Consider the following 111,012-nt stretch of genomic DNA (forward strand, 5'->3'; position numbering starts at 1 on the left):
CTTAAAGGGGAGCCAACTTATGATCGTGTTATATGTGATTTCGCGTTATGGCGGGGCGTGTTATTGAGAGGTTTGACTGTATATTCTTTGGCAAGCTTGGTGTTTCCCAGATTAACTGCCTACCATACAACATAGAAATGAAGTCATAAAATCAGAGAAAAACCTAAATAGTAATAAATAGTTTGCCTTTAAGCAATAGCAAGGTATTTATTCCGGCAAGTAAAATCAGAAATCTAGAAATGTTTGCTGTCTTAACAACAGAAGTATCAAAAATTACACTTAAAATGAATAGCAAATTCAGTTCATGATTTAGTTGGAAACTTTCTTTTATACAGAGCAAAAGCTATTACTAACCAGCTACAAGCTCTTCAAAGTGATACAACTTCAAGACCAAGTAAATTGTCATTTCAGCACATTCTTTCCTATCTTTGTCTAAGTATTCCATTCCAAATTTGTTTATTTTGCTACATAAAAAATGATCCACCCCAGGGAGATTCTAATGCTCTCATTTAATGCTACCACGTCTCACAATACCATAGAAAAATAGACCAATATGCACATTGCAGAACTCTAATACCGAGTAGGGAGTTCACAATCTGGACTTTAGTTGTATTTGATGGCTTGCACACATAGGTGCTGGAAGTATGGGTGCTGGGGGTGCTACCATATTCCCTGGCTTGAAATGGTCTCCATCATATACAGGGTTTGCAGTTTGATTCAATGGCTCTCAATATCCCCATTATACAGATTGTTCCAGCACCCCTGCTTGCAAGTGTGCTCAACTGGAAGGAAAAAAACAAGGAAAGAGATGTGATCTTGCATAAAACTCTCTAACTCATCTCAATATGTGATAAACTGGCACTAAAATCCTACTTTTGTACAAGTTACTTTTTTAGAAAGTTATGGGACAGAAAATAGCACACCATCAGAACAGCTGTAATTAAGGCTGAGATTGTACTTTCATGCTGCTGTGAGTGGGAAGACATTGACATTGCCAGCCCAATTTCAGCTGTTGCTTGAAGCTAATAAAGTATGTGTACATTAATAAATGGGGCTACAAAAGATCTGTGAAAACGAGACAGACAGGAAACCTTTGCATATCCAAGCCTCCTTGATGTCCCTGCAGATACTTTCCGAGAGGCAGAAATCTTTGCTGACAACCCAAATCTGGCAAGTCTGTTCCAGAAATCTGGACATGTTATGCAAGTGACTTAATTCCCTAATGTGTATATTTGGTGAATATTCTTTGCCTCATTACACAAATGACAACAAGGATCCTGATTGCCAGAATTTAAGCTGAGATGAAATGAAGAGTTTTCAGCAAAGAACAAACTTTAAGAACATAGAAATTGCCAGACCCAGTGAGAAAATTGTCCATCTAGTCCTGTCTCCTGTTTTTAACAGTGTCGAGTACCAGATCATTCAAAGTAAGGGGCAAGAAATCCTGCTGCACATATTGATTTTGATGATTTCCTAGTAATCACTATCACAATAGGTCTATTGGGGTATGTTGAATAAAAAATGAAAAAAAAAAATCAAGTTTGCCATTACCTTTAGTTTATATGCAACAAATCAGACAGGCTTTAACTGAATAAAAATATACATTCAAGATGAGCATTACTACTTTTTAAGCCAAATTTAAAACAAAATTCAATAATAAGTTTTGAAGTGGTTTATAAATAACAGTATATTAAACTTTAACTGGTTAATTTTAGCTCTCTAATCAAGATTGTCCTCATAACTTATCTCTTGTTCTTGGTTTTGATTATATTTTTAACTATGCTAAAGGTGGCTAAGAGAATTAAAATATATGTTGCCTTGGCTCTATTCTTCAAGCTGAAAAGGAGCAAAACCACAGGTGCTTCAGGGTGAAAAAACTGCCCTGCCCTGGGATGAAAAAATTCTGCAATGGAATCATCAAAGGCTTCTTCTCTTAAGGCCTTTCCCTGAGGTTTTTCCATGGAAAAAGATAATCCAAATAGTAATAAAAGATCTGTGGCATACCTGAGTGTTAGTAGGAGACGTACCTTTGTTTCCTGGGCCTTGTCATATAGGATGGATAGTAACCTTTAGTAACCCTACCTGTCTCATGGCAGGATTTAGTGTCCACTGGCTACTGTGCCAAGAGGCAGTGTTTATTAGAGTTCAGCAATGTGCATATTGGTCTATTTTTCTATGGTATTGTGAGACATTGTGGTAGCATTAAATGAGAGCATTAGAATCTCCCTGGGGGTGGATCATTTTTTATGTAGCAAAATAAACAAATTTGGAATGGAATACTTAGACAAAGATAGGAAAGAATGTGCTGTAATAACAATTTACTTGGTCTTGAAGTTGTATCACTGTGAAGAGCAGGACTTTAACCTGGTTCTGGAAACTACGCTGAGCCCAGAGAGGTTCATGATAAGCTGGTCAGCCTGGATGGTGGCCTTCTGACCCCCTGAATCTAATATAGCCATCTGCAAACTTTTCCTGTAGTAGGAACTTAAGATGGGTAGTCACATTTCAGGGAAGAGGGACATTCTGGGTCCTCCTTTATAGGTCACCAGCCTACTCCATTCAAAACTGTATTGTTCATTCACCATAAGCTCAGAAACCTCTTCAGCATTCATGGCTAGCTTGTCCCTGGTCACCTGGAATAGACTATCCCTTTGAAATTCAGGAACCTCCAGAATGATGTCCACCAGACATGATGTTGAATGCTTGAAAGGAATGTGAAACCATATGTAATATACTATGGCGGATGTCGCAAGTCTTCCTTCCCAAAAAATTGAAATAGTCTCCCATTTTAAAATAAGCCATTTTGAATGAGGGAATATTCATAAAATACAGTGTCCCCGGATGGGCAGGTAATATGAATAAGCAGAGGCAAAATGCTCGAAGAACCACAGTTAGGGATTGTCTACACTATGAAATTAGGGCAAATTTATTAAAGTTGACATGTAACCTCCGATTTTAAAAATCAGTGGTGTATGTCCCCAATATGCACATTCCTTTGGCGGAGCGCATCCCCACTACCATGGGTAGCATCAACTCATGGAGCGATGCACTGTGGGCAGCTATCCCACAGTTCCTGCTGCTGATTGGAATTCTGGGTTAGGCTCCCAATGCCTGATGGGACAAAAACATTTTCATGAGGTGTTTTGGGTACATACTGTCAGCCTCCCATGATGCACTTGGTTCCCCTCCTCCCTCACTCCCTGAAAGCAATAGCAAACTATAATTGTCATGCCTAAGCCTGAGTCACTCATGCAGATGCCAAAGCACAGCAAGAATGTGATGCCATGCTGGAAGCCATGGAATGGAGCAATTCACATATGCTGGCAGTGGCAGCCAGGCTTGTTGACACAGTGGAACGCTGCTTCTGGGCCCAGGAAACAAGCATAGACTAGTGGGATTGCATCGTGATGCAGGTATGAGATGAGGAGCAGTGGTTGCATAACTTTTGAATGTGTAAAGCCACTTTCATGGAACTTTTTGAATTGCTTTTCCGAGCCCTGAAGTGCAGAAATACCAAAATGAGGCCTGCTCTGACAGTTGAGAAACAAGTGGTGATAGCCCTGTGGAAGCTTGTAACGCCAGATTGCTACCGGTCAGTCAGGAATCACTTTAGAGAGGGTAACTCTACCATGGGGCTGCTGTGATCCAAGTAGCCAGGGCAATCAATTCACTTCTGCTAAGAAGGGTAGTGACTCTGGGAAACGTGCAGGACATAGTGGATGGCTTTGCTGCGATGGGGTTCCCCAACTGTGGTGGGGCGATAGACGGAACACACATCCCTATCTTGGTACCAGACCACCTTGCCAAAGAATACATAAACTGGAAGGGCTACTTCTCAATGGCGTTGCAAGCGCTAGTGGATCACAGGGGCCGTTTCACCGACATCAACGTGGGATGGTCGGGAACGGTACGTGGCGTACATCTTTAGGAAATCCAGTCCCTTCAGAAAGCTGCAAGAAGGAACTGTCTTCCCAGACTGGAAAATTACTGTTGGTGACGTGTTATCCTTGGGGACTCAGCCTACCCCTTGCTCCCATGGCTCATGAAGCTGTACACGGGCAGCCTGGACAGCTGCAAGGAGCAGTTCAAGCATAGGCTGAGCAAGTGCAGAATGGTGATAGAATGTGCCTTTGGATGTCTAAAGGGGCACTGTCATAGTTTACTGACTAGGTTAGACCTCAGCAAAAGCAATATTCTCATTGTTGTTGCTCCTTGCTGTGTTCTACATAATATCTGTTAAAGTTTTTGGGGGGAGGAGAAGTTTCTGGCAGGGTGGGGGGTTGGGGCAGATCACCTGGCTGCCAATTATGAGCAGCCAGACACCGGGGCAATAAGAGGAGCACATAAGAGGTGCACTGTGTTTCCGAGAGGCTTTGAAAACCAGTTTCATGAATGATCCAACACCGAAGTGACAATTCTGTGTGTTGTTCCTTACCAACCTGCCCCTTTTTTTGCATGTACTGCCCTGTAAACTACACCCCCACCAACCAATGTGCAGAGTGAATAAAGAGCCTCTTGTCCTCAATTCATGAATTTTTATTATGCTAACAAACACTGAACAGAGACAGCAATGAATAGCAATGATAACTAGGTAAGAGCCTGATAACACAGGGTGGGAGGGGCAAGGACACATAGCTTATTACAATTGCACTGTCTTGCAATCAAAGCCATGGGAATGGGAGCTTTCTGCTCCATGAATCATCCCCTGGAGTTGAGCTCAAGGGATAACAGAGATCTGCCCCCACATTCTAGGACGTCTGGGAGAGGAGGATGTGAAACTTGGTGAGGAGGCTGCTGGTTCATCATTGGGTGCAGTGGGACTCTAAGGTCCAGCTTAGATTCCAAGCAGATTGCTAAAAGGTGGCTTTTCTGAAGACGATCATTCTGATATTGGGGATATTGTGTGGAAATGCAAGTGAAAGTATCTTACCTGGAATCAAATGCCACAAATAATGGAACTAGTTGGGGGAAGAGCAGTACCTCAGTTAATCCATTTAATGCCCTTACTGAAATTAAGAACCTCTCACAATCTCTGTAACAAGGTTATCACCATATGGATGATGGAATCCATATTGACCACTATCAGAAGACTGATTTCAGTGTAAAGGAGAAATAGCTGGTTTTGTGGAGCTGATGGACTGAGAGCTTTGTGACCTGGCAAAATGTTGGGAGGTATGGGAGCAATTTTTGGAAGTAAAAATATAATTTACATGAGAAAAGGGCATAAAGTTATGTTTCTAATTGTACCCAAATGTTTTAGATTCCAGACACTGATTTTTTCCCCCATTCATCTCTTCCTAGTGTGATTCTCTTTATCCTTTTTTTACAAGCCTTTCAATTCAATGACATCCTTTGATGTGTGTATTTTTCCTGTCATGCTTTTGCTGTCTTATTATTATTGTATATATTCATGTGTATCTATACAAAATAAATGGTCAAAGTAAAACTAACAGACTGTCTTAACTATATATGAAAGGCTGCATTATTGATTACCAAATTAGAAACATTTATTTTTAATATGTAACATAGGAAAGCTCTCTAGTATTTTAACTGGACCAGAGAAATGTCCTCATTAGTTTAACATCTAATGATGGACTGTGCTGAAAGATTTAAGGCATGCACACATATTCTGGCTCACGGCTGTAATGTGCATTATAGGATTTTAGTTTTGGTTTCAGAAGTGTTTCCTTTGACAAATATAATTCAGTTTTCTAAGTAACAGAATCCTGGTTGCTGTATTTCACCAGGAAGATAGGGAAAAATTGGTACCATGACCAAAAGAGAAATAAAGTAAATATTAAATCCTTTCAAGTAACCCCCCTTTCCATTTACAAGCTCCATGATTGACTCAAAATAGCAACTGGAAAAGCAGCCTATTGGCATACATACAGAAAGTAGATTTCAATAAATCTAAATTAACTAATTCTCAAACAATGCTGTGTGGTTTTATGGATACTTTCCCATCAGTGCAATAATTTCACTGTACACACGCTTGGCTGCATCAAGACCCCAGGTGAAATCCCAGTGGTTCCAGTCAGAAATATTCTTGTGGTAAACTAGGTTAGTAATGCGAGGGAGTAACATATCAATATCCTTTGGGTCTACTATCCAGTCCTCTCCACCGGACCATACTGCAGTGGGCACAGTCATATCTTCTATCTTATAGAAGGGAGGGACAGACTGAAAGACAAAAATGCAAGTCTCAGATGCTGTCTTAATTTTTAAACAAAAATCATTGATTAACCATTTGACTGCTGTGCAAAATTGCCAGATTCATCTGAGATGATCAGTGTTTTGGGACTGCAGTTCTCAAACCGTGGTTGATAGTCTACACAGCACCTGCTGCTGCTCCGTAAAGAGCTCCCAATTCATCTTCGTAACATAGCATCTGGGTGCCCATTAGGGTAGCTGGAAATTAGCAGGATAAGCCTGCCTAATGTTCTCACTAGGGATTGTGCTTCATGGGAGTAGGAGGAGAAAATGGAACTGTTCTCAGAGACTTGCTACTGGAAAGGAGTTGCCAGTATGAGAAGAGCCAAGACCCATCCCGCTGGAGACAAACATCCAGCAGAGAAAGGAAACAGGCAGTATGCACAGGAGATCAGAGGAGAAGGGAAACACATGGCAGAGAACCAGGATCAGGAGAACATGCAAGAAGGGAACTGGAACATATACAAGGAAATGGGGAAGAAAGGAAGCTGGAGGCTGTGCAGGGAGAGAGGAAGACCCAGAAGCAGGGGAGCATGTGCAGGAGGAGACAGGGCCAAGTAACGATGACCTTGTGCATGGGAGGCGAGGACAAAGCAGCAGTGAACACAGGGCAGGAAAGTGAAGGAGAAGGTGACCAGATGGCAGATGAGCAGGTGCAGAGAAGCCTGGGGAAAGAGAGGAAGTGAACAAATGATAGAGGAGATGAAATGAGGAGCAAAAGGAGACATCATGATTAAGTTTTTCAAATGGATGAAACCCATATTAAATCCACCCCCAAAATCCATAAACGAATGCTAATTTTCCTGTAGTCAAATGCTGTAACAGATTGGGGATGTGTTGTGATTGAGCGTGGGAAGGCAGGGGATCATTCTTATTTTTAAAAGATAACTTGGTTTTCAATAAAAATAATTTTTCCCTACCTGGTTGTACTTAGCCTGGTTCTCACTGCCATAGTCAAAATATTTGAATTCTCCTGATTTAACTGCCTAGCAAAATGAAGAAAAGAAAGTGTAAAATTAGATTGAATTATCCACATGCCTTTGCATATCAGTGTGCTGTTCTGCCTTAAACCATCATGAAACAATGATATTATAGTAAGCAGGACTTAAATTTCATCCAAAAGGTCTAATTTGTGGCAAAACACTCATTGACTTCAATAGGATCAGAATTTAGCCCTTTGCATCTACAACAACGTAAAAAACTTACATGCACGTCTTCAAAATCACTTCTCACTTTTCATTGCCGGCGAGTAATTTTTAATCTGTATCTGCTAACAAACAAGTTTTTCTCTTTGTTAACTTCATCATTAACATTGAGCCCCATGGGTAGTTTCTGAGAACTTTGTATTGACAGATTTTGGTATTACATAGTCCATGATTTTTTCCCATCTTTCTCTTTCTTGACACAATAGTCTTAAAATACACCTCTACCCCGATATAACACGAATTCGGATATAACGCGGTAAAGCAGTGCTCCAAGGGGGCGGGGCTGCGCAGTCTGGCAGATCAAAGCAAGTTCGATATAACGCGGTTTCACCTATAACACAGTAAGATTTTTTGGCTCCCGAGGACAGCGTTATATCAGGGTAGAGGTGTATATAAACAATTAAAAGAATTATAATTTTCCTTTTCAGGACTGCTTTCTATACTGGTGTTCTTCACTGAGGGATTATAGGTGACACAAGCAGCAACCCCTATAGTTAAGAAAAGGGTCAGGTGATCATTATAAGAGCCTGATTTCAGTTTGCCAAATTTTAATAATTTAGGCTGAAGTTTTCCAGGCTCTCTCAGGCTAAATTATTTTGGCAAATTTCAGTAAAACCAGTTCAGTCATTTGTTAGAAAATGTTTAGTTTCCTTAAGCCATGTCCATCCTGTGCACTGAATGAGGCAGGGCCCTGTGGAAAAAGAGTGTGTGATCAAGTAATTAAAGACTGTATCATAATACCTATGCACAAGGAGGCTTAATTAGGGTTGCATGAGCAAACTTTATTCTGGAATTTCCTAACTTTTGAGTGTGTGACTTTGCAATCTTAATATTCATAGCTTTCCTACATGCCCATCCTTTCACACTGAAAACTCTCAGTAACCAACAACGTCAAAGATGGAACTCAAAGGTTTATGTCACTATATTAAAATCTCATTGATAAATAAACGCCTGTCTGTTCTGAATAAATCAGGTTTTAACTATAATCAGACAGCTCAAGGAAGAGTATAAATTGCAGAATATTGAAAGATTTCAGAAGCTCTACCTGGGCCCAGTGCAGTATGTTTTTAATAGATGTTTCATCTGGGAAGTGGCCTGTGTACACATCCAGTCGACTCTGCAAAAAAAACATTTATAGGATATAATTTGTTTTCTAAATGAAATGGGAGAAAGGCAGGATTCTACATAACACCATTCAGTTCCGTAACTACAGCATTACAAATCATCCAAAATTGAGCAAGTTGGATAGCCAGAAAAACTGGAATATTTTCAGAAATATAATTCCTCTCATATCTGTTAATTTTTAAATCAATTACTTATGATAGTTCTGCCAAAAGCAGTAAGAAAACATCTAAAATATTAAGCTCTCCTTGAATCTATTGTAAGGTTTGATTTAATTCTGTCTGAGTTATGGTTCTGAGTGCTAGATAAAAACAGGCTTGCAATATTTGACTAAACGACCTCATGCTTTTGCCAAGTGTAGATCCTGGGAAAGCTAGGTGGATGCTATTGACCCATTGAGCTAGGTGGATTGTCAGACCCTCTGAATATAAAGGAAGTGGGAGTTGCTCTCTGTAAACAGAGGAGTCAGGTGTGTTGCTTAAGCAGGCTCATGTAGGAACAGCCAAGTTTGAGTCGAAAGCTGAGCTGAACTTTGTTTCTTGTAATTAATTTCTGTGCTAATAGAGCCACCTCCTCTCCCCGCCCCCCCTCCCATGCAAAGGGTGCAAGTCTTTGATTCTATGTATTGCATGGGACTTTGTTTCAGAGCAGGTTGAGCAAGGTACCAGCTCACATGAGGCATAATCGTTTTCATTTTTTTATTCAGAGAACTCCCGATTGTCATGTAAATGACACCTCTGGCAAATGGACTCTCAACATTTTCCCCAGAGACGAGATTAAATATTCCTGACAACATATTTTTACAAAGTGTGTGTGTGACAGTGGGTACCTTGCAGTGCTGCCAGCAGACATTACTTTAATCTTTGGCTGACTGGTGCCTGTTAAGCCTACAGACAATTTAATAATATTATTCTAGTGTAGGGGAGGTTAGAGTGAGAAATGGAATTCTCACACATCACCTCCTCAAATGGACAGATAGGCATTAGGACTATAGCATAACCCATCTGTGGCCACTAAAAGCCACTATACTGTGCTACAATAGGTTCTCCTGAGTAATGTTTTGGGGACTGTGGATCCAACAGCCTCACTCCTGCACACCTGCCCCACTGGAAACCAATGCAGACGGTCTACCCATAGCACTGAAAAGCAAGCACTGTGATCCTCCCTGCACAACTGCTCTGGCCACAGCATGCACCTGCACCAACTCACCCCGGGGCTTATGTGACACTGCTGTTGTGTAAGTCAGGGCCTGGGACTGCAGGCTGTAAACTCCAAATTTGACTGTGATATTTTAATGCCATGTTAAACATTTATACTACTTTATTGAGAAAAAGACAGGTAACACATTAGACCAAACCACTGAGCCAACTGTAGGCTACAGAAATTACCAGTTAAATTGCTTTTCACCACCTGCATTATTGAGGCATTTGCTTTCTCCATTCTCATTATGTTCGAAAGTCCTTGGCAAAACTCTGCAACAATTAAAGGACCCAGCCTTACTCATTCAAAATTAAATAATTGCACATTTGGCACAAATGCTGTTGAACTGAAAAAGTTAGCTTGATTTTAATCATCACTAAAAAAAAATAGGGCTGATATAGATACACATACATACCATATTTATGTTTTTCTCATTGAATCCACCCGCAAAGAAAAATGCATTGGCACAAAGTCTATTAGGTAAGTCATAGCAGCATATTTTGGCAGCAAACGCCCTCATATTCTTACCCCACCAGCAGAACTCTTTTTTGCCAAGAAGATCCTGTGAAAATGTAAAGAGCATTACCTACAGTGAACTTTCAAAGTTCCCTTATCACAGTCCAGGCCTGATCCAGGTCATACCCTTAACTGACTTCCTTTAGGTTTTCATGTAGCTACTAGGACCACAACTGTGTTCCATCAACTGTGTATTCCACAAATGTCACAGTTAATACATGCATACCTCATGGGATTTTCATTCATTCAAGGCAAGAAGGCAGAAGTGTATTTCCCACCCTTTACCCCTGACTTGAACAGATACCTCAAAGACATATGCATCAGAATGGCATCAATATGGTAAGCTGAATGTGAAGTTGGAAAATTCACATTCAGATACCTTCTCCCCCCATTTTTTTTTTCAAAATAAATTTAAAAAATACTTGAATACAGCATTAAAATGGTTAATTTAAACATACTGAAGTCAGGAATTCAACAGTTAAGACTCCAAACAGGGATGTTAATTCTGACACCCTGCACATACTGTGAGAGGCATATTGTAAATGGCACGGACTCACCTGGCGGCACCTCCTGCTGGTCATCTCTGGGAATTAGCTCTCCAGCTTTTGAAGCGCCCTCTGCAGGCCAGTGTCCCGCTGCCGCTTGCTGGCCTCCCAAGTCCCTCCACGTACCCTGGTGCCCCTTTAACTGGGTGCTGCTCCCTGGCAGTACCCCCACAGTTCTGGGTCTCCCCTTCCCAGGGGAACCCCCACCCACTGTCCCCACTTCGCCTCAGTCTTGGCTACTGCACAGTCCCCATCTAGCCCCCGGCTCACTGAGGCAGCCTGCAGTATAAGCCACTCATCACAGGCAAAGGGGTTTGGACCTGCTGCCTCTGCCTACCCATGGGCTGCCCCTGCAACCTAGTACATAATAGGCCTTATCAGGTCTGCAGCCTGGGGCTTTCCTAGGCCAGAGCTCCCCGCCTTCCTTGGCTTTTCCCCAGCCCTACTCCACTCCAGATACCTGGTTAACCTCCCTGCAGCCAGACCCTTCTCTCTCTGAATGCAGAGAGACCCTCTGCTTGAGCTCCTGGCTCAAGCCTTTATAGGGCCAGCTGAGGCCTGATTGGGGCATGGCCCAGCTGTGTCTGCTTCCCCAATCTGCCTAGTATCTGCTTTCCCCGCCACAGCCCTCTCCCAGGGCAGTTTTAAGCCCTTCAGGGCAGGAGCGGGGTAACCACTCCACTACACATATGTTTAACAAAACAACCAACCACAAACACTACGGAACATACATGCACTGTGACTGAATTAATATGTCAGTGGCAATCTAAACTGTTTACAGTATATTACCTCTTGTATTATCTGGTAGCGTGGGACTCCTGCTCAGGCACAATGCCTCTTTTTAAAGACCAGTACTCAGTAGCATAATAAAATACAGAGAAATCTCATACCCGTAATGTTCCTTCAGGCATTAACAACATTTTCACTACCGGGCTTTTGATGTTTCCAACGGTGACAGCAGGAGCCAAGGCAAAAAACATTTTGATTTTCTGTGCCAGCTGTGGCATGGAAGAAAATGCTATGAATCCTGAGAAAGTAGAAGAGAATAATTATGGAAATCTTACAGAAAATAACTGAATACTGACAGGTTTCAGAGTGGCAGCCATGTTAGTCTGTATCAGCAAAAAGAACGAGGAGTCTTTGTGGCATCTTAGAGCAGTGGTTCTCAAACTTGGGCTGCCACTTGTTCAGGGAAAGCCCCTGGTGGGCTGGGCAGGTTTGTTTACCTGCCGCGTCCGTGGGTTCGGCCGATTGCAGCTCCCTTTGGCTGCTGTTCACCGCTCCAGGCCAATGGGGGCTGCAGGAAGCAGCGCGGACCGAGGGATGTGCTGGCCACCCTTCCTGCAGCCCCCATTGGCCTGGAGCGGTGAACCGCGGCCAGTGGGAGCCGCAATCGGTCGAACCTGCAGACGCGTCAGGGAAACAAACCAGCCTGGCCTGCCAGGGGCTTTCCCTGAACAAGCGGCGGCCTACGTTTGAGAACCACTGCCTTAGTGACTAACAAATTTATTTGGGCATAAGCTTTCATGGGCTAAAACCCACTTCATCGGATGCATGCAGTGGAAAATACAATAGGAAGATATATATATATACACACACAGAGAACATGAAAAAATGGGTGTTGCCATACCAACTATAACGAGACTAATCAATTAAGGTGGGCTATTATCAGCAGGAGAAAAAAAAACTTTTGTAGTGATAATCAGCATTGCCCATTTCCAACAGTTGACGAGAAGGTGCGAGTAACAGTAAGGGAAAAATTAGCATGGGGAAATAGTTTTACTTTGTGTAATGACCCATCCACTCCCAGTCTTTATTCAAGCCTAATTTAATGGTGTCCAGTTTGCAAATTAATTGAGTGACCATCCCTGGACTCATTTACAGACCTAAAAGTTGCAATTCTCCAACAAAAAAGCTTCAAAAACGGACTCCAATGAGAGTTGGAATTAATTTGCAAACTTTACACCATTAAATTAGGCTTGAGGAACAATAAGCTCATTTTCACACTTGGGCTAGACTATCCATTCGTATGGAAGAAGGGAGCACCATGCATTTCACCTGAAAACGAAAGCCATGAATTTGGTGCAGGTCCCTGGGTTAATTTTAGAGGGTATCCTTGTCCCTTCAGCAATGAAAGATTTTTCGGGCTGAAGTATAGTCAAAAATTCCACTTGTGACAGCGAGATGAAGTTTAGCAGGAGAGGAACCTTTGGCGGTCACCAAAACCTCTCTGGTTGTTCTAGGAATCTGTTGGCTGCCTCTGATTACATCACAGGCTCCATGGCTTCAGTGGGACTTTTACCTGAGTCAGATCTGACTGAAAACTGAGAAAGGAATCCTGGACTTAGCCTTATATAAAGTATTGGCACAATGTTACATAAAAATGGGAATCGTATCTGCAATTTTCTGCTTATAAACTTATGAAAGAGTTAATAATAGCCCAGAGAAAGCCTTTTGTACTTAAGAGAGAGAAAAGTATAATGCGAATGCACCAAATTCTGCTAGCATACCCATACTGCCGCCCTGAGAGTAGCCAATATAATACAGTTGCTTCTGTCCAGTTTCCTGCAGAATAAAGTTTATCATAGCTTGAAGGTCATATTTGCCCATTTCATGAAAACTGCAATATAAAAATATGAAGTTAGCCACATAATGAAGTTATAGGGCCAGATTCTTAAGTAAGTTATGGCTCTTATGCACCACTATGGTGACCTTAAGGGACTGGAATTCTAGGGATAAATTTCCAGGAGAAAATTCCCATTGTGTAGGGAAGCTCTTAGCTGAGTGCAACTGCGTGGGACCTGGGGCTGTGCCTCTGGCTACTATCCCATCCTTTTCTCAACCACTTCACTGGTAAAGGGTCCATTAAAGACCCTATATGAGTGCTGCAGCTTTCAGCAGCTCAGCAGCATCTGAAAATTGGCAGGGCTTGCTCTCAGAATCAGGGAGCTGTAACCAGCTTTGCAGTGAGCGGAGCTCTGGCTAAAGAGAGAATCTGGCCAGCAAATCCTGCCCACATACATTTCAATGCAACACTGGTGAACTCTGGGTCTGTTAGATAACAGCTCACACTCTTCAGGGATCCAGCCCAGCCTAAGTTTGCCAGCCTAGAGTTTGAGTCTTTATCTCTCTACATAATACAGATGCTCTATTTATTTTTCAATATTGAGTGTGTTTACAAGCCTAGGAAATATAATGCTCTGTTGGCCAAGACACGATGTTTGAATTAATGTTAGCCCAATGCTCTTTTAATTCTGCTTCTGTGCTAAAGGAAAATGGCATTGTCCTTTAGAGGGTATTCTAATAACTAGACCCACGTTCTAGTAAATCACTAACAACAAGCTTGTTAGAAAATGGCTCAGCAATAGTTAAATAATGCCCAAAGGGGAGGCAGCAGCCAACTGGAAAGCTTGATAACATTGCCTGAAACCTGTATTCCATGGATTTTATGCCTGAGCTTCCCCATGTGAAAGACAATGTGCAGCTGCCCCTTAAGCATGGTGCTGCCTCCTCCCCATAGTTTACCTGGCCCACTCTGGACTGGTGCAAATGGAAGATGGATGGGCCTGTTCCATGCTCCTCCTTACTCTCTTTGGGGCAAACTCTATCCTCAAGGTGAGAGCAATCCCAATTCTGCTTTGTGCTCAGGGACTGACTGCCCTTGGCCACTGGATAGGATTGCAGTGAGGGAAAGTTTCCTTGTGATATTTAATGAACTAAACCTATCTAACAGCACAATATATTTCTGTAGGTGAGTAATGGACCTGACGATGACACGTTTCAATGAAAAGGTTTCTACCACACAGAGGGTTCTGTTTAGCTCTGAGCTACATCTTTCAATCCTAGTGTTACTGAAATCAGTGGCATTAATGATGTGAGTAAGGGGTGCAGGAGGAGGTTCTCTGCTGATTTAAACTGATGGCCTCTCAAGGCCATGACAGTGGAGCCAAATGGAAATTCATACAAAATTACAGATCTAAATCCTATCTGAGCACCATTGCTGTGCACAAACCACACAAATTGATGTTCACATGAATTAAGAGAAACATAGATCACTGCACATACAGAATTGCCAACATGCAAAACAGTTTGCCACTTTCACTAGTTTCTCTCCAGTTCAGCCTACCTGAAATCCCAAAATTCCTCTTGGGCAACTGAAAATTTCTGGTGTCTTTGAGACCATGTTGTTCCTCTGGTATTTCCTATCCAAACATCATAGCCAGCATCTGCTAGCATGAAGCCCAGACTGTTGTTGGCCAAATTTTCGATCCAGTTGCTACCTTGACCAAACAATCCATGCTGGACAAGCACGGCTGGCTTTGGACCTAAATAAATGGAATACTTTACCAAACTTGTAGTTCTGTAGCATGGCAAAGTGACATACTGCATTTCACTCATCCCAAACACATGCTGATAAAATCTTTATATCAGAGCACACCCACAAGTATGATACCCCATGGCAAATAATTAGCTATAGTTAAAAGCAACTGTAAAGAGGGGGTTAGAATGGAAATGTTTAGGGAAGTTTAGCTATGGCTGTCATTAGTATTCTATATATATACATGTATAATTAGCTTTAACGCTGTTAACAGCTGTAGTTAAGATTTCCTAAGTATTTCCATACTAAATCCCTGTTCTTTTGTTGCTCATAACTAAGGCTGGTTGCTTGACATAACAACCAAACAGAACAAAATATACAAAAAGTCACAAATTTATAGGAAAACATCACTGTGCAACTCAGCCAACAGGCATCCAGCCTCTCCTGTTCTCAAACTTATATTATTGCTAATGTCAAAACCCATCACCTAATCATTCTCAATTTTCCTCACCCTGCTTTGTTCAGAAAAATCACAAACATATAGACATTTGTAAAGACTTGATTGATTGGTTGGTTTTCTGTCTGAGATTTGGGTTCAGGATTTAGCCACAGACATTAAACATGCCTCCAATATATCTTTTTTTAACCTAGATTGGTGGATTGGTTTGTTTTATTTTGGATGAGTGTTATTTGGGGTTTTGTGCATCAAGCAAAATGGAACCATACCTTTGTCTGTAGGTTTTTCTCTGCCATAAGGAATTCTGTTTATTCTCAAGTAATAGCCATCCTCTGTCAGAACTTCATACTCCTCACTGGGATATCCTTCATAGCGGATCAACTGACTCTGAGGGAATTAAAATAAATGTCTAAGATTGTTTACATGTATCAGATTCAGGGGCGGCCCCAGGCATCAGCACGCCAAGCGAATGCTTGGGGCGGCAAGCCACGGGGGGCGCTCTGCTGGTTGCCACAAGGGCAGCAGGCAGGTTGCCTTCAGCGGCATGCCTGCGGAGGGTCCGCTGGTCCCATGGCTTCAGCGGACCTCCTGCAGGCGGGCCGCCGAATCCACGGGACCGGGGACCTCCCGCAGGCAAGCCACCAAAGGCAGCCTGCCTGCTGTGCTTGAGGCGGCAAAATACCTAGAGCCACCCCGATCAGATTTTTCATTATCTGTTGCAAGGAAGAGGGCATTTCCCACTAGGAAGTGTTAGCGTGAGTGTTTGTTTAAATTTTATGAGTTCCTGCACTTAACTGGTTTCAACAGGGATATGGAACAAAGCCTAAAATAGTGAGAGAATTGTATTCCTAACCTGGCCCAAACCAGAAAGTATTGAAAATATTCCCAGAGAGCCCATTCTCCTGAGATGTCCAGCCCAATTACCTGAACAAGGAGGTGCCAAGAAGGCTGGATTAGCTGTGGAAAAGCTTAGAAAATTTCTCCACAAAGAATGTAAACATTTCTATGTTCTTCCTTTGCACATCCAGATGTAATGGCATTAGTAAGAAGGGAATAAATATTCAGGAATCTATTATTTGAAAATAGTTTTCATTGGAATAGTCATTTCAAGAAATCCTCAATAAGTTAAGCATTTAGATGCAAAAAAAGGGTCAATGATTAATAAATGAGAAAAATATAGTAAAAAGTAACTTTTGATCTGTGATGATTTGGGGAATTTGTCTACGTACAATTTAAGAATTCTGGTTGATTTTATGAAATTGCTGAAATTGAATGTGTACAATTCACCATCAGCTGTCAGGATTGTTGCCTTTCTCTCTGATCAGGGACAACGGTAGGCCACTCAACTTTGATGAGCCTACATTCAAATGGAGCACCTTTAGCAAAGAGATGATTGCTCACCAGAGCAAACCAGTTTTTCACATCTGAACTCCAGGGAGGAGGTAACTAAACAATAGATCATGTGGTGGGATTCTGGTCACCTGATGAGCCTGATCACTGACAAAGAGGAACTCAAAGAATGACACAAAGGGCATTTGTCCAGGAAAGAGGAACAGAGGGACATGCTGTCATAGTAGAAGAGTTCTATTTAACTGCAGGACTGGCTGAGGAATAAGGAAACTGTGTGCAGAGAAGAGGAGAGACTCCATGATTTGGAGGAAAAGCCATGTACAGGAGATGGTATCCTGGACTCCTTAGTGTACTCTGCCCTAAGCTCAAAGAATGCTTAAGAGTGCTGAGGAAACTGAGGCAGGAAAATGTGTACAGGTGTCTTATAGTTTTGTCTAGCTCTGTCTTTCTTGTGCTAGCTAAAGCAAAGGGCAATTGGTTTTTGGAATCTTCTGAGAAATCTGTGCATCTGTTTGCTTCACTATAAACACAGAGTTCCCACAAACTAGGAGCTCAGGGATAGGGTGATCTTAAATTATGGGGAAATCTGGGGTATTAGCACTGGTGGGGGCCTACAGCTGGTGAGCCACGAGGCCCTATCTCAGTGACAGGGTAACAAACAAGGAGCCTGTGCCCAGGAAGCATGCCAGAGAGGCCAAGAAAAGAGACAGTGTTACAGACTACTCAGACTAGGGACACTTAAAGCACGTGGGCCCAGTGTGTGAGGCCCAAACACGGCAGCCTAGTGAGTTTCCAGCTGGGGAAACTTTGCCAGGACTGCGACATGAACCCGAACAGAAAGGTAATTAAGCACATGTTGGGGAGATAGGTCTGGGTCCCAGAGCCTCAGTATTTAATAATATAAACACTTCATCCTAGTATGTGAGGCGTAGGTTTGTGCAGAGCATTCTGGAAAATGCCAGCTTTAGGAACTTGTAAGAACCAGAAGATTATAAGGAATGGTGTCTGCTGACAGCTCAACTGAACATTGGTAGCAAAATTGACATGCTAAATCTTTCTCAGAGCCAATTTACATCTGCACATAGTGATCGTAATATACCTGAGCCAAAACAAGGTAGGTGAACTCCATCTTGCCTAACCTGAAGGGCCAGTACTGCAGGAATCCTGCATGCTCTTGTGTAATTCTCTGACAGCTCTAGCTATTAAAATCCACTCCAATGGGGAGTTTCCATTAAACCAGACCTTAGACTATCTTAGATTTGCTTTGTCCTATAATAATTACGTATCTTTACAACTCAGAAAATGGTTGGCTCTATGATAGAAAGAACTTTATTATGAATCCTCTTATAAAAGTAATGGTATAAACTACCCCAAATATAAGTTTACAATACCACAGAAACACGCCAAACACCAAGCATCCTTTCTGCGCTCATTTCACTCCCTCCTTGAAACCCACTCCCTTTGCAAAGTCTCCATCTATTCAGCTCCACATTTTCTTACAATGTATCTCTTGTAAAGATCCATCTTATGCTTCATACTTTAAATCATAATAATCTATTTAATAATCCCTTAACATACATACATCAAGCAATTACTTCCCGAAGGGTTGTCAAAAAAGTGTTTAAGATTCAAATACAAAAAAGTATTATGTAGACTCGTTATTGCTGGCTCAGATCCTCCCTCAAAATAGGGAACCATGACATATGAGAAGAGAAGAGAGGTGTGAAGAATTTTCTCTCTGGGAACAAGGAAATGCATGGAACTGAATATAAGAGATCATTCCCATTTATAGCTGACTTACTCATATGCACACTTCACACTTCCCCTGATCTTTCCTTCAATACAGATAAATTGGAAGGCCCTCTTGGAAAAACAGTGAGTGTTGCTATAGTGGGGGAAGGGAAGGGAAAGAGTTAAAGAGAAAACTTGTTACTGAAACATTATCAATATTAAATATGGATCTAAACTTGGATCCAAAGTTTGCAATTAGGTTACTTGGTAGATGTATTTAATAAGCCTTTCTAAATCCCAAAACAAGTCACCCCCAAACGTTGTGGTTGAAAATTTGAAATACGGCCCTCAACCTGAATCTGAATTTTCAGGCCTATGTCTAATTATTATGTTCCATTATAGTTAAAATTTTCACAAATACTTGACTTACAATATTCATAAATGTTTCGGGATTCATGTTTCTTTTCTTCTTGATGAGTTCTTCTGAGCTTGTAACAGCTTGTATTAGACAGGCTACTGCAATAAACCACCACATCTTGTTTCTGTGAAAAAAAATGCATCTATGAATAATATTTCTACCAACATACATCTTGGCTTTGTAACATTTATGCCAACTCTCTTCTATATCTAAAGAGTGTGAAATACATGCTAGAAAATGGGAAAAAAAATCCTGCCAATTCTTACAAGCACAGTAATACTGAATTCAATTGGGGACAGACCCTACTTCAGTCTCTGTCGTGATTCTGTTGTATTTATGGCCATATCTAACTCTTATTGAACTTACTGAAACACTCCCTTTGCCTGCAATAGAAGATGGAGCAGGTCCTGTGTGGAGCACTGTTATACCTTGAGCACTACAAAGCAGTTAAATTGTTTCATACCCAGAACTGGTGTTATATAAGTTAGTGTATTACGTTTTGTTAAACACAGAAACACAATAAAAATAAGGATTAAAATATGTCAAGGAATGCATTCATGCCAGTCAGGTAATGGCCACATCTATACGTTTGTTATTTTATTATTACTTAATAATATATTGTGGATCAGGAGCCTATTTTATCGGACATTGACCAAACACATAGGAAGACATGGTCCCTGCCACAAACAGTTTATAATCTAACATACGGCTATAAACCATTATTTCCAGGATTATAAATTTCTCAGACTAATTTTTTAAAATAAATTTGTCAAGAATACATCATAAAACCTCCACACTACTTTGCCCATATAGTTATCACTTATCCCAATAAAAGACATTTATAATATGACTGGAATGGCAATTGTGCTTAAAAAGCATGGCTTTAATATAGCCTGCAAGCACTCTTCCTGGTTCAGTGCAGTGATACCAATCCCTCACTTTGTTGAGTCAAATTTACCACAGAATTTTACAAAAATAAAATTGCTAGATTTGTGGCACATCAATGCAAGTCAGGAGACTGAAAGTTAGGTTTGATTGAAAACAGCACAAAAAGAACCCACTATTGAATGCTGTATTAAGAACACAAAAAATACTCGCCTATATCAATTTAAAGTACCATGCTCAATTATGGTGAATATTCTTTTGGGCCATGCACATTTGTAAAGTACTGTAAATGGTACATTTTACAATAACTTTTAAGTAATGTCTCAAGCTATGAAAAAGAACAGATCTACTCTTAGGAGACTTTCTGTCTATTGTCCCTCATTCCAACAATCTTTTATCCCCACAAAATATATAGACCAGAGGAGTTGTAGTGTCAATTCTCCTCACTCCTTCTGAGGAAATGTTACAAGCATTCACCATAACTGCATCTAAGGACTTGTCAAAAACCACATACAAATGTGACACAAAGCAAGTGACTGAGGTACAGGTTATTAGTTATTTTACCCCAAAAAGAGCATCTAAAATGTAAACCTGAGGTTAGGAAGGAAAAGATATTACCAACCAGAGTCCACTCACGGCATCAGATGGGATTTGGAGGCTTGAATGGCGGCAGTTCTGTCAACACCAATGTTAATAGAAGTAGGAAGTGACAGACATGCAATACCTTATTACGTGACACAATTAAAGTAGGTGCATATCAGTAAACACTGCTGATGACTAAAAACATATTTATTGTGCAATTAAATGCCTTCATTCCCCTCCATCTGCAGGCATGTGATGTCATTTCACATATCTCCGCAGTTGTTCAGTAAGGCATGGATCCTCCACTCACTTATGCACAAGCTTAACTTTAGACTATTATATTATATGTTGGCTGGATGCAAACTCATTTGAATTTAATCTTCTCTAAACACGTTCACACAAAGGAGCTTCTGATCTGTGCAAGTTGTGAAGAGTGTTAATCAGTGCCATATGTCCATATAAAATATATTAATTACAGTGTGTGTGTAGTAACCTGTAATTTTCTATCATCAGCAGTCGCTGATAAAATACAACAGCACATGCGTGCATAGTCTTAGTTACAAAGTATTTGGTTAGCTTCTTATCTAGTTCATTCGACTATCTCTTTGCTAAAGAGCTGATGAGGGCTTTTGTAAATCTATTCCCACTGTTGTGTTGACAAAAATCCCCACACGTATAAAATAAACCAAGAACAAATATTTGCATATCGAAACTAAAATATACTTTCCATGATCGTTAGCACGACTACAACTGGATCATGCCAATGTCTGTATTAAACAAATTCAAAAAAGGGCCAAAGCTGAGCAGGGCAAAATCATATTAATGGTAGCATTATTTACAGAAAATGTTTCATGGTATGTGCCCAGTTCCAGTCATTAAAGCGCCTAATTATTTTATTTCTAATATGGACTTTTTTCAAAAGAATTATTTATTGAATAAATGAGCATATCAGCAACTGTATCTAGTAGAGCATGTTTTTTTCCAAAAAATAAATGAGAGCAAAATTTAGCCCACACACGCTTCACTACAGTTATTCTCAGGTTTCAAAAAACAGAAGCATACTTCTGCACATGTATGAGTGTGGTATTCTATCGATAATAAAATGTTTTCTCTCCATTTTACATTGTCCATTGAATGTGCATCGGAGCAAGCTATAATCCTACAGAAAGCCAGAGTCCCCATAGCAAAAGTGGAATCTTTCAATCCTACCCTCTGGGATCTCTCTGCTCAAAAGAAGCCAAGCCACTCGTGGGTGACTCCTACTCTCTTCACACATCTCCAGCAACAAAGGTCTACAATTTCTCAGATAAGAGGGACAAAAATCACAAAACTTCTCAAGCGATCAATCCAATATTTCGCTTTAGAGAATAAATCATTTATTCGCTCCTCCCTTATCGCTGAAATGAAAACTATCGCAGAGGCTAATGACTCAACATATATAATAGTGTCAAGTATCAGAGAGGTAGCCGTGTTAGTCTGGTTCTGTAAAAGCAGCAAAGAATCCTGTGGCGCCTTATAGACTAACAGACGTTTTTGCAGCATATATAATAGTGTTAATGGTTCCAAATATTAGCTGATCAGTCTGACAAAATCAAAGTGGCCACCTGATCTTCATCCATCATTAGCACAACATTAACCAAGCCAACTAGTGCAATGTCCATATCATACTCAGGTCCGAACCCAGATTCATTATGGACACAGAAACATGAAGTATTCAGATATTATAGAATTGTCTCACCACAATCGTCTCAAAATGTATTGCCAGTAAGGGCCTTTATGGGAGCTGCTGGATGTTTGGCATCTTTGCAAAGCAGGCCACTTATTGAGGTTCCCAAATATGGATTTAAGTACTAAATTCTGGTTTGTAAATGTTGACAAATTATTTTTCTTGTCTCTGTGTTAGTGTAAGCTTCCTGCATAGCATCAGTCTAACCCCCCTTCTGGGCCACCACCTGGTTTGATTACATACCACTTGACATCTGTGATGATGGTCTGCAGGTCTTCCTTGGTCAGTTTAAATTGCCCTCTAAATGGCCCCAAAGCACTTGTTGGAGTGTGAAGAGTGCTTCCCCTATGTTCTCACCAGCTTCTCTAGCCATCAGCATTGATAATGCTGTCATTGGGTCCTAATAGCTGAAGTGTAAAATAATTGTATGGTCGTCCCATCCTCCCACCCACCCACACATTTCTTCATAACCATCCTCAGGAGCATTTCTGAGCAATGGAGGTTGGAGTGATATTTAATGCCAATATTTAGAATCATAGGCTGTTAGGGTTAGAAGGGACCACCAGGGTCATCTAGTCTAACCCCCTGCCAAGATGCAGGATTTGTTGTGTCTAAACCATCCAAGACAGGGGGCTATCCAGCCTCCTTTTGAAAACCTCCAGGGACGAAGCTTCCACACCCTCCCTAGGTAGTCTTACCATTCACACAGTTAAAAAGTTTTTCCTGAGATTTCCATGGAAAACCCCTGCCCCCCTGCCACACTTCTGCCCTGCCTGCAACCTCCCCTCCCAGCCTACAGCACCAGGACTCCAGCAGGGGCTTCCCCGCTGGGTGGAGATGCATGTGCCCCAGTCCATTACCTCCTATTTGGGCAGTGGGTCCCCAGATACAGGCAGATTTGTGAGGCTGCAGACAAGGAAGAAAGTGCTAAACCCAGGATGTGCTAAGGGGATGTGCTAAGCCTGGGCCACCAATACCAGGGCAGGACGAGCAGGGAGAGGTGAAAAGTTGTTGATAAGTGGCATGCCTGTTGCCAGTATCCAAATCTCATTAACATTAATGTCAATGGGATGGACTCGGCTCCTGGCATATTAACCAAAAGTTGTTAATCTCTGGCTTACTATTAACTTCATCCACCATAAGTATAAAGGGACTATTCAGATCCCCTCCCACTGTTTGTTAATAGGAGTAATCTCTCCCCTAAAACACCAGATTGGGATGTGATGTCTCTAAAAGTTATAATCATGCAAAGTTTGTGAAGAATTTAATAATTATATAAAATAGATTGTACTTTACAGACTGCATATATTATTTCCTATCACATTCATTGATTTGTTCATCATTCTACAATGATATATATTGATTAAGCTGATTAAATCGAAGGATAAATCTAGCTTGAGTTCAACATTATATTTTGAGTGAACATAACTGGGAAATGGAGACTGATTGTTAATCCTATGCTATTCCTTTCTGTGACCAGATCGCTGTGTGGGCCAAATTCTGCACTCATGTACAGCCACGCAGTGCCATGGAAGGCAATAGGGTAACTGGCAGAAAACACCACTCCTACTATGTGCCCAGTGCTCTGACATTTGTTGATATGCTGGTGTATGCAACAAAATAATTCTTTTTTAAAACATGCAGTTTAAGCATAGAAGTGTTTGGCTTATTAATGGCTAGAGCTGGGGGCTTACCATAAAGTGTTTTCTGCAACTAATGTACATTACAGATTTGCTTTGGCCATGCTCTCTTGTCCCCTTTTGTATTTGCTTAACATAGACACTGGAGTGAGCTAAAGTCTACTCATACGAAGGTCCATGCAAAGTCCATTTTAAGTTTATTTACTTGTGGTTTAGCTATGCCACAGAAAAAGCCCCTACAAGCTCCAAGGCACAGTGGCAACTAACTGAGTTGGACAAGGATCTGACTGAACCCTTCACAGCTGAGCCTTCATGTTTGTGCTGTTGGTTTATGTCAAAGACTGTGGTGATTACAGAGCATTACACATAATGCAAGTAATATATTTTATATGGGTTGAGACACAGCTTAGCACCATTTACAACTTGCACACTGCACACAGAACAGCAATTGCTTTGTGTGAACATGACAAGAGAAAATTAAATTTAAACTAGTTTGCATCCAGCCAGCATGTAACACAGTAGCCTTAAAGTTAAGTACATGCATACGTGACTGAACAATTGATCATAGAAACATAGAAGATTAGGGCTGGAAGAGACCTCAGGAGGTCATCTAGTCAAACCCCCTGCTCAAAGCAGGACCAACCCCAACTAAATCATCCCAGCCAGGACTCTGTCAAGCCTGACCTTAAAAACCTCTAAGGAAGGAGATTCCACCACCTCCCTAGGTAACCCATTCCAGTGCTTCACCACCCTCCTAGTGAAATAGTTTTTCCTAATATCCAACCTAGACCCCCACCCCCCACTGCAACTTGAGACCATTGTTCCTTGTTCTGTCATCTGCCACCACTGATAACAGATGAGCTCCATCCTCTTTGGAACCCCCCTTCAGGTAGTTGAAGGGTGCTATCAAATCCCCACCTCATTCTTCTCTTCTGCAGACTAAATTAGCCTCTCCTCCCAAGTCATGTGCCCGAGCCCCCTAATGCCCTCCTGATCCCTTAGGCTGATACTGAATCACTGCAGAAATGCATAAGAGATGGCATTCCATGTCTGAAAGTAGACATTTTCATTCTTTCTCTGGCCCAATGACTATTCAAGAATTTCATACAAAGTGAAGCACTTCTACAGGAGAGACAGAGCACTGCACTGACAGATATCTTCTAGCACAGTAGTTAGGGCACTCACCTGGGAGGGGAGATACCTGGATTCAATTCTCAAATCCAAAGTGGGGATTAAAACTGTCCTCTCCTATATGCTCGATAAGTACCTTAACCACCAGGCTGCATGCAGCACACCACCATCTCCTTGCCCCCATTTTGTGAATAGCTTCTAAATCCCTTTTTGAATCGAACCTGAAAAAATTCTTTTGAGTAAAACTATTCAGCAGCTTTGTGTCAAATTTGCAAATAGATTCAGGTTACTCAAACCAGAATTTTTCAGTGAATAAACTAGTCTGAAAACATCACACGGAGCTAAACTGTAGGAATAAAGACTGAGAAGGGGGGTGAGAAAGGAAGTATTTGTATTCCCATTTTACCAGTGGGGAACTGAGGCACTGAGAGATTAAGTCTTTGGCATAATAAGGGATTTGCAGGATTGCAGCTGGTAGTGATGTGATATAATATAGGGCCAGATTGATGTGGCCTTCACCTGGGTGCTTGAGGAGGATGCAAAGAGACTCTACAACTCAGTCTCTGAGCTCCCTAATCACAGGGACTACTCCCCTATCAACACTGATCCCAAAGTTGTGAGGGGGAAGTGAGGTCAATTCTACCTCCCCCAATAGGAAGAAGAATCCCCCTTCATTCCACGAAACTTGGGGAAGGGACTGTGCCTCCCTGAGCTCCCCTTGAGGAGGTGCATGGCCCCATCGTCTCCAATGTAGGGCTGTGTCTAAACGGCACCATTTAGCAGTGGCAACTTAGGAACTGCCCTGCCGGATCAAATGCATGGTACAGCTAGCTCAGTGTCCCCATCTCCAACAGTGGCCAAAACCAGCAGCTTCAGAGGATGGTATAAGAACCTCACAGGAGCCAGATGTGGAACAACCTTTCACAGGCTTCCTGCTTCTGACATAGTTAAAGAATCTCAGGTTTGTTTTTTTCACCTTTTGCTGTTTTCTCCATTTTGGCCCTTCTAATTTCTCTCTAATTATTTAATGAATGAGTGAAGCACGCAAAGCGGTAAAACCCAATAAGTAACACATACAGCTATGCAAGGTGTATTGGTTTAATTTGATTTATTTTTATTTATACACTCATTATAGACACTTCCATCCTTTGATCTGGATTCTCCTTGACACATTTAAAAAAATACAACTATAAACTACTCCAGGACTCGCCTTTTGGCAATAATAATAACATACATAACCTTGCAGCCCAAAACATTTATGAGCATTATCATTTCCCACCAAAATCTTCCCAATCCCTCAAAGCTAAGGGAAATAAATAAACCTTAGCAGTTTTTGTTGGTTTTGTGCCCTCTGAATATCACTTTATGAAATTATCTTTCCTTGTTGAAAACATTCAAACACACAAAATTTTTCATGGCTGAGGCTAACGTTATTTGAATCAGTCACTTATGTGAGGAAAATGAATCCTGTTATTTTATTTAGTGGGAATTTTCACAACCGTCATACAAATAGTGAAATTTCCATTTTCACACTGAAATATTAAAACCTTCAATTTTTAGGGTTTTTATTTTCATTGTTCAACACATTTCTAGGCATGGGATAAATTTGAAGCCATAAAAATCTATCTCCTCTAAGAAATCAAATTTAAATCCTTGAGGAGGTCCCCGAATTACCAGCAGGATAGAATAGGATAATGACAAGTAGTGCAAATTCAAGGAATCATAGCAAACACCTTTGTAACCCTTACAGTTAGGTCAGCTACAAAGCTTATTTCAAAGGACTCCTTCTAAATCTTGCTTAATTCTAAAACACTAATATGCAATTCTATGGATGTTTCTTCATCAGATCAATGATTTCACCGTATACTCGCTCAGGAGCATCAAGACCCCCAAATGAAATCAAAATGGGCCCAATCCGGAATATACTTTTCATACTGTAGAACAGTGATTTGTGGGAGTAATATTTTTATATCCTCCAGGTCCACAAGTCAGTCCTCCCCACCATACCCCAATGCAGTTGGAACTTTCATAACTTCTAACCTATACAAGGCGGCTTCAATCTGGAAAACAAATTGAACAGCTTTAAAAGTGAAAGCCTGTGAAGTAGTATGTTTTAAACACAAAATATTCATCTGTGGCTTGATATGTGCCTGAAGTTTTGGGTGCATCCAGAAAGAATGCAACTATTTCATTGTTAGATGTAGCGAGAACATCCTTAAGTTTCATGGATTTTGCTGGAAAGTCAACAGAATAACAGCTGGACAGGGACAGTGGACAGACAACAGAGAATTTTCAGCAGTGAAAATATTTTGAGCAGAGTATTGAATAATTCAAATAAATCAACTAAGATATTTCCACCACAATCAGACAATGCAGCTAATATACTTTATTCCCTCGTTAGAAATATTGCTGTAGTATTCTGTTTATTTTTACTTTTAAGAGATCACGGCTTTTTCTTACCTGGTTGTATTTAACTTCACTTTCCTAGCTGCCATAGTCAAAATATCTGAATTCTCCTGTTTTAAATTTCTAAGAAAGAAAAAATATACACATTTTAATATTCTTTTATTATTTATTCTGTCCCAAAGTATCCTGAAATGATCAAAATGAATAGTGGATTTTAAAAGAAACATCAGAAATTAATTAGACATTGATTCTATTAAAAAGGGAAACAGTAGGCAGCTTTTCAGAATGGAGACTGATGATATAATCTTGTTAAAATACTTGCTTGTGTCACTTTAAAAATTTAATTCCAGACTGTTAAGGCAACCAACCAGAACGGCTTTTAAAAGCCATGTAGCCCTAAGATTGAGTGAATCATTTCAGTACTGGTCCAGAGTTCGCATTCTATGTTCATTCTTACATTGATCAGAATTATATTCTTTCTGAGATGCTATGCCCACTGATTTGATTGTACCAGAAGGTGTTTGCAGTTAAGCAAAAGCCAATAGAAATACAATAGATTTTTCAATATAACAATTATCCTTCTGTAAACCAGAGTGTTAAAGTTGATGGTTGAGAGCTCTTGGAGATGATCCAGGTTGATGTAGTTATAGTTGATGATGCAGTTGGACTAGAGAGATATAAAATATTCCTCTTCATGGCTTTGAGACATATGAAATAATTCTTTAATATCATACAGAGAAATCCATTAGAATTTTGTCCATCAATTGACAGAATCTGAAAAACTACTCCACATCCATGAAACACAAAGGTTTACTTTCCACTCTATACAAAATAATCACTGAAACTTACAGCAAATAACTATGTTCATGAAACTATAGAAAATTGACATAGGCATAGACACCAAAATTGAGAAATGGACAAATATATGGGGCAATGGTCCCCACTTCTAAATAAACACATTATTAAAAGAAAATTACATTAAAATTCTTTATCAATTTCTCACTCCCCTTAAAATTAAACATATTTATGGTACGGGATAGAGCAAATGCCAAAGAGAATGGAATGAAATAGGATGATTTCTCTATATATGGTGGAAGAGGCCAACAATTAAAACATTTTGGAAAACCATAAGGGAGATCAGGATGTCAGCTGTCAGATAGCCAAAGTATTTTTATTAAGTTGTCCTGAAAACTCTGCATCTTATAAAAGCCATAAAAAACTGATCACACATCTCCGAGTTGCCACTAGAATTATTATAGCAAGATGGTGGAAGAGGACAGATTGTCCTGAAAGTACTGACTGGTATTAAAAAGTGTGGGGAATTCTGGTATTAGAAAAACTAACTCATCAGTCAGAGCTCTACAAGGGAGAAGATACAAAGATGGTTACTTAGAAATCTGATGGAACTTTTTGGAATATGCTGGAACAGGGTCATTCCCAGCCACCAAACCTGATAGTTTAAGACCTTTTTAAAAAAAAATACTAAGGGGGGGAGAAACCCTTTCAACTATAGCCACAATTAAACTTGAAGGAAAAAAGAAAAAAAAGATTAATATCACAGAGTTTTGATACAACAAGTAAAACAGGTTACACATCTAAATGTAAGAAAAACAGAAGTTTGGACCTAAGTATACGGTAAAGAAAGACTTTAACGGATACGGAAGACGAAGAGTAGAAAAGCATCAACCACAACACGTGGTCAAAACTACAAGCTGAATAAAGCGATTGGTAGCAAATCTTGTTAACACAGCTTTAGGGACTTCCAAAGGCCAATTCATAATTGTGTATTTGTGTATATAATAAGCTTATTTAAGCTGTAAACAAGTTTTATTAGATTTCTGTTGTAAAAGAATGGATGTGTTAATAATAAGGAAAGGAAAGGAAATTTAGTCCATTGGAATGAAATTACCATTTTATCTTATTATCTATACATATATTTTGTTTTCATATTGTACCAGTGAGTGTGCATGATATTTTGCTTTAACCAAATAATTTATTCCAGTATTTTGATAAATGTTTCTGTTAAAGTTTGTAATAACTTATTTTAGACCTTATTCTCCTCTCTCACTGGTTTTCAGACCAATATGAAACCAGTTCATGCCACTCTGATCCATGTGTGAGGGCATCCTCCCTGTATGGCTCTCTCAATGGAGATCCAGCCATCTCTATGGCCTGGTCTACACTATGCATTTAAACCAGTTTTAGGAGCGTTAAACCGATTTAATGCGACACCCGTCCACACTAAGAGGCCCTTTATATTGATATAAAGGGCTCTTTAAACCGGTTTCTGTACTCCTCCCTAACGAGAGGAGTAGCGCGAATATCGGTATTACCATATCGGATTAGGGTTAGTGTGGCCGCAAATCGACAGTATTGGCCTCCGGGCGGTATCCCACAGTGCACCACTGACCGCTCTGGACAGCAATCTGAACTCGGATGCAGTGGCCAGGTAGACAGGAAAAGCCCCGCGAACTTTTGAATATCATTTCCTGTTTGCCCAGCGTGGAGCTCCGATCAGCACGGGTGGTGATGCAGTCTGAAATCAAAATCCAAAAAGAGCTCCAGCATGGACCGTACGGATGTGATCGCTGTATGGGCAGGCAAATCTGTTCTATCAGAGCTCCGTTACAGAAGATGAAGTTCCAAAGCATTTTAAAAAAATCTCCAGACAGAGGCCACAGCAGGGACTCGGCACACTGCTGCGTGACAAATGTAACGGAAAGCCAAAGAATCAAATGGACGCTCATAGAGGGAGGGAGGGGGGGACTGAGGACTCAAGCTATCCCACAGTTCCTGCAGTCTCCGAAAAGCATTTGCATTCTTGGCTGAGCTCCCAATGCCTGTAGTGTCAAACTCATTGTCCGCGGTGGTTCAGGGCATAGCTCGTCAATTTACCCCCCTCACCCAGCCCCAGAAGTAAAAGGGAAAAAAATCCTCTCTTGACTCTTTTAAATGTCACCCTATGTTTACTGAATGCTGCTGATAGATGCGATGCTGCAGCAGTAACGGCAGCATCCTCGCCCCCCCTCATGGGTGGCTGATGGTACAATATGGCTGATATCCATCGTCATCATCAGCCTTGTGGCTGATGGTGCTGTACAATAGGACTGGTATCCGTCCTCATCATCAGCCCGTGAGTGCTCCTGACTGGCCTCCGGTGAGGTCGGCTGGGAGCGCCTGGGTAAAAAAACTCCTTATCATTCCCAGTAGATGGTACAGAACGGCTGGTAACCATCTTCATCATAGCAACAGGGGGCTGAGCTCCATCAGCCCCCGCCCTTCATGTGTAAAGAAAAGATTCTGTTCTGCCTGGACTATCATAGCAGCGGGATGCTGGGCTCCTCTCTCCCACTCTGCTTAATGGCCTGTCTGGACTATCATAGCAGCTGGAGGCTGCCTTCCCCTCATTTTATCTCACTAACAAGTCACTGTTTCTTATTCCTGCATTCTTTATTACTTCATCACACAAATGGGGGGACACTACAACGATAGCCCAGGAAGGCTAGGGGAGGAGGGAATCAACAGGTGGGATTGTTGCAGGGGCACCCCCTGTGAATGGCATGCAGCTCATCATTTCTGCGGGATCTGACACGGAGCGGCTGTGCTCTCTGGTTCTCTGATACACTGGTTCTCTAGTACACTTGCCCCATATTCTAGGCAGGACTGATTCTATTTTTAGATACCATAAAGGAGGGATTGACTCAGGGAGTCATTCCCATTTTTGTCTTTTGCGCCCCCGGCCGATCTCAGCCGGGGCACCTATGACAGCAGCAGATGGTACAGCACAAAAGGACTGGTAACCGTCATCTCATTGCCAATTTACAATGGCATGGTAGATGGTACAGAACGGCTGATAACCATCTCTGCTATCATGCAAAAGCAAATGAATGCTGCTGTGTAGCGCTGCTGAATCGCCTCTGTCAGCGGCATCTAGTACACATACGGTGACAGTGACAAGAGGCAAAACAGGCTCCATGGTTCCCATGCTATGGCATCTGCCAGGGCAATCCAGGGGAAAAGGGCGCGAAATGATTGTCTGCCATTGCTTTCCCGGAGGAAGGAATGACTGACGACATTTACTCAGAACCACCCGCGACAATGATTTTTGCCCCATCAGGCACTGGGATCTCAACCCAGAATTCCAAGGGGTGGGGGAGACTGCGGGAACTATGGGATAGCTACGGAATAGCTACCCACAGTGCAACACTCCAGAAATCGATGCTAGCCTCGGACCGTGGACGCACACCACCGAATTAATGTGCTTAGTGTGGCCGCGTGCACTCGATTTTATACAATCTGTTTTACTAAACCGGTTTATGTAAAATCGGAATAATCCTGTAGTGTAGATGTACCCTATGTCACTGTTTCCCTTTCTCTCCCTATAGAGGCCCCTCCATGCGTTGTTTGTAGAGGATGCTGGAAGGACTGGGCAAAGGACTGGGTAGCCCAGCGCCAGGGTAAGATGCATATCATCTCTCCTTCATTCCTAGAGGGTACCCTCTGAAAAAGTGATATAGGCACAGGCTGTATTAACTTTTTGGCAGAGCCATTCCCTGATATGGTCAATGTGAGCATGGTTATAATGATAAACAAAGGGCAAAAGGGGGGAGGGGAGGAAAGGAAAGACTGACAGGGCACAGGAGGGTGAGACAGCAGGATGGGGCCAGATGGATGGCCTTCTGGGAGCAGGGGGGAGGCCTTGGCCTGCACCAATCTTCCTGCTTCTCCCCCATGATATGGGGGGGAGGAGGTGAGAAAAAAAAGGAAGCAGAGTCTTCCCTTTCAGCCAGTGCAACAGTTCCAGCTCCAGCTCCACTCTCTCTCCTCTCTTCTCTACCTCTCCTAACCCCCCAACTCAATGGCCTTTCTACAGTCTTTGGCTCTTCAGAGTGGCTGGGCGCTTCCTTCAGTCCAGGGGACTGAGTCAGAGGCTAGAAGGGAAGGACTCTTCTACCTTGACTGACTGTTGCTTTACCTGTGTTCCAGAGAGACATCAAAGGGAAGAAGCTGCTTCCCCCCACAGGTCAGCTACAGCACTAAGCTGTGCAAGAGAAAACAGGTGTTATGCTTTGAGCAGCCTCCGGCTATAGGAAGCTGCATCAAAGCTCTTACGTCCATATCCTGACTGAAAAAAAAGGCCCCCCCCCAGCAAGCAAAGCATAAAAGCATTCTAACAGACACACACACACACACTTTTTTTCAATTTTAAAAATTTACTATTTTTTGCCTTGCCTTCCTAGTGTAAATATAATTATATAATATCAAATTCACCACTCCACTCATTCTCATCCTCTCTCACCTCCTCACCTCTGCCATGTCTATGATCTGATCTGATCTACTTCATAATAAAAATAAAAAAAGGAGGAGTCCTGCTCACTAAGGTGACCACATGAACTAACTGAGGCTCCAATCCTACAAACACTTATACAGGAATATGAGTCTCCACGTGATTTAATGTATGTAACCCAGTCCAAATTCACCTGCTCCTTTTGTGCCCCTTGTTCGTTATGTGACGTATAAACTGAAGAGGATAAATGTCTTGCAGCACAGACCCATCTAGTTATCTATTTGCAAGGTACCCACTTCACCTTCAGGTATGTTACAAGTCAGAAAAATAAGCCATACCATTGTGTGTAGTGTGTGTCTCGTAGTGCTCTGCATACATTGAGGAAAGCAGAAAAGATCCAGACTCATGCTCATCACCACATACAAGGTGTGTACATGTGTACACACAAACTAACACACATGGCATTGTAGTGTTGCTGTATATTGTGTGTATCCTGTGTGTTCTGAGTTCTCTAGTTCTGCCAGGGCACAGACTAGCCAGAGGTTTGGGGGGGGCTGATTGTTGTTGCTCAAAATTGGGAAACCTGAATTTGGGGGGGGGGGGGGGGGGGGGGGGGGGGGGAGAAGAGAGAGAGAAGAGGGAGGAAAAGAAAAAAAGAATGAGTTCACTGTGTTCTCTTTCTAACAACTGTAATGAAGTATCAGTAAGATAGAGTAAGAGAAGAGAATAATAATGTTAATAGCCATAGTTAGTTAGGGGGAAGGTGGATATCATCAAGGATCACAGGATCTTTCCCCGTTTCCCAGGTTACATGTAAGGATGAGATATTATTATGACCCAGTATAACATGATACTGCTGAATATATTTATTTTATTAATCTCATTTAAGTTTTCTTCTAACATTGAAAAGAGGCTACTTACAGAGACTGCAGTTTTTAAGGAGTAAAGATTGTTCAGAGGCTTAAGATGCTTCTAGGATATACTGAAGTGGCACCTTTAAAGAGTAAATTTACTTAAGACCTCCAGGCTAGGTATCCTCTCATGTTCTTAGTCAATGTATTCTATAGATGCATATTCATCAATATGTAATTCCAAAGACTCATCGCTGAGGTTTCTAAAAAGTGGTCTTATTGACCTTTACACTCCAAGCCTGAGTGATCCCAGCAACTCTACTCTTAACCCTTACTCTAGCACCTAAACATTTCTTGTTTTACATAGTTTGGTTTCCTCTCTGCTCCCTACAAGCTCAAGAACTATCAAATGTCCTTTTGAGACACAAACAATGTCCAAGGCCAGAAGTCTCTTTATGGCTGTGTCTACACTAGCATTTTATGTCAAGTTACTCACCAGTGCAGCCACATTCTTTTTTTTTTTTTTTTTTTTTTTTTTGGATTACAACATTAAGTTTAAGGGGTTAAGGGGGTGTGTGTGTGGCAGCCTGGGTGGGGCGGCCGCATGAGAGAGGAGAGAGCAGAGCAGACAGAGCCAGCGCAGGGGCAGCCCGCCCCCCCCCGCCCCCTGTCCCCGGGGCGGGGGGTCAGGGAAGGAGAAAGCCCCCCCCGCCCCCCCAGCGGCGGCAGGAGACGCGGACCGAGACTGACCTGCGCTGGCTGCCGAGCCCCGAGCCGAGCCTTGAGGAGGGAGAGGAGGAGGAGGAGAGCCCGAGCCCGCCCCTGAGGAGGACTGGCCGAGCGAGCCTTCCCCCGTCCCGGTACCTGAGGAGGCCTGGCGCGAGCCTGCCCCGGTACCCCGAGGAGCTGCTCGAGCGTCCCCCCGACCCGAGTCCTGAGGAGCAGCCTGAGCGAGCCAGCTCTCAGCATGTCGAGGAGCCCATGGTGTGGGACCCAGCGCCGGACACCAGAGATGAGCAGGTACCCATGGAGGGGGAGATGGAAAGTAGCCCGGGGGTAGCTGACCCCAGTCTGGCTACAGCAGACTTTGAGCCGATGTCGGTGTGTTGCGGTCAGGACCCCACCGACACAGCAGCAGACTAACTGCTGCTGTTAGGGCCCCGGGCTGGGACACAGTGGAGTGGGTGGGCCTGTGTCCCCCCTGCCACCCCACTCACGGGTAGCAGTCTCCCCCTCACACTAGCGCTCAGACATAGAAGTCTGGACTTACCTGCTGTTTGCTCAGCCCCTGCCTGAGGGTCTGAGCCCCTGAACTGTTGCTGTTGACTCAGCCCCTGCCTGAGGGTCTGAGCCTGTGAACTACTGTTTGTTGCCCCACCCTGACCAAGGGCTGGGCTTCACTAACTGTTGTTGCTCAGCTCCTGCCCGAGGACCTGAGCCCCTGAACTGTTTATTTTGCTCAGCCCCTGCCTGGGGGTCTGAGCCCCTTGAACTACTGTTGGTTGCCCCGCCCTGACCTAGGGCTGGGCTTCACTAACTGTTTGTTTTGCTCAGCTCCAGCCTGAGGACCTGAGCCCTGAACTACTGCTTGTTGCCCCACCCTGACTGAGGGTTTGGGCTTAAATTACTGTGTATTTTGCTCAGCCCCTGCCTGAGGGTCTGAGCTCCTTGAACTACTGTTTGTTGCCCCGCCCTGACTGAGGATTTGGGCTTGGGCTTAAATTACTGTTTATTTTGCTCAGCCCCTGCCTGAGGGTCTGAGCCCTTGGACTATTGTTTGTTGCCCGCCCTGACCTAGGGCTTGGACCTTCGGAGACTGAACTACTGATTTAGGCCATGTAGTGAGGCGGCCTGGCTCCCGGCCACACCAGAGAGGGCCGAGCCCCCACACTGGACCCTTACAAGGTGGTTTACGTTGTATATGACTATAGTGATAGTGATTATGATTATACGGCAATGATATCCAAACTCAGTGACAGAGTTAATAAAATTACACATTATTTTGCATAAATAAATCTCAACACCAGTGCCAGGGTAAAACAAAAGAAGGATCTGAGATGTAAAGTTCCAGATAGTTCTCACTCTTTCATGAATAAATCCGAATTCAAATATGATCAGCCAGAATTGGTTGGCTAATATTTAAATATAAGCAGTGAGTTAAAGCCATTTTATATTTCAGAAACTCTACCTAGCCCCAGTGCAGCATAGTTTTTACAGACATTGAATCTGGAAAGTGTGACAGGTAGATATCAATGCGACTCTGCAAGAAAACATTTTAGACATTTAATTTCTAACAGAAATGGATGAAGTTAAATTCACCTTAAACTAAATACCATTTAGTTCAATAACTACAAAGGGTGCAAATATCTGTTCTCTAGACAGGGGCGGCTCCAGGCACCAGCACGCCAAGCGCGTGCCTGGGGCAGCAAGCCACTGGGGGCACTGTGCCTGCCGTGCTTGGGGCGGCAAAATGCCTAGAGTCGCCCCTGTCTCTAGAAAGACTTACTGAAAGGGACTGGGAATACTGTCACTAACATACAAAAACTGGATTCATTTCCAAGAACCGAGCTAACTTTTTTAAATGAACATTTTTACCTTAGTTCTACAAAAATGTAACTATATTCAACGCTGTTCAGATATGTGTAATGAATTCTACTATGACAGAAGTTTTGCAAACCATTCAGTGAGACTGACAATTTTTGAGTAAATCTGAACCAAGTTATGGATCCATATGGTTTTCTAAACCAGAAAAAACATACTAACTTCAGCTCAGTTTTCCTCTGAGTAAGGTTGTTCCTTTATCTTTGTAACAACATTTTGATTTTCATGACAAAACCATGACTTAAGGTTTCTATAACAAATCTTGGCCTTTGGAATCCTGGCCAGCCTTCTGTTTAGCAATACTCTTCCATAATTTGTTACAAATTTGAGTCTGATTCTGCCTTTTGCTCACATTGAGTAGACCATTGCCCTGTGGATAGTCTCATGAAGTACTCTGCAGTTAAAATAATCTGGCAGAATCTGGCTCTGTATGTTCAGCGCAGTGGAACATGGCAAGTAATCAGAGGGTTTTAGAGGTTTTAAACTGCTCATTTTTACTGGCATGCTTTGAATAACTTTTACTGTAAAATCAAAGACATTTTGCTTAAAATAATGTGATCCTGTGAGTCTTCATTTTGTCTGTGTGACTTTTGCAGGGTTTTACAGAGCCATGCCTTTTCCAAGCTTTTGCCATGCCAAACAACCAATATTAACTTTTTCAACCTCACAATCCATATGAAACGAAAACCTCAGGTTCCAATTAGCCCCATTTACCCAACTCCAGTCATGCAAAATATTTTAAACTGACAAGTCAGTAACACCTCTGTGAAACTGGTGATCAGGGCATTTCTAGAGATTTAGGTAAAGTACAGATTGCAGATGGGTGACACTAAGTGTAGACTCTCATGTCTACACTAGAGAGCTTACAGAGGTGCTGCTGTAAGGTCTCCCCATAGAGGCTCTATGCTGACAGGAGAGAGCTCTCCCATCAATATAATTAAATCACCCTGAAAGAGCAGTGGTAGCTATGTCTGCGGGAGAGCGTCTCCTGCTAATACAGCACTGTCCACACCAGCGCGTCTATCCGTGTAAATTATGTTGCTGTGGTGGGGTGGCTGCCCCACACGGGCAGGAGAAGGGTTAAGGCAGCCTTGGAGAGGCTGCGCAGAACCCCGCCAATCAGGAAAGGGTTTATTGAGAGAGCCAATTGAGAGAAGGCTTTCTGGAGCAGCCCATAGATAAAAGGCTGCTCAGCAGAGCAAGGGGCAGTCTCTTCCTGAAGGGGAAAGGGGAAGGACTGTCTCCTGAGGAGCACTGGGGATACTGCAGTGCTGGGCAGGGTTGCAGAGCAACAGGGGAGCTCTTGGCTGACCATGGCCAGACTGAAACCCAGAAGCAAGGGCAGGGAAGGTGCTAGGGTTATGGGGGAAGTGGCCTAAGTAGGCAGCGGGAATAGGAGGAGGGGCAGTAAGTCTCTCCACCCTTTATCCCTACTTGCCAATGAAGAGAGTGGCCTAAATCCAGACTGCAGTTTGCCCCTGAAGACAGGGGCTAGACTAGAGGCTGCAGTTGGCCGTTGAGGCAAGTGGAAGGACTGAGGACCGCCTGTCCCCTGAAAATGGGGGAGACAGCGGGCTAGGGCACAGGCAGAGGGCCATGTCCCAAAGAGGACACTGCAGTCCGGGAGTGCTGCGGGTCCAGATGGTGGAGACGGTGGAGGAAGTGGAAGTAACAGCGTGTGACACACTGCTAGTAAAAGGTGCCTTGGTGGCCCAAGAGAGCTAATTCCCAGCACGACCAGCAGGAGGCACTGCGGTGGTGGGTCTGCACCACTACAGTCGCTCAGGGGTGTGCTTTTTCACACTCCTGAGTAACATAAGTTATACCAACAAAAGTGCTAGTGTAGACACAGAGTTTGCAACTAGAACCTCTTAAACTATCACTTGGGTTCACAGAGCTTTTTGGGGGGGAGGACGGGGAAGGCAGGTCCTGTTCATATAACTTGTTTTGTAAGGGTGATTTAATTAAACCAAATAGTCTAGCTAAAGGGGAAAGGGCAGCTAGTGTTTTGTGTTAGAGAAGTATCTCACCTCAGCCTCTTTGATACTCAAAGCTAGGGTAGCACAAGCTTGTGTCCTACCTATAACTGCATTTTTTGTCCACCTCATCACTGTTCTATCTAGGTATCCTATCAAGAGGAAAACGCAATCATTCTGTTTGAAATGTCAGCAGTCAACATTCCTCCCTGGCTGACACTGCATTGGTAAGTGATAATTATACTTCAATTTGTCTGTAGGAGAGGAAATGCTGGGTCCTTCAGCCACATTTATTCAGGAAATACTTGTACAAAGAGATGTCTCAGGCCTTCCCTACAACAGAGAGATTTGTACATGTTAACATGGGGTAGTTTGTGGCATTAGTCATAGCCCTGAGCCAGGAACACCTCACCAGCTGCACCATCCCCACATGCATTGTGATTTGGCGACAATGCTCTCAGTCCTAATTCTTTCCCTGCTTCCTCTTTGCTCGGGGAAGGGGAGGGGAAGGATGGGAGAAGAATTGTAGTTAGCTGCTGGCCTATACCATCATTAGAAATAGATAATTTTCATATCATAGAAAAGGCTTGTGAACTATATTCTAACTCAGTGAGATTTGTAAAGATGGGAACTAGGACCTTGAAATAGACCTAGAACTAGACAGGAAGTCAGTAGAAGTTGCATCTACACTAGACTTTTTTGCATCTCTCACCAGCTACCAGAATTAACGAGAATGGTAGAGTAGATAGGGTACTGGTATTTTTCCCCAATGAGTCTACCAAACCTGTTCAAAGCAGGTCTAGATAATAGAAATAAAAATGCTTGAGTGAAATGCAACAGTTATGCTTACGTTCTTTTGCAGGTTGGTGTGTGTGGGTGTGCGCGCGCGCGCGTGTCTTTTTAAAGAGTTATATGGCTATACATTAGGTTTATGTTGTTCTTAGATTATTTTTTCTTTCCCCTCTCTATTTTTCCTGATGCCCTCGCAGTTGTTTCCAGCTGAAACAGGAACCCAGTAATGTCTGAGTTCAAAAAGAACTTTCAAACCTATAAAGTTCAAGTAGTTTCAGAATAACAAAGTGATTCTGCCTACATTCAGTAAAAGATTTCTGACTGGGATTATTGCATTATGTCCACACAGTGCATTTGAATTCAGAGACTAATACTTCAAGATATTAAGGGCCTCATTTTCCACTGCCTTGTGCTTAGTGAAATCATTTACTCCTGCCTGAAGTGAGGGCAAACAAATGGACTTGCCCATCCTACATCATCTCAGCCAACCTGCACTCCCTCATCTGCCACACAAACTTTAGGAGGCAGTGTCAACATGTTAGCCTACACCGGGATCCAACTGAAAAGAGGCCAATTTTGTTGTTAGAAATTAATTATCAATGCATATGTGGCCAAACAACACGTTAGTTCATTTAAAGCCACTAAATGCATACTGTATTTAGGTTCTTTTCATTAAAACCCCTGATGACAGAAAAGACCAAGGAACAAAGCTTCTGCAATACTCTGTAGCGGCACACCTGAACAGTAAATTTGCTCAGAATCTCTCCCTTCACAGACAACTCTTTCTTGCCAAGTATAGTCTGTAAAACCACCAAGACATTACTCACTGTGATGAAGTGGGGGGTTTTCTTGTTTTTTTTCCCAATAGTTTGCATGCAGTGGGGGTGGGATGCAGTTTCCCTGGGTGTTACTGGTTTAACGAGGTGATGGAAGATGGAGTTTTTTGTTACAGAGGACCTGCGATGGAACTTGATCTCCTGGCCAATGGCTTGGAGAATGGATACTGCAGCGACTGGTGACCAGGAGGCCCAGCTCAGGAGTCACAGCCGGTCCTGGCCAGTGGGAGAACAATGGGCTGTGAAGAGAGGACTCCAGTGACCTGACCAGCCGGTTCCAGCAAGAGAGGGATAGAGGAGGGTGGAGAGGAGAGGAGGCCCAGGCGACCCTGTTTACCTGGACAGAAAACAATGGACAGAGGCGAGGCTTGCAGGAGGTGATATCAGATGCCCAGCTGGGTTGCAGGGGGGCTCCAGTCTGGAGAGAGGGAGAAGGCAGAGCCCACCTGGATGCAGGGGAGACTTAGATGTGCTGTGCTGAGGGAGGCAGTGAGTCTGTGACACTCACTATGGTTTATATACTCCTAGTACTCGGCTTAGCAGGGGATGGGGAGGGGTGCTCAGTGGTGTGGAGGAACATGGCTTCATGTGCAGGAAAGCACAATGCTACAGATTCCGGGATTGTGGATTTTTCCCTTAGTACACTGCCAGGGAGGAAGGAGGTAACAAAATACTCTGCCGGGAGTTGCAGCAGTAGGGGACTGATAAAAGCCATGGAGTGGGAGGTAACACTGAAGGGAATCTTTAAAAGGCATCAGTGATGGACGGAAATAAACAATTGTATTTCTTTCATACTCAGAGTACATAGATCCTTAAATCTCCTTTTGAGTCACCAATTTTAGTTAATTCATTTTAAAATACTCCAGGAGATTTCTCCTCCCTCAAGGCTCATCTCGAAAATGAAGTTATTCTATGAAGCCTCTAAGACCAACCCACCCTAACACATGACAGTGACAATGAAAGTGTTGCATTCTTCTCACACTGAATAAGGAACTTTATTAGAAATAGGAAAATGGTATCATGAATCTTCTCTCTCCTGCTCTATATCCTTCACTGTAGAACCTCTGCTAAAACCTTTCCAAGCCCTCTCCTGCCCTGTTTCCTGTTACAGCTTTAAAGAAACAGTACACGTCTTCAGACAATCTATGATGAGTAAAATATAAAACAAAACAAAACGTGCAAGATCTGCCAAAAATGATTAACTACGGCTTTTGTTTTCATACCTTCCTGGCATCTTTTGTTTCTACTCTGTCTACACAGAAGAAACTCAGTGAAGAGACTTTGCTTTTGTAATTGTCTATAAAACAGACAAACACACACTTGGTATTATATACATAAAATAATCAGGAGCATCATATAGCAGAATATCACACATTATTTATTCCTTCAGGTATGAAGAACAGTTTTACCAGTGGGCTTTTGGAATGCTTAAGTGTAGTTATAGAAGCCAATGCAAAAAGCATTTTGATTTTTTGAGCCAGCTCTGGCATGGATGAAAATGCAATGAAACCTGAGAAAGCACAAGAAATAAACCCAAGCAATCTTGAAAAACAAACAAAAACAAACCTTGTTATATACAACTTTAAACCAAATCCACTGTTGCCAACTATTGCAATTTTAAAGTGTATCACAGTGTTTGGAGTTAAATATAAAGCTTCAGCACCTTGACACAACTGATTATACAAGAATCTTAGATTTCATTTAAAGAGAGGAAGTTTCTAGCCTTCATTGTTATGGACAAGGATTTAAAAATGTGACTAAGTGCACTGGAGAGGCTCAAAATCCAGAAGGCAAATAAAAAGACATCCCCCTCCTCCCGAGCTGTTACTTTTTTAAAATCTTATAACTGTTACACCAATGTCATCATCTTTGGGGGGCCTGATTTGTGATTTTTGAATGTTTGGGGTGAGGAATAATTCTGTATTGGTTCAAACACCTAATCTGATGTAAGGATACGTTCATCCTGAACCATAATTTAGAGATTTTAGGCAAAATTCTTTCCTGGCATAACACCATTAACTTCAGGTCCTTTTGTTTGTAAGAAATCTGATGTAAAACAGAAAGAAAGCTAAACATTATCTAGACTGAATACACACTCAGGATTGCACATATTGGCATTGGTATATGGCAGGAAAGCAATTCACATCTGCATCAAAATATACTGGAAATCAAAATCTTCCAAACTACACATTTCTGTGGGGCCTGGAATTTTTCTTACACATTTCCAAGTGTTCCAAAGAAAGGAATCAGGGCTACTAAGGGCAGAAATCTTGTCAATATCAGTGCCCTTCTGCCTGCCTGCTCACTGGGACTAAGATGCCAGAGACTGGGTGGATGAGGGTTGGAATTATGATGGGCTCACCTGGACTAAGACTAGGTAGGTGGGAAGCATTTTGGCACCAAGGGAAGAGAATCATGGTCTTTATAAGAACTATCACCTCCCAATCCAGGTCAGAACGTCATTCCAGTCTATTTGTGGTGTAGCTGCAGCCCTGTTGGTTCTAGGATATGAGAGAGACAAGGTGGGTGAGGTAGTATCTTTTATTGGACCGATTTCTGCTGGTGAAAGACAAGCTTGCAAGCTACAGAGCACAAATATGGCTTGCCCTTTAAGAATCTGCAGCCTGCCTGTAGCATCACTTAGGGTGAGGATCTGCTATTCATCTCCAATGTCTTTAGTATATTAAGCTTAGTTTACCTAGCAATTAAACAAAACACGCAATCTGCTTTGATCTGTTTGCTATCCCTTATAATCACTTAAAATCTATCTTTTGTAGTTAATAAACTTGTTTTTGCTTTATCTAAAACCAGTGTGTGTTGGAGTCATAACTTGGGGCAGAGAGAGGGGGAGAATTTCATGAGTTTATGCTGTACAGTTCCCTGTGCAGCACAAGACAGTATATTTTTGGGTTTACACTCCTGAGGGGGGTGAATGACTGTAGAACACCTGTACAGGATGAAGAGCTGGATGAGGTTTTTTTTAAACAACTAAAAAATTCATACAAAACTCAGGACTTGGTGGTGATGGGGGACATGAACTATCCAGGCATTGGTTGGGAAAATAATACAGCAGGGCACAGATTATCCAAGAAGTTCTTGGAATGCACCGAGACCACTTTTTTATTACAGAAGGTGGAGAAAGCAACTATGGGAGAGGCTGTTCTAGGTTTGATTCTGACAAACAGGGAGAAACTGGTTGAGAATTTGAAGATGGAAGACAGTTCGGGTGAAAGTGATCATGATATGATGAGTTCATGATTCCAAGGAATGGTAGGAAGGAAAACAGCAGAATAAAGACAATGAACTTCAAGAAGGCAGATTGTAGCAAACTCAGAGAATTGGCAGGCAAGATCTGGTGGGAAGCAAGTCTAAAGTGGGGGAGGGGGAGAAGAGGTCAGGAGTGTTGGCAGTTTTTTAAAAAGAAACATTATTAAGGGCACAAAAGCAAAATTATGCCAATGCGTAGAAAATATTGGAATCATAGAACCATAGACTATTGGGGGGAGGGATAGCTCAGTGGTTTGAGCATTGGCCTGCTAAACCCAGGGTTGTGAGTTCAATCCTTGAGGGGGCCAGTTAGGGATCTGGGGCAAAAATTGGTCCTGCTAGTGAAGGCAGGGGGCTGGACTCAATGACCTTTCAAGGTCCCTTCCAGTTCTAGGAGATTGGTATATCTCCACCTATTTAGGGTTTGAAGAGACCTCAGGAGGTCATCTAGTCCAATCCCCTGCTCAAAGCAGGACTAACACCAACTAAATTATCCCAGCCAGGGCTTTGTCAAGCTGGACCTTAAAAACTTCTAAGGATGGAGATTCCACCACCTCCCCAGGTAACCCATTCCAGTGCTTCACCACCCTCCTAGTGAAATAGTGTTTCCTAATATCCAACCTAGACCTCCCCCACTGCAACTTGAGACCATTGCTCCTTGTTCTGTCATATGCAAAAGCTATATAAGACAGGAAGTAATATCATCTGTTGTTCTTGATTCCCCCACAACTCAACACCAGAGAAGCTCCGAAAGAAAACGACTTGGAATGGGGGAAGGGATCCCAAGCTGCAAAGCAAATGCAGCTTGTCCCTTAAGAATCTGCAAGCCTGCTTGTATTATCAGCCAGGGTGAGACTCTGCTAATTCATAGCTTGTCTTTCTAGTATTTTAGTCATCGTTTGTGGTTTTGTTTATTTACTAGGTAAATGGCTTTGATCTGTTTGCTATCACTTATCATCACTTAAAATCTATCCTTTTGTAGTCAATAAACTTATTTCGTATTTTAACCTAAATCAGTGCACCTTGTGGTAACTAATCTCAGCTTAGTTACCACAAGTATGCATATTCCTCTCCACATAGAGAGAGGGGCAGACATATTAATAAGCTTACACTGTACAAATCCCTGTGCAATGCAAGATGATATAATTTTGGGTTTATACTACAGAGGGAGGTGTATTCTTGGGAGCTGGGAAACTGGCTGAGGTCTGCTGTATTTTACCCAGAGGCCTCCCTGCCCTTGAGGACTCTCCTGTTTGGCAGAGTTCTCGTAGCCCCAACAAGACTGGGCCCAGGATTCCTGGGGGGCTCAACCCCCAACCCTGCTGTGGCCACCTAGGACAGGGGCTAAGGTGTCCCCACTCCGGGGTACCCTCTCTGCACTGGGCACCTCCCTGACCCACTGATTATTCCATACAATTTAAAGCAAATACAAGTTGTTTACTTAACAATCAATTTAAAGAAAAGAATAAGAATAAATGGGAACGGTTACAGGGAAACACATCACCCTGCTCTGTGGCAGGGAACATTACAAACAATGTCTCTGGACATCAAGGCACTTTGCAGTCTGTTCGTTGTAGGCCCCAGGCCTCCTTCTCAGGCCCTGGCTGTGCTGCAGGGATGCTGTGGGTGGGACACTTGCAATGGTGGTGACCACACACCTCCGGGCTTTGGGTGGTGGGATCCTTCTTCCCAGTGCCAGCCCCCCAGTCAGGTTAAGATCCCCCTCCCAGCCTGGCCTGCATGGACCCTTGGCTGGAGCGTCTTTCTGCGCTGGGCCCTTTTACCAAGGTTCCCCCCTTGGCTGGCCCCAGTTGCTCACCACACTCTGGCTCTCTGGCTGCAGCTCTGCTCCCAGCACAGGATCTACTCTCCCTGGGCTGTGCCTCTGGCTCTCTGGCTGCAGCTCCGCTCCCAGCACAGGATCTGCTCTCTCTGGGCTGTGCCTCTGGCTCTCTGGCTGCAGCTCTGTTCCCAGCACAGGATCTGCTCTCTCTGGGCTGTGCCTCTGGCTCTCTGGCTGCAGCTCCGCTCCCAGCACAGGATCTGCTCTCTCTGGGCTGTGCCTCTGGCTCTCTGGCTGCAGCTCTGTTCCCAGCACAGGATCTGCTCTCCCTGGGCTGTGCCTCTGGCTCTCTGGCTGCAGCTCCGCTCCCAGCACAGGATCTGCTCTCTCTGGGCTGTGCCTCTGGCTCTCTGGCTGCAGCTCTGTTCCCAGCACAGGATCTGCTCTCTCTGGGCTGTGCCTCTGGCTCTCTGGCTGCAGCTCTGGCCCCTCTGGATCTGGCCTGGCTCTGTTCTCCAGCTCAGCTTGGGCCCCTGCTTCCTCCTTAGCTCGGCCCCACTCTGTCTGACTCCGGCACATTCCTGCTCACACACGGAGGACGGGACCCACACTGGCCTTCTGTCTCCCTGATTAGCTGGCCTGCCCTGTCAATCAGGCTGACCTGGAGCATTGGCCTCTTGCCATTGTTCCTGGGGACTGTCAGTCTCAGGGTCCTGATTTGCCATCAATCCCTCCCCTTTTAGTGCTGGGAGCTAGCAGCCAAAACACCCCCACTGAATGTTAGTAAGGGGGCAACAGTCCCCTTACACATGCTCTAGGCACAAGACGTAATTTAAAATAGAGATGGTTTCTACAGTACATCAAATAAACTTTACAAGAAACACAGGGAAAAAATGTGAAAGTCTAAAAACCGTACCCACTCCAAACACAGCCCTGTTTCCATCTCCTTCCCACTAAGCAAAGCCTGAGAGAACAGTTGGGGCTTATCTCAACTCCAGAAACTAATGCCTGGAAATTAGGTTTTAATCAACTGCATTAATTTAGCTCTACAGAAGGCAAATGTAGCAGGAGCTAAGCCCAAATTGTGTAATGGGAATGTCATAACACAATTAGAATATTGGGAGTTCACTGGGTTTGGATTATACCTAAATCAAGCTCTGAGTGAGCCAGAGAACATTTATGGTTTCTGGAGGAAATTACATTACACTTGGTTACACTGCATGGCCTCCACTCAAGCAGACACAAACTGGCTTCTCACCTGTTCTGTCCCCCTCATTGCTCTGCTTTGCTTTTCTTTCCATTTAACTAATGCCTTCCTGAAGAAATAATAATTAAAAACTCCCTGAACTAACATGACAATTGATGCCAGGACTTTGTTGTCTCTGCTTGTGTGTTCTATCCTTTTGCTCTCCCTATTGTGTTTTCTTGTCTATTTAGATTGTCAATTTCCTTGTCTATTTAGAGGTCTTCCAGGCAGAGAGGGCCTACTGCCCTGTGTCTGTTCAGTAACTGGGACAGTGGGGCCTGATCTTGGCTGGTCCTAGAAACTATCATAATAAGCATGATTCATAGTAAGAAACAAAACTTGCACACAAACCCACGTGAATTTAAACCAGCACTACTATCAATCTAGTCACCCAAATTATTTTGCAAACCAAGTGTCTTCAAAATTCTTCTCATTGACATAACAATAGCACCTCCAAGAAAGGGATGAGCACTGACTTTTCAAACATTTGCAGAAAGATAAAAATTAAATATTTCTGAGATGGAGTTAAAAAAAAGTGCTTCAGAAGCAAGGATAGGAAACAGATGAGCCAAATTTAAAGGCCACAGTTAGTTCTAGACTCAATTGTGCACTGCCCAGGAAATTCACCTTCTATAGGATGCTCACTGTGACAAAGAAGAAATTCCTCAAATTCTACAACAGCCTAAAGACCTAGTTATCTTATTGCAGGGACTGTTTCTATGTTTCTACAGCACCCAACACTGTGGGACCACAATCCCGACTCAGCATTTGGGGCTCTAATGTGTGCTTTGTTGTTTATGATGATGATGGTGGTATGTTGCACAAATACTATGAAACTCAGAAACTGGCTTATGCCAATCAATTAATTAGCATTGTTACTATACGTACCACATTTAAGTTTTTCTCATTAAATGCACCGAAAATTAAAAAAAGGGCTTGGATGCAAAGTCGGTCTATTAGTGCAGTTCTGCACACCTTGGCAGTAAGCGATCTCAGTCTTGCACTTAACAGACAGAATTCTTTCTTGCCGAATACAATCTGAGAAAATATAAAGATGTTGTTCACCATGACTCTTAAATGCATTTTTATTATTGTTCTCTTATTACACATTATGTGTAGGTAAGTGTCTCAGAAAGACTGAGGTAAAGAGTTAAATTTGCTGGAATGTTCACGACTTTTGCAGAGCCAAGAATCCTTGCCCTACAATTAGTGAATGACAGATGCACTTCAGTAGTAGAAAAATGTCACAGCCTCTCCTCCTTTGTTCACCCAAGGAAAGGGATCACCATTCTTGGCTGAGCTGTGACAATCTCTCCATTTTCTCCTACTTTTCCTTCACAAAACACATGCACCCCTTGGAAAGAGAGACCGTAGGTGAACTCATGATTCCATAGAAGCCAATGGAATCCCAGGAATCCCATGAGGTACCACAGTGGCTCAGGCCCATGGAAGAGAACACCAAGCATCATCTTGCTCATGGATGATAATAAGGGCATGGAGGACCCAGAAATACAATTTCCAGAAGGGACGTGAGTGGCTCAGATGGAAGCAGAGATTATGGACCTGAAATGAAGTATTTTATTTTGATTTTCATAACAGAAAACTTATCCAAAATAATCTTTCCTTGTAGAATATTTTTATTTCAATGTAAACCATTTTCAAATGGGAAAAGATAATATTAGATTTTTTTTTCAACCAGCTGTACTACAATGTCTTTGTCTTGGCTACAGTTTTAGATGGTATTAATTAAATTCATCTAGATAATTTGATCTAACATCATACCTTTTAATCCTGGCCTAGATAAGAGCTCTCTGTTTAGACTCAATAAGTCACTTGGGGTCCCACCTATGAACTATTCATTGAAGTCAGACTACTCACATAAGTAAGGAGCTGTCAGATCTGAGAGCCAAAATTTATTTCTTTAAATCTTTAAAGTGAGGGTCAAACTTCTGAAAAACTATTTGCAGGTTGCTGTATAAATTCTAAGGAGAGCTCAGGAATTTCTGACTCTCAACACTTATTTTTGGGGGGAGTATCTCTTCCTTCTTTCCTCAAACTTTACAGTCCTTGAAAGAACATGCTACTCCTCATGACTGACTCTTTGTGCTAAATCACAGCTTTTCAGGCTTTTGGATGCTTGTCAGAGAAAAGCGTTCAGGCTTGATATTTCCAGAAAAATCAAATTTCAGGCATGCAAAAACCAAGTGGAATAATTTGGTGAAAACCTTTTTAGTTTACACACACACACACACACACACACACACACACACACACACACACACACACTTGTACATGCACAAAAAAACCTAGTTTCCTCTAGCCCTAGTGTCAATACGTTTATCACACTATTGATGCATGGTAAACTGGTTTCCATACATAACGTTTTGCATTGCTGCATGGGAAATGTACATATAACACTCCTCTGTGCATAAAGGCCACACATCCTAAATTTCCATTTATAACTTTTTCATATAACTACATTTATTCATGAGAATAATGAAATATGGAGGATTCTACATACCCTTAATATTTCAGTAGGAAAAAATGACAGTTGGGTCAGAGGGGCTTTGCTTTTGTTTAATGTGTATGCAGGAGCCAAGGCAAAAAATATTTTGATTTTTTGAGCCAGTTGAGGCATGGCTGAAAATGCAATCAAAGCTGAGAAAGCAAAAGAGATAAATTACAGCACTCTTAGAAACAAGTCACAACAAACAACAACCCAGTATAAACAGGCAGAACTGCATTTGTACAAATACTCTGTTTGATTAAGGTAGGATTTCCATTCGTCTGGGTTTTCCCAGACATAACCTCTTTGTGATCCTCCACCCTCTGTCCGGGCAGAGTTTTCAAATAAGAGGAAATCTCTGGGATTTTTGCAGAGCAGACCTTGCACCTTGTAAAGAGCAGTCTCCACACCCCAAGTGGTCCCTCCCCTGCATCCACAGCTGCTGGATCCCACCCACCCAGGGCCTAGCTCCCAGCCCTGGGGAGGGGGAGAGGCCCCCAGGGAAGTGTTTAATGATGGGCTGGCTCTGTGTCCCAGGCCTGTGCCAGCTGCCCTGCCACTGTGACAGGAAGCTACACTGCACTCCACCTCACGAGCAAGGCTGCAGGTACCCCCTCCAGCAATCCCCTCCCAGTACATGCACACCCCTCCACCACCCCCCAGGTACCTCCTCAAGCACCCTGCAACTGTACCACCCCCACCAGCTCCCCCTCTCTCACCCTCCTCCCATTCAGCAGTGTCCTCTTTTTATGAAAATGAAATATGGTAAATCTAGATAAAGGTAAATGTTAACCTCAAATCTCAGTGTTTACTTTGTTTATAAAAAAAATCAGAGCTGATGCAGAAAGAAAATTGAAGATCATTCAGAGTAAACACAAGCTAAGTTCTGTGCCATTAGCTGGAGCTACAGGTATCTGATAATAAATTAACGACAATCTTTGCTAACTATAGGGAATCTTTTCTCCATGTCTGCCTCAGAATATGCTGGACAAAAGCAATTTCCACAGTGTACACTTTGGAGGACTCTTGGATTTGTCTCCCACTTTGCCAATTTTTTTTAAATAAAATGAAAACAAAAAAACAGTTAATACTGTGTTCCCTCCCTGTTTATAAGGCTGTTTCAGGTACAAGTAGTGGAAAGAAGGTTTGATATAACATGAGGATCCCAAGAACAAACTCAGAATTTAACAAGAGGAGGAGAATAGCCTTAACATGACTATTATTTGTATATCCACCAGTTCCAGTACTGAGATCTATAATCTCAATTCCATCCATCTGCTTTTCTGCCCACTGAGCTCCGTACTCAAAATTTTGGTCTCCCCTCTATCTTCTTCCAAAGATTATGCTCTCTCATTCATGCACAACTGAATGGAAGTAGAGAGCAGCGATGTACCCATTTTGACTAATCTCTTGTTATAAATGTATGTGAATAATATTCACAGTGAAATAACAGTCCCAATCAAACCTTAACTATGAAATAGGAACAAAAAGACAAAATACATTTAATCATCTTCTTCTGAACGTACCTATGGTACAGCCCTGAGAATACCCAATGTAATACAGGTTCTGTTGTCCAGTTTTCTGCAGAATGAAGTCTATCAATGCTGGAAGGTCATACATAGCCATTTCATGAAAACTGTAACACAAAAAGAGAAAGTTGCTTGCATTACTGAGTTGTAATTCTTGCTCCTATGCAGCATTTAATAGCAATTACTGAACCATAAATCTGTCCATTAATAAAAGTAAAGTAGTTTTGGATGTGAATTGTTCTTTAGATATTTGTTTTGTGTTTATTTTGTTCTGGGTTGTTAATTAAGAGAAAAATGAGTTTTTTATTATTTAGTTGTACAGCTCCAAGCAGTGGGGCCTGTGATCTTAGTTGGGCCTAACAAACTTATCATAAATAAATAATAAGATCCACATTCACATACTTGTCATACATGTATTAGTGCATGTGTGAAGTATGATTTTTAAACACTTATAACTTAGCTAAAATCATTTTTTCACTTGATGGTGAAAATATGCCTTTGTGAACTAGGGTCTATGACCTTGCCAAGCATGAAGTTTTAACACCTCCCTCTGAACACCTTTTAACAACCCTAGAGTTGTTAAAAAGGTTTCAGAAGTTAATTTATAATGGCTAAAGTGTTGTTTTTCACTGTATTCATTTTCCAAAGCATCTGAATTCTTTTTCTCAAATGCTCAACAGCAACATTTATTCCCAAGTGAAAAACAAACATGCAAACCTTTTAAGTCAAAAGGCAAACATGAAAGTGATAATTTGCTGGCACATCCTTATAAAGAAAAGCTTGTTCCCATAGGCATCTTTTACATGCTCTGCTTACAATAAATTAAAATATAAAATTGTCAGCTTCAGTAGCTTCTCTCCAGTTCAGCCTACCTGAAATCCCAAAATTCCTCTTGGTCAATTGAAAGATTCTGGTGTTTTCTAGACCAGGTGTTCCCTCTGCTGTTTCCTATCCAAACATCATAGCCTGCATCTGCTAGTATGAATCCCAGGCTGTTATTGGGCAAATTGGTAATCCAGTTGCTACCGTCTAAAAGAAGGCCATGCAGCAGTAACACAGCCAGCTTTGGGCCTGGAAAATAACAAAATGAAATATTTTATAAAAACAGAACTTCTGCAATGTGGTACTGATACCGGAGGAATCCTTCAGACTACATTTCCCCCCCTAGCCTTCAGTTTGAATAAGCAAAAGTCACTTCACCCCTGAAAGCTGTAGGTCACATACAATTGGACGTTGTGGGTCACATGACCACTGCAAGTAGAATAATGTATGGCCAAGGTGGTGGTAAACAACGACTGGCAGATACCAATCACAAAAGTGGTGAATAATGATTAGAAGCTGCAGATCACATGGTATTTCTGAGCTAAGCATGCCCAGTAGGCTAAAGGGTCACAAACTGCTGAGCATGTACAGTTCAAAAATAGGGGAAAGGTCAGATAAGTAGGCCAGATCTGGAGCATGGACAGTAAGGTCCGATGAGGTAATCTTATCTCTGTGGTAAACAATGCTAGTGAGCATGTGTAGAATGAGGTAATGCAGGGGTCGGCAACCTTTCAGAAGTGGTGTGCCGAGTCTTCATTTATTCCCTCTAATTTAAGTTTTTGCATGCCGGTAATACATTTTAACATTTTTAGACGTCTATAATATATAACTAAACTCTTTCTATAAGTCTATAATATATAACTAAACTATTGTTGTATGTAAAGTAAATAAGGTTTTTAAAATATTTTAAAAGCTTCATTTAAAATTAAATTAAAATGCAGAGCCCCCCAGACCGGTGGCCAGGACCCGGGCAGTGTGAGTGCCACCGAAAATCAGCTCACATGCCGCCTTCGTTACCCGTGCCATATGTTGCCTGACCCTGAGGTAATGCTTGGTAGTGAGCATGCAAAGTAAGGATCTGATAGCTGACAGGACAGTGTAAAAGGCAGAAATCAGTCAGAAGGAGAGATCCTGAAAAAAGGAAAAGAATGAAGCCGATGAACCTAGCAAAAAGCTGCAAAGAGTTCAAGAAGAAAGTGAAGCTGACTGACCAGAGCTAACCAAGTAGCAGCAAGAGCAAACAGTGCAGTGGAATGAATGGATAGCGGTAGTTTGCTAGTTTTAATTATAGGATAGCATAGGTATAGTATAGTGTAGTACTCGCATGTACCACTTTTTTTTCCACAGGACCTCATTCAGTGCACAGGATGGACAATATTCATTTTTCCCCATTCTCCTCATTCAGCATGTGGCCTTAGGACTTATTTACTGTACACAATCCAAATCTTGCACTGAATACAGAATGATTCAGAATTTACTCATTTTCTAGAGGTTTTTCTAGGGGGTTCACCACTGTAGTTTCTAAGTGCACCACAAATATTACAGCATTTATCTTCACAACTCCCCATAACTATTATCTCCAGTTTACAGATGAGGAACGGAGGCACAAAGAGGATAAGAGTGCTCAAAAGTGTTCACTAATTTTGGCTGCCCCACTGATTTTACTGTGTAGTTAGAATTATATTACTAATGATTTACATATTCAATGCATGGTTAAATAATCCTCACAATACCCTTTTGAGATAGGTGGATAAATATCACGGATAAGTATAATTTGGAATTTCTGTCCTGCAGGAAATTCTGAGTTTTAAATTTGGTTGAGTTCCAAATATGAACTAAAAGTCAAAATTTGGAATTTCTAACAAAATGAAATATTCAGAAATACTGTATGAAGTCATTGTAACAGTGTGGCACCCACCTCTCATAAGGGCCCCCTTCTGGTTGGGTGTGTCTGCAGTCTTTAAACAGTCTCAGCCCTAGTATCCAGCCATACCCCTAGGGCTTCCTCCCTGAAGGCCATACCCCTAGGGCTTCCTCCCTCTCTGGACCCAGCTCTCCAGCTGGGCCACTAAGTAGTTCAGCTCCCCTTCTGGGAGCATATTCCTGTCCAATTGCATACCACTTCTCCAATGGCCTATGGGGCGGGGGAGGGTGAGGACAGGCTCACTCACTACTTCAGTTCCCAACCCTGGGACTTTAAGGATAGCAGCCACGTGCTGTCCTATCCCATTAATGAAAATGCTTTCGATTCCCTGGATTACTTCCCCACTGCACCCGCCTTCACCAATGCTTCACCATTACATCAAAACACTTCTAAGCTTAGGCCCAGCAGCCAGCCAGGAACAGGTTCTCGTTCCCCCGTCTCTGTCAGCATTGAGCTGTCCATGGTGCTGCAGGTGCCTTTGATCAGCCAGGAGCACTAGCTGCACTCCTCTAGCTCCAGCAAGGAAATCACTGTCTCTAGCTTTGCAATACTTTTTGCACTAGCTTGCAACCCTCTGACTGGCCCTTTGCAATCTCTCTAGACTGCTCAGAGGACTTAGCTCCACTGCTCCTTTCCTGAGACTGGTGTGGCAGGACTCTGAGGCCTCCAGCAGGAGGCCTCTGGGCCTAGACCACCCTGTTACAGTCATATAAAATATATAATACAAATATTTAGTTTATATAAGTTCAAAACATTTCAATGTTTACATTTATTATAAAAATCAAAATTAAGAAAGTTAAAAGGAAATGCTTTGACTTTATTGGAATGAAGCTGACGCATTCCTTTGGAATGTTTCAACTGTGTTCAATCAGTATTTCCTGATAGAAAACTGATCCATCAGATCACCCACCTACCCCCCAGTTCTAAGAAATTGGATTGAGAAAACAAAGTAACTTCTTAACTTTACACAATGCAGATCCAGGAATACAACTGGAGACCTCTTGATTCCCAATGCTCTGCTTATTCCTGCAGGACACACTGTCTTACCACCAGAGTTGCTGAGCATCAACATCTCTCACTGATCCCAGTTCCATTCATCAAGGTCTAGGTGTCTCAAATTAGGCATCCAGAAAACGAGAACACAGTTAGTTGCTACATGTGAAAATTAATTGTCTTTTCCACAATCACATAATAATATTTGTCTGTGGTGTAACCAGGGATAGAAACTAGCTCTTCTGGACAGTACACAACTGCCTTACTCATTTGAGTACACAATCCAGAATTGTCCAAAAAATATATTTCAGTCTTTCTAGATATCTGTAGCATAAGTCTGAGTAGTGTTACACTCAGACTGTACATCCCAGCAACAGCAATGTGCACAGAATAATTTTGGACCCTTCTCGGTTTACATTGTAAGTTTGAAAATTACTCCTACATTGGACTGATCGTTAGGGGTCAGTACTGGGCTCTGAACACAGAGAAATTCCTGCAGTAAATTCCTCTTCTTAGATTTGGCCATTTCCATTGCTGAGAGGATTTACCTTGAAACAGATGATATTTCCCAGAGCATTTGACTTGCTGAGAAACAAGAATTTACAGTTCATAATCAAGCTTAACCAACATGCACTTCTTTACCATTGTGTTCTCCATCATCTGTCCCTCACAGGGAAAAGTTCCAACTCCCAGAGGATATGGGAGAGACCACAACTGCTTACCAAGAGCTCTTCAGTAAGCATTTCTTCTCAGGAATAAAGCATTTTCCCAGTATGATGAAGAGGAAAGTTTTACATCACATCAAGGGACTGATTCATTCTCCACTGGAGAAGGGGGTGAGAATGCAACCTCCCTGAACCAACGGGACTGGCTAGGCTATTAGTGCATTTACTTTAAGCATGATAAGGCAGGGTTTCACCATAGAAAAGCTGTTTTAATTGGTAACTGGGGTCCCTGAGAGCCCCACCAGAGCAGGCTGCAACCAAGATGAGAAGAACTAGCACATTCCCAGAAAGCCCTGGCTATACCCCCTTCCTTCCATGGTACCTTCTAGGCAGATCTTCCACCAGCATCTCCCAGGGCTGAAACAAGACTCAAGAACTTCTTAGTCTCTCTGAAAGGAGCCATACCTGTGTCCCTAGGATTTCCTTTGCCATGAGGAATTCTGTTCATGCTAAGGTAATAGCCATCAGCTGTCAGGACTTCATACTCCTCACTTGGGTATCCTCTGTACAGGATCTTCTCACTCTACAGAATAAAAACAAAGAGTTTTGCCTACATTTGTTTATTTATGTCCTTTTAATCCATTATCTCATGCAGGGAGGAGGAGAATCAACAAATCAGTTATTTTGGTTTCATTTCCATAAGCTCCTGCACTTTCCTGATTTGTTCAAGAGATGTTAAGCAAGGCCAGAATGCTGCAAGAGTTAGCCTTCTGACATCACTTAGCCATATATTAAATTCAGTGAGGAAGTGTTAGTAAGAATAAGCATTCAGACATGTATTGGTGGAAGCAGCTTTGAGTGGAATTCTAAGGTCAAGAATAAGAAAAGTGAACTATAAATTAAAAATAAGGAAATATTTAACTTTTGAGTCTAATCAAAAGAGGGAATAAGTTTGGTGAGTGGAAATAAGTCTGGGTTCCAATGTTTCACTTTTTCAGACTACAAATACTGCAATCCAATGCAATTAAAATTAGACTGTCAGGTCTCTGATGAATCCTGAGAACAGCTGTCTTAAGTAACTCTAGCAATAAGAAGCAGAGAATGTAGCTGACCTCTGAAAGCTTTTATCAAACCTACCAAGTAAAGGCTTCCTTGGGCATCAGTTTAGAGAAACCAGAAAGATCTAAGTGTACAAGGGTCAATGTATGACACACGTTGCTCAGCTGTCCTGCAGGGAATAAGCAAAATGAGGCACTAGGAAGGCTGAACCCTTCCCTCTACCACTTCCTAAAGCCCCGAGCAGCAGCTGTCTGCTCTCCATTCTGACATGTAAACCATATAGTTCAAATATAATAATGTAACTTAATTACTTATAAAAATTATCCATCCAAACCATTTGGTGAATAGTTGGTCTAATTAATACAGGATCAGGAACACCGTGTGAGTGATTTACAAGGGCAAACGAGTTCTGAATTCATTAGAAAATTTATTTCCCATAAATAATGTAACCAGCTCTCTTTTTACACAGTTCTAGAGTCCTAAGTTCTGAGACCACAGAAGGTCCAAAATGCAGAATGGTGTGGTGCAGGTTGGGAGCCAAGAAACAGAAATGCCTCATAACTGGACTCTTCAGCATCCTCAGTCGTGAGAAGTTGAGTTCTGTGAAACTCCCCACCTTCAATAAAACATGCCTCTCTCCCAGGGAATGCAAAAGGGTGTTTGTAGGCAGAGCCTTTCTATTTATCCAACCAAATTCCAGCAATAATCAACTAACATTTGTAAAGTAAAATTAACTGTGCTTGACCAGGGAGGGAAAGGGACCAACTTTGATTCTGATCCTGCAGGTAGCCGAGCCCTGCACCTCAGATGATCAGGCACTTTATGAGTTATTTTATATATGATTGACAGACATTTTGTATGAACTAAGAGATGAAAAAGTACTAGTTCATGATCAATTATGAGGTGAATGTGAATTTCTGATACATTGGGGTGCCAGATTAGATCCTTAAACAGGAAAATTCTTTTTATGAGAGAGAGTGTTTTGGCAATTACTGTCTTGCTCATACTGATAAATCAGTAATTTAAAAGTCTTAACAGTATGGGGGCCAACCTCCGGGCCCCCGGAAGGGGTTGGCCTTGGGTGGAAGGGGAGGGGCTGGTGGTCAGCCTCCCACAGCCAGCACTTCAGCACTTCCTGGCCTGTGCCGCCCGGGGCTTTGGTGGCAATTTAAAGTGCCTGGGTCTTTGGCTGCTGCCGCAGTAGCAGCTGCAAGCCCTGGGCCCTTTTAAATCACCAGGCCCCAAGGCAGCTGCCCCTTTTACCCCAACCCTCAGTGGCCCGGAGGGTGGTGCAAAAGGGGAAGCAACGTTAAAGCTCTACCACAGCAGTGCTCTAAGGACCCAGCCAGCAGGGCCGCCAACAGGGGGAGCAAAAGGGGCAGTGATATTAAAGCGTTGTCGGCTGTGTACGGGCCCATACCGGTGGCCATTTCTTACCGGTACATTGTACTGGCCTGTTACCTCAATTTCACTTGAAACCAACCCATGGTTACATTTATATTGGTTGTATTAAATGCCGCTATTGGATCAAACAGAAAAGGGATGGAGCTTATTCATGCATGCACCCATTCAACACATTCAGACCCTTATGCACCCACACACTCATGCAGGTGGAGAGTTACCAGAGACAGCACAGAAAGCTGAGAAGCTGAAGCATAGTAGATCTGGTGTGCCCGCCTGCAGTCACAGATCTGGGCCGGCGAGCAGGTCAAGAAGAAGAAGGGTTTGTGAGCGTGCTTTCTTCCTTTTATTGGAACTGGGTGGCTCCTATCACGTACACCAAGTTTTCCTTCTGGGTCCGTCACAGAGAAGCATTCCTAGACCTTGTTCCTTTCATGCATACCAGATTCTTCTTTTCTTTACAGCACCCCGTGATTGCCTTCTAACGGCAGATTACATCAGACACACCTGGATCCGGGCTCTTTTCTCCTTGAAATTCCTCTCTTTCCAGTCCCACATACACTCCCTTGTTCACACTCCCTTGTTCACACTCCCTTATCTCTCACACGCACTCCCTTGTTCACACTCTCCGCTGATCCCGTGATGGAATATTGCAAAGCTTGGAGGTTATACAAGTGGTAATTGAAAAGGTTACAAAGCTTGCAAAAAAAAAGTTACAAAATTTAGAAGGTTGTGCTAACAGTGACTAAAAGTTACAAAAGTTTGCAAATGGTTACAGAACTTAATGATCATACTAGCAATGACTGAAAAGTTACCAATCTTACAATTGCATGCTACTCGATTGAGCAGAGGCTTTACACAACATGACCCACTTTCACCCCACTGATCATCCAAAAAGGAGTCCCAGGACCCACCTTTTAAAGAATTTTGTTGTCAAACTTCCATGGTATAAAAGCATCCCTGATTCGTTAATACTATTATACAATATCAAGTTTGTTTTTAATCAGCAGCATTACAACTAATCAAGTGGTGTCACTTTGATAGTGAAATCTCTATTTACTCTCTGCCAGTTCAGTTCTTATACCAGTGGGAGAAAGGCTCCGAAGGGAAGAGTGTTCTCATTTATGTTTGCTGTATTTTTGATCACGCTGAACCAGATTCAGAGCAATGGTGAAACTCCACAGACCACAGATGAGTTTAGTGTAATTGAAACCAGACCCAATAGACTGTACCCCTCGTTACTTCTGCTCTAGTCAAGGCAGATTAGCTCGAACCCTTCTAGAAAAATGGATTGTGAAAGTCATTGCTAGAGACCTGGGAGGGATTTGTTTAAAGAATAAATCTGTTAGTATAGAAATTATAAACAAAAAACATAAATAACAGTGAACACATTCCGTTATTTCCAAACTTTCTCCAATAAGAAACTTACAATATTCATAAATGCCTCAGGATTCCCATGTCCTCTTCTTATGAGTTCTGAATCTGCAGTTGCTTGTGTCAGATATGTCACCAGAATGAACAGCCACATCTTGGCCCTGTGCAAAATAATTTATTAATCAACAGTTTTGGTAGGAAAGCATTCATAAAAATATACAAGCCAAAATATAGAATGAAGAGATTAAAGAATATATAGTTAAGTTAAAAGTAGGGCTGTCAATTAATCGCAGTTAACTCACACGATTAACTAAAAAAAAATTTTTAATCACGATTAATCGCACTGTTAAATAATAAAATACCAATTGAAATGTATTAAACATTTTTGGAGGTTTTCTACATTTTCAAATATATCAATCAATTACAACATAGAATTCAAAGTGTACAGGGCACTTTGCGCTGTAAAAATGATGAACAAAATCAGACTCCTAGAATATCGGGGTTGGAAGGGACCTCAGGAGGTCATCTAGTCCAACCCCCTGCTCAAAGCAGGACCAATCCCCAACTAAATCATCCCAGCCAGGGCTTTGTCAAGCCTGACCTTAAAAACCTCTAAGGATGGAGATTCCACCACCTCCCTAGGTAACCCATTCCAGTGCTTCACCACCCACCAAGTGAAAAAGTTTTTCTTAATATCCAACCTAAACCTCCCCCACTGCAACTTGAGACCATTACTCCTTGTTCTGTCATCTGCTATCACTGAGAACACTCTAGATCCATCCTCTTTGAACCCTCTTTTCAGGTAGTTGAAAGCAGCTATCAAATCCCCCCCCCCATTCTTCTCTTCTGCAGACTAAACAATCCCAGTTCCCTCAGCCTCTCCTCATAAGTCATGTGCTCCAGGCCCCTGATCATTTTTGTTGCCCTCTGCTGGACTCTTTCCAATTTTTCCACCAAGCTCCAGGAACCTAGATAAGCTCCTTCGGGGTTACACTAAAAAGAAAAGAAATCAAAAATCATCTGAAGCTTTCTGAGGAAAACTATTGAAGTTGCTCCCAATATTATACATGGGCCGATAGTGCTGCCTGTAGCTCAAGTTCTTCAATACTTTCCATTTAAAAACTGTACTTTCAGTGGACTATGGCTTTGCCATACTGTCTCCAATTAAATTTACCATGCCACACATCTGCCACATGCTGAATTATTTTGGGAAGTATCATCTAAAAGTGTCCAGCTATTTTTGAGAATGAGATTAATGAAAAATATATTGTTTTGTCCATATTCCATTTTTCTTGTGGAACAAATAAAGTAAAGGTGTAATTAAAGACTGTATCGCAATGCATACATGCTTGGGAGCTGAATTAAGGTTGCACAGGCAACCAGAAGTCTCACATTTACAAATGTTGAATGCTTGGCTTGGCAATTTTATTTTTCTTATGTAGTTATTTGGAGGTAACATTTAATGTACTCAGAGATTGCCATTCTAATCAGATTTAGATGTGTGGCTTCAGCTGTAAAATAAAAGCTGTGGTGAGAAAAAATTTGCAGTAATTCATTTGTGATGGACAAGATGGTGAGAGAATTGTAAAGTGAGCTTTATATGAAGATGTATTTTAAATCCTAATGGAACACTTCCTTTGCTTGAAGTGTACACGTCTTAAAAAAAAACTTTATTCATTGTACCGGCTGAGGTCCCTAATTCACAGCCCTGCTGCAGATGCCTTGACATGTCCTTTTGTTTTCTGTCCTTCCCCTACCACATACTCTGCACCAGGAGCTGCTGCAGAAGCAGTACAAGTAGGCCATATGACAACAATGAATCTGGCCCTCATCTCAAAAGTTCCGGCATCACCCCATAACATGAGATCTGGCTAGATGCTGAAATCTAGTCCTTAATGCGAAATGATTTATTAGGTACACTCCAGAATGATTCTCCCCTAAGGCAGTTCAAATGTGCACAGGTTTTTGAAGCAAATTAACATTCTATAGAAAGTCACTCCTGTACCCACCTTGTAATGAACATAATTCTGGATTTTCTGATTATTTTCAGGAAGCTCAACCTCAGTACACATCTCCAGTATGCCCTCCTCCCTCAGAGAAAAAGCAACCAGCAATACCTCGCTTCAAATACAAGCAAAGACTTGATCCCTCCCACCCCCTTCTGAGGGAGTCTCACAGGCAGCAGCAATTCTGCTATCTATGGAAATGCAAAGTTATCTACAAATTTGTTCTGAGATACAAATCAAGTCACAGAGAGGGGAGTGATCCCCCATCCTGTCCCAGGAAAGTGTGGGTCAGAGTTAAATGAAGAGAAGGAGTTACCCACCACAGTCCTGCTGCTGCACCAAGTGGATTCAGATGTCTGAACAGTGGTAACTCTTATGGCATCAGTGTTAAAAAGCAGCATGAGAGGGCTGATCCCAGCCATATCATTATTTCTCATACTTCTTGCTCTCCAATCAGGAGCAGCCTTGAAGTGTCATTTACCAATCCCTCTCTCTCTCTCTCTCTCTCTCTTTGTACTAATTTTACCATTGGATATATATTTACTTGGACTTATACTTCCCTTAGAGGAGCACCCATTCCAAACTCTAGGCTCCCTGGAAAGTTAAAGGTACATATCACAAAGTAAACAAGCAGACTCTGGAAAATAAGCAGTTTCTTTACTCTTTACTAACACAAACATATTACTGACAGGTTGTGATCTGCGGTCTTAAAAAAAATCACCCTAAACTTGAAAGTAAAATGTAGACTTGGAGTCAGGAATTGTCAGGAAATTCAGGTATGAAATATTCACCTAAATTCTGTATTCATCAATCACATAGAATCACGTAAATTGTTGGTAACAGGGCATTAGCCAATGTAAGCAGAGTCAGGATGAGCTCTACCCTAAACATCTGGTGGTGAATTGTGGCGAGTTGTACAAAGAACTTCAGGGGCTGATCTTGTTTGCATCGGCACACCCACCCCACCTAGCATGAGCTCACAGCAGCCCAAATGGTCACTTTGGCTGCTGTGGGATCCCCAATTTCTCTGTTATTGGGGCAGGAAGTATAAAGTGTCGTTACTCTGATTATGTGACTCAAGGACAGTGGAACTCACCATCAACAAAGTAGCACTCGCTAGACAAGGGACATGGGTTCCAAAACCCATTGAATGGAGAGAGGCAGAGGATAGGCATTTGTACTTGATAGAACAGGCCCCCTTTTGAGGGCCTGAAACACCAATTATGCCTCCTTCTCTTTCTACTGTGGAATATCAGAGCTAATCTTGATTCTATTAGGAGTCTAGTTACAGCAGGGTTTTTTAAACAGGGGTCACCACTTTTGTAGGAAAAGCCCCTGGCGGGCCAGGCCGGTGTGTTTACCTGCCCCATCCGCAGGTCCGGCTGATCATGGCTCCCACTGGCCGTGAATCGCTGCTCCAAGCCAATGGGAGCTGTTGGAAGCAGGGTGGGCCGAGGGATGTACTGGCCGCTGCTTCCAGCAACTCCCATTGGCCCAGTGGCCCATTAAACCCCCACCCAGCTCCTGCGAAGAAGGCATTGCCCTCTACATCCCAAGTGCATCCCAAGTGCACAGGATGAGCTGTGAGTCAAAGAGTTGTGGCGAGAGACCAGCAGCCCAGGATGATAACAGCAACCTCTTGTATTCCTAACAGCCTGTTATCAGGTGGTTCACCTTTAGCTTTCTTTTCCCAACTCTAAACATGCCCAGTTTTGTTAAACTTTCTTCAGAGGTCAGGTTGTCTAAAACTTTCATCATGTTTTGTTGCTCTCCTCCAGCCCCTCTGTGATTTGTCCACATCTTCCTAAAGTGTTGGCTCAGTACTCCAGCTGAGGCCTTATCAAGGCTGAGCAGAGTAGGACAATTACCTCCATGTCTTACATATGACACTCCTGTTAGTGCACCCCTGAATGATATTCATCTTTTTGCAATTGCTTTACATCATTGACTCTTATTCAGTGAGTGGGGCCTGAAACTGGGAATGACTGATGAGACCAGTTCCTTTCAATGTATCTCAGTGACACACTGTGACAAATTGCCCACACTACTATGGTGGGTCCTGCACTTTCTCTTCTTGTGGGGGTGTTCAGGGCAGTGTTTCTCACTCCAGGTCTGGGGTATTAACTGTCCCACTAGTATCCCAGAGAAGGGGAGTGGAAAGGGAGGGACCCAGGCCTTCCCTCTACTCTGGGTCCCAGCCCAGGGGCCCTAAGAATAGTGGTAAACCACTTGAACTAGCAATTCCTTCTCCTGGGCTACTTCTCTCTCCGGCCCTTCAGCTTGGGGGGCTTCCTGCCCTCTCTCTGCTTGGGCAAGGTTTCTTCCAACCCCTTGTGCCTGTGGAGTCCCTCTGCTCTGCACAAGCTGGGTTTCCCTTTACCTAGGGTCTTGGTCTTCTGACCTGCCACAGCACTTTTCCAAAGTCTCTTCTGCTTCCCTCCAAACTGCTCTCCTCCAAATTGCTCTCCGCTCCAACACCAAACCACTCTGCTTCAACTGTCTGATTGAAGCAGGGGCGTTTTATCAGGTGACTGGCTTCAGGTGCTCTAATTAATCTGTAGCAGCCTCTCTTCCCACTACAGGGAATAAGGCTCATCATCCTGGGGCTTACATATCTCCCATCTATCACTTCCTGCTGCCCTCTGGCCATGCTATAGCACACACACAGAGACCAATTTTCTCTCAGTATCTGACTCCAAAATGCCTGAGAAGAACTGAACATCCACTATGCACTCCAAATAAAAGATTTGTGGAAACAGCTCTCTCCCCTCTCAGAATTATCTAGATTTGGGCTGAAAACAGCTCTTTTGCTTAATTAAATGTTCCCAGTGAAACTAACTGATAACTCAGACTCACTCTGTAAATAACGGCTAATGATGCAGCCATAATGGAATGCCAGGGTTACAGTTACCTGTCTCCTGGTTAGAAGAGATCAAGGGGGACTCAGCTGGTAACAGGGTGTGGTCCAAGGAGAGTTCAGTGTGCTACAGAGACACTCAGCAGCACTGGGGCTTGTGTAAGGCTGCATTGATGAGAGCTAATTTTCTAATAAATCCTGTCTGTTCTTGCAGTTTAAGAAGTGAGAACTTTGACTGGAGGCCAAATTGCTGAAACGAAGGGACTGGAAGTAAGCAGAGATTTACCGATTATGCATTCAGAAACAAAGAGGATGAAATCCCAGCCCAATAAAGCTCCATAGCACAACTCCCGTTGCCTTCAGTAGGGCCAGGATTTCACCCAGTAGTATAGGAAAAGCTGGTCAAATAACAAGGGTGGGAGCAATTATTCAATAAAAAAATGACAAATAGAGAAAGAAAACATTTGTAACAGAATTATTAATCAACACTAGTTACAGAACAGGATTCTTTACCTTCTAATCCATTCAGGGCAGGGATTATTTCTGTCTGTGGAGTAGCCAGCACAATATCAACTGGGGCCTTTTGGTGCTACCATAACACATACGTACTACAACGACCACTCCAGAATTGTTTATTGAGTGAATTTGTTCCATCTAAGAAATGTAGCTCAGTTTGCTGAGATGGTGGCCTACCCACTGAAAATCACCAGCAGGATGGAAAAATTGGTGCAGACACAAAAAAAGGCATAAAATCAAACCAGTCAGAAGAGGCCATTTTTATTTAGATGAGTGCAGTAGCATGCATGTCCACATACGAGACTCAAACATTTTTCATAAGTAGACCAAATCCTTAAGTGGTCTGTTGTTTTATGGGTGCTTCTTCATCAATTCAAGGATTTCATCATACATACGCTGGGTTGCGTCAAGACCCCAGATGAAATCAACATGGGTCCAATCAGGAAAATACTTATAGAAAACTAGATTTGTAAGTCGAGGGAGTAAGACTGCAGTCGCCTGTGGGCTTGTAACCAAGTCACGTCCACCATTCCATAATGCTGTTGGCACAGTCATATCTTCTACCTTATAAAATGGAGGGGTGGTCTGTGGGAGGGACAAGGCAATTCAAAAAAAAATCAGACAAATGAAAGTCTGCAGCCTCAATGATTTTTCATCCAAATATATGTGTTAGCTGTGCATTAACATAGGGGATCAGTGATCTTTAATTATTAATTATTATTATTAATCATTTGTATTATCATAGTACCTAGGAGTCCTAGTCATGGCCCAAGAGTGGTTTGTGCAGGCACAAACAGGGGGGAAAAAAGATAATCTTTACCCCAAATCTATTGCCTTTAATCAACCCACAGTTACCTCATTTTCAAGTGGGGCCCCAACAGTATATCAGGCACAACCTTTCTAAGCAATGGTAGCAACAGGTGGCTTCGGAGTATATTTTGAATTGAAGGCACATTTCTTGGGAGATAAACTCCTCAGATCAGCTCTCGCATGACCCTCAGAACAACTATCTGAGCCTAGAGATCTTTCTTCGTAAAAACAGGATACCTAGTGGTCATGGGTGGTTTATCTTAAACCTTCACTGTTGGCGATTGTGGAGCTCCCCGTCCTGTCCCTGTGAGTTCAAGAACAAACAGTGTGCCATCTGGTTATGGGCTGCCCACTTTATCACCATGATGGTGGATAGATGAGTTTGATGTCTCCCGACAATGCTTCTGTGAGAGAGGCTACATCACTTACTCAACATCTAATTCATTGTTTGGGCTATCAGAAGGCATATGCCAAAAGAAGAATGGTTGTAAAGAAGATGCAAGGAGCCATACCTTGGATAACTATGAAAAAAATGCTCACACTAGAAGTTTTGTCCTAACCCCATCACTGAGAGTTTGACCTGTGCCCTTAAGGGAGAAAGTTGATGTCCCATCTAGTTTTTTTGTTTTAATTTTCTCTGAGATAACTGAGATGCTGATGTCTGATCTTTAAACCTATTGAGACTTTGCACCAAGATTTTCAAAACCAGTAGCCAAAGTTTTGCTTGAAAATCCAGATTTAGGCTTCTATGTAAGTAGCCTGATTTTGGAAAGTGTCCAGCACCCAACATCTCCCACTGACTTCAATCTGAACAGGCCTAACTTAAATAATTATAAAAAGGGAAGGAAAAGAGGGATTGTCATTATCTCCACAGGAAAAAAAAGGAAACTGAAGCACAAGCAGATTAAGTGACTCATTCATGGTCACACAGAAAGTCTGTGACAGAGCTGGGTATTGAAGCCAGATCTCCTGATGGCCATTCCCATGCTTTAATACAAGGCCACCTTTCCTTCTGTGCCTTCTGACTCCCTTTTCTGCATAAGCATATTCAGCCCCTGGCCCCCCGCCCCGACTCTATGACAAGGTGCCTAAATAACCTCCAGATACACTAAGGATTTTCATCCTTACTTCTGACTCTGATTCTAGAGTCTGAGGCACAAGCTTCCTCATTTTTTGAAATCCTTATTTCTAAAGCTTAGTGTCACAGGACTTGGTTTTGTTAAAATTCTTTTCCCCAAGGTGTTAAACTTAATTCTATTGTGGTCACTATTTCTTATTGGCTCGCAAACAGTTGTTTCTTGAATCAACTCTTGTGTCTTGTTCAAGATTAAGTCACAAATAGCCTCTCAGTTGTGCACCCTATACCACCCATTCCAAAAAAAAAGAGGTAATTTAGGATACTCTGACTGTAATCAGATTGGAACCAAGGTCTCCAGAGATGAAAAAGCTAATGACAAACCCACTGTGCCACCTTGACCCCTGCAGGTACATATTCTTAACTTTCAAAATAAACAAACATAAATCACATTTCCCTACCTGATTATATTTATCTTTGTTCTTACAGCCATAATCAAAATATTTAAATTCTCCAGATTTAGATAACTAAAAAGAAAACACAAGGGTGTAAAATACAAAACACAACTGAATGATCTTAATTTGTTGTTTTGCTTTAAAGTGTCATAAAATGCCAAAGCTAAAGAATAACACTAATATGCAAAGTTTGACCGTTTCTATAAACAAGAATACGTAGCTGTGCAATATAAAAGATAAGCTAATTTCATAACATTCTTTCAAATCATTCTTTCTATTTACTTTTAGGGAATATTTTAATTTAAAATTATATATTCAAGACTCAATAATACACAAATGTATTTTTTAAAAATATCAGGTATCAGGGTGAAATGAATGGGGGCAGGGACTCAGTGCAGCTCGGGTACTGTGTATATAGAGAAATTCCCCTACTACGGTGGGACAAATCCCCTCTTACACTTTGCTGAAGTATAGTTTTGAGCCCCAATCCAGTAAAAGAGCACATAAACCTGTATTAGTCTTTAAGTATATGAATAGTCCCTTTGAAATCAATGGCACTACACATATTCTTAATGCTTTCCTGGACTGGGACCTTTTTGTGAGCTCCTTTGAAGAACTCACTCAGTGTGGTCTTGGCTCAGTTGTCAAGATTTCACCTGTAACTAACTTGGCCTCCAGTCCCTTAGGTAAATTCCATGGGGTGTCCTGCCAGTTATGAACTCTATTGCCCCAGGAACAGCAATTGCATCTGGAGGAAATGGACCTGCCAGTACTTGAAGGGGAAAAAATCAGGCAGCAGGAATTACTGCCATGGGAGTATGTGATTATCTAGCAGAAGAGGGCATTTCTTTTGCCACACTTTTCAAGAGTATGTGCACAGAACTGAAGAAAATCTTTCCCCACAAATGATTCATCTTTCATCCTCTTCAAATAAATATCAGCAACATCTGGATGATGTTGACACAGATCAGGAATTCCTTCGTAAAACATATATAGAGGACTAAAGCTTGTTATCCGAAGACATTTATAGAAACTCCCATTGGGGATAATATGTATCGTTGTGGGGGAAATGAAAACCTGGAAAGTGTGCCATGTAATACAGTATCTTAAAGACCCAATATGTTGCAGTGCTCAGTCCACAACTTCCCCTGCAGAAATGCCTTGCAAGAACAGATTGTATGTGACTTGCCTAAAATTAGGCAGGAATTCTGAGAAGAACCCAGCTTTCCTGTCTCTCACATTTAACTACCCGTCCAGCACAGTTAACTACAAAATCTTTCATCATATTAGCACTCATTTTTGAGTGTATTAAAACATTGATCCAGGGAGGAATTGAGCATTTGCAACTCCTATTTACCTCAGGATCCAGTTCTGAGTCACGGAGCCCATGCATATATCAAGAAAACAATTGTCTGCTCAGCTCACTGAGGTTTTGAGAAATTTTTGTATAAGTTGGTTAATTTTTCTCCGTCCTCCCTTCTCCTTCATTGAGGACATATAGCAGAAGGACGATATTTATTACACTAGAAATATTTTCCCTCTCTGCTTGTATGGATGATTCTTTCTTTATTTTGGATCATCAGAATTCTTCTCTTTACCAAAAAATTTATAAACTAAACTAAAAATAAAACAAACAGATAATACCTAAACACTGAGCAGGTTCTGAATGACCCTGTTAAATGTAATACAAAACCACGCTCTTTGCTACCAAAGAGAGATGATTATTTCATTGATAAATAGCTGATTTTCTGCTACACAAATTTTTAACTGAAGTGTGAAAGGAAGAATTTTGAAACACCATCCATTAGTGCTAGGGCCGGCTCCAGACCCCAGCGCGCCAAGCAGGCGCGTGGGGCGGCATTGTCCTGGCAGGGCGGCATATGGCTCCGGCGGACCTTCCACCGAAGCCCCGGGACGAGCGGACCTGCCGCAGGCATGACTGCGGAGGGTCCCCTCTTCCCATGGTTCCGCTTGAGCTCCCGCAGGCATGACTGCGGCGGGTGCGCTCGTCACGCGGCTCGGACGGAGCTCCCGCGGCATCCGGCCGCGGGACCGGGGAAGGGTGGCGCGAGCAGCGCGGCGCGCCGCCCTGCTTGGGGCAGCGGAATTTCTAGAGCCGCCCCTGATTAATGCAGTATATTTATTTTTAAAGAAGACATGGTTAAACAGTGCAATAAATATTAGAAACCCTACCTGGCCCCAGTGGATTATATTTTTTACAGATGTATAATCTGGAAAACTTGCTACATATACATCTACCCGGCTCTGCAAGAAAAAAAGATATTGTTACACAATATTCATTTTCTAAGTAAAGTTATCAGACAAAATTCTACTTTCACTTAACATTCAACTTAGTTTCACCTGTTCATGATCTAGGCACAGGACACAATTTAAAATAGAATTTTTTTCACAGTAAATCAAATAAACTTTACAAGAAACCCAGGGGAAAATGTGGAAGCCTAAAAACTGTACCCACTCCAAACACAGCCCCTTTTCATTCCCCTGCCCCCAGTAAAAACCTGAGAGAACAGTTGGGGCTTATTTCAAGTCCAAAAAGTTATAATTTCCAGGCATTAAAATAGGTTTTAACCAACTGCATGACTGTAACTCTACAAAAGGCAAGTGTAGTGGGAGCTAAGCCCACATTTTGTAGTGGATATGTCATTACACAGCAAAATTTCATGAGTTCAATTGGTTTGGAGCATACTTAAGTCATGCTCTGAGTGAACCAGAGATTTATGGTAGCTGAAGAAAATCACATGACACTCGGTCACACTGCATGGCTTTCACTCAAGCAGAGAGAAACGGGTGTTTTGACTGCTACTTACTGTGATGAGGTGTATCTACCCTACACTGGCCCAGCTGGGATTGACCACACCCTGTGGGCTGAAGAGGCCATTCCCCTTTACCCCCATTAGACATGCTCTAACTGGAAGTAGGACATAAAATGGAGCAGCCCAGCTCAGTCTGGGCTGACTGAGGAGGAAAGCGGACATACGCTGCCGGCTCCTGCCAGAGAGCTGCTGGACCTCCAGACTGCTGAGTCCGAAGATGTGGAATCCAAGCTGGAACTCCCTTCAACCACAGAGGACAAGAGATATGGGAGGTCACTACCCTCAATGGAACAGATGGAGAAGGAATCAAGAGTTGGAAATGAACCAGGAAATGTGAAGATTGAAATAGGAAACCGAACCTGAATCCAGGACTACTGGTTTCACAGGCTCTGGATCAGGACCTGATGGAGTAGGGTGGGCCTGGGTCCTCCTACCCCACCCCGCAGCTGCTGCTGGGTGAGGGCACCACCTGTAGGGTGGACACAACTGCCCAAGGGAAGCTCCAAGGATTATGGCTGCTTGGCTGCACTGCCCTGAGAGCAAGGGTGACTCTAAGGACTCTGTCCGCTGGGTCCCAATACCCTAAAGACAGGGGACACCCTGGTGACTCACGCCGCTTGAGCCATAGCTATCCCTTTCATTGCCTGCCTTGACCCAACACCTCACAATGCTTTGCATCTACCCTTTAACACTTACTTTGATTCAGTCTAGTCTTAAACTCAAAAGATCCTCCCCACAGCCATGTTAAAGAAGCTGAAGGGAGAAACCAGCCAGAGACAGATGCCAGCAGGAGCAGTTGCAGAAACAGTTTCAGCAAGGATTGCTGTACTAGGCAGAAAAGAGGGTAAAATGAAGCCCATCTGGGCTCTCCACCCAATACCCAAAACTGTGCAGATGACAATCCCCTCCACTTTCCCCATTCTGATTACCATTCCTTCCCTACCATACCTGGGCTTGAAGAAAGAAACTTCAGGGAGGTCCAGCGAGACTGGAGCCAGCAGAGCAACTGAAGAAGCAGTTTAAGCAGGGACCGATTGACACTAATAATCTGGTTGTTTAATCTAATCCCATTCCACCCCCTGCATCTTTACTGGTTGTTTAATCTAATCTAATCCCATTCCACCCCCTCTGCACTTTAGGATCACTGTCCCTCCCACCTTCCTCTATTCCTGCTTCTCACCTGTTCTGTACCCCTCATTGCTCTGCTTTGCTTTTCTTTCCATTTAGCTAATGCTTTCCTAACAGAAATCATAATTTAAAAATCCCTGAACTAACATGGCAGGCAGAGACCATCTACTACACTGTGTCTGTATAGTCCCTAGAACAATGGGGCCTGATCTTGACTGATGCTAGAAACTATCATAATAAATAAAAGGCATAATAAGAAAAGCCAAACTTGCACACAAACCCATGTGAATTTAAATCAGCACTACTACTGATTCTAGTCACCCAAATTATTTTGGAAACCCATTGTATTCAAAATTCTTCTCATTGACATAGCAATAGGAAAGGGATGAGCACTGACATTTGCAGAAAGAAAAAAACTCATTTTTTTCTGAGATGGAGCAAAAAAAGAAAGAAAGAAGCACTTCAGCAGCAAAGACATGGAACAGATGAACCAAATGGAAAAGGCCACACTTAGTTCTAGATACTTATGACACACACAAAAGCCTTCCCAAACTGCAACAGTCTAAAGACCTAGTTCTCTTATTGCAGGTTAGATATTCTAGGTTTCTATAGCACCCAGTACTGTGGGACTGCAATCCCAACTGAGGATTTGGGGCACTAATGTATGAATTGTTGTTTATGATGATGGCATGTTGCACAAACACTATGGAACTCAGAAACTGGCTTATGCAGATCAGTTAACTAGGATTGTTACTATACGTACCACATTTAAGTTTTTCTCATTAAATCCACCTAAAATAAAAAAGAGGGTTTGGATGCAAAGTCGGTCTATTAGTGCAGTTCCGCACACCTTGGCAGTAAGCGATTTCAGTCTCGCACTTAACAGACAGAATTCTTTCTTGCCAAATACAATCTGAGAAAATATAAAGATATTGTTCACCATGACTCTTAAATGCATTGTTTACTATTGTTCTCTCTTAGAAAGACTGAGGTAAAGAGTTAAATTTGTAGGAACAGCTTTACCCAAGCCAAGAATTCTTCCACATACAATTAGTGAATAACAGATGCACTTCAGTACTAGTAAAATGTCACAGCCTCTCCTCTTTTGTTCACCTAAGGAGAGGGATCACCATTCTTGGCTGAGCTGTGACAATCTCTCCATTTTCTCCTACTTTTCCTTCACAAAACACACGCACCTCTTGGAAAGAGAGATCATAGGTGAACTCATGATTCGATAGAAGCCAATGGAATCCCAAGCGGCACCATGGTGGCTCAGCCACAGGGAAAAGACCACATGGCATCATCTGGTCCATAAATATGGCTCATAGATGATAATAAGGGCATGGAACAGTGGTTCCCTTGGGATACTCAGAAGTCTTCCAGAGGGTACATCAACTCATCTAGATATTTGCCTAGTTTTACAGCAGGCTACATAACAAGCACAAGCCAAGTCAGTACAAACTAAAATGTCAAGCAGACAATGATTTGTTTATACTGGTCTATATACTATACACTGAAATGTATTTATAGTCTAATTGATTTATTTTATAATTATATGATAAAAATAAGAAAGTAAGCATTTTTTCCAGTAATAGCAAACTGTGACACTTTTGTATTTTTATGTCTGATTTTGTAAGCAAGTGTTTTTTAAGTGAGGTGTAACATGGAGGTACACAGGACAAATCAGTCTCAAATCAATAGTCCAGAAGGGTTGAGAGCCACTGGCATGGAGGATCCAGAGGTGCAACTGCCAGAAGAGACCTGAGCGGCTCTGATAGAGGCAGAGATTATGGACCTGAAATGAAGCATTTCATTTTGATTTTTGTGACAGAAAACTCATCCAAAAATTATCTTTCCTTGTAGAATATTTTGATTTCAGTGTAAACCATTTTCTGATGGGAAACCAGGTTACTTAATTTTTTCAACGAGCACTATAATTTTAGATGGTATTAATTAAATTCATCTAGGTAATTTGATCTAACATCACCCCTTTCAATCCTGGCCTAGATGAGACATTTCTGTTTAAGGAGCTGTAGGATCTCTGAGCCAAAATTTCCCAATCTTTAAAGTGAGGGTCATGAGACAGACCTACTTCTGAAAAAATATTTGTAGAGTTCTGTATACATTTGAGAAAAGCTCAAGAATTGTTGGTTCTCAGTTCCTATTTCTGTGGGAGTATCTCCTCCTTCTTTCCTCAAACTTTATGGTCCTTGAAAGAACATTCCAGTTCTCATGCCTGACTATTTGTCCAAAGTGGGGGCTTTTCAGGCTTTTGGATGTTTGTCAGTGAAAAGATTTCAGGCTTGATATTTCCAGAAAAAAATCAAAATTCAGACATGCATACATCAAGTGGAATAAGTTGGTGAAAAACTTTTTATTTTACACACATACACACACACACACACACAATCCCCAGTTTCCTCTAACCCTTGTCTCAATACGTTTATCACACTATTGTTGCATGATGCATGATAAACTTATTTCCATACATAACGTTCTGCATTGCTGCGTGGGAAATGTACATATAACACTCCTCTGTGCATACAGGCCACAGATCCTAAATTTCCATTTACAACTTTTTCATATAGCAGCAACATTTATTCATGAGAGTAATGAAATATGGAGGATTCTACATACCCTTAATAAATCAGTAGGAAGAAATACCAGTTGTGTCAGAGGGGCTTTGCTTTTGGTTAACGTGTATGCAGGAGCCAAGGCAAAAAATATTTTGATTTTTTGAGCCAATTGAGGCATAGCTGAAAATGCAATAAAAGCTGAGAAAGCAAAAGAGATTAATTACAGCACTCTTAGAAACAAGTCAAAACATACAACAACCCAGTATGAACAAGCAGAGATTGATTTGATCAAAGGAAATGTTAATCTCCAACCTCAATGTATATTTTGTTTGTAAAAAAAATCAGAGCTGATGCAGGAAAAAAATTGAAGATCACTCAGGGTAAACACAAGCTAAAATCTGTGCCCATTAGCTGGAATTACAGGTATCTGATAATAAATTAACAGCAATCTTTGCTAACTATATAGGCAATCTTTTCTCCGTGTCTGCCTCAGAATATGCTGGAGAACAACAATTTCAATAGTGTACATTTCAGAGGATTCTTGGATTTCTCTTCCACATCGCCAATTTTTTGTAAATAGAATGAAAACAAAAATCTAGTTAATACTGTGTTCCCTCCCTGTTTATAAGGCTGTTTCAATTACAAGTAGTGGAAAGAAGGTTTGAGATAATATGAGGGTCCCAAAAACATACTTAGTATTTAACAACAAAAGGAGGAGGAGAACAGCCTTAACATGACTATCATTTGTGTATCCAGTTCCAGTGCTGAGATCTATAATCTCAATTCCATCCATCTGCTTTTCTGCACACACAGCTCTATCTCCTTCCAAAGACTATGCACAGTTGGGAATTGCTCTCTCATTCATGCACATCTGAATGGAAGAAGAGAGCAGCAATGCACTCATTTTGACCAGTCTCTTGTTATAAGAGCATGTGAATAATATTCACAGTGAAATAACAGTCCCAATCAAACCTTAACTATGAAATAGGGACAAAAAGACAAAACACATTTAATTGTCTTCTTCCGAACATACCTATGGTACAGCCCTGAGAATACCCAATGTAATACAGGTTCTGTTGTCCCGTTTTCTGCAGAATGAAGTCTATCAGTGCTGGAAGGTCATACATAGCCATTTCATGAAAACTGAAACACAAAAAGAGAAAGTTGCTTGCATAACTGAGTTGTAATTCCTGCTCCTATGTAGCATTTAAAAGCAATTATTGAACCACACATCTGTCCATTAATAAAAATAAAGTATAGTTTGGGATGTGAATTGTTTCTTTAGATATTTGTTTTATGTTTATTTTGTTCTGGGTTGTTAATTAAGAGAAAAATGAAGCTTTTTTTATAAAGTGAGGCATAAGAGTCATAGGCTGAGGTAGGTACTATGCAAGCAGGATTCTTTATATTATTATTTTGTGTATGTCTATCATATCCCCTCTTCTTTCTCCTCTCTAAACTAATAATCTCAGTCTTTTCTGCTTTCTCTTCATAGGGAAGTCTCCCCATGCATATAACCCGAGATCTCCATGTCTGCTATTTGCTTTTCAAAGTAGCATGACCATAATCAAATGCAGTATTCCAGGTATGGACATTGATTTGTATTGTTGCACCTACACCAATGCCTGTTCTCATTTCAGTCTTGCTCCTCTGCTTAATAGTAGAATTCAAGGGACTGGCAGGGTCATTTCCAGTGCAAAATAAATCAGTGATGAATCTGGGTATATTTTAAGTGTAATTTGATTTATTTAACATGTGTATACCAGCCCTGACGTGAGATGGCCAAACAGCAGCTCAACAGTGGCTGGTGCTCAGAAAGCAACCCTAGCTACACCTAACCCAAGTCAAGAGCCCAGGTTCATATTCCATCTCCCTGGAAGCTGCCTCTACACAAAACAACCTGGCATAGCTAACACTAACAACAACACAGCATGTCTTTCCAAAAGTAAAAGTTTATTCTCATACTAAGAAAAAAGAACTTTGATGTTTGTGTGTAAACAGTGCTACGTGGGGATGGCTGCTATAATAATACATCAGTATATTTTAAGTATTTTCCTTACCATTCATTATGCATCCTAACATTTTGTTTGCTTTTTTATGATTGTTGCTGAAATTGAGCAGAGGTTTTATCTGATCCATCCACTATGACACACAGTTCCCTTTACAACTTAGAACTCAGCAGTGGGTCAGCATAATTCACTCCTCATTCTCTATGCACCTTCCTCACCTATCATGCAGTTGCAGTGCAGTCAGAGAGGTAACACGGTATAGCAGATTGGGCACCAGCTTGGGAATCGAAAAATCAGGATTTTATTCCCATCTTGGCCAATGACCAGCTGTGTGATTTTATGCAAGTTAATTGATATCATTGTACTTGTTTTGCTGATTACTCTGTTTTATCTATTAGATGCTTAACTCCTTGGGTTACAGACTGTCTCTTTCTGTTAGAACTGGCTGGAAATTTTCCATCAGGACAGTTTATATTGGAAATTTTTCCAAAATAGATGTTCTAAGGGAATTTGACAAAATGTCATTTAAAAAATCATCAGTGAAACATTTATAAGTTGTAATATAAAATAAAAAAGTTGAAATCTAAAGAGTTGGACTGACCTGAAACAAAAATAAAAACAACAACTTTATTTCTTGTCCGCTTCACCCAAATTATATTATTATTATTTTATTTCAGTAGTTTCTCTCCAGTTCAGCCTACCTGAAATCCCAAAATTCCTCTTGGTCAATTGAAAGGTTCTGGTGTTTTCTAGACCAGGTGTTCCCTCTGCTGTTTCCTATCCAAACATCATAGCCTGCATCTGCTAGTATGAATCCCAGGCTGTTATTGGGCAAATTAGCAACCCAGTTGCTACCATCTAAAAGAAGGCCATGCAGAAGTAACACAGCAAGCTTTGGGCCTGGAAAATAAAAAAATGGAATATTTCACAAAAACAGAACTTCTGTAACATGGTAATGATGTAACATAGAATCCTCTTCCAGCCAAGGTCTAGAAGAGGAGGCAAATATTCACTGACTTTTTTACAGCAAACCATTGTAATACATTGTTTTAATACTCCCATGATACAGGTCAGGGAACTGATTAAGAAAGGCAAAGTAACTTCCTTAACTTTACATAGTGCAAAGCCAGAATAACCCAAAACACCTCTTGATTCCCAATGCTTTGCTTATTCCTGCAGGCCAAACTGTCAGAATTTCTGAACATCAAGGTCTCCCACTGATCCCAGTTCCATTCAATTGCAGTTGTCAATGTTTGGTAATTCTAATAACCAGGGTCTAGGTGCCTCAAATTAGGCATCCAGAAAATGAGAACACAGTTAGTTGCCACATGTGAAAATTAATTGTCTTTCCCACAATCACACAGTAATATTTGTCTGTGGTGTAACCAGGGATAGAAACTAGCTCTTCTGGACAGTACACAACTGCCTTACTCATTTGAGTACACAATCCAGAATTGTCCAAAAAATATATTTCAGTCTTTCTAGATATCTGTAGCATAAGTCTGAGTAGTGTTACACTCAGACTGTACATCCCAGCAACAGCAATTCATGTGAACAGAATAATTTTGGACCTTTCTCGGTTTACATCACAAGTTTGATGATTACTCCTACATTGAGATGATCATTGGGGCTCAGTCCTGGGCTCTGGACACAGAGAAATTCCTGCAGTAAATTCCTCTTCTTAGATTTGGCCATTTCCATTGCTGAGAGGATTTACCTTGAAACAGATGATGTTTCCCAGAGCATTTGACTTGCTGAGAAACAAGAACTTACAGTTCATAATCAAGCTCAACCAACATGCACTTCTTTGCCATTGTGTTCTCCATTATCTATCCCTCACAAGGAAAAGTTCCAACTCCCAGAGGATATTGGAGAGACCACAACTGCTTACCAAGAGCTCTTCAGTAAGCATTTCTTCTCAGGAATAAAGCATTTTCCCAGTATGATGAAGAGGAAAGTTTTACATCACATCAAGGGACTGATTCATTCTCCACTGGAGAAGGGGGTGAGAATGCAACCTCCCTGAACCAACGGGACTGGCTTGGCTATTAGTGCATTTACTTTAAGCATGAACAGGCAGGGTTTCACCATAGAAAAGCTGTTTTAATTGGTAACTGGGGTCCCTGGGAGCCCCACCAGAGCAGGCTGCAACCAAGATGAGCAGAACTAGTACATTCCCAGAAAGCCCTGGCTATACTCCCTTCCTGCCATAGCACCTTCTAGGCAGATCTTCCACCAGCATCTCTCAGGGCCGAAACAAGACCTAAGAACTTCTTAGTCTCTCTGAAAGGAGCCATACCTGTGTCCCTAGGATTTCCTTTGCCACGAGGAATTCTGTTCATGCTAAGGTAATAGCCATCAGCTGTCAGGACTTCATACTCCTCACTCGGGTATCCTTTATACCGGATCATCTCACTCTATGGAATGAAAACAAAGAGTTTTGCCTAAATTTGTTTATTTATGTCCTTTTAATCCACTATCTCATGCAGGTATGAAGGAAATCAACAAATCAGTTTTATTTTGGTTTCATTTCCATGTGCTCCTGCATTTTCCTGATTTATTCAAGTGATGTCAATCAAACCCTGAATGCTGCAAGAGTTAGTATTTCTAATGTGAACCAATCCAGGAAGTCCTGGAAATCTAGAGAGTATAAATTGTTGGTTTCCAGCTCAGTTCCCAGAACATGGAAGTTCAGAGAAGGCTGAATTCAGAAAAGCATCTGAATGTTTAGAATTATATCTTAATTTGAGTCTATAAAATATTTGCACATTCTCCCATCACTTATCCACATACTAATCCCAATGAGGAAGTGTGAGTGAGAATAAACATTCAGAAATCTATTGCTGGAAGCAGCTTTTAGTGGAATTCTAAGGTCAGGAATAAGAAATGTGAACCATAAATTGAAAATAAGGAAATATTTAATATTTGAGTCTAATCAAAAGAGGAACTAAGTTTGTTGAGTGGAAATAAGTCTGGGTGCGAATGTTTCACTTTTTCACAATACAAATACTCCAATCCAAAGCAATAAATTAGATGCTCGGATCTCTGATGAATACTGAGAAAAGCCACCTTTAGAATCTCTGAAGAGCCTTGTGACAAGAAGCAGAGAAGACAGCTGACATCTGAAAGCTGTTATCAAACTTGCCAAATATAGCCCGCTCAGGAGTCGTTTTAAAGAAACCAGGAAGATCTAAGTGTACATGAGTCAATGTATGGCCCACATTACCCAGCTGCCCTGCCCTTATGAGCCTCTACTGATAATCAGCAAAATGAGGCACTAGGAAAGCTGATCCTGTCCCTCTTCCACTTCCTACAGCCCCCTGCTCCTACAGCAGCTGCCTGCTATCCATTCTGAAGTGTAAACCATATAGTTCAAATATAATAATGTAACTTAGTTACTCATAAAAATTATCCATCTAAACCATTTAGTGAATAGTTGGTCTAATTAATACATTTGAGGGATCAGGAACACCATGTGAGTGATTCACAAATGGAAAAAAAGAGTTCTAAATTCATTAGAATATTTATTCTCTCATAAATAATCTAATCGGCTCTATTTTTACACACTTCAAGAGTACTAAGTCCTGTCAGACCACAGAAGGTCCAAAAAGCAGAGGAAAGACCAGGTCTCTTCCTCAGCTGGGAATGGTGTGCTGCAGGTTTGGAGCGAAGAAATAGGAATGACTTACAGCTGGACTCTTCAGCATCCTCAACAGTGAGAAGCTGAGTTCTGTGAAACTTCCCACATTCAGTGCAACATGCCTCTCTCCCAGGGAATGCAGAAGGGTGTTTGTAGGCAGAGCCTTTCTATTTATCCAATCACAGGCCAGAAATAACCAGCTAACACTTGTAAAGTAAAATTAACTGTGCTGGGCTAGGGAGAGAAAGGGACCAACTTTGATTCTGATCCTGCAAGTAGCTGAGCCCTGTATCTCATATGATCAGGCACTTTGTGGATTATTTTATATATGGTCCCAGACATTTTGTCTAAGTTAAAATGAAGAGGTACTAGCTCATGATCAGTGGTTAAGCTGAATGTAAATTCTCTTAGATGGGAATACCAGATTAGATCCTTAAACAGAAAAAAAATATTTTTAGGAGAGAGAGAGTGGGAGTACCAGAACTCACCCTTTTAAGAACTTTTTGTCAAACTTCCAAGATATAAACACATCCCTGATTCATTAATACTATTATGGAATATCAAGTTTATATTTTTAATTAGCAGTATTACAATTAATCAAGCGGTGTAGCTTTGATAGTGAAATCACTATTTACTGTCTGCCAATTCAGTTCTTATACTAGTGGGAGAAAAGCTCAGAAGGGAAGAGCGCAAAAAACTGTTCTACTTTATGTTCGTTGTATTTTTAATAACACTGGACCCAATTCAGAGCAGTGGTGAAATTTCACAGACCACAGATGAGTTCAGTATAACAAAACCAGACCCAGTAGCTAGTACCCCTCATGATCTCTGCTCTAGCCAAGGCAGATTAGATTGGACCCTTCTGGAAAAATGGAGAGTGCCAGTAGGTGTTGGAGACCTGGGAGGCATTTGATTAAAGGACAAATCTGTTAGTATAGAAATTATAAATAAATAACATAAGTAACAGTGAACACATTCCGTTATTTCCAAACTTTCTCCAATAAGAAACTTACAATATTCATAAAAGCATCAGGATTCACATGTCCTCTTCTTATGAGTTCTTCTGAATCTGCAGTTGCTTGTGTCAGATATGTCACCAGAATGAACAGCCACATCTTAGCCCTGTGCAAAATAATTTATCCGTCAATAGTTTTGGTAGGAAAGCATTCATAAAAATGACACTGCTCAATGATGACACAAGTCAGTGTAAAAAAAAAAAGGAAGGAGTTTCTCAGGAAGACAATATTAAACTTATAACTGCCAACTATCCTTATGTGAAGGAAAGATAGAAAGAATCATAAGAGGTGAATATGGAGTGGTTTAATGATCTTAAAATCAAAAAGGAATCCTACAAAGAATGGAAATATCGATACATTGATAAAAAGTAATAGAAAAGTTTAGCAGAAGCATGTTGGAACAAAATTAGAAAGGCTAAGGTACATAATGAGTTACACCTAGCAAGTGACATAAAAGATAATAAGGAGATTCTTTAAACACATTAGGAGTAGGAGAAATATGAAGGCAGGGGCAGCTCTAGAAATTACGCCGCCCCAAGCAGGGAGGCGCGCTCGCCGCCCTTCCCCGGTCCCGCGGCCGGGGCAGAAGTGCCTGCAGACGGTCCCGTGGTCCCGCGGCTCCGGTGGAGCATCCACAGGCATGCCTGCGGGAGCTCCGTCCGAGCCGCGGGACCAGCGGATCCGCCGCAGTCATGCCTGCGGGAGCTCAAGTGGAGCCGCGGGAAGAGGGGACCCTCCGCAGTCATGGCTGCGGCAGGTCCGCTCGTCCCGGGGCTCCGGTGGACCTCCCGCAGGCATGACTGCGGAAGGTCCGCCGGAGCCAAATGCCGCCCTGCCGGGACAATGCCGCCCCACACGCCTGCTTGGCGCGCTGGGGTCTGGAGCCGGCCCTGTATGAAGGAATGTGTAGATCCTCCACTTAGCAGGGAAAGACAGCTAATAACATATGATATGAAGAAGTCTGAGGTGTCTAATGCTTATTTTGCTTCAGTCTTCCTTAAAAGGAAGAATGGTGACCAGATACTCAACACAATTAATATTAACAATGGGAGGTGTGTGGGGGGGGGAGAAACAAGCCAAAAACTGGGAATAAACAGGTTAAAAAATATTTAGTTAAGTTAAATGCATTGAAAATGGCATGGCCTGACAAAGTTAATACTGGTAATTAAGTAATTAGCTGAGCAATCTTAGTACCATTAGCAATTATCTTCAAGAACTCATGGAGAATGGGTGAGGTCCCAGAGGGCTGGAGAAAGGCAAACACAGTACAGTAAAAAGCTGCTTTATCTGGCACTTCACCAACTGGAAAGCTCTATAAGCTCTGATCTTCATTGAAATGCCAGTTTATAGTCTGGTTGGCGTGGGGACGGCAGAGGGTTGGGGTGCAGGAGGGGATAAGGAGCGTGGGCTCTGGGAGGAAGTTTGGGTGTGGGATGTGGGGCGGAGTGCCGGATCGGGGCCACTCACTCCCCGCAAGTGGCAACCCGTCACTAGCTCCAGATCCAGCTACTCCTAGGTGGAGGCATGGCAGGCTTCTCTGCAGTTTGCCTACCCCCTCCCTCACCATGAGTGCCATCTGTGCAGCTCCCATTGGCTGGGAATCGCAGCCAATGGGAGCTGCGAGGGCGACGCTGGTGGGTGGTCTTAATTCAACAAGATGAAATAAAGACAAATACAAATGCAAAATATTTCACTCTGGAGGAAAAAAACGAATGCACAACCACAAAATGGGGAATAACTGACTAGTAGACACTAGTACTACTGAAAATTATCTGGGGAGTACAGTGGATAACAAATTGAACATAAGCCAACAATGTGATGCAGTTACAAAAAAGGCTAATATAATTCTGGGGCATATTAACAGAAGTCTCACATGTGAGACCTGAGAGATAATTGCCCTCCTCTACTCAGCACTGTTGAGGCCTCAGCTGGAGTACTGTGAATAGTTCTGGTACCACACTTCAAGAGAGATGTGGACAAGCTGGAGAGAGGTTGGAGGAGAGCAAGAAAACATGATGAAACTTTTTGAAAACCTGACCTCTGAGGAAAGATTTTAAAAACTGAACATGTTTAATCTTGAGAAAAGAAGACTGAGGTGGGACCAGAGAACAGACTTCAAATACGTTGTGGTCTGTTAAAAAGAGGACAATGATCAGTTGTTCTCCATGTCCACTGAAGGTAGGATTAGTAGTAATGGGTGTAAACTGCAGCAAGGGAGATTTTTAGATTAGATATTAGGAAAAACCTTCTAACTCTAAGGGTAGTTAAGTTCAAGAATAGGCTTCAAAGGGAATCCCATCACTGGAAGTTATTAAGATCAGGTTGGATAAAGACCTCTCAAGATGGTCAAGGTTTATTTTGTCCTGCCTCAGTGTAGGGGACATGATGATCTCTTGGATTTCTAGGATTCTATGAAAAATGAACAAAGCTATGTGGCTTTAAACTTTTAACATCATTGATGCAGATGGTTGATTTCAAGATCTCTGTCATTATCTTCAAGGCCTTCATTGAAGAAGAAACCTAAAAGATCACCTGAAGCTCTGGGATAAGATTTGTTTTTAACAACTCCATTCCTTGGGTACATGGCGCTGTCCTTAGCAAAGGTGAAACTTGTTTGTGCAGGAGACAGAACTGTCTCTAAGGCAGTAGAATTAATTCCCACGTGATCAAATAACTACTTCAGCCATTACCACTTTCCATTCCAAATACAAGATGAATGTCTTTGAGTTTGTCTTCAATAATGAACACACAAGCTGTCAGGTGATTGGGACTTGGGCAGTATAGGCTAGTGGTCACAGTAGGAATCAGGCCTAGTGGTTGGACAGATGTCAGGAACCAAGTGTCGGAACCAGAGGCTAGAGTCAGAGTCAGTAGTCAGGAGCCGGAGGTCTGGGTCAAACTGGAGGTCAAGATCTGGATACAAGAGCTAAGTGTCAAAGCCGGAGTCAGAAGCTGGGAGTAAGGGTTGGAGCTGGAATTACATGATGCAGACAAGGTAACAGGCAAAGGAGGGGCCCAGGCAGTAGCCAGGGGCAGCTCTAGACATTTCGCCGCCCCAAGCATGGTGGCATGCCGCGGGGGGCGCTCTGCCGGTCGCCGGTCCCGCGGCTCCGGTGGACCTCCCACAGGTGTGCCTGCAGAGGATCCGCTGGTCCCACGGCTCCACCGAAGCCACGGGACCAGCGGACCCTCCGCAGGCACGCCTGTGGAAGGTCCACCGGAGCCGCGGGACAGCGAACCCTCCGCAGGCATGCCACCGAAGGCTGCCTGCCTTCCGCCCTCCCGGCGACTGGCAAAGCGCCCCCCTCGGCATGGGGCCTGGAGCCACCCCTGGCAGTAGCAGGGCTGAGACGAGGCTGAGTGCAAGACAGGAGCAACAGGAAGAAGGCAACACAGGAGGAGTCACACTGACAGGTGTGAGCATTTTGAAGCCAGCGAGTTGCTGCTGGCTTAAGAGCTTACCTGGTGGCCTTTCCAGCCAATCAGGTGGTGTAGCCAGTCAGGCAACCTGCTTCAGGACAGCTGTGCTTTTTAAGTTGCCTGGAAACTAGCTATGCTGCAGGCTGTGATTCCTGACAGAGCAGGGGAGGCATACAATAAATCAAACCAAAAAACCAAACCAAAAAAATTACTCATGAAATTTTCTCACTCAGGAGAAAAGAATCACACATAAGTGCTAGTCACGGTGCTTAACACATTCCTGAGAGACATGCAGATACTATGGAACTGAGGGTGGTATAAGAACCAGAACAGAAGAGAATAGAAAAGTCTGGAGGATTGGTAAAATGTAAATAATATTAAACACTTGCAAACTGAGTACTCTTATAGTACTCATCTTGTTGCTTACTGTTATTTAAGGGTATGCAGCAGGGCTGACCAGAAAACAAACATTCCATTTTGTGATCAATTGAAATCTCAAAAAAAAAAAAAATCTAGATAGAAACAAAACAGGGACCCTTTGAAACTGAATGAGAACACAAGAAAGATATTGAGCCAGAATAGTTAGTAGCCCAGAGATTAGGGCACACACACCAAGGAGATGAGAGACCCAGATTCAGCTATCTATTCTGCCTGATTTTGGGATAAGGGGTCTCCATAAGAACATAAGATGGCCAGATTAGATCATACCAAAGGTCCATTTAGCCCAGTATCCTGTCCTCTACACAGTGGCCAATGGCAGGTGCCCCAGAGGGAGTGAAGTGATTGATTCCCTGTCGCCTATTCCCAGCTCCTGGCAAACAGAGGCTAGGGACACCATCCCTGCCCATCCTGCCTAATAGTTAGGGCCCTACCAAATTCACAGCCATGAAAAACACATCACAGACCATGAAATCTGATCTCTCCGCTTTGAAATGTGGTCTTTTGTGTGCTTTTACCCTATACAGGGGGAGACCAGCATTTCTCAATTTGGGGGTCCTGACCCAAAAGAGCATTGCAGAAGGGTCACAAGGTTATTTTAGGAAGTGAAGGTATTACCACCCTTACTTCTGCGCTGACTTCAGAGCTGGGTGGCAGACCATACCATGCTACCCTTACTTCTGCACTGGTGCTGGCTGGTGGCTCTGCCTTCAGAGCTGGGTTCCCAGCCAGTAGTCGCCACTCTTCAGCTGCTCAGCTCCGAAGGCAACACTGCTGCCAGCAGCAGCACAGAAGTAAGAGTAGCAGTACCACAATCCCCCCCACACACACACACACAACTCCTTTATGGATCAGGACCCCTGCAATTACAATACCATGAAATTTCAAATTTAAATATCTGAAATCATGAAATTTACCATTTTTTAAATCCTCTGACTGTGAAACTGACCAAAATAGACCATGAATTTGATAGGGCCCTACCAATAGCCATTGATGACCAATATCCTCCATGAGTTTATCTAGTTCTATTTTGAACCCTGTTATAGTCTTGATCTTCCCAATATCCTCACTCTGCCTCTTGAAATTCCATCCTGGACCCAGGAAACAGCCTTGATAAAATTTCCACACAACTGATATTTCTGCAAAATGTTTCATTTGTGACAAATTGGCATTTTCCTACAAAAAACATTTTGTTGAAACATACTCATTCTGGAATAGTTATATTCACTCGCTTAACAGTAGTTTCGCTGAATGTCTTTTTCATCAACAACAGCTGCATATTCCACACACAGCTTAATTCATAATGAAAGAGGTGCCAGGGCTTGAGCAATTGGGTGCCAGAACACAAGCAATTTTTCTACTTTCATAACTGATGCATCAAGCCCAGAGAAGCTGGGGCTATGAACTGCAAAGCCTGGAGTTGCCGGGGCTCAGCCAGCACAAAGTAAGCACTGATTCCACATCTTTGTGTAGGTCTGTATTAATGTTGATACGTTGTAACTACATATTGTTTTTTGCAAGTAATAAAATATTAACTAAGAAGAAAAAAAAATCAAGTGAACTTTTCAATTTACCCTAAACTTTTTATAAACTGTTTATAAAAGTCTAGATAAGACAGTGAGGCGTAAATCAGGATTGATTTGGCACAAAGATGAAATGCAAATATTTGAAATCACTCCAGTGTTCAGTCTCTCTAGTCCTTTGCTCTAATCCAACCATATAGACTAAGATAGAAGGGAATGAAAATTTCAGGATAGCGCCTCCCTATCAAATGTCTTTTTTAAGATGGTCAAAAATACAGTATTTAGAATCATCTGAAGCTTCCCGAGGAAAACAATTGAAGTTATTCCCAATATTATACATGGAGCTGATAATGCTGCCTGTAGCTAAAGTTCTCTGATATTTTCCATTTTAAGAGCTTGTTTTGAGTTGTGTATGCCTCTGCCAAACTTTAACTGTCTCCAAATAAATTTACCATGCCACACATCTACCTCATGTTGCATTGTATTGGAAAGTATCATCTAAAACCGTCCAGCTATTCCGGCGAATGAGATTAAGGAAAAATAGCTTTGTCCATATTTCATTTTTCTTGTGGAACAAATCATGTGAATGTGTACATTTTTGACTGTATAATACATATATGCTATGGAGCTGAATTGAGGTTGCACAGGCAACCTGAAGTCTGGTATTTCCAAAGTTATAAATGCATGACTTTGCAACCTTATTTTTTTATATAGTTATTTGGAGGTAACATTTAATACGCTCAGATATTGTAGTTCTAGTCAGTTTCGAGATGTGGCTTCAGAGATTCTGCACAGCAATAAATGCTGTAAAACAATACTTGAGAGACCAGAGAAAAAATCTGCAGTATTTCATTTGTGTTAGAAACGTGGCTAGAGAATTGTGAAGTGAACTTTATATGAAGATGCATTTTAATTCCCAAAGGAACACTTCCTTTGCTTCAAGCGTACACGTCTTAAGAACTTTATTTATTTTACCCACTGAGGTCCCTAATTCACAGCCCTGCTGCAAATGCCTTGATGTGTCTCTTTGTTTTCTGTCCTCCTGCTACTCCATATGGCAACAATGAATCTGTCCCCCCCATCTCAATAGTTTCTGTATCACCCCATAACATGGGATCTGTTTTAATGCTGAAATATAGACCTTAATGTGAAATAATTTATGAGATACACTCCAGAAAGATTCTCCCCTAAGGCAGTTCAAAAGTACCTGATCCGCACAGGTCTTCCAAGCAAATTAATATTCTATTAAAAGTCACTCCCAGACCATGCACTTTTTAAAACAGTGAAAGGTTTAACCCACCTTGTACTGACCATAATTATGGATTTTCTGATGATTTTCAGGGAGCTCAACCTCAGTAGATATCTCCTGTATACCCTCCTCGCTCAGAGAAAAAGCAACCAAAATATTTCATTACAAAAGTAGTTAAATACAAATCTCAGTCAGAGTTAAATTAAGAAAAAGAGTTACCCACTGGAGTCCTTCTGCTGCACCAAGTGGATCCAGATGTCTGAACAGTGGCAACTCTGATGGCCACAGCGTTAAAAAGCAGCATGAGGGGGCAGATATCTGCCACATCAGAATATCTCATACTTCTTGCTCTCCAATCAGAAGTTGCCTTGAAGAGTCATTTATTAATTCTACCCCTCCCCCTTCTCTCTTTGGCCTGATTTTTAGCATTGGATATATTTACTCGGACTTATACTTTCCTTAGAGGAGCACCCATCCCAAGCTCTAGGCACCCTGGAAAGTTAAAGGTACATATCACAAAGTAGATGGACTCTGGCAATTACGTTAACAGTAAAGGAAATGCATGGCAATTATATCTCTGCTCTTTACTAACACAGACATAATACTGACTGGTTGTGATCTGCTGTCTTAAAAAAAAAAAAGTCACCCTAAACTTGAAAGTAAAATGTAGACTTGAAGTCAGGAGTTGCCAGCAAATTCAGTATGAAATATTCACCTAAATTCTGTATTCATCGATCATATAGAATAACTTAAATTGTTGTTAACAGGGTATTAGCCTTGTAGCAGGGTGGTCCCCTGCTCCTGCCCTGAAGGGCTTAAAACAACCCAGGAGAGGGCTGTGGCTGGGGCAAGAAGCTTGGGCTGATTGGGGAAAGTAGGCTCAGCTGTGGCCAGGTCCCAATCGGGCCCAGCTGGCCCCTATAAGAAGCTGCGAGCCAGAGGCCCTGGCAGTCTCTCTCTCTGCCTGTAGAGGGAGAAGGGCCTGGCTGCAGAGAGCTAGAGACAAAGTACCTGAGTGAAGCAGGCTGGGGACAGGCTGAGGAGCTGGAGAGCTCTAGCCTGGAAAGCCCCAGGCTGCGGCCTAGCAGAAGGCCAATGAGTACTAGGGGTTGCAGAGGGCAGCCCAGGGGTAGGCCAAAGCAGCAGGTCCAAACCCAGCCTTGCCAATGATGAGTGGCTGATACTGCAGTCTGCCCCAGGGTGCAGGGGCTAGACAATGACTGGCAGTAGCCATATACTGAGGCGAGGTGGGGATAGTGGGTGGGGGTTTCCTGGGGAGGGGAGACCCTGAGAGAAAGGGGTTACTGCCAGGGGCAGCACCCCCATGTAAAAGGGACATGGGGGCCAGAGGACAGGCGGATCACCAGCCTGCAGAGGGCACTCCAGAGCTGGAATGAGCTAATTCCCAGGAGTCATCAGCAGGAGGCGCCGCAGGGGTGAGTCCACTCGTCTACAAGCCTACAACATTAACACACAATAAGACAGCATGGTTTAATCCTTTGCTGGGTTGATAATTTATTAGGCTATGATATTTTTCTTTGTTCTGCCTGTGTGTGCGCAAGTGATAGATAACATCTCAATAATATTTTTGCAGGGAGGCAGTAGAAATCTGAAAGTGCAATTCAATATTACTGACATTTTCATTCCCTATTAGCTTTGGCTTTGATAAATTAATCCCTTGCCACGCTGAACTATTCTTATCACCAGCAACATTGTCAGAATCACTGGTTCACAAAAAAGACACTTTGGGAGAGACTTCAGGTTCTCCTGGATGATAGCCTCTGATGTGTTACTTTTACTTTCACTTTTACTCTCAAATAGTTGTTCACTAACACATCAGGAATTTATTTCAAACAGTCCTCCTCACTCAACCCATCCATCAGAATACTGTGGTAAAGCTGCATCCTTGCAGAATTTGGTTAACTGCCCACTGGACATTTGCTGGTGCAGGCTCATGCTCAAATGCCAATATACTCATGAAAAAACCTGGAATGCATTTATGATCAGACAGTGTTTGGAAATTTTTTCAAGATCATTTGGAAATAAGATGTTCATGGAACCTTGACTATACTCCACATTTTTGCCACTACAATTTTCGTACAACTTGACAAAGAGAGGAGTCACATGGTATACATGGAGGACATTAAACCAGAAAAAAAATCTATGACTTTTCTGAATTAATTTTATATCGGGAAAAACAAACATAGTCCTGTAGGGTCTTCAGAAGAAGATAGAGAGTTGGTGAGATGATAGGAACAGCACAATACCATCAGCTTGAAGTGTGATTTCAACCTTCCTGTGGTGTCACCCCACCCCTGGATTATTCCAGATTAGCTGGTCCATAGACTCAGGTGGCACTTCAAGATGTTCCTTTTCTAAAAACAAAGTTGACCAAGTCAACAGCTTTTGCTGTGTCATATGAAAAACAAACCAGTTGTGGAACCCAAAGCTCCAAACCAATTTGCAGAAATTGGCTAATTGTCAGACCCTAAGGCCTCAACTGTAGAGAATTAGTTCACTCAGGAGTTTTCATCTTTGCTACATAGGGATTAGTCTTTCCTCATCACAGCCTTTACATGCCAAGCAGGTATAAAGAAAAAAAATGGTCACTTACCTTTCATAACTGTTCTTCAAGATGTGTTGCTCATGTCCATTCCAATTTAGGGGTGTGTGTGCCCACGTGTACAGTTGTTGGAGCTTTCTGCCTTAGCAGTATCTGTAGCGCTGGCTGTGGTGCCCTCTGGAGTGGTGCACTCATGCAGCGATATATCAGGCGCCACCACTCCACACCCTTTTGGTTCCTTCTTGCCGGCAACTCCAACAGAGGGGCACGAGGGTGGGTAATGCAACAGACACAAGCAACACATCTCGAAGAACAACAGTTATGAAAAGGTAGGTAACTGTTTTTTCTTCTTCGAGTGCTTGCTCATGTTGATTCCATTTTAGGTGACGCGCAAGCAGTATCTAGGGAGGTGGGCTCAGAGGTCACAGCTTAGCGGCTTGCTGTACTGCCCTATGAAAGCCAGCATCGTCCCGGGCCTGCTGAGTAAATGCATAATGGGAAATAAAGGTATGGACGGATGACCAAGTGGCCGCCCTACAGATGTCCTGGATAGACGCTTGGGCCAGAAAGGCTGCCAAAGAGGTCTGTGCCCTGGTAGAGTGGGCGGTGAAAATCGCCGGGGGTCACACCTTCGCTTGATCATAGCAGAAGCGAATGCAGGCTGTGATCCAAGAGGAAATCCTTTGAGCGGATACAGGACAACCCTTCATCCTGTCAGCCACCGCGACAAATAACTGCATGGACTTACGAAACAGCTTGGTCCTGTCAATGTAGAAGGTCAAAGGCCTCCTCCGATGCTCCCCCTCTAACTTATGCAGCTTTGGAAAGACCTGTGAGTAAATGTCTTGGCTCGAATGAAACTGAGAGACTACCTTGGGGAGAAAGCCCAGGTGTGGTCTTAGCTGGACTTTTTCCCTGTAGAAGACCGTGTAAGGCGATTCTGAGGTGAAAGCCCAAATTTCAGACACTTGGTGGGCCAACATCACCACTACCAAGAACGTGACTTTCCAGGAGAGGAGAAGGAGAGATCAGGAAGCCAGAGGCTCAAAGGAGGGAGCTGTGAGCCATGACAGGCATGGGATCCCTGACATGCAGGTAGAGGCACTCCAGGCCCTTAAGGAATCTGGCCATGATATTCTGAGCGAAAACCGACCTATCGCAGACCAGCAGGTGGAAAGCTGAGATGGCCACGAGATGGAACTTGATTGAAGAGCAGGACAAGCCCTGGAGCTTGAGATGCAGGAGGTAATCTAAATATGACATTGAAGAGGTCATCAGCCTCCTCAGCAACCTCCTCAATTTGCAGGCCAAAGTTCTCAGCCACCCGTTTAAGGAGGGCCTGATGCTCCTTAAAGTTGTCCATGGGGCTACTAGGGTGGGATGGCCCGGACACCGCCTCATCTGGGGACGATGACGAGGACTGCACCACCTGCAGGAGGGTGTCATCCCCTTCTTTCATGGAGGAGGGTTCCCTCAGTGCCAGGGTACAGTGCGCCACCTCAGCCTCACCTTTGGTACCGCGCTCTGATTGTGGTGTCACAACCGGCTTGTCTGATGTGGCCAGGGAGGGCTGGGAGTATTGAACAGGCATCACTGATACCCCGCATGGATTCCAGTATGGCCAATGGGGGGGTGCTACTGATCCTGTTGCACCGGTACCATGGCAAGTGCCACCTCAGTCTCCCTTCTTGACAGCAGACTGAAATCGCCATCCGACCCCCAAACACTGTCCCTCCAGAGACCATTGCAAGCCATTGAGGCCTGGGTCTGTTTGCTAACCTTGGTTGTCAAGTGGCAGGGTGAGAGGGAGTAGCGCTGCCTGCCCGAGGAACAGTACTGGGGCAAACAAGATCAATGTAGAGATCCTGAATGACCCCTCCAGGACCGCGACCGGCATCTCGGTGACCGCCTGGGAGAAGGTGACTGGTGCCTTGGCAACCTGCAGTCAGACTACCAGCGGTATGGGGAACGGTGCCTCGAGTCCAGAGTCCCACGCCTAGTAAGTGGGGATCTCTCTGGCGATCTAGGTTTCCTGGGGTGTAGTGCCAGGATCCAAGGTCACAGCAACAGCAACACCTATGGTCCGGCGACCAGGGGAGTTCAGCCAGTCTATGCTGCTGCCCTCTAGTGGGCATGCCCTTCGGTGATGGAGGCGGAGCCACTTGTCTTCAGCCACCTGGCGTGGGACCTGTGGAGCCGGCCAGCTCTGCTCCTTAGCCGACGGGACCGCATCAGGTACTGAAGGCCCCACAATAGTCTGGGAGCCCTTGTCAGTGCCCAGAGTGGAAGGTGGGTCCCTGGCCAGCCTGGGAGGTCTGACTTCTGTGGTACTCCCATGAAGCCCTGAAGCAGGCGCATGTCCTGACACAGGTCCTTTGCCTGTGGGCCCTGTCCTTCAGTACCGAGGGACTCTTCTTCTTCTGGCACCAGCGAAAGGGAGCAGTGCCAGGCCAAGTGCGGTATCAGTGGTGCACTGTGCACCGAAGCCGATGTATACGGTATGGGTTCTGTGATGGAGGGCTCCAACTCGGGATGAAGAGCAGTCTCCATCAGGAGGGCCCGCAAGGGAATATCTTGCTCCTTCTGAGTCTGAGGGAGAAAGTTTTTACAGATGCGGCACCAGTCTTTTCCGTGGCTTTCCCCCAGACACTTGAGACAATTGTCATGCGGATCATTTATCGGCATCGGCCTGCTGCATGCCAAACATGACTTGAAGCTGGGAGAGTGAAGCATGCCTCGCTCGGGGCAAAATCCCAACCAGGACTCTATAACTAACTTAACACTATCAACTAATTAATCTGAACTATATACAACAACCAGTAGAATGAAGTACATGAGAAAAGTTATGAAGAAACTAATAGTGGTCTTGCGAGACAAGGCAAGGTGCTCCAACCAACTATAACAGGTGGTAAGAAGGAACTGAGATGGCCTGGGGCTGGTGGTACCTGATATTCCACCTCGTGAGTGCCCTATTCCAGAGGGCACAAAAGCCGACCCGACAGATACCTCTAGGACGAAAATCTCCAACAACTGTGCATGCACACACACAAACACACTTAAAATGGAATTGACATGAGCAAGCTCTCAAAGAAGAACTGACTAAGCTCTTGTTTAAAAAACCTTGAGTTCTTTATTGCTTCCACATTGTCCTGCCAGGATAGAAATCCCTGCCTGGAAACCCCTTTGATGCAGTTCCTTCCTGTGGCAGGAATCAGGCAAGGTTCATTAGTGTGCTCCTGGAGTGATCCCCTCAGAGATGGGGATAGGTTATTTCCAGTGGCCCAAGAAACCCACACCCAGCTCCTGCACAGAAGGCATTGCCCTCTGCATCCCAAATGCACAGGATGAGCTGTAAGTCTAGGAGTTGTGGTGAGGGACCAGCAATCCAGGATGATAATAGCAGTTTCTTGTATTCCTAACAGCCTCTGCATTGCATAGTGACACAGAGGTACCCTTAGCTTGGGGTATGGGCCGGGAAACAGGTGGATGCTGGGAACTCGATACTCTGATACATCACATTGCAGCTAGTTATTTAATTTCTTAGTTGCTTTCTTCTTGGTTCAAACTCAGAAAGTCTATTATATGTTAAGCACCAGTAATGTCCTCAGAGCATTTGAATATTTCACTAAGGCCCCATTCCCGTAATGAGCTCCATGCAGGTGGGTTGAACTCAATGGGGCTCAGTGTGCGGGATGAACTCCATTCAGGATCATAGACTCAGAAATGTAGGTCTGGAAGGAACTTTGGGATGTCAAAGTCCAGCCCCCCTGTACCAAGGTAAGACAAACTAAACCTAGACCATCCCTGATAGACATTTGTCCAACCTGTTCTTAAATATCTCCAATGGGGATTCCACAACTTCCTTTTGAAAGCCTATTCCAAAGTTTAGCTACCCATATAGTACAGAGGTTTTTTCCTAACCTCTCTCCTAAATCTCCCTTGCTGCAGATTAAGCCCGTTACATCTTGCCCTCCCTTCAGTGGGCATGAAGAACAATTGATCACCATCCTCTTTATAATAGCCCTTAACATATCTGAAGAGTGTTATCAGGTCATCCACCCTCAATTTTCTTTTCCTAAACTAAATATGCCCAGTTGTATTAAACTTTCTCCAGAGGTCAGGTTGTCTAAAACTTTCATCATGTTTTGTTGCTCTCCTCCAGACCCTCTCCAATTTGTCCACATCTTTCCTAAAGTGCGGTGCCCAGAATTGGAACAGTACTCCAGCACAGGCCTCACCAGGGCCGAGCAGACTGGGACAATTACCCCCCATGTCTTACATATGACGTTCATGTTAATACACCCCTGAATGATATTAGCTTTTTTCACAACTGCATTACATTGTTGACCCTTATTCAGTGGGATTGGGGCCTGAAACTGGGAACGGCTGATGAGACCAGTTCCTTTCAATGTATGTCAGTGACACACAGACAAATTTTCTCTCAGTATTTGACTCCAAACTGCCCAACTGAACATCCACTTTGCACCCCAAATAAAAGATTTTTAGGAACATCTTTCTCCTCTCAGAATTCCCTAGATTGGTCTGAAAACAGCTCTTTTGCTTAATTAAATGTTCTAAGTGAAACTAACTGATAACTCAGACTCACTCTGAAAATAACTGCTAATGTTGCAGTCATAACAGAATGCTGGAGTTATAGTTACCTGTGTCCTGTCCCTTTAAGGAGGTCTGCTGAAGAGGCCAAGGGGGACACAGCTGGTAACAGGGTGTGGTCCCAGGAGAGGTTGGTGTGCTCCAGAGAGACTCAGCAGCACTGGGGCTTGTGCAAGCTGTGTTTGCTTGTTTCATAAACCCTTCAGGTTTAAAACCATGCCTGGTCTGTGAGTGTAACACTGACAGGCAGATACATGTGAAGGCTGCATTGATGAGAGCAAATTTTCTAATAAATCCTGTTTGTTCTTCCAGTTTAAGAAGTGAGAACTTTGACTGGAGGCCAAAAAGCTGAAATGAAGGGATTGGAAGCAAGCAGAGATTGACGGATTATGCATTGGGAAACAAAGAGGATGAAATCCCAGCCCCATAAAGCTCCATAGCACAACTCCCATTGACTTCAATAGGGCATAATAAAATCTAGAAGTTTCTTGTTTGGGACCTTGAAGTACAATTTTGGGACTAATCCATAGTGCAAACTATTATATGCTGAAGAAAGGTCAACTAAGATTTTTTTTGTGCTTGAGTCACTCAATGGTTTTAAAACTAAAGTAAAATATGCTATATATAGTCTTGAACAAGATCTAGCAATTTAGAAGACATGTCACGTATCACAAAAACAAAGTGAATAGTTCACTATAGATTGAAATTTGGCTGCACAAACTACTTGACAAATAGATTAAACAAAAACTCAATTCATTGGATAATTAAATTACAATGAAGAATTTGACCAGCTCGATTGGGAAGGCTTTGGGCAACTTTATATCTGTATAATCCACTGAAATAAAGCTATTAGCATGCATGAGTGCTGGCAGGATTGGAACCTTAACCTACATCAAGCTGTATTCATCAACATACCAGTAGATGTGCCCTGTGAATGGCCAACATAATACAATCGCTCTTGTCCGCTCTTGTTGTAGATCCTTGATGATGCACTGGAGAGGTTTTAGTTGGGGGCTGAAGGTGATGACTAGTGGCATTCTGTTACTTTCTTTGTTGGGCCTGTCCTGTAGTAGGTGACTTCTGGGTACTCTTCTGGCTCTGTCAATCTGTTTCTTCACTTCAGCAGGTGTGTATTGTAGTTGTAAGAACATTTGATAGAGATCTTGTAGGTGTTTGTCTCTGTCTGAGGGGTTGGAGCAAATGCGAGGGTATCGTAGAGCTTGCCTGTAGACAATGGATTAAGTAGTGTGGTCTGGATGAAAGTTGGAGGCATGTAGGTAAGTATAGTGGTCAATAGGTTTCCGGTATAGGGTGGTGTTTATGTGGCCATCATGTATTAGCACTGTAGTGTCCAGGAAGTGGATCTCTTGTGTGGACTGGTCCAGGCTGAGGTGGTTGGTGGGGTGGATTGTCTTCGTTTCACTGACATACACCTACAAAGAGTGTCTAGTTTGTTGTATCTTGGAAGAATGAATTTTTAAACATGCAAACTGCCTTCAGGAAAGTTTCTTTGTGATCTTATCAAAATCGAACTTAAGTGGTCATTAACCTATTGTGATAGGGCCCTCGGGGAGCTAGGTAGCGTACTGGTTAGTCCGCCTGTCCTCCGCTCTGTGTCTCTTTCTCTCTCAGAAGCAGATGGTGTTTCAGAAGTGGTGCCAGATCCCTGACCCCAGACTGTTAGGATCTTCCTCCTGCATCTGGGCTTTTGCCCTTAAGTGGGGTATGGTAAGGGGACCAATGCACTCCCAGTCCACCAGCTCCCAGCCCAGGACCCTGTGAAAAGTAATACTGGCAGGTTCCTCCCTGTAGAGAGTGCAAGTCTGCCACCCTGGATTTCTGGGAGTTTAGTCTGAGAAATATAAACTCCAGAGAGTTAGAAAATGAAGAGTTAAGATTGAACTAATCAGCCCTACCACCACACTCTATGGACATATACCTAAAAATATAGGCCACATGTTAATATTCTAAATCTCTTTTCACATTGAATTTAAAAATTAGATAGTAAAATCTTGTAAGGGTCAGATTGTCTTTCCTATATCTACAAAGACGAGGAGTCCGGTGACTAACACGGCTACCCCTCTGATACTTTCCTATATCTGTATTTCCAGATTCATTGTATCAGATTCTTCCTTTCTGATCCTCTATTTGAAAGAAAAAAGAACATATCTAGAATTTGAATATTTAAGCTCTATTTGTGCTGAATGCAAAGGTCTGTAAACAGAGATAACATACAACAGATATAGAAATTTGTTTAATTTTGCATATGTAGAACAATCCTCAAAATAACCCAACCTTTCCCCTGCACTCTCATTCAACAAACATATGCCACCTCTTTGTGGTCTGTATTAGTAACATTAGGGTCAGTTCATGACCTCAGTCCTGTGACAGCAGTAAGGACTGACCCTAGTCAGATGATTGGGGTGATGAAATAAAATCTCTAGTCTAGATCATTGGCTGCATTAGGTCAGTGTAGCTCCACTAATGTCAATGGAATGATGCATATACTCAAAGTAAACCAAGTGTGAATTGGGACCATTGTGATGGCCTGTCTAGCCATATTTATCAGTTGTCTCCCAGGCCCTCAATTAAATTTTATAGAAAAGGTCATCTAGACACGAGCGTAAATAAATTATCTTGGAACCAGATCTTCATGCCTACCCATGATATGCTTTATTTCTAAAGCTTGGCACATTAGAAAAACAAAGGATTTACATTTTTACAGCATAGCATATGCATTGTATATTGCAACTCAATATTTCCCTTCTTTGGATACATTTGTGCTGCTCCCCTAATACTGAAGTTCATTAAAGAAAATTTTATTAAAGTAAAGTAAATTCATCAAGTATAGATTGTTACATATAAGAGTTTTGTAATTCATTAAAAACCAAATAAGACAGATATCAACAGAAATTAATATAATACTTGATCCCAAAGCCACATTTTTATGTATTCTTCCTCATCAAGTCGAGGATTTCATTATACAAGCGCTCAGGTGCATCAAGGCCCCAGATGAAATCCAGATGGTTCCACTCAGGAATCACCTTGGGGTAAACCAGGTTAGTGACTTGTGGGAGCAAAAGGTCAACATCCGTAGGGTCAGCGAGCCAGTCATTTCCACCACTCCACATTGCAGTTGGGACTTGCACGTCTGTCACATTGCATATGGGTGGAGTATCCTTTAAAAACAAACAAACAAAAAGATTTCACAAAAGAAAACAAGTTTGGATTGGAATGCAATGAACAATCAGTTACACATTACTAGAAGACTATTTTAAACAAAGAACTTTATAATTTACTGTCATTCTTGAAAGAAGAGAAATTACTAGTTCAAATTAAACTTAAATATCACAATTTTGATGATAATATAGAGAGAGCTCAAAATGAGTTCTCTCGCATGAGTTTCATCAATTTCTGGCTCTGAAAGAATGCATTCTTATCAATATGTTACAGAATTTTAAATGACCTCAGAAGTTACACCTAAATCTCACACTGAAACCTCCACTATCCCAGTCTGCTGCCACATATAGAGGACATTTTCAAAGGCACAATCATACAGCAGGTGAGAGACTTCAGGATACTTAGACAAGATAAAAACAAAAGAAAAAAACTCACATAGCAATAATACAGATGTTCAGAGTGTGATTTCTAAAGTGCACTAACATGTTGCTCATTAATTGGTCCATGTAGACCCTGCTGATGTGCACTAAAAAGTTCCCTAGTGCACTGAGAACTTTTAGTTCACACCAGCAGGATCTACATGGACCAATTAATCTGCTACTTGTTTGTGTGCTTTAGAAACAGGGCAGCTCTAGGTATTTTGCCGCCCCAAGCATGGCAGGCAGGCAGGCTGCCTTCAGCGGCTTGCCTGCGGGAGGTCCCCGGTCCTGCGGATTCTGCGGCACACCTGCGGGAAGTCTGCCGAAGCCACGGGACCAGCGGACCCTCCGCAGGCATGCTGCTGAAGGCAACCTGCCTGCCGCCCTCGCGGCGACCAGCAGAGCGCCCCCCATGGCTTGCCGCCCCAGGCACACGCTTGGCGTGCTGGTGCCTGGAGCTGCCCCTGTTTAGAAATCACACCTGCATAGTCCACTTTACTGCTCCATGTAGACAAGCCTTCTTTACATTTTACCTGAACACCTCTTATTATTATGATTGTAAAATGTTTGGAAGTAAGGGTGAGATATTCAAGTAAGATATATTTAAAGTATCTAGTAGAGGGCTATGTTGATTCATCACCACAATATTTTTCCATCAGGTGAGTCTTCAAAGCAAACTGCTGAACTTCCAGGCAACATCTCAACTGCATTTCTTCCAGTTAAAAACTCAGCTCTCACTGAAGAGGTGCTATGCCTCTTGCTAGTGGAAACCAAAGATTTGCTTCTGAATCTTATCATGCAACTTCACACCACACCACACCACAGAAACACTAACCCAGGAACCAATCCTTGTAACAAAGCCTGTTGCCTACTCTGTCTGCATATCGTTGCCTACTCTCTGCCCACATATCTACTATAGCGACACCATCAGAGGACCCAACCACATCAGCCACACCATCAGGGACTCATTCACCTGCATATCTACTAATGTGATATATGCCATCATGTGCCAGCAATGCCCCTCTGCCATGTACATTGGCCAAACCGGACAGTTTCTATGTAAAAGAATAAATGGACACAAATCGGACATCAGGAATGGTAACATACAAAAGCCAGTAGGAGAACACTTCAATCTTCCTGGACATTCTACAACTGATTTAAAAGTAGCCATACTTGAACAAAAAAAACTTGAACTTCAGAAACAGACTTCAAAGAGAAACTGCAGAACTAAAAATTCATTTGCAAATTTAACATCATTAATTTGGGCTTGAATAGGGACTGGGAGTGGCTGGCTCACTACAGAAGCAACTTTCCCTCTTCTGGTATTGACACCCTCTCATCAGTTATTGGGAGTGGACTACATCCACCATGATTGAGTTGGCCCTGTCAGCACTGGTTCTCCACTTGTGAGGTAATTCCCTTCTCTTCATGTGTCAGTATAATAATGCCTGCATCTGTAATTTTCACTCCACGCATCTGAAGAAGTGGGTTTTTACCCAGGAAAGCTTATGCCCAAATAAATCTGTCAGTAAACTCAGTGGAATTTCTCTGGATTTATACTGGTATAAATGAGAACATAATTTGGCCCCTAATATGGAATTTTTTTTTAAAGCATAACTTTTGCTTGGCTACAATAGCTTTTGCTGTCAAATGGGATAGTATGATGCCCACTCTCTTTTTTACAGTTTTTTTTAAGTGAAAATACTGAAATGTTTTCACATCAGAATTACCTTACCTGATCATAGTGGACTTTGTTAGATGGTATTCCCCAGTCATAAGCTTTCAGTTTATCACTTTTAATCGCAGAGAGTAAAAATTAAAATAAAATGTACATGTTTTAACTAAAACAAGGGAAAAAATAGTTACTGAATTTGCCCCTCCAAAGTTAGCCTTTGAAACTAGCTCCTGCAGAGGTTTGCATAATCTAGTTCAAACTGGATTCTCCAGGGTCCAACAAAGAAAGGATTTTAGGACAAATAAACTGTGATTAGACTGACTCAGGACGTTCTCCCTGATCCAACAAATTAACAGTATCGCTGGACTATAGAAGGCCCCAATCCTTAGGGGAGAGTTGGAAGGATTTGGCCTATTGAGGTCACGTAAGACTGAGTGCTTGTTCTGAGCTTAAACTGAGATGAATTTGTGACCACAAGGAATCCCCTGGGTGGGGTTGAAGGACTGCTCCTGCAGAATCCACATTAGGGTGATGTTTGGTAAGTTTATTAGCATGCATATAGGTTCTTTTATTGTTTTAACAGGTTTTCTGTGTAGTGTTTTTACCTTAAGACTAAAGTAGGCTTGCATAGGAAGTGCTATGTGGTACCTGATAACTGTAGCAATTGCACCTGTTAACCGTTTCTGAAGAGAAAGCAAGCAGGTGTCCTTGGGCAATCTACCTCTGCCGGGAATAACACCGAAGGCAGAGAACTGTGCAGCCTGGACATACCCAGGTCAGAAGGAAGTGACAATGTGGATTTCCACTCAAGAAAGCCAATGGCTGGTGAGTTGCAAGCCTAAGAGTGGGTGCTCTTGCTGGACCACTGAGGGGGAATACGGTGCAGCTACCCTGATCTGTGACAATGGCATGTCTACTCTACCATTCTTTTATAGAGACAAAAAAGGGTATTGTGTTGATTATATTTCCATGTATCCTGGGTGGGGACTGGCACGGAGTACTAACTTGCAAGCTAATTTGTACATTATGCAGGGGAAAAAGAAACTAGCTGCCCTGTGAGGTTGCTCTGTATTTAGATATGTTCATGCCTCTGCCAAGTTCTCTGCTTGCAGAATATACTAAGCCAGGGTAGACACAAGTATGATTAAGGCGGGATTAGTTCTTTCAATGTGGCAATGCCAGCTTGATTGCTAAATTGTTGGCACCTGAGAATAAATTAGGACAATAGAATAGGAGACTGGCCCTAAATTAATTTTCAAACATCACGTACGATTGTTACATAATGATTGCAGGGCACTTTATATTTCAGAAGTTCTACCTGTTTCCAGTGAATCATGTTTTGTACAGAGGTTCCAGCTGGGGCATGTGTTATATACACATATATTCGGCTCTATAAGGAAACATTTATATTTCATAACAAGTTTCATCTCATGAAATGGATCTATCTATTTATCATAAATCAATGCAGGCAATTTCAAGGATAAATCTGTTTTGAAAAAAATATCTGAGGAACAACTGTAGATTTAGACATACCATATTTAAGTTCTTCTCATTAAATCCACACAGCTCAAACATGAGGTCGCCACAAAATTCTGATAACGTGCCCTGGCTGCAAAATTCAGCAGCAAACAAGTCAGCAAAAAAATTCTGTCGTATGAATTCTTTTGCGCCAACTACAGTCTGTAAAATTACAAAGATTCATATTTAATAAAATTACTGATATTGGAGATAAAACCAGCCCTTCCTTCTATCTGCCAATCAAAGAATGTCTGCTACAGTATATTCAAGTTCTGTGTTCAATACACATTTAAATAAATCAGGTGATTAGGAAGTAGAAGACTATTCGCCATTCCAATTGTCCTCACAGTTAAGAATTTTTCCTTCAGATTTTCGAATCCTTAATTATTTCCTTCTACTTACACCTCTTGGATAGACTTAAGTAATTCCTCTCCCTCCTTGGTATTTACAACCTTCAGATAAAGCTAAACTACCACACTCTCCCTCCGTCTTTTGGCCAAGCTACAGGAACATAGGCATTACTATACCAGATCAGGCCACTGGTTCAACCAGTACAATTACTGGTCTCTGCAGTACCACATACTTCAGAGGGAGATACTAGAATCCTTAAAATAGAGAATCATGGAACAACACGCCACTCAGGGAAGACACCTCCAATCCCTGGCAGCTCAAGGTTGTTTTATATCCTGAAGCAATAAGGCAAAAATCCCTTGTTTTGTACCTTACCTAGTATAGCTGGATGTACTCATTAACCATATAAATGCCTAATCCTCCTTTGAACCCTACTAAGCTTTTTTCCTTTTAGAGTTTTAGATTTGTTGCCCTTCAGTTTTACTGAACGCTACCCTTTTCTTGTATTAGGAGAAGGGCTAAGTGGCAATGCTTTGTTACTACCGCAACACCATTTTCTATTTTATAAACCTCTCATGTCTCCTTTTATTCATACACTCTCTGAACAGTCCAAGACTTTTACATTCCCCCATGACACTGAAGTCTGCCCATCCCTCTAACTGGTTCCCTAATTCTGCTATAACATACTTGATGGGTAAATTTTGGCACAGTGAACACAGATTATGGATTAAGCTATGTGACTGGTTTTAGCATTTGTACAAATTGCACAGTAAAATCTCTGGAAATTCTAGAATGTCTCGCTTCATTTTAACTGTTCTGTCCTAACTGGTTTTAGAATGCCCACCAAAAAAGTCCAACAAACTTCGGCTAACAGATATTCTGTCTAAAAAAAATCACATACCTTCATCACTACATCGGGAAGTAATGCAAGCTTTGTCAACAGGCTTTGGGCATATTTAAGTGTGGCTACAGGAGCTAAAGCAAAACACATTTTGATTCTTTGAGCCAGCCGGGGCATGGTTGAAAATGTTATGAAAGCTGAAAATGAAGAAAGAGAAGTGCAAGTTATTATTGCAAGGAGTTCAAGCATCAGGAGTTTAGATTTTGTGAAAACTATTTTACGAACTGTAAGGAGAACAGAAATGTTGAGAATTTTTAAAGGGTCAATTGAAAACACAAGCTGTTTATAATGTAAACATTACCTAGCTGCATTTGCGGTCCACACATTGCAAAATCCCCACTGAAGTATGATGATGAGATGACGATACTTTCAGTCTGTAACTTTCTTTCAGATGAAAGTAATTTGAATGGAATTTAGTGCCTTTGCCTTGCTTAATAAAACATTTTTTTGGAACAAAGTTTTGCTGGCTTCAGGTTTTCCTTAAAGTGTGATTATAGTCAGAAAAACAACTGTCAGAATGGCACCTCCTACTCAGATGTCCTTCCTCAGTATTGACAGACCCAGATTTACTTATTTGAGTGAACGAAATAAACGTTTATTACTCATTAGCACTGCAGAAACCAAATAACTATTGAAGCAGCAAAGAATCCTGTGGCACCTTATAGACTAACAGACGTTTTGCAGCATGAGCTTTCGTGGGTGAATACCCACTTCTTCGGATGCAAATAACTATTGTAACGCTGAATGGGCTCCTACTGCGGTTCATGCATCAACAGAATTGTTAAGTGAATTTCTATGAGCCTGTCCACCCTAGGATAAAATGGTTTATTTTACTACATGGCAGCTACTATACAATTCTAAACCTAGAGAAGACAGGGCAATGGTATTTTAAAATGTAATCTGCTTGTGGACATGTTAGTTCACATATTTTAAGTATACATTTTCTTTCTAGTGTGGACAAGCCCAAGAGCACAATCTGCACTTCATGGTGTGCACCTTAATTTCACTTCAACCACACACTCCTGTTGGATCAGCGTTATTGGTGATGTGCAAGTCAAAAAACAGAACATGATGTTCAGATGACACAGCTATCAGAACAGGATATTGCCCTAAAAAGTTCCCCTCTGGTCACACGTGATATCTCCAGCACAGCAGAAATTGGGATCTGAGGGTGGGGATGGGGGGGGGGGAGAGATCTAGACTTCAAAGGATAGATAGTTCCATTGTTAACAACAGACACTGCATTCCCCTCAAACTTACCTGTCGTGGTGCCTTCCGAATGTCCAACATAATACAGTTTCTCTTGTCCAGTTTTCTGCACAATAACATCTATCACTGCTGGATGGTCATATTTAGCCATTTCATCATAGCTACAAAAGGAAGGGTGGTCATCTTTATGTTAGCTGTGTAATTGTCTGCATTTGAACACCAAAAGCCTTAGAACTGAAAAACAGTCATAGCACTACAAGCTTCTCCATATTATTCCCCCAAGCACCTCAAATGTTTTTAGCCCCCTCTGCATTGGGCCAGGAACTGACATAAGGAACTATATTTAAACTCTGTTCCAGCTACACCAATCAATATAGATCATAGGCACTAACTGTGTTTAAAAATAAGAACCTATTGTTTTAGATACAGGTTGTGTAGAACTGTTTTACTCCTTTGGTAAATCCACACAATACAGTCAGTTATCTGATTTAACGATTTATCATGTACCATAATATTTGTAGTGTTCATCCCCAGAGAATTCCAAATACTGTATCGATAGAGAAAGACAATAAGACCTACATGTTTTTGTGTGTTCACTAATTCTGGAGGCGCAGTCTGACATCTCAAGGCCTGATTTTTTTTAGATGCTTAGCAACTACAACTCCAATGGACTTGAATGGAGCTGAAGATTTCAACTCCTCTGAAAAATCCAGCTATAAATTGTGAAATTAGAAATTAGTATTTTGGCCTAATTCTTACTTTATTAGGACAATGGATTCCCAGCATCACTTTACAAAACAAAATAAACTGGTCATGTAATAGTTTTCCCCAAAATTATAGTCTACCTGAAAGCCCAGAATTCCTCTTGGTGCACTGAAAGGTTTACATGTCGTCTGGACCAAGTGTTCCCTCTGCTATTTCCTATCCAAACATCATAGCCAGCATCTGCTAGAATGAAGCCCAGGCTGTTCGTGGCCATATTAATGATCCAACTGGAACCATCTGCAAGTAAACCATGCTGCAGAAACACAACAGGCTTCGGACCTGAAAGAGAGGGACACCGAATATTCCACACAAGCAAAACTTCTGTGACGCTGATAATAAAACAAACACTCATGCTTCATAGTCAAATTCCTAAATCCAGCATTAACTTCTGGAGAGAGATTTAGCTGAATTGCCAAGGACTGTATTTTAAAGGATTTTAATTTAAAAAGACATATGTCCTTACAGTAGGAAGACTGCATAGAACCCTTCTTTCATTTTTTGTGCAAGTGGGTCTAAACCCAAGAAAAGTGTCAGGGGAAAATGGTGTTTCTCAAATGTATCACTACTAAATATAGAAATCTTTAGAGAAGATTTAAGGGAATGGCTTATTATTACCATAAGCAACATGCAAACAGAGAGTGTCTTTCAGTATTAGTCCTATTATACTTGATTTTCAAATGATTTGATTTTGATATGTAGTTTAGGCTTCAAGCAGTACATGTCTGGTTGTATCTTAGGTTAGTGAGCATCACTCTGATTATTGGATCCAGGATTTCATTGTCTATTGGAGAGAATGCAAGCAATTGGGCTCAGTTTCCTCAGGTACTCCACACCTATTCCCACAATATCTGTATCTCACTGAGTCAGTTTCTCTTGCTCTCCCCCACACTCAGTGTCCACGTTTATTCCCCATTCAGTAGCTTCTGATAACATTTGGTTTTAAGCGTCATGTAGTGAGTGCCAGTGCATCTTATACCACTGTATTTCAGATCATTTCCTTTTCAGAGTCATTACTTTTGCCCCACTCCCTGCACTCATATATATGCACAGTTCTGTGTAAATGACCTAGAATAAATACATATCTGCCAATCATCCCACCTTGATCTCAGTTGTGAGCATTTGTCCCAAAGAGCTGGTATTTGGAGTACACTAGTAGGTAAAGAAGCTTCCCCTCCACCTCAGGAAAGCAACTAGCAGCCCAAGCCCAGAAAGGGAATCACTGCAGAGAAAGTGGTTCCAGGGACCAAGGGGGTTTGAATGGCTAGGAGGGTATACCGCTATCAAAGAGCATTTCTAGTCTTCACCAGAGTCTTGATTAAGTTGACCACCAAACTCTCAGTCCTCTTCCCCTCCAAACCAAACAACCACTCACTCCTGCTCTGAAACCCACCAGCCACAGTCTTCCCACCACCAAAGGCCCATCTCTCCCCCACTTCCTTTCCACAAATTGCTGTGATAGAAACATTTCACCAGCCATGGTAGTTCTACAAGCAGTTTAAAGATGACAACATAGTTCATGTCCTTAGCATACATATGGTCTACTATATAAAATTAAAGCTCTGTAGATCTAACAGCCAAAGGGCCTATTTACAACTGAGGCTAGTTAAATGATTTCTTTAGAAAATTAATATAGATGGCACAGAAAGGTATTCCATTTTGCTGAGGATTTCACTATTTTGAAATATGGTTTCATTCCAATTTGGAACAAATCCCCAAAATTTCAAAATTTATCCACAAAAGGGAATGGAGTCCTGGCTTCAGAGTAGTCCACTTGGTAGGCTGCCCTGGAGCTGTGTGTCCTGGAAACCTGGGCTTCAGGGGAGCCAAGGTAGGCAACGGGACAGGAAACTACCGTATTTTCCGCACCATAAGGCGCACCGGATTATAAGGCGCAGTCTCAATTACGGGATCTATTTCTGTACTTAACCCATACATAAGGCGCACCGTATTATAAGGCGCATGCTAAAACATACGGTCCACTTCCGAACCATAGATTCATTGATGTTGAATTCTTTCGCAGCTGCTCTATTCCCATTTACAACCGCGTAACTGATAGCCTGTAGTTTGAATTGTGCCTCGTAAGCATGTCTCTTCACTGGTGCCATTTTCGGGGGTCCTTAGACAAACAAATGTTGTTTTGCAGCATACCGGTAGTATACCTACCGGAGGAGTGGAGAAGGTAAACGTACGTACTGTACATATTACGTAATGTTCTCTGATTGGTTTATCGCTGCCAGCGTACGTAGTTTACGTATTACGTCCCTGTGTCAGCGAAAAATGGTCCGACAGTCAATCAAGCAAAGCGCTTACCAAAGTCGCACAACAACATTTTTACAGATTTTGGAACTCAGTGCACACATAAGGCGCACCGGATTATAAGACGCACGGCCAATTTTGGAGAAAATTTAAGGCTCTTAGGTGCGCCTTATAGTGCGGAAAATACGGTAAGTGTGTGTCCATTGGAAACCTGCCTGCCAGGCAGGGTTCTGAAACCTGGCTGGTTTCCAGAGGATCTTCATTAAAATTGAACCATCTCCATGGAACATTTCAATATCATTCAGTTGGCAAATTCTGACAAAAAAAATTGCATCTGCAGTGACTCAAAACTAAGTGTGCAAATAATAAATTGATAGAAGGAAAAGCTTTGTACTGTTTCAAAAGAAACTATCGCAGAAGAGCACTATGAAGAGGTTGAACAGTGGATGCCAAGGAAGAGATCGGTTTTCACATTATTTAGGCAAACATTAAACTAAAACAGTAATCGAAATTTACACAGCATTCAGACAAACATATGAAGCTTTTATATGAATGATGTTCATGTGTGTCTATAATAATACTGATGGTTTAGTGCTTTATTTTTTAAATTGATACAGAAAATTAGCAAAAACCTAACAGATTTTCCTTAATCCAAACTATGTATTTTCAGACTTATAAATGACAATTAGGAGTTAATCAAAATCATCATAAATTTGGCAGACTGCACAATAAAAATTGACAGCAAACTCAGTACCAGTCTCACTGGAGAGATAACAGAAGTTTACAAAAACACAATATCAGCATGAACTGAATATACTTTACATATTACTTCTACAGTTACTGTCCCCATATTATAAAGGTTCCCGCTTGAGCCCATGCTGAATAGCAACAAAGCCTACAGACTGATGGTCTCTGTTTTAGATTTGCAGCTGGTGCATCTTTTGGACAAGAGACAATGTTGCTCAAGGCAGAATAACTGACTTAGACCTCAACATTTAGATTGCAGCAGTGGCACTTCAGTCATCCTAGCTTCTTTTTCACACCCATAAAGGTTCATACTAGCAGGATTCAGTTTTCCATCCACACAGGCAAAAGCCTTTAATCACATCAGCCTTCAGTTTGTCCCCAATTTTGCTTACTCCCTCTTCTTTTCCTGCCTTCTGTGTAATACTTCCACATTTCCTCTTGTCCTCCCTACCCACCCAGTACTCCTTCCCTTGTCCTCTGACTTTTAGGAGACCTTTACCTGCATCTTTATTCTCCCAGATTCTCATATACACTTCATGGTCCTCTAGCAGCTTTTAGAGTGCTTCTCTGCAGCTTTTCTGCCACCTACCATAAAGACAATTTGCACTGGTGATGTGTTCTCTATGGGGAGTAAGAGGGAAGCAGAGTATGAGCATGTTTGAAGGGACACTGTTTAACTCCTGCAAGGCTGAAGCTACAGATCGACTTTTCCACAGCTGGAGGCCAGGACAGGAATGTCACTGCAGGAAAACTAGCAATCAGGTAACTCGGGGAAACTCTCCTCCATTCTGTACAAAATTGTCACGCACATTCATGCAGAGCAGATAGAATGCCTGCTGAAATGCTTAGGAAGAACAGTAGTATAAGGGATTGGAATACAAGATGATTCAGTTGATGTAGAAGGAACTTTTGTTCATTGTCATGGTCACTAAACTGACATGAAATGAAGACTAGTATGTCTGTCAGCAAACACATTAAAAAACTTCCAGGCTTAATTTTTATAACCACAAATCCTTTCTTCCATGCATATTATAGAAATTAAAAAATATATTATACACCACAAACATCCTCATAAAACTAAAACTAGAGTGAAAAATACTGGCGCCCCCTAACAATAGTAGAACCCCATCTTTAGATTTGCAGAATTTTCCTAAGACCCCTGTAAACCTCCTGTATGTATTGCTGTAATCTAGGTCATATTTAAGACAGGAAGGAATTTAAGGTTACAACAAGTTTCCTATTTAATACGGACATACATGTTACCTGCGTTGTCAGCATTTACTTTCCCATGAGGAATTCTGTTAACACTGAAGATAGAGCCGTCTGCTGTCACAACATCATACTCCTCACTGGGGTATCCCCTGTATTGAATTATTTCACTCTGCAGAAAGAAAAAAATCAAAGGCTTTGGTCTCAGACTGCCAACAGGTTTTCAATTTTTGAAGGCTTTCCTAGGCCATGTATTTACTATTAGGGGGTTTTACTGGAAGTAGTTTCTGGTAGGATATTTTCAAGGAATCTGAACTGTGGGGGCATTATCTGTTATAGCCTCTGTCAGTTTATTCCACAAAATAAGGTGAATTAATAATGTACATTACATTGTTTCTCAGAGATTCCCCTCCCCCCAACCCAATTCTTTCTTTAATACATTACTTACAATATTCATATACATTTCAGCATTGTCATTTGACCTGCTGTCAGAGAGTCCTTGCACCAAAACAATTCCATGGATCAAACATGTTACAGCTACAGAATGCCACATCTTGGGTCAGCCCCCTAGAATAATACATGTTACATATTAGTGCTATCTGAATCATGCTTAACTCTTCCAAGCAGAAAGTGTCCTCACCAGTTATGACCAAGTAGCTTAACATTCCATATAGTCTGCCTGAGAAAACAAGTTATACTGGGCCTGCAAAACTCAGGAACTATGCTACGTATTCTTGAGCACCATCTTGTCCATTAACACATAACTTTTATAAGCTGAATAATGCAGGACTGAGTCCTGTTTTCCTGTTGCTTATTTTACTGGTTGTCATATACTATGCTGGGTACAAAATATTCAGCTCGGGGCTATGTGAAGCTCTAGGCTGCACTGTTTATGCTGTATTTGATCTCAGTTCTGGAAAACAGCAGCACCACACAGTGTCAGAGCCTCAGTAGATGTGGTGTAAAGAGCCATAATTACTTTATACCTTAATATCCTGTTCATTACAGATATTAGAGATGGGTCTGATATTTGAAGTTCAGATTCAAAATTAATCAAATATAATTAATCAAAATTAATGGCTCCTATTAAGGAAATAGGAGTTGGGTGCAAAGCTTCAATCAATTTTTCCAGAGTAAGAAAGAAAAACATTTTCCAGTCCCTTCTAATTAAGCCAGTTCCTTTAGCAAAGAAGAAAATAACCAACAATGCAATTTAGAAAGACAGTTCTCCACTGCAATCTCTTCGGTATTGTCCTTTCCATCTTCTTCCTCTGTCCCTCCAGCAGTTCTTTGTAAATTATCCACATCTTCATAGGAACCAAATAATAATCTGCCTTTTCTGGAGCATTAACAAATCTAGCTTTTTCACCATTTAGGATCTTTTGGGCTGGACACCATAGTGCAAAAAACTTTAATCCTTTCTCCTGGAGATGTTTGTTTACATTAACAAAGGAATGTCTAGCACTGAGACTCCATTTCTACATCCGTAGTTGTAACCTGTTTATCTTGAAATATTCTTACCAAATACAGTCCAAGTCTCTAACAAGCCTCAGATCTTTCTCTGGGTGCTGGAGACAAAAAGTTCTCTTATAAGTACTGGGGGCATGCTCTCAACAGGGTTTGAAGTACATACTGTGATGTGCCCTATCTCTAAATCAAATCCTGTATCTTCAATTGCAATGATATGCAAATCAGAAGGAAGACAACATGCTGTTCTCCTGGCTCCCTTTTAAGGATTTTAGTCACTCCTTCATTTGATTCAAGTTCTGCCAGCAGGCAGTTGATTCAAGATCTGCCAGTAGGCAGGCTCTCTTATCTTACACCAGTGGGCAGTATTTCAAATTCATTGCGCACTTTCGTGATCCTTTAGGCTACCCCTTCTCTGCTCCACTTCAGTGAGCCTCTCTTTAAAACCATCTAGGATAGTCTAAAGCAGTGGTCTCCAAAGTGGGGCGTGCGCACCCCAGAGAGTAAGCAAAACAATCCATTGGGGGGGCACGGCAGGAGGAGCACTGCCGGAGCACAGGGGCGGTGTGGCAGGAGTACCGTTAATAAATAAAATAAAATAAATTAAAAATATTGTTTATTTCATCTTTATCTCATCCTTTTTTTAATTTCTACTTTTGTGTATGTTTTATAATGTACATAATATATTAGTACAGTAGTATATGTATATAATTTATACATAAATAAATATACATATATTGGGGGTGCATGTTCAAAAAACTTTTACTGATGGGGTGCACAATCAAAAAAGTTTGGTCTAAAGGATTTGAGGGTGGCTGGTAAAGCTATGACATGTTTAAAGATTTTTTTTTATCACCACTTGGTACTCTTTGAAAAATGTATTTTCAATTCCCATCCTTCATCTCTTCCATTCATTAGCAGCTATAGAGTTTGCCAGCAGCAAACACTGGAAACTAATTAAAAATTAAAAATTAATATTACAGCCATCCCTAAGATGCTTTTGATATTGAAGAGTTTTTTTCTATTTAAAATATTTTCTACTCTGAGACTTCACGTAAGCAGTAGTAAACAATATAACTAAGACTGAAATGTAGCTTTTAACCCTTGCTATCTCTCAGACACATTTGTTTTGTGCTAGAATTTGTTTTCGAGTTCAGAAACACCATTTTTAGTGCTCTATGTATTGTGACAAAGTTCCTCCTCTACCTTGGTGGGTCCTGCACTTATTGGCGGATTTTCTCACCTCACAGATTCACTCTGTGGGTCAGGAAACAGCCCAGAGACCTTCCCCTCTGATAGAAGCCACAGTCCAGGTCAATTCCTCCTGTGTTTGATCAGGAGTTGGGAGGTTTGGGGGGAACCCGGGCCGCCCCTCTACTCCGGGTTCCAGCCCAGGGCCCTGTGGACTGCAGCTGTCTAAAGTGCCTCCTGGTACAGTTGTGCGACAGCTACAACTCCCTGGGCTATGTCCCCATGGCCTCCTCCCAACACCTGCTTTGTCCTCACCACCGGACCTTCCTCCTGATGTCTGATAACGCTTGTACTTCTCAGTCCTCCAGCAATATGCCTACTCACTCTCAGCTTCTTGCACACCTCTTGCTCCCAGTCCCTCACATACGGTGACCAGATCACCCAGGTCAAATATCGGGATTGGGGGGGGCGAGGCGGGGGCAGAGGGGAAAAAAATGGCGGCAGAGCAAAAAAAATATCCCCCACCCCGGATTCCTCCCTCCGCGAGTGCTGGAGGGAGGCCCAGGAGACTCAGGGGAGCGCGGGGCTGGGGTGAGTGTGAGTCCGGCCTGGCCCCGAGCAGGCAGGACTCGGGCGCGGTACCTGGAGGGAGAATAGTGGGTGGCCTGTGGGGCCAGGCGGTGGCTGTTCTCCCCACCTGGGCAGCAGGACTCGGGAGCAGCCGCTGCTGCAGCTCCCACCGCCGTGGGGAGAGGAAGCGGCCGCTGGCCAAGCTCGGTGGCTGCGGCTCTGGCGCCCACGAACCCCCCGAGCCCGGGCCTGCTGCAGGGACCCAGCGTGCACGTTGCACGCGCCCAGCCCCTGCCCAAACTGTTGCAATCCCACGGGCAGCCCTGGAGTGGGGGCAGCAGGCCTCAGCCCCCCGCCCCATTCCGCTCGGGTCCCGCAGGGGAACAAATGGGGCTGGGCTGCTGATGCCTCCACCGCGGGATTGCACCAGCTGGGCAGCCAGCCCAGACGTGACTGGCCAGGGGCTGGGCGCAG

General features: G+C 42.4%; 5 protein-coding genes across 9 annotated transcripts; all 5 read right to left on the reverse strand.

The window, feature by feature from the left end:
* Positions 1–4,597: 4,597 nt before the first annotated feature.
* LOC120369193 (lysosomal acid lipase/cholesteryl ester hydrolase-like) lies at positions 4,598–42,472 on the reverse strand. Of its 3 annotated transcripts, none has more exons than XM_039482188.1 (11): positions 42,148–42,472; positions 27,497–27,565; positions 19,085–19,196; positions 15,843–15,960; positions 14,925–15,123; positions 13,309–13,418; positions 11,689–11,825; positions 10,153–10,299; positions 8,461–8,532; positions 7,131–7,196; positions 4,598–6,180 (listed from the first exon to the last, which is right to left on the reverse strand). In XM_039482188.1, the coding sequence occupies exons 2-11, from the start codon at positions 27,529–27,531 to the stop codon at positions 5,947–5,949; spliced, it is 1,230 nt and encodes a 409-aa protein (XP_039338122.1). In that variant the 5' UTR covers positions 27,532–27,565; positions 42,148–42,472; the 3' UTR covers positions 4,598–5,946. The 3 variants fall into 3 exon arrangements, with proteins under 3 accessions (XP_039338122.1, XP_039338123.1, XP_039338124.1); XM_039482190.1 differs by lacking the exon at positions 4,598–6,180 and adding an exon at positions 7,417–7,480 and having other exon boundaries at positions 7,182–7,196; XM_039482189.1 differs by lacking the exon at positions 10,153–10,299.
* Positions 39,591–58,523, reverse strand: LOC120409477 (lipase member M-like). Its single transcript, XM_039547622.1, has 6 exons — positions 58,410–58,523; positions 54,986–55,103; positions 50,989–51,187; positions 50,114–50,223; positions 41,159–41,295; positions 39,591–39,749 (listed from the first exon to the last, which is right to left on the reverse strand). Exons 1-6 carry the CDS (start codon positions 58,506–58,508, stop codon positions 39,591–39,593), a joined length of 822 nt encoding a protein of 273 aa, XP_039403556.1. The 5' UTR covers positions 58,509–58,523.
* A 5,561-nt stretch (positions 58,524–64,084) lies between these two features.
* LOC120368681 (lipase member M-like) lies at positions 64,085–79,390 on the reverse strand. The gene is made up of 9 exons (XM_039481024.1): positions 79,274–79,390; positions 76,920–77,037; positions 75,322–75,520; positions 73,645–73,754; positions 72,673–72,809; positions 70,799–70,948; positions 68,267–68,338; positions 66,080–66,145; positions 64,085–64,318 (listed from the first exon to the last, which is right to left on the reverse strand). The coding sequence occupies exons 1-9, from the start codon at positions 79,373–79,375 to the stop codon at positions 64,085–64,087; spliced, it is 1,188 nt and encodes a 395-aa protein (XP_039336958.1). The 5' UTR covers positions 79,376–79,390.
* Positions 79,391–95,877: 16,487 nt separating this feature from the next.
* On the reverse strand, positions 95,878–101,246 carry LOC120368647 (lysosomal acid lipase/cholesteryl ester hydrolase-like). Of its 3 annotated transcripts, XM_039480922.1 has the most exons (5): positions 101,125–101,246; positions 99,888–100,034; positions 99,673–99,744; positions 98,415–98,483; positions 95,878–96,259 (listed from the first exon to the last, which is right to left on the reverse strand). In XM_039480922.1, the coding sequence occupies exons 1-5, from the start codon at positions 101,239–101,241 to the stop codon at positions 96,026–96,028; spliced, it is 639 nt and encodes a 212-aa protein (XP_039336856.1). In that variant the 5' UTR covers positions 101,242–101,246; the 3' UTR covers positions 95,878–96,025. The 3 variants fall into 3 exon arrangements, 1 of the variants encoding a protein (XP_039336856.1); XR_005582712.1 differs by lacking the exons at positions 98,415–98,483; positions 99,673–99,744; positions 101,125–101,246 and adding an exon at positions 100,911–100,979 and having other exon boundaries at positions 96,140–96,259; XR_005582713.1 differs by lacking the exons at positions 98,415–98,483; positions 99,673–99,744; positions 101,125–101,246 and adding an exon at positions 100,599–100,871 and having other exon boundaries at positions 96,140–96,259.
* A 703-nt stretch (positions 101,247–101,949) lies between these two features.
* LOC120409478 (lipase member N-like) lies at positions 101,950–110,039 on the reverse strand. The gene is made up of 6 exons (XM_039547623.1): positions 110,021–110,039; positions 107,759–107,877; positions 107,365–107,482; positions 103,179–103,377; positions 102,385–102,494; positions 101,950–101,987 (listed from the first exon to the last, which is right to left on the reverse strand). The coding sequence occupies exons 2-6, from the start codon at positions 107,861–107,863 to the stop codon at positions 101,950–101,952; spliced, it is 570 nt and encodes a 189-aa protein (XP_039403557.1). The 5' UTR covers positions 107,864–107,877; positions 110,021–110,039.
* Between the last annotated feature and the right edge of the window lie 973 nt (positions 110,040–111,012).

This window comes from Mauremys reevesii, linkage group 7 (assembly GCF_016161935.1).
Source record: "Mauremys reevesii isolate NIE-2019 linkage group 7, ASM1616193v1, whole genome shotgun sequence".
NCBI lineage: Eukaryota > Metazoa > Chordata > Testudines > Geoemydidae > Mauremys > Mauremys reevesii.

Coding starts and splice junctions, on each gene's coding strand:
- LOC120409478 (XM_039547623.1), bottom strand. CDS start 107,863: ATGTGGCATTCTGTAGCTGTAACATGTTTGATCCATGGAATTGTTTTG. Junction 107,483..107,758: donor CTGAAATGTATATGAATATT/GTAAGTAATGTA, acceptor TTCTTTCTGCAG/AGTGAAATAATTCAATACAG. Junction 102,495..103,178: donor GAGGAATTCTGGGCTTTCAG/GTAGACTATAAT, acceptor TTCCTTTTGTAG/CTATGATGAAATGGCTAAAT.
- LOC120409477 (XM_039547622.1), bottom strand. CDS start 58,508: ATGTGGCTGTTCATTCTGGTGACATATCTGACACAAGCAACTGCAGAT. Junction 55,104..58,409: donor CTGAGGCATTTATGAATATT/GTAAGTTTCTTA, acceptor TTTATTCTGTAG/AGTGAGAAGATCCTGTACAG. Junction 41,296..50,113: donor TTCTCAGGGCTGTACCATAG/GTACGTTCAGAA, acceptor GTGCTTTCTCAG/GTTTCATTGCATTTTCATCC.
- LOC120368681 (XM_039481024.1), bottom strand. CDS start 79,375: ATGTGGCTGTTCATTCTGGTGACATATCTGACACAAGCAACTGCAGAT. Junction 73,755..75,321: donor GAGGAATTTTGGGATTTCAG/GTAGGCTGAACT, acceptor TTTGTGTTTCAG/TTTTCATGAAATGGCTATGT. Junction 68,339..70,798: donor ATGAGAAAAACTTAAATGTG/GTACGTATAGTA, acceptor TTTTTCTTGCAG/AGCCGGGTAGATGTATATGT.
- LOC120368647 (XM_039480922.1), bottom strand. CDS start 101,241: ATGCCCCGGCTGGCTCAAAGAATCAAAATGTGTTTTGCTTTAGCTCCT. Junction 100,035..101,124: donor TTCCCGATGTAGTGATGAAG/GTATGTGATTTT, acceptor GTAATTTTACAG/ACTGTAGTTGGCGCAAAAGA. Junction 99,745..99,887: donor ATGAGAAGAACTTAAATATG/GTATGTCTAAAT, acceptor GTTTCCTTATAG/AGCCGAATATATGTGTATAT.
- LOC120369193 (XM_039482188.1), bottom strand. CDS start 27,531: ATGGCAGCTAGGAAAGTGAAGTTAAATACAACCAG. Junction 19,197..27,496: donor GTGAAGTTAAATACAACCAG/GTAAGAAAAAGC, acceptor TTTTTTTCACAG/AAACAAGATGTGGTGGTTTA. Junction 6,181..7,130: donor ACCAGGCTAAGTACAACCAG/GTAGGGAAAAAT, acceptor TTTGTCTTTCAG/TCTGTCCCTCCCTTCTATAA.